Below are 144,179 nucleotides of genomic sequence, written 5' to 3'. Positions count from 1 at the left end.
TCACATTACACTTGAACTTCTGCATGTCAGTACAGTTGGAAAAGCAGAATCCCGGAAGGGAATTCAAAATTCTAGCAGTTTTGGGGAAGAAAGCATTGTAATAGAATGCTTTCTTACACCTAGGGATCTCTACTGTGAAGGGGTGGGATTTAGTTGGTCTACAGTATTTGAACCAGGTCAAATTTTTGGTTCTGTCTTTTCTGATTTAGTTTCAATAGTTTCGTTTAGACAGGCGTTCTCCCAACATGCTGTCTTCTCTCTCGCCGGCGGTTCCTTTTCCTTTCTCTTTTATACCCGTTAAACACACTCCCTCGCTACTTATTAGCATATCTCACACGTAAATTTGCATGACTGTTATACATATAAATACGACCGCGGCATTTTAACTATTTTTTCTTAGAGGAAAAGAAAAACAAGAAACTCGTGCTATTCAGTTAAGTTACGGTTCCCCATATCCCCCGCCTGATCTCATGATCACAAATAGGGCAGGGAGGTAGTATCTGTCTCTGTCTGGTACATCTTCGAAGAGGAATAAAGTGGCCCTGACTTTCATGCTGCGTAGGCTTTCAGTAGACACCACATCAGCTAGGAGGTTGCTAACATCAGACTCATTCTGAAACGGATCTGACTTAAAATAGATTAACCGCTCACTGTTCTCAGAATCACTGTCCTGAGAATCACTTTCGTCACTTGACAAGTGTGTCTGAGTTACTGGTCGAAGGTCTTTAACGTGCCTAGGCACCCCATCAACTCTCACTGACTGCAAGCTGATCACTTCAGTAACCCGACCTGTGTTATATTACCTTGTGCACCTGCCATGTGGATTTTTAACCCAAACGATGTCTCCTTTTTCATACTTCCCTCCAGTCAATTCTGGTACCTTTGATTCGTACGTGGTATATATGTAGCAGGTCACCTGGTGCAATGGAAGATGAAACGTCATCCTTTGAGGTGAGGTTGTGCCAGTAGACCGTCTCCAGTATTGAACAGTTCTTTCTAGCTGCGATGGTCTTTATTGTTCTATGGGTTCGCTCTACAATACCATATTCACTTGGTGAGTATGCACATCGAAATCGCAGATATAGGTCCCAATTTTTTGCAAATGACTGGAACTCCTTACTAGTGAAAGCAGTAGCGCTGTCGGTCAGTATTTCCGTCAGTGGGCCTCGATCAAGGAAAATACTCCCCAACTGTCGGATTACAGTGGTCGTATCTGTACGATGCAGTGGTCGCCAGATTGCAAATCTAGAGGGGCCACAGTCGATAATAGTAAAAGAATTCTCACCATTGTGGTGGGTTACGTCCATTCTCACCATTGTTGTGGGTTACGTGTTCCAGTTGTTCTTTACTGAATTTCTTCTTTTTTCCAGTGCACAGGTGCTGGGTCTATTGATCGATATGTTTCGCATGCGTTCACAACATTTTAGCAATCTCTTTGGACACTTGCGGGTCCACCATCGTGCCAAAATATAGAGTTCGTTTTACTCCTGGATGCCCACTAAGATGATGGATATCAGCCACCTGGTTCCCATCCAGTTGTCTTACTACTGTGCAACTCTCAAGCACCGGCGGTCTTCCTTCCTTGAGTAGATCCATCCGCCTGCGTGGCACTCTGATGAGATTATCTGCGTGATTCTGATAGGATTTCACGAGTTTTATACCGCTAGACAATTCATATTCTTTTGCTAGTGATTTCAAAGTTTCTAACCGTCGCCTGATGAGCATTTCACCAGCTGCTTTCATGTTCACAGGCGCTTTCCCAGTCAAAGTGTCAGAGATCCATCGGTGCATGCACACCAAATCGGAAACTAAGTGTAACACTGTTGCCTTCCACCGACAGGCCAAATTGACTCCTTTAAGTACTGTGTCAAGTTCAGCTTGATTGATGTGTTGAGCGTCGTTATTAGGACGTAGCCAACACGCATCCTGAATGACCGTTCCCTTCGCCTTCAATGCCAGTCTTGTGGCTATGCAACTTGCATCCATCCAAACTGTAACCTCTTTACCGTTCATGCACCAGGCTCCTCCAACCTGATCCGCTTCTCCTACTTTGCTCACAGTTTCTGCTATGTGATAAAGAGAAGCATTTTTGATTCCGTCATCCCAGCCTTTCGATACTGCAGTTGCTAGGCGCTTGGTAAATGCGACTGCCACCCAGAGTCATGTACATACGGGAAAATAACCAACGCGTTTCCCACAAAGAGAAAATACGCGTAGACGGGCCAATTCATCGGGAATTAGATTTCCTCGTTTTCATTGCAGTGTGCCATCTTTCTCCAAGACGTGCAAACCCAAAACTCTGCCTCTGTCTTTCAGTCCCACCAGATCCTTGGAAAACAAGCCATAGTCTAAAAAATGTCGTTGCACGCGTGATGCAGGAACTACAATATCATTAATGAAATATCATCTACATTTTCTTACGTGGCATTTTTCATTGCACGGTCCTGAGATATGATCACGTCTATTACATACTTCATAAAAAGTGGTGCCACATTCAGCCCGAATCCACACCGCGTGAGACAAAAGCGCTGCCCCTCGAAAATAACTGTTTGGTGGAAGGTGATATACAGTATTTAAACCGAGTCAAATTTGTTGTTCTCTCTTTTCTGATTAAGTTTCAATAGTTTCGTTTAGACACGCGTTCTTCCAACACACTTTATTCCCACTCGCCAGTGTTGCCTTTGCCTTCCTCTTTTATACCCGTTCAACAAAATCCTAGCCTCTAATTTGCATATCTCACTCGTAAGTTTGGATGGTCGTCATACATATAAATGCGACGTCGGCATTTTAACTTTTTTCTTAGCGAAAAGAATCCGAACAAAACTCGTGCTATTCAGGTAAGTACGGTTTTCCCCGCAGCTGCTTGTCGGGTTTGTCGGGGTATTCACGTCGAGAGGGTACAAGTGGCTTTAGTTCGTCAGAGCATTCACCATTTACGTCCTTGTAGAACAGGCAGAGGGATGCAACATTTCGCCGATGGGAATGAATTTATCAGGTTGGCGAATCTCTTTTGACGAGTGAGAAGTAGCAGATGCACCAGCCCAAATGTGACAAGAGTGCTCCATACATGAGCGAATGGTGGCCTTATAGAGGTACAGGATACTTTCAAGCGTAAGTAGTTTTCTAGCACGGTAGAGAGAGACCACCTTCTTCGTAGCAGCCTTGGCAATGCTCTCAATGTATCTATTCCAGTTCATGTTCCCTGTAAACGTTAGGCTGAGGAGTTTAAGGTTAGTACTTTCTGGTAATGTGTTCTTTGCCATTGTTATTGGTGGTACTGAAGGTTTCTTGTAATTATTCAAGGAAACAAGCTTAGCATTGAATATGCCCATCAATTTTTGTCCCTATTCCACTACAGATTGGAGGTCATCCTTTAGTGTTTCTGCCATTTCTTTAGATACGTGTTCATTTGTTTTCCTCTCGTGCCTGTTATAGAGAGTGGTATCATCAGCAAATATACCCATCTCAGAGATAATTTCATCAGCGAGGTCATTTATGAATATCTAGAATAATAAAGGGCTGTAGATAGACCCCTAAGGTACTCCCGCATTTATATAATAATGTTTACATATACGACGGTCGAGGTCAACCTGGATTCTTCTCAAACTTAAGAAGGATTTAATTACATTATGTATTCTTCCACGGATACCGTATAATCTTATTTTCCTCAAAAGACCATCGTGCCATACCCTGTTAAAAGCCTTAGATATATCGTGGAATACCGCTCTACCCTCTCCTGGTTTGTCCAGTTAACGGCATATACGTTCAGAGATTACAGTTAGGATATCCGCTGCGGAACGGGCTTGCTTAAATCCATATTGATTGTAAAGTGATTAGTTAAGGACTCAAATATTTTGGCGAAAGGCGGAAGAAGGCTAATGGGACGATAATTAAATGAGTCAGATCTTTCGCCAGAATTCTTGATGACTGGTACCACAGAAGCTGTTTTCCAGCAGTCAGGAAATCAAGATTCGTTAAGGCATTTGTTGTAAAGTTTAGAGAGAACTGGAGATATCTCATCACATCATTTTCTAATAGCACAGTCGAGATTGGATCGGGTCCACATGCTTTTAAGGTGTCTATGATTTTTTATGATACCATGTACCTGAGAAGGGGTGATTTCAAGTAATATAGTGTGGCGTCTGTCCGCAAAGGAAAGTCAGTGAAGGAGTGGTGTGTCGAGCCCAACGTGCAGTTTGAGCCAAACCAACTGGCGAGCAGATTAGCCTTCTCGGATTCCGTGCAAACAACCGTGTGGTCGTTTGATAGTGAGGGAATCGTTGACTCCCCATTAATTTTTACACTGTTGTACATTTTCCAAAAATCACGGGTTCCTTATTTCTGAGCTGTCGCTATTTCACTCTTACAATTACTTCTACCTTCTATACACCTCTGTCTGTTTAAAATAGACCTATGTCGGTTGACTCCGCAGTACACATGCTGCCTTTGAGCAATGCCAGCGGCACAAGTAGATCAAACCATTGGAGAGAGTGGGGCTTGCTATAGACTTTTCTTGTGGGAACATGTGCTTCGATTGCAGTTTTTACCCATTCAGTGGTCTCATTTGCGCACTGTTCAGCTGGAAGAGAAAATATATTTCCCCATAGGGCATCTCTGATGAGATCCCTGATGGTTTCCCAGTTAGCCTTTTTGTAATACCTCGTTGTTTTGAGCAGTGGGTCTTCAGTTTTGGGTCGAGAATAAAGGGTGATTCCTACCATTATCACAACGTGATCAGCATTCCCGAGTGGGCTGTTGGCATTCGTTATATAATCATCGGAAACACTGGTCAGAAATAGATTTAGAAGTGAGGCATGCTGATCTTGCTGGTCTAGGAAACGTGTCGGAAATGGAACCGTCTTTGATAGGGGATAAGATATAGAAAAGCTATTTGTGAGAATCCAAGTCAGTTACTGTGGTGGACATTGAAGTCATCAAATATATGTACTTGTGCGCTAGTATCGTGCTACATATATGCTGTCAGAGACTTTTTTTATTAGAGTGCAGTCCTGGGTTGAGGGGTAGCGGCAGAGAAAGCGTAAGTAGCTAATATTATGTTGCATGTTTATTCTGAAGCATATAAAGCCTGCCCATCTGATACTAGTTTTTTTTCTCTAATCAGGGGGAGTGTTTTACGAATATAGACTCCAATCCAGTGCATATTTCTGAGTCCTTACGGGAGAAAGAGAGATAACCAGGCATGTTAAAATAGTTAGAGTGAATGGAGGGGTTTAGTTTAGTTTCACATAATGCTAAGATATCCGGAGTGTTTACTAGGAGAAATGATTCAACAACAGCTATTCGTAAATGCAAACCTGAAGGGAGGAGGCAATTTGGTTTTCTTTGAGTTTGCTTCTGGTTAAAACGTATGTATATATATATATATATATATATATATATATATATATATATATATATATATATATATATACAGCTGAATGTATGTGTGTGTGTCTGGTCCTGAATAGGCTCCTATATGGTTGACTATTTTAAACAATTGATTACATATAATGATAGAAGATGTATAGAGACACAGGAATTGGTATGTTTGATCTGGCGGAACGGTGGTTCATTAAAATTGTTGGTTCTGCGTTCGCGCCTGGTCCACAAAGTATGGAAAACATTTGAATTAAAAAAAAAAACGTTTACAAGTGTTTTGATATAGATGCACATAAGAATACTTTGATAAGCATGTTTTAACTTAAATAGAAATGGTAGAATAAAATTGCAGGGCCTGCGTTCGCGCCTGGCCTCCATAGAATGGAAATAGACACACACTTTAATAAAGACTTTTCATATCTAACTGCGTAAGTATACTTTGCTAATTATGTTCAGTTTGAAGAAATATGGTATAATAAAATTATGGGGTGTTCGTTCACACCTTACCTCCATAGAATGGAAATATGTCACAAAGTTTAACAAGTTTTTTTTTTTATATATATCCACCGAATATTGTGATAAGTGTTTTAGTGTGAACATGTATGGTATAATAAATTATGGGTTTATCTATTTTATTTTTGCTTTCATCATATTTTGCTTTGGTTTTGATACCCCAAAATTTGAAGCTATCTTCTTACAACCCTTCCTTTTCATAACCTATCATACCTTAATAAATCAGAGTTCATTTTCTGTAGGCTGTTTTTGAACCCAGTCAACGACAGCTACTGTTGCTAGTATATATATATATATATATATATATATATATATATATATATATATATATATATATATACAATAAAAAGTTTGTACTCAGGTCTAGGCAACCTACATCTAAAATTTCAAATGTTTAGATCAGAAAGTGGCGTTGAAGTTTGGTAGAGTTTACAAAACTCAAATCGTTAAACTTTGGCCATTGACAACCAAACTTCTAGCGTAAACTCGATTAAAACATTATCCAAAACTTCAATACCCATTTTGTCAAATCTCGAGTCTGTAGACTAAAATTTGAGACAGTAGTGTGCTAGGGAACTGACCACACACATAGACAATTTTACTTTTATAGATAAAATAGATAAATTCACTATTAATTACAAACCCAAAATTATTTGCTATTGATTTACTATTTTTGTCAACTGCAAAGTTATTTACTATTAATTCAATATTAATGTTAAACGTAAAATTATTTGCTGCTAATTTACTATTGTTCTCAACTCCAAACTTATTTACTAATAATTCACTATTAATATCAAACCTAAAATTATTTGCTATTACTTTACTATTACTCTCAACACCAATCTTTTTTACTACTCGCATTTCTGCCTGGTTTCGCTGGGCCCCTTTGTACTGGTCATAACTTGTCGTATGTTTGAATACCCTTTTAGGTAAAATTTCAAATGTTTAGACCAAAAATTGACTGAGTAATTTGGTAGACACCGCAGAAGTAATTTTTTTTAAATGTAACCTCAAATGTTGACCCCTTAACATGTATTGTTTTGATTTCAAATCAAAATAAAATGTTTGACCCTTGTCCAAGTTACCTACATTTAAATATTGAAGTGTTTATACAAAAAAATCAGCAGAGGAGTTTGGTAGAATCTGCAAAGGTCAACTCTTTTAACTTTGACCTTTTGGCAGAAAATTGCTCACCTAAAAACTTATTCAAAAGGTTGCTGCATGTATGAATACCATTTATGTAAAATGTCAAATGTTTGGACTAAAAATTAACTTAATAGTTTGCTAGGCAAAATCTTTTGAACTTCGATCTCTTGCCAAAAACCCATTAAAAACGTGCCTTATGTCTGAATACACTTTTTGTAAAATTTTAAATGTTTACACCAAAATTGTCTGATTAATTTTGTAGAGACCGCAAAGGTAAACCTTTTAAAAATTTGATCTCAATTTTTACCCCTTAACATTTATTGTTTAGGCTCAAATCAAATTAAAATGTTTGCTCCATATCAAAATAATCTACATCGATAGTTCTAGTGTTCAAACTCAAAAGTGGCAAAGAAGTTTGAAGAATATTTAAAGGAGAAATTATTTGGCTTTGACTCTCTGACAGCCAAATCTTAAGCTTAAAACCGATTAAAAACTTTTCCCATATCTCAATACCTCTTATGCCAAATCTCGAGTCTCTATATCGAAAATTGACAGAATTGTTTAGTAGGGAAATGCACACACACAGAGGCACAAACAGACAATTTCAGTTTTAAAGATATTTAGATAGATAAATGCGTATCTTGTTATGTTTGCGCATCTGAACGTTATCTTTCAGAATATTCTTTTTTACTACCAACTTTAAACAAAAAGAATATTCGGAAATCCAGAAAGTTATATTTTCGGAGTTTCTGTCTTGCCAATACAAGATCAGTCTCAAGTTCTACGTACGAATGATAGTTAGATAATAGTGCCTGACAGTGACTCTTCATTTTAGGTTTGTCAGTCTAAATTATGTCTCAATTTTTGAACAATTTTATTCCCATTGCTAGATGCTGTAACATAACACTAAAGACAATATCAATCAGTATCGTGAGCACATCTATTACTTTTATGGTCATTGGCGGTTACCCGGTGAAGAATATAGGATATAATTATATGGAATGCTGTATTAAAGAGAGTTTAATTAAAAGGCAAGTTTGTTATATAGATCTAGATTCCACTGAGCTATTCAAATATATGCTAATACTCTCAACCTAATAGTTAGTAATAAATTTCTAATATTGAATGTAAGACAGTGACATGAAATTTATATTTATGTGCTACACCCTCTAAGTGATCAATCACCGTCAAAATATTTAAGATTTGGGTTACATTCAAGTATTAAGTAAAATGCACTTATTTTGTTAACACTCAGCATTCTCTGACTCTGCCAGATGTGAACCGGGTAAAAGAAAGACATATAATGCATAAACCAGTGTTATGAGCATAGCAAACAAGCACGCAATACTAATTTCTACTTGTACAGCTGCCATCGCGCAAAGGCAGCATGCTTACCGCAGCTTTAACCGACATAAGTAAAGTTCAAACAGGCAGAACTATATAGAAGCCAGAAGTAATTGTAAGAAAGAAATAACGACAGCTAAGAGAGAAATTAGGGACCCGTGACTTCTGGAAAATTTACACCAGTGTAGTAAATAATGGGCAAATAACAATCCTCCACTATTCAACAATCATAAGGTTGTTTGCTCTGCAACTGAGAATGCTAATATGTTTGCCAGTCGGTTTGCCTCAAACTCCACAGTAGACCCTACCAACCACCTCCTCCCTGACTTTCCTGAGCGGACAGACGCCACACTAGACGATCTGAAAATCACCCCTTCCCAGGTGCATGCTATCATAAGAAATCTTGACACTTCAAAAGTATGTGGACCTGATCTCATCCCGGCTGTGCTATTAAAAAACTTTACAACAAATGCTTTAATGAATCTTGCTTTCCTGCCTGCTGGAAAACTGCTTCTGTAGTGCCAGTTTTCAAGAATTCTGGCGAAAGAACTGACCCAGTAAATTATCGCCCCATTAGCCTCCTATCTCTTTTCGCCAAACTATTTTAGACAATAATTAACCAAGCTCTAGTCCATCACCTTACAGATGTTAAACTTCTCATTGACCAACAATATGGATTTAGACAAGCCCGTTCCACAGCAGACATCCTAACTGTAATCTCTGAACGTATATGCCAGTCACTGGACAAAGCGGGGGACGTTACAGCGGTAGCTTTAGATATATCTAAGGCTTTTGACAGGGTATGGAATGAAGGTATTCTCAGGAAAATAAGATCATATGGTATCACTGGAAGAATACATGACAAAATTAAACCCTTCTTAGATAAGAGAAAAGGCCAAGTTGGCGTGCATCTAAACAATATGATATAAATGCGGGAGTGTCTCAGGGGTCTATCCTGGGACCTCTGTTATTCCTAATATTCATAAATGACCTCCCTGAAAATCTGCCTCTGAGATGGGTATATATTCTGACGACACCACACTCTATAACAGACATGACAGGAAAACAAATGGACACATATCTAAAGAAATGGCAGAAGCACTAGAGGATGACCTCCGATCTGTAATAGAATGGGGACATAAATGGATGGTCACATTCAATGCTGCCAAGACAAAACTCGTTTCCTTCAATAATTACAAGAAACCTTCTCTACCACCAATAGCAATGGCCAATGACTATTTACCTGAAAGTACACCCTTTAAACTCCTCGGCCAAACGCTCTCAAGAAACATGAGTTGGAACAATTACATCGAGAGTATCGCTCGGACCGCTGCGAAGAAGGTAGATTCTCTCTACCGTGCTAGAAAGATACTAACGCCCGAAAATATCCTATACCTCTATAAGGTCACCATTCGCCCATGTATGGAGTATTGTTGTCATATTTGGGATGGCGCATCTGCCACTAGTCTCTCGCTCCTAGACAAGGTTCAAAAAATAGTCGCCAATCTGATAGGTCCTGAACTGTCATCTAAACTTCAGCTCCTGTCCCATCGACGAAATGTTGCATCCCTCTGCCATTTCTACAACGGTAAATGCTCTGACGAACTGTAAGCACTTGTGCCCCCTCAACGTAAATACCCCCGACAAACCCGACAAGCAGCTAAATCCCTCCCCTTCACAGTAGAGATCCCTAGATGTAAGAGAGCCCTCTACTCCAGTAGTTTCTTCCCCAAGACAGCTAAACTTTGGAATTCTCTGCCGGTTCCTTGCTTCCCCAACTGTACTGACATGCAAAAGTTCCAAAGTAAAGTAAACCGACATCTTACTGCCACACTCCCTACACAGTACCCCTGATTCCCATGTCCCTAATAGTAACTCCGTACAACAAAGTAGCAATATGCCTTGTTTAGGGTGAAAATATAATAAACAAAAATTCTTATTATCTCTAGCTCTTACTGTAATATACATTTCAAAACTAGATAGAATGTTGTAAATGGATTTTGGCAATCATAGTTATTCCCCATTATGGGTGCTTGGAGAATCTCCTTTTAATGCATTTAATAAGAATTGTGATAACGTATTCAATATTTATAATTGTACTTGATTCAATAAATTTTTGTTAACTTTAAATTATGAGTAGACTTTTTCCTTCGATCAACAGAATTTAGAACATTTTTGAAATGGTGATTTTTCTGTTGACTATCATATGTTGTTAGTTCTCTGGACTTCTGGGATACTCTCTCGTGTTGGGGCGAGTAATCGGAATCAAGAATCAGAAAAATACGAAAATTTTGGGAATATCGTAATCAGTATTGAAATCGGAAAAACCTGTTCCTATTCGTTTGCATGCCAGGAAATGATTCCTTTGCTATTTTTATTTGAATGTGTTTAAAGAAAAATCGTTCACTGCTGATTGTAAAAATAAAATAATAATGATTTAATGATTTTTTTAACTTTCAGTCAAACTAATATTTATAGCTTATCCCCTACAATTGTATTTTTACGTTTGCGTCAATAGCTGCATATTTAACCTGTGTTTTAACTGTAGTCGGGAATAACTACTTACGCCTGACAGTATCCTATACCTCTATAAGGCAACCATTCGCCCATGTATGGAGTACTGTTGTCGCATCTGGGCTGGTGCATCTGCTTCTTGTCTCTCGCTCCTGGACAGGGTTCAAGAGAGAGTCGCCAATCTGATAGGTCCTGAACTGTCATCTAGGCTTCAGCCTCTGTCCCATCGACGAGATGTTGCATCCCTCTGCCTGTTCTACAAATACTTCAATGGTGAATGCTCTGACGAACTGCAAACACTTGTACCTCCCCGACGTAACTACACCCGTCAAACCCGACAAGCTACTAAGTCTCATCCCTTTACAGTAGAGATCCCTAGGTGCAAGAAAGCCTTTTACTCCAATAGTTTCTTCCCCAGAACTGCGGGTCTTTGGAACTCCCTTCCGGGATTCTGCTTTCCCAACTGCAACGATATGCAGATTCAAGGGTAATGTCAACAAACATCTTTCTACTCATCTCCCTTCATAATGACCCCGATAATTAAGTCCCTGATAGTAGCCCCCTGCTTCAAATTGGCACTGTGCCTTGTTTCGGGTGAAAATTGAATAAAAAAAACAAAAAAAAAACCTGACAACTCTATTGTAAAATATTAAGAGATTTATAAAGAATCCAAATTAGAATCGGTAATTGTATTGGAATCATAAGAATCTTTTAAAACATTCCATCACTAGTATCTTTCATGTCAGGCTGTAATTTCTCCGTTTGAAAAACGTTTAGTTTATTGCTAATTGCCCCAGGCACTCTTACCGAGGATTATAAATGAGGCTTCCCGGTCACTTTGTGCAGCATAGATTGCCTTTCGTCTGTATAGCTTACTCTTATAGCTTATTTTCTGAGTTTTCTGCCATATCTTCCAGTCGTATTAGAAAGATAAATACAAAAATTCCAATTCGTATTCATAATTTTGTTTGATCTCTTTCGACTGGAATGTATATTGAATTTAACGTAAGATCATCCTATGTCGAAAGCAAAATAAATATAAAAGGACATCAACAAAAAGTAGAAACTGAACAAAGAAATGTGGTTATATAAAAGAACAAAAATTGGTGAGTGCAACGATCTGATTAGAAGCGACTATTCGTTTGAAGACTGACGAGATAATGAAGTCGCAGCTGAATAATGGGCTGAAAAGGTCTACAAAAGGGAATAGTTGAAAGAAAAGAGAAAACGATAACAAACGCTTGCGTAAACACCGTTAGTAAAAGACACATCGGCTTTTAAAAGAGTAAAGGAATAACACAACTTTGTAAAAAATAATAAAAGCGGTATAAATACGAGGTGACACAACTCAGTAAAGTCGGGGTTTGCAGGCAAAATTAAAGCAAAATAAACAAACAAGTTCAACGAAGTGAAAAACGGCATAAAATGAAAATATAAATGAGAGTGAAAAATCATGATGTCATATAGTATGAAAATCACAAAGCAATTAAAAAAAAAGAAACGGGAAAAATAAAATATGAATACGTAAATGCGAATAGCAAATGAACACGTTTGTATGCGATTTTTTTTCTTTTCTCGCGAAATACTCAATATAAAAATTATGTCAATAAAAACCATTAATCGCAATAAAAAAGTAAAAAAAATATTTTGTCATGTGTATACTGCCGCATGTTGATCTACCCTTTAATTCTGACACGCGCGGTAATCGCTGTTAAATAATTTACCGTGAGAAATCGAAAAAAAATCTAAATACATGGTAGAATGATGAAAATGTCACCCTAAATTCACTATATCTTATTTTAAAACATTTCTTGAAAAAAAACAATTCAAGTAACTCGATTATGCAGTACGGCTGAAATCTATTCAATGTAGCCCCCTTCACCCTCAATCACCGCCTCGATATGGGTCAGGAACTGGGCGTATGCCTTTTAGAGAAACGCCGACAGGAGCTTAGTAAATACTTGACGGATGGCAGCGATCAAGCTAGCTTTGCTGTTGGGGGAGATCATGTTGGTGATGTTCTCGATCTATTACCAAATGACGAAGTCAAACAGATCCGGGTAAGCAGAGGATGTGGGCCACTAACAGAAGGTTACAAAATCGTAGCACTCCTTCTGAAACCAAGCCTGAGTCTTTTTGGACTTGGGGGCCTCACACAGATCTGCCAGCGGCCACCTGATTGCAATAGGAGATCCCACACTCTTTAGTGTATTCAGGTACACTTTGGTGTTGACTTTTAAGCTCACATCAAAGATGAGAGGTGGCATGATGTTGCGTTCATTTGAAATTATGTCAAAGAACATAATCGTGGGTCGCCCAAGCGTTGAACTGTTCAGATTCATATTTTGAGGGTGCTGGCAATGGTCCTGTTGTCATTACTTGTATCAGTAGATAGCATGAGTTCTACAAGGGCGCATCAGCGATCTCGCTCGTTGAACATTGTGCCACTTTCAGACATAATAGGAGCATTCTATCGCTCTTGGGATTTGTGAACAACTTGCAAACTCGTAGATGATCTGCAACAGAAAAAGGAAAACCGGTTTTCTATCAAACAAAAATAGAATCATGTCGTCTTTTCTAGGGCGAAAATTTTATCAATCCACCCTTTAGAATATTCGTTTAAATCCGATGATACATTTATCTTCTATGAAATCTGATAGTTTCTCATGATCGACTTTAAACTTGAACCGTAACATACATAATATAATTTTTTTACTATAAAACTTAATGTTGATACGCTTAAAAACTATGTTTAACATTATGTACGTCGTAATTTAATTGACATTTCGTTTGGGGGATTTACTCATTTAACTTTCTATCCAAACAGTAATTGATACTCAATATGTTCTAATCGGTAAGTGTTTTCAACACAAACGACATGCTTAACAGAAAAACTATTTGATGAATATTATCAATGCATTGAGCTAACTGTGTATTCCATAACGCCTTAGTTACAATGTTCAATAGATACAACAATGCAGTGTGTGCTAGTGTTTGATTTATATATACACTTACACTGGAACAACTATTTTAGAACAAAAATGTGAATCGTTATTAAGGCAATATTTATAATACGACTCATAGTTGACTGATCCTTTAAACTCATAAAATATGCAATTTGGAATAAGCTTCTCTATCTTAAGAAATTCCAAAATAATTACAAATTCAGGAATCAAAAAGTTAAATGTGATGTAATTTTACATTAACTGTTTTTATAACTTATCGTTACCTTTTGTTCAGTCGTTGAAACGACTGAACAAAAGGTGACGGTAAGTTATAAAACCGGTTGCATGTATGCAATTTGTAACGCATTCTCACTAAGATCAAGTGTTAATATGCTTGACTTGCTTATGACAAATGGTTTACAATTACAATTGATATTTAATTGCAAAAGGATTATAAATGTGAAAAAAAATAGTACAAGTATTTTAGGCAAATTTGATAGAGATAGAACTATACCAATACGGAATTCATGGAAGCACAAAGCAAAATCGAGAAGTTGTTAAACACATCGAGTCATAAATAGATGGAGCATTGTCATTAAATATTTATGTATATTAATGTTGGTATACACTCACAGAGTAATCTATAATGTTAAACAATTTTCCCTAATTTTAAAAACCCGGATAGATATGTAAAAGCTTTCAAACACATAGTTTACAAAGAAAAAGCATATTCATTCCAATGCTAAGATATCGTTGTGTTGCATAGGAGTTATATATTTGTTGTTAGAGTGTTCATATTGTGGAGTCGCCTGTTCTTGTAAGTGAATAAAAATGAGATAGGATAATCCGAGGATTCGAACCTGGGAAGCTAGGTTTGAAATTAAGAATTTCGATCATAAGTTTAAAATGAACAATAATGGCATGCCTCAAGTTGCCTAAAACATGCCCTAAACACGGGCATCGACCACACATTCTTGCTAAGACAAAAATCTCTTACCTCATTTTCAACTTACCTATTTTACAATAATGTTAAACATTTTCTATTGTTCGGATCTAGATGACCTCAATTTAATTTTCATTTCATTTTCATAAGCAGAATTGCATCATGAAATTCCTTTCTAAGCCACTTATCTAAATTATTATAAATAAAAAATATATTATAAAAATATTATAAAACCTGCTGTTAAAAAATAACATGCTTCTTTTAAATATACTTGTTGTACATACACACGCTGTCTCATTAGGTGTTTTACTATATTATTGGAATTAAACAACCGCACAGTGCTCTCGCTTTTTATTGGACGAAGGGAAAGGAACGGAATAAGGAAAAAAGAAATAAGCTCATCACACACACACAATATATATATATATATATATATATATATATATATATATATATATATATATGATTAATGCCAACGCTTTACATTGGTCGACATTAATGTGAGTGTTAATTTTCGAAGTTATAATATTTCTCACTGACATAATTAGAAGTAATTATGAATCTTAAGTCACTCTTTTGTTATTTATTTTTTGTATGCGTCTTAGGAGAAGATTTAAAAAAAAAGTAATACTATAATTCTGTTTTTGCTGAAGGTATTACACCCACTTTCATAAACACAAAACACACCCACCCACACACACACATATATATATATATATATATATATTTTACATAGGCATTACCACTTATAAAGTCCCATAGGCCACTCGAGTATAAGGGTTAAAGAGTGTACAGTAGAAATTGGACAATATAGTAACCGTTAGTAACGGAGATTCGGTAAATTTGTTAACTTATATGGAATAGTTAATGAAAAACTTGTTTACGTTAGACTTGAAGACAACCATATTGTAGTCAGCTGGAGAGCAGAAATATGGAAGACGATTCCATAGGCGTGCAGTTCTAAGAAAGAAGCTTTGCTTATGGAATCTACGTTTAGGTTTAACACAGATAAAGAATAGGGGAAATTAGTGATAGTGTTTTCTGCTAGGATGGAGCTCAGCCGAGCAATTGCCATGAAAATAACGATAAAGCAGAGACAAACTCGCAACACCTCTTCAGTGAGAAAGAGATTGCACGGAAGAGAAAAGGACATCCCCCACAATGCTACGAAGTCTATTTTGAACACTATCAAGGCAAGACAAGTCCATTCTAGCAGGTACTATCCAGATGTGGAAACAGTACTCTATCCTTAGACGTACCTGGCTCGTGTATAGATAGAGAATTGCATCAGCGGTGAGATACCTACTGGGTCGATAAAAACATTTCACCATTTTTCCAGCGGCCTTGGCAACAGATTTAATGCATGTGTTCCATTTAAGATCAGGAGTAAAGGTCAACCAAGAAGCTTGTCAAAACATGAGGCCTCCCAAGGAAGAGAGCCATTCATTTCAATTGAAGGCATATATATATATATATATATATATATATATATATATATATATATATATATATATATATATATGTATATATATTATCTATTAACACTTAACTGCTCAAATATATCTACTCATGCGTATGGCGATTTTTTAGATTTCGTTAACTGACATGTGTATTGATTGCTTCAGCATTTTGTGAAATAAAATGCCAACTGATGAATGGAAATTAAACTTCATCAAGATGTTGGTCAAACTTGCCGACAACCTTCTGTTTTTGGGTTGTTTTTAAAATAGCACGGATATTTAAATTTCGTTCTGTTTTAATAATTTTTTTTTAATCGCGCATGCACCAACAAAATTGAAAATTCATTTTAACATACAAAATGTCCAATTATATAGGTTTTCGGATATGATGACAAGGTAGGGGGTGTTTATATCAAAATCCGTTTTTAACATGAACAGGTTTAGGATGTCTATTCCGAAAGCCGTGGTCAACAATAGGAAGTTTCCGTTCTTCGTTGTCACCACACCTAAAAAACTACAAAAATCGACATTTCGAATGGCAACAGTGAGTTGAATGATAAAAAAATCCCAAACAGATTGTCAAGTTTACTTATTATGTTTAAATTTTAAATTGTTTCATATTTGTTATTAAAACTTTATTTTGTAAAAAAAAACACTCATTTTTTTATATATATAAAATGTATAATTATTAAATTTTAGTCTATCGATTACTTTCGATTGTATTCGCGAATGCGCAATTAAAAAAGACTAAGGCGAAACGAAATTTGAATTTCCCTTCCGTTTTCAAAACATTTTCAAAACTGCCTGAAAACATAGTGCTCTCGACAAGTTTTACGAGTTATTCGTCTTCTTAAGTTTAGTTCATGTTTTCTGTGAATATAATGTAGTTTTAAAAGATTCTGTTTTGACTAAAAATCTCTAAATCTTTTACAATTTCAATTTCCCATAATTACTCTCGCATATTCTCATGCAAAATATGTAAACTATATCACAATTTATTCTTTATGGGCCGCAGTTTCAAAAATAAAACTACAATATTGCTGCTTTCAGTATAGTCAATAGTGTTGTATCTGTTTTTTACCATATGTGTTTTTTAATTGTTGCTATGATATAATAATCATAAGAGATAAATAGGGAAGGGAAAGAAATCAAAACGGAAGGAACGGAAGGAGGTGAAAAGGAAAGGATTGCCAAAGTAAGGATTATTGTGGTTTCGTGAAATGAAAAAAAAAGCTGACATAGTAAATGAGTAAGCAACTCTGACAAAATGTGATGATAATTTAGAATTTTCGCCCTGTTATTAATGGGTATTTCTAATAAAAAAATAGGAGGTGCAGAAGAATACTTAAGTTGTTTCTGAAGAGTAGGTTACAAAAAGTATGAAATTTAGTTGTGTCTGTATTATTAATACTCAACTGGGTTGTGTATGTAGTTAATTAGCCGTAAATATAGAAGGTTTATTTGGATCGGAGATTACATCGAACAAATCGCTGTGTAGATAACACTAATATACGAACAATTGCCTGATTAAGCAATACAATACAAACATTAACATCAAATTTCTAAGATCCAGAAATGTAATTACTTAGAATTGACTTTTGTCTGAACACCACGGTAATTTTAATCAATGCAGATCTTCTGGATGAATAAAAATAAAAATTGCTAGATTTTATAAAAATAAACCAGGTTCTCCAGAACAATATAATACATTTTTAGCTAAATCTAATTACTGAAGAATCGCAAGAAAGTTTGAATAAATAATAGTAATTATAATGAATCTTAGAAACCCCTTATATCGTGATCTCTTTAATAAAAAAAGACAGCACAATATATATATATATATATATATATATATATATATATAGTCATCCACATACAGTACTATTTCGCAGCTCATCAGTGTGGCTAGACAAGCAACTACCCCAAACCAGCATGGAAACCCGATCGGCAAAACGACAATCGGAGATTCTAACCGTTGCGCTATTTTGCTGCTGCTATGCGACCAGAAAATTAACGTTTTAGCATTGCCCAAATACCTAAGCTCAATTTGTTTACACAAAGAGCATCGCTCCAGACGCTAATGGTAATTTGTATATATATATATATATATATATATATATATATATATATATATATATATATACATACGTATACACACACGCACACACACGTATATATATATATATAACAAACTAAAAGTTAAAATAAATATCATCTGGTAAACTTCTTATAAACATTTATAGATTCATTAAAATACAATTAAAATTATAAAAAATGCATTTAATTAGAATATAACAGAAAAGTATCTAAACAATAAAGTTTAAGACCGGGATAGGAGTGCTGTTAGCATTGTTGTAGAGATTAAAGAGCTTGGGACTCAGTCTGCTGGTGTTCAGACAATACGCCGCACACTACAGGAGGACGCCTTTTTTAAGGCAATAAACAAGTAAGCCCGCAAACAGTTTGCTGAAGACATGTCAACAAAGGCCAGCGATTACTTGAGCCATTTTCTTATGGTCTGATGAGACGAAATTTAATTAGTTTGGTTCTGATGGACATAAGCATGTGTGGCTGCGACCAGGTGAGGAGTACAAAGACACGTGGATCATGTCTACAGTAAAGCATGTGGTGGGAATGCCATGGCCTAGGGCTGCATGAGTGCTGCAAGTATTGGAGAGTTACATTTCCTTGAGGCATACATGAACTCACAAGTGAACCTTCAAATACTGCAGCAGAGCATGATCTCTCCCCCCAGAAAATGGGTCGCAGAGCAGGGGTCCAGCATGACAATGACCTAAAACACACAGCCAAGACAATCATTGCTTTACTGAAGAAGCTGAGGATAAAGGTGACGGACTGACCAAGCATGTCTCCAGACTGGAACCCAATAGAACATCTTTGTGGCATACCCAAGCAGAAGTAAATATGCGCAAAGTTTAAAATATCCGTCAGCTCCGCTACGTCGTATTTAACGAGTGGAAGTGCATTCCAGTAGATACCTGTGAAGCTCTGGTAAACTCCAATCCCAGAAGAGTAAAGGCAATTATAGATAATGATCCTGGCCACATAAAATATTGAGAGTTGACATGCTGTATGGTAATATTGACTAATTTTCGTAAGAGGATTACTCACTTTTGTTGCCAGGGATGAAATATTTAATGGCAATATTTTGAGTTATTTGGACGGGAAAATACATTAACTGTGTTATATATACTGGAGACAGACTATTTTTCATTGTGCCAAAAAATCATTTCCTCAGTGTTGTCCAATCAAGAAATATACTTAAATATTTGAAAAAATGTCTGGGGTGTACTCACTGTATATGCATATATATATATATATATATATATATATATATATATATATATATATATATATATATATATATATATACTTCGGAATAGTTTTTTATTTGATAATCAGTGGTTATGTAAACGTGAGATTGTAGGTTTACAAAATATTACTGGCAGCAATATTCTATAAGTTATCCCATCTAAACAAGAATTGCTCGATATGCAAGATAGAGCAAATAAATTAAAATTGTAAATCAATGAATTTCAGAAAACTCTCATTGAAATGAAATGAAGTGGTTGAGTTTCATATCAAAGAATTTTTATTATTCTAAGCAAGACAAAGGAGTCTTTAGAAAATTAATCTCCTTAACCTATAGGGTTTCGATGTCTACCATCTCATCAGAGGAGAGAAAATATTAGCAAATAGTTATAAAGGTATGCACCCTATTTGCTAAAGTCAGTGAGACATGGAAAGTCAAAGTGAAAATAATGCATTTATCAGGAGTCTTTTAGCGTCTTCGTTGACATTTACATATGTGTTATTACTGCAAGGGGATCTCAAAAGTATCACACAATACGTAATTGATTGTGACATTCTCTTGATTTTATCAATACAGGTGTCACTTAATTCACCAGCACGCATATAATCAGGAGTCCTGATAAATGCATTATTTTCACTTTGACTTTCCATGTCTCACTGACTTTAGCAAATAGGGTGCATACCTTTATAACTATTTGCTAATATTTTCTCTCCTCTGATGAGATGGTAGACATCGAAACCCTATAGGTTAAGGAGATTAATTTTCTAAAGCATTCTTTGTCTTGCTTAGAATAATAAAAATTCTTTGATATGAAACTCAACCACTTCATTTCATTTCAATGAGAGTTTTTTGAAATTCATTGATTTACAATTTTAATATATATATATATTTATATATATATAAATATATATATATATATGTGTATATATTTATAAATATATATAAATATATATTTATATATATATATATATGTGTGTGTGTGTGTGTGTGTGTGGGTATACATATATACATACATATGTTTATGGAAAAACATGCTTTTAACATTATATTTCACTCTTTACTTATAAAAATATTTTTTTTATTTATGATGTTCGATGTATACGACATATAGCTGCAGGTTATATACAAACAAATGACAAAGAGTATATATTCGAAATTCCAAGAGGCTGTTCACATTACGTTTTACTTTCCTCACCATGAAAATATTAAATTCTTTACAGCACGTGCTTTGTGGCGAAGACTCTATTATATAATAAGACATCGTTTTTTTTTCATTTAAACACAAAATGTATATCTGGAAATATTTTTCTGGTATTTTATTTTCGTTTTTTCAACTTTTTTCGAGTAAGTTTGGAAAAATGACCAAGCATTGATAGATATTTGCTCGCTTTCATCTATCCATCATGTCAGCTATTATTTTTATAATTCCATCATATACACACATCTATCTATCTATCTATCTATCTATCTATCTATATATCTATCTATCTATCTTTTCCTCTCTTTCTGTCCATCTATCTATCCATCTACATATATATATATACATACATATATCAATGACTTATATGTTATATTTTATGCATACACCTCTGCTTTCAGAAGTTCAATGTTATTGCAGAGTATATAATGAATGAATGAATAAAGGAAAACATCTATATTCAAAATTCATTATGTTGACTATACTACAGGTCAACCCTTATATATAGTTAACACTTACAAAATCTTTTACAATATCTGTTTCGTAGCACAAAATAAATCACGTAATTGTTATATCAACTAATGAATCTATTTTGTCTTTAATTCACCAGAGACAAATAGCAACAGTAACTCCACTAAAAGGAAATACAATCCTTTTGGACATGCTTAAAAATCCGTTGCTATTCAATCTAATGAGTTAAAGGGCAAAATAAATTAATTGATTGATATAATAATTAAGTGATTGATTTTGTACTACGAAACAGGTGCTGTCAAGAATTGAAAGTTTCATGTAATTAAAGGAAATACATTGTAAGATACTCAACATCATGAAATTTGGAATGTAGACTTTTGTAATGCATTATATATATGTATGTGTGTGTCCGTGTGTACGTGTGTCTGTATATATATATATATATATATATATATATATATATATATATATATATATATATATATATATATATATATATAATTACAAACTGCCTATACCGATGGGGAAATATGTAGAACATAATAATAAGAGTGCAACCAGATGGCGAATGAACCTATTTATTTAATATATTGAGAAATCGGTCGAACAAATACCAAATGACATTTGCCAATGTTCATAGCATATTTTTATATCTTTTAGCGTCTTCGTTGACATTTACATATGTGTTATTACTGCAAGGGGATCTCAAAAGTATCACACAATACGTAGTTGATTGTGACATTCTCTTGATTTTATCAATACAGGTGTCACTTAATTCACCAGCACGCATATAATAAAAATCATACCTAATGCTCTTATATAGAACCTTTTCGACTGGCGTTTTCTTCTTCTTGTTGTGAGTTATCGTAGACACTCGCTTATATCATCATAAAATACATAAATTTATTACTCGTCGGTTGGCGATTTCGAGTCTCAGACAAATATTGTAATCTACTATATAATAAAATGATTGCAGAAATTCGTAATTGAACCAAATTATGGTAGGTTTGAAACAACATATATACAGATTAATTATGTCAAATCTATTACCCACCATCATATGTAAATTCCGAACGCCGTTGCATACACATTTATTTGTTATAATAAAATCCCACTTTACTTCCTACGAGCGACAACATCACGACCGCCAAGGCCGGTAGACGAAATAGTCGGTATTTTCCTCTGTAAAATAAAAGTCCTCCCACCGTAATTATTAAAATATTATTACGATTATGCTCTGACATACTTATTAACATAACGAAACACTCATAGACATACAACTAAATTTACACTTCACTATTCGAAAATAATGATTTCTCACCAATATCTTTACGGCTATTTTCATTGTCTGAGACCATAAAATTCTATTATTTCGAAATGCAAACATGCATACAAAAAAACGAACACTGCATATATTCAGCATGGCTCCTCAATCTACACAACGATACTTTTATCATATTACTCCAAATAAAAAAATTATACTACGCTCATATTCATAACGTTACTTAGTTATACTCTCACCATTTACTACACACACAATGTCAGAACGGATTGTTTTAAATCAATTACACTTTCCTATCTCCGGTTCTCCGCATTGTTAGAGACGAATGCTTGCGAATAATTACCATAACATTTTCTTTTAAGTTAAACAAATAAAACTTCGTAAATTTGGCAGAAATATGTTAGCACAGCTTCTTTAGTTTTGGGGTTGTAATTATGGCATTTTGCAATATATATATTCACATTATATACATATTGGTACAATAAAAAGAAGTCGATGCTGCTTTGTATTATGTACGGTTTCAGCGTCCTTAATTAATCCGATGGTAAAATTAACTTATCACTAATTGAACGAATATAAGCTGTTGTCTCCACCTGTGCACTAACGGAAACAACCGAAGCAACGATACTTTCAGTAAATTAAATCACTTACACAAGAAGCGGTTACACATTCTTTTATTTAACAGTAAGTGATATAGTACAGTTCTAAAAAATAATTACGAACCAACAAATTATCCTTCATATGAAAATATTTTAAAAATAAGCTCCGGCAACTAATTTTTTAATTAAACAGTACATGTGTGTACAGTTTTAGCATCCTCGATTATGCGATGAAAAAATGAACTGATATCTAAGTAAACGAATATAAGCTGTTTTCTCCATCTGACTATTAACACCCCCAACCTGACGATACTTTCGATACACGAATACATTTATAGTAAGCCATATGATATTGTTCTAAAAAATAACGAATTAACAATATTTCCTTTTTATGAAAACATTTTCCAAATAAGCCGAGTGAAATTTTCTTTTTACATTGGAGTCACTCCTTGTCAAGGCCCGGAGGTCACTCGAGGATAAGGGTTATTCCTTGTGAAGTAATCAATGGGAAATATTGTAGTAAAATTATAAGTTATACAGAATATAGTTTGGTACCGTTTATAAACATTTGTCGTTTACATTAAACATAAAATTAGCCCCAGCGTTTTACTTTAAATGTTTTCCCTTAATAAAAAATAGAGTTCAATGGATCATCCGAAATGATGAGATGAACATATGAACGAATATCTTAATAAAAGACAGCTGTATGAGCCCATACATCAAAGTGTTACGTAGATTGAATTGGTCAAGCACAAAAACAAACATTTATTTTATTTTGGAGCGTCTTCTAAATACTTACACAATCATATTGTCTTTTTTGGTTTTGTTTTCTTTTGATTTTTCTATTTTCCTTTTTTTATTATTTAATATTATTGTGATGTTTCAGTGTTGGCAGACTAAAAAACCATCTGTTGCCAAGCTACAAAAATAGTGGGCTCCTTCTACCGCTCCAGTAGATCTTACTGCTGATGCAATTCTCTATCTATAAAAAAGTCAAGTACGTCCAAAAATGGAGTACTACTGCAACATCTGGGCAAGAACTGTTAAAAATAGCCCATCCTGCCTTGACAGAGTACAAAAAAAACTTCGTGTATTAGTGGGGGATGTCCTTTTCTCTTCCCTGCACCCTCTCTCCCACAGAAGAGATGTTGCGAGCCTATCTTTGTTTTATCGTTTTTTTTCCATGGCAATGTTCGTCTGAGCTCTAATCTCTGGCCCCTTCTCGCCAATCTTTCACGAAAAACACCCGTCTAGCGAAAACTACTGTCAATAATTTTCCCCACTCGCTATATGTGCCTAAATCAAAACGTAGATTCCATGAACAAAGCTTCTTTCTTAGAACTGCACGCCTGTGTAACTCTGTTCTGTTTTTTTTTTGTTTCTCACCTGACTACAACTTGGATGTTTTCAAGTACAACATAAACAAATTCCTGCTAAACCGCCACCTTAAGTAAGTCACTTTATCAAATCTGTATTACTCACGTTAACGCGATATTATCCAATTGATTACTGTATACGCAATAACCCTTATCCCCGAATGACTTCCGGGCTTGATAAGTGGTGACCTCCATGTAAAATAAAAGAAGCATAACCATGTTATGGATTATATTTTTTAGATTTCTTTATAGGCTTTAATATGACTTGTAAATTTAAAACGTCAACATTTAACAATTTTCATGGCGTGGATGAAATGATTTTCTAACTTGTTCAAATATGCGCGCATTCCTCCGACTCTAAGCCGCCCTCCTCTTCTCCGCTCGGATCTTATAAAACTACAATAAATCTATTGTACAATTTTTATAGATCAATATGTTGTTTAACGAGATCGGTTCCTAGGATAATTAACCATTTAAGTCCGGAATTAAAATTTTCTTACCTCTCACGGTAGGCGACAATTTTGAAGTAGACGAAAATGTCGTTATTCATTATCGTCTGTTCTGACTAATTTTCCAATCATATTATTTCAGGCATTGTCATTTTGACATATTATGTAACCTTTCCTTAATGAATAAATGTCATAATTTTTTTTTTAAATCTTTGTTTTCTTTTTTTTTACCATAATTGCGGAAAACTGAATCTAGAATCTTACTAATTACCGGCTACATAATTGCAGGACCTTATAACGATCTGAACAGTAATAAATTGTCCCTGTCTTCCTGTATTATGAATAACACACATTGCAGTGTCCCCGCTTCTTTTCAGCTGGAGGGAGAATACGAGTAAAATGGAATCCCGTCAACCATACTTACATATCAATGAGAGAAGATCTCCTTCTTCTCTTTACATTTGCTTCAAGTGTGAAACTATTCTTGTGCGTCTCTATCATTTTGTCTATCAGAGTCAACTCAAAATCCAAGCTATCTTCATCATCACCAATTTTTCGTAGAAAAGGAACGCATTGAGTGCTGTCATGTACAGAAACTGTCTGAATTGTTTTGATAGTTCGTTTATTGGCTATTGGATACCTCACCAAGTATGCATCACTGAAATCTACCCCCTCCATTGTTCATTTTAATTAACAAACCACTTTTTGTTTGGTTTTCCTCTCTTGACCTCTTTCACAAGTTGGCCATAATAGAAGGAATAAAGTAAATAGATATTCATTTTTAACCTTCCATTTTAAGACTGTTGTTTTCACCATGTAGCTTGCAGAAATTGCACCTTTCTCCAGTATATTGTCACAAGATCTTTAGGTAATTCCTTCTTGTTGCTAGTGAGGATACAGAAAGTATCAATATGGTTAGCACAGAGCGCATCGTACAAATGTGGGTGACTAAAATGTTAATGTTCACTGTATACCCCTTAGCAAAAAGAGGACGGACTAATATGAGAACTACTTTCGTAACGATAGACTACACCTGAATGTTCTCAGGTCTGTAATCAATGTACCTTTTCGTATAAACAAAGAAATCCCAAATAAATCCAGAAGTAAAATAAATCTCTCCTTTAAGTGGGGATTACTCCAGCTTGACGAAAATCGATTTTAGTGCAGTATTTCATATGGACGTATGGTGTATATATATTGTGTATATTTTGTGTATAGATACTCCATACACATTGTGCGAATGGTTTGCGTTTGCGCATATATACGGGATACAGTTTTAATATTGAAGCATATCCTATGAATTTGGAAGTATATACTTTATTTAAGAAAGTTGCGCTATTTAATTCCAGTAAAATTTCCATTCATTGTCGGTTCTTATGTTTTGGAAATTATTGGAAATTGCTAACCTCAATTTGCTCGTTAGATTACTTACCTTGCATTTAGTAAAACCATTTATTATATATACATTAGCCTCGTGAAACCAATTTCATATCGTGTCAGACAAATAGCAGTAAAAGTAAAAGACGCAACACATCCTTATCATTTTCTCAGATGTGTTTTTAAATGATTTTATTTCTAACGATTTGGTAAATACTTTTATATACAAAATAGAAAATTATTAAAAAAAATATGTACGTCCATGATGAATTCTTATACAGAATAATCACGTTAACCGACCGGTTCTCGCCAGATTTCTGAACTTAAGCGACAATGAGTCTCACACTTACTAACTGAGATTACTTCACGCTGTGTAAAGTTGCAGTGTGGAAGCACATTTGCTGTAAGAAAATTCTCTGCACTATCTAATAAAATATCCTTTGCATATGTTAGGTATAAACTGTGCACCCCCATCTCTATATGAAGCCACGGCAGGCAGGTGATGGATAAAGTGTAGCGTAGAGTAATGGTTTCTTCTGGAATTGGTCCATACTTCTATGTGTTAGGCAAATAATACTGATTGAGGCACAATGACTAAGACTAAACGCTCTTTAAAAACATATGGCCTATAAAATTTAATTGCTGCCTACTATATAGAACATAAAAGGAAATTATGGTGAAACAACTCGGATTAAAAGGGACGATGATAAGCAATGGTCATCGATGTTTGCGAAAACATATCTGATGCATGGAATAGAATACGTGAAGTTTTAACGGGGTTATGAAACTCTGTACTAAAATGTACAAAATAAACGCGAATAAAATTTCATATTTTATAAGTTCGCAGCTTGTATTTTCTCAAATTTATTATTTCGTCGAGCCGGAACCTAGCTGCCTAAGAAGTGTTGCTCGCCACAAGAGATTCATCCCCGAGACTAAGCTAATTGCTAAAATATCTACGAGTCATGATTACATAATCAATACATCCACTAGTAAATTGCAATACTTATGTGTGTTCGTATTATTTTGATTCATCGGACTACTGTTCTAATCTTGAGTTTATTTGTCACAACGTTTCGGTCGATATAACCTCCAACCAAGTGCACGCACCCCCATGAAGTAAATAAAGGGTTCAGCTTGAAATTCCGTCAAAATTCCGAGTTCGACAAAAAAAATTATGAGTTAGACGAGATACACCTGGATATGGTCCGAGGTTACATCGACCGAAACCTCGTGAAAATCACACTCAAGATGAGAACAGTAGTCCGATGAATCCAAATAATACGAATAAGCAATCCTCATCTGAAAATTCAGAAAAGTTATAATTGGGTGTTTCGCTGTATGAAATATGACGCAATAATCAAACACAAATAAGAAATAGTTGGTGTAAAACATATTTCTGAGCAGAGGGAAAAATTTTAATTGCCTTGGACTTTCTATGGATGCATATGTTTGGATTTACGTAAGGATTCAAAATTTTAGTGATAGAATAGAGGATGGAGATTGCTTAATACTGCGCACTCTAATGGGCTGGCGATTTTTTTTAACCTTGTCAAGAATTTAAAACTATTAGTGGATACACCTACCCAAGTCCATGCATATTCAAATGGTGGCTTGGTAAAAGTACAGAATATTCTTATGTGACAGTAACTTCCTAGCATAGTATAGTGATGGCATATTTTTGCAGCAATATTAGAGAAGTTCTCAATATTTTTGTTACAATTAGTGTTTATTATGTATGTTAAGATAAGCGGTGTGAAATAAGAGCTTTCGAAGAGCGCATAATTAGCTATGGCAATCAGTAGTTGGGAAATTATTAACGAAGAGAAGCTTAGTCTGCGCAGCATTAGATGTAACCATCCATTTACGTCCCTATTCCTCTACTGATTGGAGATCTTCCGTTAATATTTCAGGCATTTATTTAGATATGTGTTCATTAGTTATTCATCCGTGTTTTTCTTTTTTGATTTACATTTTACTTTTGCTGATGTTGGAGCATTCTATCCAATGACAAACATTAATCCACTATTTCATTCACAGCAACGAAAGGATTTTTAAGAATGTGGAGAATCTCTTTGAGTGTAATTGTCTATATTTCCTTTGCACTTTTTTTCACCAGGTATATTCGCTAGGTAATTTTTTGAGACCGGTTGCTTCCATAATTTCTGAATTGAGTTTTTATATTAAACACGTAATAAACGAGGGTTGTTACTCTCTTCCATGATGTTTCGTATCACAATAGAAAGCTTTACAGCTACGTTTTCTAAAGGTTTAGCTGCAGAAATGTTATAGTCGTAACGTATTGTGCATCGTTTTTTTTTCTGATAGTTCTTTGTGGTATATGCTCCCAGGAGTTGCTGCTGCAATGCATATTCAGCTTTTTCGTCTTACAGTTCAGATATTTACATATACCATTGTGTCACAACGTATAATAGATGTCTCCCAGCGAATTCTACAACTATGGCTCACTCCCCCTACTCTCTGTTACAGAACCTGCATTATTTCTTGATCACTCATAAAAAATCATCAAACCTTGATCTTGGCCAGCCATTATCATTCACACCTGATCAAAATGAAACGATCCTCTTTTCAGCCAGTCCATAGAAACTTTTTTACTTCTAAATTCATGTGATAGTTTATCAAAATATACTTTGCACTCTGTTCGTGGCCCCATCTTTTCAGTTTTCTGAAATGGCATGTCATCGTGTATTTTTGTCAAATCTCTTAACTATTTCCGTTGCAGATTGTTTTTTTTTCTGTTTCATTTCTGGGAGAGTCTCGTCCAAAATGATTCTCCTTTTAAATAGTATAAACTTGTATTTAAATAATTAAGTTTTGCTGGTAAGTTGGTTATTTCTGTTTTACGGCATATCAACCCCTTTTCAGATTATTTAATGCCGAATCCAGTGATATTGAAGAACAATTTTTTAGTAGAATATATTTATTTTTTCCAAGTCGGTTTCTATTAAACTCATAGCTGGGACCCTACCAGGTACAACCACTCCGGGTCAGAGTGGGCCTGAAAGCAATGGAAATTTAAGGATGGCTTCACATTCCCCAATTCCCGCAAGCTGGGGGTTCACCATCCGATATAGTTTAAGGTCATATCCAGGATCTATTTACGTTTGGTTTGGCTGTTTTGTTTTCCGGCATATTTTCCCTTTTCGGGTTATTTAATGTGGAATCCAGTTATTTTGGAAACAGTTTTTATGCTTCAAGTTCTTTATCTTAAAACAGCTTTTTGTAGAGTTTGGTTTGCTACTTTTGTTTTACGGCATATCAACCCTTTTCGGGTTATCAAATGCCTTTATTTTAAAAATAGTATTCATGTTGCGTTCAGTTATTTTTAGAATGTATTTATTCTTCAAGGTCTTTGTATCTTCAATTGCTTGTGTGAAGTGTTTGGGGTTGGTTGTCTTATAGTGGATTTTATCGTTTTTATTCCCTGCCTAGAGGAAAAACGGTTACAGTATTAATGTTTGGTACGTTTTAAGTTAGAAAACTTGCCAGGAAGAGGAGGAGATCGAAAGAGAAAGGGTAATTGTGAAGAAGAAGAAAAATAGGGAAAAGGTTGGTTGTGTTTCTCTTTTTGGTTTTGCAGAACATAATTAAGTTCATTAATAGGAAGTAGAAAACCAAAAAGAAGCAATTCATATCAGGAAAACCAATATCGTCAAAAAGCCTGATCCGGCACCATTAGTTAAATATTTAGAGAATTACGCTGGAAGCACTTATTTAAACAAATAATAATAAAAAATAAAATCAAATTCTAGACGAAAAATAGAGATAAATAAAAGTTGAACAAGCAATAAACTAGTACATTTAATTTTATTTGCTCAGGTTTTCTATAAACTTTTCTTTTTTCTCTGTTGTTAGTTTGATTTATCTGGAACGCATTTTATTAAATACTTGTAAATAATTTATTTTAAGACATAAACAACGTATAAGAGCGTGGACACGCCAATGCAAATGACAAGCTTCGAATAAAATCATCGTCTATAACATAAATTTCACCTGTCAGTTTAAATATATACAGTATGTATATATGTTTGAGTAAAACCTTCGACAGAATCGAGCGATTTTCACGAGATTCCTACCGTTTTAACGGACGACTAATATCGAAAAATTGGCTATAAAACATTATTTTCTTCACTTTTCTATCTGGAACGTGTCACTTTTTATTTTCATATTTTCAAAACCACCCCCTGTTTTAGATTGACTAACCTTAATTTAAACCTACGCCACTTCCAGTTAGGTTGTGGATACAAAGGCTAAAATTTTGTTTCACGTGTTACATGATAAGGGATGTCCCATTTTCATGTAAGTATAAAAATGGAAAATTTAGTTTAAAATGAAAATGAAATAGCAACAGACGGAATTCGAACCTCGTAATTTAGTTTAGAAATAGATTACGTATGAGAATTTAAAAATGTAAAACAAACATTTGTTTTAGAATATAGATAAAATATTTCAAGGAAAGAATGTGAACAGTCAAGTTTGTTATGAAATTTTAAATTGAAAGAATGCAGCTTATAAGATAATGTTTTTAACATATTGGAAAAATAGGTTACTGAGGATAGGAAAAGTTTTGGACACGTATGTCCAGAACACGTGAAAGAAGGCACATGTTTTAACATGTGTATGACGTCACGGAAAATAGAAAGTTCTAGGAATAGAGAAAAAAAACTTTGGAGTTAGTCAGTCAGTGAAGAAACTGAGAGGGAGTCAGTCGTCTAGGGAGCGAGACGTCACATTGAAACTAAAATGTGAGACTTTGAATTCTTGGTGATGGAAACGGACGGTCGTGACGAAATAAACCATCATGTGTTTTGTAAAGCTCGTCTTGTCTTATGATTCTTACAAAAAGGTAAAGTGAAATTGTATTATATATTTGTGTTATAAAATGTCGTTTCATACACATCACGACTTCTCATATCCACAATGAGAATCTACATCATGTCTACACAATGTCCGAACTGTCTGAACACTATGTCATCACTCAAAGAGCTTCTCCTTCTCTTCCAATCTACACATCTAAGGAAAGAATGAACATCTCTAAGTCTCTTACAACAAACATCTATCTCTCACTGAGTCCTTTCAACATTCCTTTCTCTGTAATAAGACTCTCTCTCAAGACAAACACTCTAAGACTCTAAGATAAGTATCTCTCCCTTTTAATGAAACCCAATATATAACAATAAACGTAACGACTATCCTAAAAATATAGCTAGGAACATGTGCACAAAATAACCGGAAATATAGAAATTCTCTACTTCCTCTAAAAGACATTGCCATATTACCATTCGACCAAGCTAACCGGAACGAGCTAAGTACTAAATTTTACTTTATTTTCTTAAAAAACTCTTCTCAACTCCCAACAAATGTACCATGGTGCCTCATTCTAATTTGTCTATGTTTTAGTTATGTATATTTATTTATGTGTTTATTTTTGTCTCGCAAACTAAGATGAAATTCGTTACTCCCCACTCGAAAGGGGAAAACACTGCGCACCCATGCTATATTCAAGTAAACTAGTGATAAAAAAGTCCTGGCAAAATTCCAGAATATTCCACACACCAGGAATTATTTTCTCCTATATAAGAAGGTAGGATTTTATTTAAGTATTATACTTAATATCTATTACTATAGGCTCGCTTGTATTGAAATGTGGCTTCCCTGCTAGCTATATCAAATCGCTGAACATTGTCTTATTTATATTTGTAACTTAAATCCAGTGACCATAGCTACGTCGCAAGGACTTTTACTGAGCCATTCTAAACTGACTGTATTTTATTATGAATCCCGTCGCACCATACACTAATAGTTTTTCTTTCATTAGGGTACTAACATCTCTGCTGGATTCGTATGTATATACAATATATATATACTTTACCTCCAAAACTGCCTATGCCTTATTTGCATGTTAAATTAAATTTTAAAATATTTTTATTTATTTTTTCTTCTAATTACACTTTACTCGATACTGAAAACTCTAATAATTAATTCTACTGTATTCTGTAAGTGTAACCCTCTCTTGAAAACTAAGAATCTGCCCTACTCCCCAAGCTTCCACTAACACGCATACACTACACACGACTTGGATGGGGGTCCTCAGCTTTCAACCCTTAACCTTCGCATGCTGACCGATTGGAAGTCATGATCACTAAACATCCATTCATTTCTACCCCTAAGGCATGCACTAGTTCTTAACCAGGCAGAATCTAACTACAGTCTGTACTTAGATTTACAGCTATCTATATTTCTTAGCAATATCTGTCTCTTCCTTAGCTTTGCAATGTAAAATACAAAAACTGAACCGATACTCTGCTACGCAAAATACAACGTCCCGATTCATAAAAGAAAGCTGAAGATATCCTCATTAAAAATAGAAAACCTACTTAATACCCATAACCCCCATATATTAGCATCTACTGGAAATCTCCCCATATATCTACTTACTGTATTATACATAATGTAGACGCCATAGCGTACAATTTACTTCCACCTGTACTGTATTGTACTTATCAAAAATGGCGTTACTTGTATCTATTGATTGAATATACATATTTACCGTTCTGTCATCATAAATATCCAGGGATTGTACAATAATTTTTAGTTAATTCGTAATATCAAACCATTCTGTAACACATTATTATTATCCTATTCCTCAGCCTACATAAAAATAAAAGGAAGAACATTTTATTTTATTTTACTTTGATTTTTTTATTAGTTTTATTTTATTTTCTCAATCATAAATTTAAAGGAAAAACATTAAGCCATATTAAGCCTGTTAAGGATTGTTACAATTATTAGCAATGTTCTGTGCCAAAAACGGGGACGCCATACTAGTATTAGACTTCCGTTAATAGAACCGTTGTGTGTTGTGTCATACAGGAATAATTATATTAAATGTGTGCGATGAAAAGATAGGGAACCAGAGACTGTTGGGAAGAACTGCGATTGTGAGCCTTCAGTCTACCTATTTGTAGCTACATGTGAAGAGGTAACCATGCCAGCTGGTCTGATAATAGGGTATCATTTGGATATGTTGTGAACGATTTAGTTTACATTAGTGAAGCTGTTTTAAAAACGGTGTTTAGGAAAGGACGCAAAAAAAACTTCGATTTTTACACAGAGGATATCGGAGGGAAGGTAACGAATATATTAACATTGAACAACTGGAAAGATTTGGGCTGATAGCAAAATCGCCAAATCTCTGGCTTTTGGGATTTCGAAAATTAAGCAAGGTAAGCTACAGATACAACACACTATTACGGTCGAGCATACTTGTCAATAGTTGACTTTCAACATGCAAGACTGGCAATATGGATTGAGTTATATGTTGTTGTTTTTTTTTTACACAGTGGTCACCATTTATCAAGGCCCGGAAGCCACTCAGGGATGAGGTTTATTGACAGTACATTACGTTAATGTGGAGATTTGATGAAGTGTTTACTTAAGGGGGCGATTCATTAGGAACTTGTTAACGTTGGACTTGAACACATCCAAGTTGTAGTCAGGTAAGAAGCAGGAAGACGGGACAGAGTTTCACAGGCGTGCACTTCTAAGAAAGAAGCTTTGTTCTTGGAATCCACGTTTTGATTTAGGCACAGATAAAGAGTGGGGGAAATTTTTCATAGTGGATTCAGCTAGACGGGTGTTTTTCGTGAAATATTTGCGAGGGGGGACCAGAGATTGGAGTTCAGACGAGCACTTGTCATGAAAATAACGATAAAACCAGGATAGGCTCGCAACGTCTCTTCTGTGGGAGAGAGGTTGCAGGGTAGAGAAAAGGGCATCCCCCACTCAGCCACGAAGTCTATTTTGTAGTCTGTCAAGGCAGGATAGGCTGTTTTTAGCAGCTCCTGTCCAGGTATGGCAGCAGTATTCCATCCTTGGACGTACTTGGCTTTTATATAGATAGAGAATTGCATCAGTAGTGAGATATCTTCTGGAGCGGTAAAAGGATCCCACCATCTTTCCAGCGACCTTGGCAACAGACTTGATGTACGTGTTCCATTTCAGATCAGGAGTAAAGGTCAAACACAGAAGCTTGTCAAAACACGGGGAATCTCCCAAACAAGAGCCATCCATTCCAATTGATGCCAGATGGGGATCAGAGCGTTGATGATGTAAGGATAGGAGTTTGGTTTTAGATGCATTAAAGGTAACCAGCCACGTCTTCGCCCACTGAAATCCGAGGAGAGAGAATCAGAGAGAACTTTGTCATTTACAGCCATAGATGTGTTCCCGTAGATGGTCGTGTCATCAGCATAGATGTCAACGAATGATTTAAGTATGTGTTTAGGGAGGTCATTGATGTAGATCAGGAAGAGATTTGGGCCCAGAATTGACCCCTGAGGGACTCCAGCATTAATACTGCAGGTCTCTGAAGCCATACATTTTTACCAATTCCATATGTTACAAATTTGTGAGGCAGAATCCTTATAATAATAGTATTTCTTTGATAAACAGCTGTCGTAGATTACAAACTTTACTGTGAGAGTTTTCTGGTGACGTGATATGCAATGTATTATACAATATATAATAATGAAACTATAAAATATATGCCATTACCCTGCTATCGGTGATGTAATAAGTAACGTCTTCCCGAAAATAAACTAAACTAATCTATCACATATAATAACAATTGTTTTAAATCAATTTTCAACCTAAACAAGGCACAGTGCCATTTTAAAGTAGGGGACTACTATCGGGGACATAAGTTGCGGGACATTATGGAGAGAGATGAGTAGCAAGATATTTATTCACATTGCACTTGAACTTTTGCATGTCAGTACAGTTGGGAAAGCAGAATCCTGGAATGGAGTTCCAAGGACTTGAAGTAAAAAGCTTTCTTACACCCAGAGATCTCTACTGTTTAGTTGCTTGTCGGGTTTGTTGGGGTAGTCAGTTCAAGGAGGTATAACTGTTTGTAGTTCGTCAAAGCATTCACTTTTAAAGTATTTGTAGAACAGGCAGAGGGATGCAACATTTCGTCGATTGGACAAAGGCTGAAGCCTAGATGACAGTTTAGGACCTATCAGGTTGGTGACTCAGCCCAAATGTGAAAACAGTATTACATATATGGGTGACTGGTGGCCTTATAGAGGTACAGGATACATTCAAGCGTAAGTAATTTTCTAGCTCGATAGAGAAAGAACCCACCTTCTTTGCAGCAGCCTTGGCAATGCTCTCAATTATTGACCCCAATTTAATTTTTAGGTTTCCAATTGTAGAATACACATCAAAAGAAAACCGGGAAGTCTATCAGGCGACAAATTGCAAATATTTCAATAATTTTTTTTTTCAAATTATTCATTACATGCACTAAAGAAAAAATAAAGTTTCCTTAAACGTTCTTCATATTGTGTAAGTAGGTAAACTTTAAATGCGATGCTCGTTGTTAGAAATTAAAACACTGTTGAAAACGAAAGAAGGTAAAGTGAACATTTTTTTTTCAATAATATTATTCTTCGTATATGACTATCAAAGTTCCTTTAAATATTTTAATAAGGAATCGTTTAAGGGAGACAATTATACATACAAATCACAACTTAATCCGAGTGTGTTTCATCTGAAAGTGAGCAAATTTTGGGTCGTTCGTTAGAACAATATGTAAATAAAGTGAAATTGTTTTCTGGTATGTATTATGTTTGCTACCAAATAAGGTTTAGCTAGATAATTTTGAAATTTAATAATTATCTTTCTTTAAATATCCAATTCCTAACATTGATAACGAAAATATTGAAATATATCATTTGGGGAAGTTTTCATTTATATTTTCAACATAAACGCTGAGCATTTTAACAAATTTTCAAACATTTTTCATAAAAATTAAATGTCGTGTACGAAATATTGCCAAGCTAATATCAACACGTTTAAGTTTAAATAATTTACATAAATAATGTTTAGAAAAGTTAGTTTTCATTAAAAAAAACCCTTTATTCTAATTTAGAAATTAGTTTTATTTTCAACATCTATATATTAATAGACGAAAGTATAATGTTTAAAATATATTTGCAAATTTGAATTTTCATTATTCCAAATAAAAACTTTAAAAGTGTTTTCCTATAACAATTCTTGTGTATGAGGTCAGTTGAAGATATCAACAGCAGCTCTAGGAATTAGAAAGTGTGCGCGAACTAGTGGTGGAGAAAGAGAAACACACTGGTCACAACACTTAAATAAATACAACGTAGCCGTTATACTCCAAATAAATGAAATAAATAAAACGGGTCGTTATTTTTTCTTCTTAACAAAACTTTTTCTTACCGTTATAATTGTTTCAACACCGTTTAAAAGTCGCTCGCTATCACATACCTCACCCGGCGTAAATTTTTCCTCTCCGACCACACGCCGGTGGCATTGCCTTGGCTCCACATGCCCATTGTGCTTTTTCTCTTTCTCCAGATACACGCTCGCGCACAATTTATAATGTGCTTATGTCTTTTTTCTTACAGCTACTGTTGATATTTTCCACCGCGTTCATACGCGCCGATATAACCTCGGAAATTGTTCAAGAGGGTCGAACTAGGGAATGTTATATCTTACTCAGTATTTGCCCTTGCTTATTATTCGATTTTAGATACGGGGTAGATTTTCCCCTTACATCAGTCATGGGTGAGTATAGTTTAAACTATAATATAGCTGATAGCGTGGATTCAATAAATCCGCAGTAAATTGGCACATATAACTAGTTGCACTTAAAAATGTATCTGTTACTGACTCCATATAGATAACCATAGTAAGAATATTAGGAACCAAGAAACAATTAAGTTTGGACGTGTTTCTCAGCATATATTTTACTCATAAAATATGTACATATATATATATGTGTGTGTGTGTGTGTGTCTGCGTGTGTGTGTTCTGTGTGTGTGTCTGTGTATTTCGTAGAATATGAAAACAATTAATTGTAAGCTATAGATTGACACACATTTTAACGTGGATTTAATTTCGATTTGAGACCATGATTTCCAGATAAAAGTCTTAGTATTCTTACATCAGTGTTTTTCTTTTTTTAATGATGCGTAACGCATATGGTTAATGTCATTTCCTTTCGAGAAATCAAGTGTGTAATAGTCCGCTGTAAACTAATTACATTTAGACATGATCCGTTTGCAATAATCAATAATAATTAATTCACTAAAAGGAAAACAACGCTAAAGCTTGCATGAAAAGTACCCTCCATCAAATTAATTAGATTCAATATTGATGTAATATTTATCGCTAAAGTCACTTTGTTTTGTATCATTGCCAAATTCAAATTAAAACTCGTATTAAAATAGAAGTAATTACATTGAGGCAATCACGCAATTTACGTGAGTATTGTAATAAATTGACAACAATTAAGGCCGAGCACATTCAGTCTGTTTAATTTGATACGGTAATTAGTAATCGGAAATTAATTTGACGTGCTCATCTGAAATGACATGATGTACACAGTACTTCCGGTTAATCTACATTGCTTTCTGAGTTTGGTATTTTTTATGACCAGTAGTCACGTTAAACAAATAAAGACGTGGTTACCCAAGCACATAATTACATTGCAAACAGTTTTTGCTTCAGTGGATAAGCGCATTAGTTTAATAGTAGTCTTGAAAAGACGAGCTGTCCGTTTGACTAGAGTGCAATACGGTTTTATAAGTTGCTTTGATTAAAAGTTCAAAGTTAAATAGACATACACATGGATATGAAACTACTTACCTTTGAACCAAGTTAACACGGAAAATTGGAGTCAAATTATCTTCTTGAAAAAGTATTGATATCCTCTTAAACATGTCTGACTATTTAAACATTTCTTGTGATATCTCATGTAAGCATTTAAACCTACCTAAACCGCTATATATACTTATGTATATATATATATATATATATATATATATATATATATGTGTGTGTGTGTGTGTGTATATGTACATATATATATATATATAATGCAATCATGAAAGGAAGACAAAAATTCATGGGGAGTCAGGAGTTGTCTAATATATATATATATATATATATATATATATATATATATATATATATATATATATATATATATATATATACTAGCTGTACCCTGCCATGCGTTGCTGTGGCTCAAATTGGCACAATGGAAAAAGTTCCATAATGAGAAAAAGCATGTTTCTTATAGGTTTAAATTTCCATTTTGCATGGGTATAGTTTTTGTTGTTCCATTTTCTAAGCTGATATAGAGATTTTCCGGTTTGGTGACTCTTGCATATGTAACATAAATTGTCTATGTGAAAAAACAGTCAGTGTGTAACTGTAAGACCCACAATTGTAAAGATTGTTCCCTGTGCTTTGTTGATGGTTATTGCAAATGACAATAAAATTGGAAAGTGCAATTTGCTAAAGTGTAATGATGTATCCGGTGGAATCATAGGAATGCATGGAATGAAGATATATTCATCTGTGAAAGGTCCTGTTAAGATTGTTGTTTCTATGATATTGTTTGTTATTTTTTTTTACTGCAAGCTATGTGCCATTGCAAAACTTGGATTGGTTTATATTTCACAACATGATAATTAGTACACCAAATTTCAGTTGCAATACATGCGGTGGCATCCCTGGCAAATATAACTGTTGGATAATTAACCACTTTATCTGCTTTCACAACAGTGTCGATGGATTTGTATTTGTATACCTCACTTGGAATTTTACATTGAATATTAGTGTACTGTTCATGGGCATCTTTGTATTAACCTGCAAGAATAGCTCATTCACTCAGTCAAATGGAATTCTTATAATTTGAATATCTTCAAAAAAAACCTTTTAAACTAACTATTCTTTTGATGAAATAAACAGAAATTACAGAAGTTAAAAGTCAAAGAATTTTGCCCTTAACTCTGATCAGCTGGCACTTTTTCCTATCCAATTTCCCACAAGTGATGCAAAAGTTTTTGTGCGGATCGAACAGTCTGCAACTGTACATGCATATTTTGAGTTAAGTTTAATGCCTTCACATGGAACAAAAAATAGAGTATTTGAGGCAAGCATTTATTTCATCTGCTGGTGTTGATTGAAGAATAACAGGTAACATTTGTCTGAAATCTCCTGCAAGCATTATTACTGCATTCCCAAATGGTCTGACATTGCCACGCAAATATTGCAAGGATCGACCAAGAGCCTAAAGTGATTTTTTGCGTACCATTGTGCATTCATCCTAAACAATAAGTTTGCATTTCTGCAATATTTTTCCCCATATTGGATGTTTTTGAGATGTCCAACATGAGATTTTTTAAAAATTGAATGTTTTAAAGTAGAATAAATAATTATTCTTCTTGGCAGCAAGGTTGCAGGTATTCCTCATGCAGCAAGGGCTAAGGATATGTCATTTTGTTACCAAATGACTGCCAAAATCAATCTAATTAGAAAGGTCTTACCAGTTACTTCTGGTGATGTTCAAGGTAGCAGTAATTTCCAAATAACTTCTATTCTCAAAGTCAGTAAATTAGGTGACTAAAATAGGATTTATCCATGTTTTGACAATGTCTTATTCACTGTAATTAATTTAGGAGACTAAAATAGGATGAGGGATAAGAGATGGACGGATAGAGAGGAAGATATATAGATAGAAAAGAGAAAGTGAGAGAAAAATAGAGAAAGAGAAGGAGATAGAGAGATAAAGGGATTGATAGATAAACAGAGAGAGGGGGATGAGAGAGAGGAAAGGAGAAGATAGAGGGAGTTAGAGAGAGAAAGGGGCTCAAAGAGAGATGGAGAGGGTGATATAGAGAGAAAGATAGATTGAGAGAGGGAAAGGGAGAGATGGATAAAGAGAGATATTAAGAGAGGAAGAGAGAGGGGGAGAGAAAAAGAAGGTAAACTACACTTCACAGTTTTTCCTCGTTCAGTAGAGAAGAAATCTTTCGAGATTGAGGCAATTTTAATGTTTTGTTATTATCCAGAGTACCCCTTTTTGGGGGGTCTAGATTTTCCTCGCATTAGAAACCGACCGGGTTATCTGTACTTTCACTTAACAAATTAATAAAAGAAAAACATACTGTAAAATTTGAATTAAACAGGAAAATACTATTTTAAAAAATAGCACGATAACAGAGTGCATAAGTGCCACTTTAGGTACTCCTTGGGCGTTGAGTTCTATGGCGACCAGCATAATTATTTAATGGTCGCTCCCTGAGCCCCCCCCAGTCAAGGCTAATGCATGCACACGTAATATTTTTTTTAATTTACTGACGTTGGCTTAGTAACTAAACGATTTATTGATAATTTCGTAACCCTTAAACGCATGCCGGAAGATTTAAATTGGTTCATTATTGTTGTAATCAAAAAAAAGTTTCATTCAACACAAAACCAAAAACACATTAATGATAAATGATTTATTATTCTATTCATTGAAATTTACTAATTCTTAAATAAAAAAGTAAAAAAAAGTTAATAAAAAAATAGTTGCTTATGTGCGCATAAAAAAACTTTTTTTATTTTTATTTTTTTTTTTTTTAGATTAGGTCCACCTTATAATCACCCCCAACCTCCTCATCTTAAGAACAGCTTCCGGAATAAACACCACTTATTAAGAACGGCTTTCGAGGTTTATGGAAGGGCGATTTTTTAACATGGGGGGTTAGGGTTTTTATAATACGTTGAGACATGTCGTAAAAATGAAATAGTTTAGAAAAAGTTAAAACAAACTTTTATATGTAAACAATGCCGTGAAAAGAAACGAAACAATTAAAACGTAATGTTTCATGAGTCAAAAGCCTTAACAAAAATAAAATGAAAAAATTGGTAAGTACATAAATGAATTTAAATTTTTAAAATATGGGATTTTTTTGTGTATGTGTGTGTGTGTGTGTGTGTGCTAATGCAGAGAGTGATCCGCTCTATTTTTTAAAATCGTTTTCCACGTTTAATTAAAGTTTATGATATGTTTTATTCAATTGTAAGGTTAAAGTACAAAATAGGTACAAAAAACTCTCCCTTCCCCATGTTTAGAATGGCTTTTTAAATAATAACATTATTATTTCAGCACGGATCACTCCCTGCATGAGTAAATTTTTTGGGTTTTTTTTACTTATCGAGTTAACAGAAAATGAAATCTTTCGTCAATTCGTGGCTGTGAAATGAATCGAACCGGAAGTTTTGTTTTATTAACAGAAAAGATTCGCAGTAACGGTTAAAAAAATATATTTTTTTATTTAATATTTTAATTTTAATAATTCGCGAGGTAAATTTATTTTAATAACATAAAAACATACCTCGACTCTAAAGATGGATTGTCTGAAAATTTCAAATAAATTGGTAACGTAGAAATATGGTTTTATTCGTTTAGAACGCACCAACTTTACATTTGGATATATATATATATATATATATATTTGTATATATATATTTGTATATATATATACATTTGTATATATATACATATATACACATGTATATATATATACATATATATATATATATGTTAGATAATAACATGGTTCAAAGATAAATTACTTATTATCGATCGGTCTATCTGTGTATCTATCTATTTACTTATCTAACGAGTGATGTTGTTTAGATAGTTTATATTGAATATCATTTATTAAGTTGAAGATGTTTACATAAATTAGCTAAGTTAAATAAACAAAATGACCTTCAACAGTTCTGTACCTTACAGAGGTGACGCGTTAGAAGACGTGTGCTTATTATAATTACGTAACAAAACTGACAATTCAAATAATATTCCATTTTACAATTGTTTTTTTTAGATCCTCACCTGTAGCTTAGAGAAAGAGAAGGAAGTGCTGTTTTTCATTCTGTTGATTTATAGTAGTAGTATTGTATTGATTAGACCTCTATACCGCCATTTTTTAGCCCGCCTGAGAAATTGTCTTTAGATAGATGAGCTGTCGCATCGCCCCCTTCTAGTCGAGTAACTGAAAAGTGTAGGATCAGGTGGGCTGTGTCCGGGAGGGACTTCCTTGCACTTTGGGCAGATGGAGAAGTCTGTTTGTCTCCCCCTGAATTTGTTTACTGCAGTCATGCAGTGTCTTGCTCTGATCCGGTTTGTGGCTACCCACTGTTTTCTACTATTTATAGCAAAACCTGGAAGGCGAAAAGTTGGGTCTTCAATGATGTTTCCTCCTTTGAGAGTATCGTTTCTCCATTGCTCCTTCCATATCTCAACTGGGTTGAAATTTTTGGTTTTTGAGTTGTAGACGATTTGATTGAGGAGTTTGAGTTTGGTTTAGAAAGTAAACAGACGTGCTTCAAAGTCAAGGGACAGGGCAACAAAGAACACGCAATGTAGACAATCGCGAAAACAGATAAATATCCGATGAGTGCCACCTAGCAAATGTTCAAATTTTTGCCCTTTACAACCCTTTTCTCTACATATCTGAATATCCTCTATACAAATTGTCGAGTCTGTAGATCATAAATTCCTTGATTATAAAGGATGAGAAGTGTCCTCGTACACACATTCTTACTTTTATTTTATAAACAATCTAGCAGACCATTCGACGTTCCCCGGTCGTAAATATGCGGAAATAGTATCGTTTTATTCATACAGTAACTAAAACACATATTTTAGAAACATATATTATTTTATATATAAAAAACCTACTAGGTCTGAGATCGAATCTAAATCCTTAAGAGACTGTGCGAAGTATGATAACTACTTAACAAACTTTGCACGATCTGTAAATAATGTTTTCTAAAACTACGTATTCTTTACATAATGTGAACGATTACCTCATCCAAGCTCGTGAAGCAGTAAGCAAACAGATGAAAATCTGATAGCCTCCACGTACCAATTTTTATTTTAGACCTCTTAGCAACCCATTTTTTACAATAAAAAGAAATTGACGTTTTCCACATGTTAAACACTCTATGTACTATGTTTGCCGGGGTAATTACGTCGATACGTCGAGGGTGTACGAAGAGTCGTACGTCGTCGGAGAATCTATCATAAAAATATTTATAGAAAAGGCAGAGGAATGCAAAATTTCTTCGAGGGAACAGAGGTTGAAAGTTGGATGATATTTCAGGACCTATCAGGTTGGCGAATCCTTTTTTAACCATGGCTATGTGTGAAGGATTAGAAGCAGACAACAATATTCTCATACATTAAGCGATTAGTGGCCTTGTAGATGTAGAGGATACTTTCAGACATTAGTAACTTTCTAGCACGGTAGATAGAACCCAGCTTTCCATTGCTCTCGATGTATCTGTTCTTACTAAAGGTATCTTGAACGTTAGGCCGTTTAGTTTACAAGAAATATTTTTATATCATGTGGATTTGGCTATTGCACTACGTGGTTGAAAAGGTTTCTTATAAGTATTTAGGAACACAAGCTTAGTCTTAGCAACAATGTATGTGAGCATCTATTTTTGTTTCCATTCCATTACAGACTAGAAATCTTTCCTCTATGTTTCCGCAATTGCCTTGGATATATGTTCATTTGTTTTTCCCTCATGTCTGTTATAGTGCGTGGTGCCATCAGCAAATAAACCTATGTCAGGCATTTTATTATCAGGAATAATTATCGGCTCCTGAGGTACACCTGCATTTATATCATATTGTTTAGACCTACGACCACATAAGACAATCTGGGTTTATTGTTCTTATTAAAGAACGCTTTAAGTATGTTACGTATTCTCCCACTAATAGTGTAGGATCTGATTTTTTTGAAAAGACCATCGTGCTAGATCCTGTCAAAAGCCTTAGATATATCTAGGGCTACATCTTCCTCGGCCCTGCCTTATTCAGTGCAAGATATATATGTTCACAGTTAGAATATCTGCAGTGAAACAGGCTTGTCTAAATCCACATTGATGGTTGAATATAAGTTGAGCAATTGTAAGGTAGTTTACTAAAGTTTGATGATTCAATTATTTTATCTAAAAGGAGAAGGATACCAATGAGGCGATAATTTAATGAGTCCGTTTTTTCACCAACATTTTTGTAAACTGGTAACACAGAAGCAGTTTTCCACTGGTCAGGAAAGCATGATTCGTTAAGGCATTTGGCGAAAATTTTGAGAGAACTGGAGCAACCTTAGCGGATCATTGTATTAATAGTACAGACAAGATGAGATCAGGTTCGTATGCTTTTGAGGTGCCTAGGTTGTTATGATATAATGAACTTGAGTAACGATTATTTTCAGATCATCTAGTTTTGTTTCTGTCAGCAAAAGAAAATCAAGGTTGGGTCCAAAGTGGAATTGAAGCAAACTGACTTCAAGCATGTTAGCTTTTCTCGATTGTCGTGTAAACAACATCATGATTGTTAGATAGTGTAGGAAGCGTTGATTGCCATTATTTACTACACTGTTGTAGATTTTCCAGAAATTTTCTGAGCTTTAGTGTAGAACGTTAAATATCTTTTAAAATGATGTTATAAAAAACGAGAAGAAATTGAGTGTTGAAATATTCTTAACAAGACATGCAAATTGCATAAGTCTCTTAATACAATTTTCACTAAATTAATGTTTGCAAAAAACTAAATAAATTTTTAACACACTGAATGTTGTTTCAACGCTCTAAATATTACTTGTAAAAATAAAAGTTTGCAGCAACGAAATAAATAAATGTGAGAACACACTATATAAGTGGTTGAACAATCAAAGTATATGTTTGAGGAAACTCAATGTTTTCAACACACTAAAGTTTGATCACACTAAATATTTTCAACAAACTAAATTTTTTCAACGCACTAAATAAATTTTGTAGCAATAAACCTAATGTATTGCAATAAACTAACTAAATGTTTTAAACCCCTAAATAAATGTAGTAACTAACTAAATGTTGTTGCAATACGCTAAATTTAATTCATTTATTCTGAAACAGGTAGGAATGGCGAGTGCATAAACTATCATATAAAAAATGCAAATCCATTTAAAAAACTAACTAGGAATATATACCAAAATAAATGAAAAAATAGATTAAAAATAGATATTGTATTAATCAAATTTATTATTAAACTTAGACCCTTCTGGATGTTGGGCAAGATATTTAAAATGTAATATGGTTTGCCAATAAAATATTAGCTATAAATCTTAAGTGCCCCTCCATTTCTAACCTATATCCAATGGAAATATATTACCTTCCTCGAATGGAAATATTTTGACAATAAGCCTTTAGAGAATGATTCTAGTGAAGGACCTAAGGATAAAACACTTCCAACAATAAAATAAATAATAATAGTATTAAGGAGGTATCCATTCAACCCGGAACTATACCAAAACACAAAGCCACTGCTAAATTCCATTAAATGATGAAGTATAATATTTATTATATATAGTAAGTAAATAGTACTAAATTTATGTACAGAAAATATTTAAAAATAAATCTCTAAAAAATACAGCATTTAATATAAAATTTTCGAAAAAGTAAGAGTTTATATAAAAATTACACTTTTCCAAAGTATATAAAATCACTATATCATCAAAAAATGATTAAAGTGTACGAATAAAAAATCTCTTTTATTGAATTGCAATAAATATATTGGAATCATCATTAAAGGAGTGTGTTGAAAATATTCTTAACAAACGTTTTTATGCAATTTGCATATTTGACTTTATGCAAATTACCCATTATTACTTGGGGCGAGGTTATGTATATACAAATACTAAAAAAAAGAAAGTTTGACAAGTGGAATTAAAAATAAAATTACTGGATGAACGAGTGGAGCTCAATAAAGAATGTACAACAAAAAACAAGACGTGCTCAACAAGAATTTACTCTCTTCACCCGTTACCTAATTTCTGCAACAAGTGAAAGGTCTCCATAACAACCGTTTTGGAAACTATGTTAGAATTTCGAACTGACATAAGTATTACCATTTTTTGTATTTATCATTATAATTGAATATAATTTGTTTTAGATGCAATAACCCGCGGGGGTTTAATTTCCTACGTCCAAAACAGGAAAGTTGGTATACTACAAAATATTGTACTTTTCAATAAACAATAATAAAATGTGTTAGAAATAACTCCAAAATATTCTATCATATGCATGTTGGTATGTTTCTTCAAAACAATTCACTCTTTGTTAATTATAAAATAATAACTAATATACATGGGGTGAGATTGAAACCAAAGCTTTAAGACTGTGAGTAAAGTAAGAAAGCCATTTTGACGATTTGACAGGATATATTTTTCAAATTTTCAAACCAACTTATTGTTAGCATAATGAATCCGTCATGTTAACTATTTTTGCATGCGCAGTCATGGAACAGTTAGCAAATACAAAATATCTAAAACCCACGGGCCAATTATTCAAAATTGCCTCCTTGCAACCTCTTTCTTTTCTGGACGAAAACCAATTTAAAAGTTTTACACTAAACCAACTTTCAAGCCTGTAAATAAAAAAGACAGTTGAACATATGGATTGAGAAGTGTCCCCACACACGCACATTCTTTTATAAATATATAATGAAATAAGAAAACCGTCCTGCGTTGCCGAGTCAGAAAATATTATATAATATTTTTAATCGTACAGAATATAGAAATGTTCAAGCAAGTATTGTTATTTTTTAACAGTTCACTTTTTGGAAGTAATAAAAATAAACTCCAGCTGGGATCGAAACAAAAGCCTTAAACGAAATAAAAATTTGACCAGCGTAGAACGTGTTGTTTAAAGTACATCTTAACATCAGTGATCTGTAATGTGAACCATTCACAATGTGAGATCGTGAAACAGTTAGCAAACAGATAAAAATTCGATCGCTTCCACATGTTTTTTTTTTTTTAGATTTTCTTTCCTTAGCACGCTTTTTTTCCAGATGACAACGAATTAAAAATGTCGGAATATATAATATACTAAATTTCAATTATGTAAATCAATAATTCGTTGAGTATGTAGGTTGAGAATTGTTTTCATACACATTCTCTTTTTTGTAACCATACTAGCCGACCGCCCAGCGTTGCACAATCGTAAAATACACATAATTTTTTTATTACAAGTAATGCAGAATTCTTATTTACATACAGAAATACCGTATGGGTAAAACGTAACGTTAACTTTCTTAAAAAAAGAAATTAAAAATAACAGAAAAAAATGGCTGCTATTGTTTTCCTTTTTATAAACGATTCTGTTTTTATAAGTAAAAATTACTTAAGCTGAGATCGAAACCAACACCTAAAGCAGTGGATCAAGTACGACCACCATTACACCAGATTCTCATAAAGCTTTAACAGAATTGAAAAGAAATCTCAGAATAAAAATAAGGAAGCTGTCATGTATCACGATTGTACATGCGCAGTAGTGAAACAGTTTTCATCATAATAATTCGCTGACCTCCAACGTACTAAGTGTTGTATTTTGCCACATTTGGCAGCCATTTTTTTCAAATAGAAAACAGATTAATGATTAATTTCAAGTCTGTAGATCAAAATTTCCTTGAGTATATAGGTTGAGAAGTGCCCTCACACACATTATACCTTTTATAGATAGTCAGATTAGAAGATTGCCCGGTATTAAACGTAACGCTATTTTTTTAAACATTAAGTAAAAATACGGAAAACAACTGCGACATATACACGGGAGTAATTTTCTTCTATGTGCGTATGTATGTGCATTGGTGCTACCATGTCTTATGGCATGTATACAACTATGTGTAAGTATTATTACAAACCCTTCCGTATAACTTACTATCCCCCCAGCTCTTAACTCGTTTGCTATTGTTGACATCTTTATTTAAACGCTTCTAAACTTGACATATTTTGTCAGCCCTGAAATGTAATGTAACTATACTGACCTATTACGTATCCCACATGCCTTTCGTATCTTCTCTTTTCCTTGTTTTCTTTTTCTTTTCGTTTTTCTTTCTTTTATCTCCTTTTTTTTTTAGCTGCCACTTACTCTTACTTCTCAAATATTTATAGCCTTCTTCTGTATCTTTTTAAGATTTGGCATAACTTTTCCCACACCGCAATCTATTTTTAAGTCAAAAATGTCACTTGGTATCACCTTTCTCACTCCAAGTAAGCGTTTTAATATTTAATTTTTTTATAAATAAAAAATGCATTTCCCCTTCTTCATAGTAGAACAAGATTATCTGAATAGCACCTGTTAACTTTATTTCTTTCGCCTGATAAAGAACTGTTGTTTTTTTAATAACCCATTTTGCTCCGAAACACTATCATGTTTAGTGTAGCGAGTATATAATACTTGTCTGAATAAATAAAAATAATATATTTGTCTCTTTTTTAATGGGCACTTTTAATCACCTCGTTTTAATCTATCCTGAATACCTTTTACCGGCTATATAATATATAATCAACATACACTACTGTTTTGTTGTATCACAACTCATCAGTGCGGCTAAACAATAACCTTTCCCGTGTTCAGAGTCGGCAGCTCTAACCATCGGACTACAATCACTGCTTGTAAAGATTTCTCCTCGTGAATTTAATATCTAATTCTCATAGTAATCTAATTCTACTTAAACAAAGTAATAATGGGTTTCGCTTAATTGCTGAAATACGCGTTGGGTGCAAATATATTTACAAAGTTGTCAACCTAAAAGGGGGTGATTAATAGACATCCACATACAGTACTGCGTCCTTGTATCACAGCTCATCACTGTGGCTACCAATATATGTATATATATATATATATATATATATATATATATATATATATATATATATAGAGAGAGAGAGAGAGAGAGAGAGAGAGAGAGAGAGAGAATGACCTAGAATTAAACCAGTGGGCAAATACTACCGAAGCAATCACCTGGTTTAAAAATATAGAAAACAAAGATAAATGTACGTTTATACAGTTTGACATTATGGTCTTTTATCGCTCGATATCCGAAGAACTTTTTAACATTGCCCTAGAATTTGACGAGGGATACACTGATATATCCTCGGAAGAAATCAACATCATTAGAAATTTAGAAAATCAGTTCTAATAAATAACAATAACCAATGGATAAAAACTAAAATGAAAAATTCGTTTGATTTGGCGATGGGTGCCAGGGATTCGGCAGAGACATCAGATCTTGTCGGATTATTCATTCTATATACCCTCACAAGCATATTTGATACTAAGGATATCGGCCTATATAGAGATGACGGACCAGCTATAATAAAAACCTCCAACAAAGTCAAGGGAGGAAACTTTAAGAAAATCATACACAAGGAAATGAAAAAATTAGGCCTAAAAGCAGAATATCAGCTAACATAAAAATAACAAACTTCCTGGACGTCATGGTAAATTTAGATAAAAACACATATGAACCATACTTAAAAGATAACGCTACTCCAATATACTTTAACCCTAAGTCCAATCGCCCACCATCAATTATATAACAGATTCCCAACTCGATCGTAAGTAGACTCAGTAATAACTCTAGCGATGAAAATGCATTTAACAGGTCAACCAATATCTACGAAACAGCCCTAAAAATAGTGGATACAAAAATATCGATATCAAATATAAGCAACAAAACACCAATAACTATAATAAAATTAAGAATATAAGAAAAAGAACTATAATTTGGTATGCGGCCCCATACATCAAATGTTATAAACAAAACTTGGCAAGACATTTCTAGATCTTATTGAAAAACACTTTCCCGCAACCAACCCCTTACACAAAATCTTTAATAAAAATACCTTAAAGTTATCCTACAGTTGTTGCGAAAATTTAGAGATGATAATTAATATGAAATACCGAAATAATAGATGAATAGAGAAGGTCGACGTTACTAATTACATTGTTAAACTGCTTTTTGCATGCAATAAATATATCCATTGCAATAAGAAAAATTGAGAGCAATAGTAATCTATTGGCTAAATAGAATCACCTGATATTCTCTTTGTTTTCCGTCATTTATAGACGTGAGAATTCACTAAACCTTGATGATCAAATGAATTAGAATTGTAAGGTCGTATCAGAAATGGCCATTAAAAATAAAGTTATAAGAACTTTATAATTCAACGTACTATCTTTCGAAGCTTATAGCTACATGAAAAATGTAAATCAAACCCTATTTTTTTTTCAATTAAAGAAGCAAAGCCCTAATTTAATACGAATAACATGTTTATATCAAATTATGCAATATTTGTTTTTTTTTAAATCGGTTTTCTTTAAAAAATTTTAAAGAAAATCATCGAAATCTTACTTCGATTATAAAAAAATATATATAAATTACAAAAAAAATCACTGACCTAAAAAAATCCTATTCAATGAGTACTTCAATTCTTCATTGTTAAGAAGTTATCCATATATATATACATATATATATATATATATATATATATATATATATATATATATATATATATTATATTCCATGCCTTGTTTAAATATATACTGTTTTAAGTAAGTATTGAAAAGAATGTGCGATCACATGTGTTTCACAGTTAAAATAAAGAGAATCAAACATATGCTTTTTTCTCGTTGACTCTTCGGTGGCGCCAAGTGTCACAATTAATATCTCTTTCTATTGCGTGCTGTAAACCAAAATTAGTATTTCAACCCGCCGTACCTGAAAACTGGACACATTCACTTAATAGTTTTAGCCGTTTAAAAAGATCCCCACTCTGTCCATTTTTTTATTCTCTTTATGAAATACATGAGTTTTTAAATAATATATCTTTTCTACATAATATACATAATATATATTTAATATCTAAAAAAATAAAACGTGAAATGGAATAGAAAAAAATTGTCGTTAGCATCCGATATTTTTTTACTATGTAAGTATCACATGAGCTTTCAGTTGATTTTTTTTTTAATGAAAACTGATGTGATGCTTACATAGTCAAGTAAATATCGGGTGCTGACGACAATTTTTTTCTATTCCATTCAAGTAATTATTTACTTTTTAATAGACATTTCCAAATGTGGAGGAGTTAATTTAAAAAAAATCGTTTTTCTTAAATATTATATTCGGTTTATTGAAAAGATCATAAAATTTTACATTGACCCTGAAAATAGCGTAAAAATTTAACCAATAGAAATATTTTGATATATTTAAAAAAATTTAAAATGAAAAAAATTAACTCATAAAATTTAAGTGATTTCATTACGTAAAAAAACATGGCTGAATGAACACTGATTTCTTTAAAATAAAAAAAATAATATTTCTATTATTTTTTAAACAGCTTTAATAGTTTATTTTGGAAGTATATTTCATAAAGAAAATAAAAACCCACTTTTAAAATAGAAATTACGAGTTTTTTTTAATATTTTATTCGCGGTTTTGTGTTAGGGTTGTCAAAAATTCCACAATAATTCTGATACACCTACAGCTTAGGTAAAACTCTGACACATATTTTACGAAATTATGTATACATTTTCTCGCCATCTAAGATGCATTATGTTTTAACAGCGCAGTTTTGATATTCATAATACATTCAATGTCTCTATTTATATTTCTAAAAGTAAGAGTTCAATTCGAAAAGTAAACCGTCTTAGTTTTTACTGCTGACGAGCTTTGAATATAAGAGTAATAGCATTAAAATATGCGACTTTTTTGCACCATATTTATTGTTCTGCATAGTCACAATAATTCTCAATTTATTTTGCCACACGAGGGTCGTTATCAAAGTAATAACCTCGAGTTTTAACTCTGAAATTAAGAACTTATTTTTCCACATAGCCACTACGATTTGCAAATAACTTATCACGAATCTCCCCCTCCGGGAAACGCCCATTACAGGTGGTTAATCTTAGTGTATCACATTGTCAATATCTGCAACATTGTGATGACACATTCAATCATCATAGGAAAGCAATTTTCACTCCTCTTCGATCTATTCGATTGAAATATAAAAGTTAAGGCATTACGTTTGTAACGCTTCTCGTACATAAAAACAAAATTATATATATAGAATTTACCTTTTGTTTCATCCTTGGACTTATCATTATAGCATCGGTTAGTTATTAATGTTGTTTATATATATATATATATATATATATATATATATATATATATATTACTGTTTTCAATAAAAATCTCCTAATTTAATTTTACTATACGACAAATTTATCAATATTTTAAAGATAAGTTATTTACACGTGGATTTAAATTTGATTATCGTTACTTTCCGAATCATAACGATAATACTTGTATTAAATATGACATTTGTAAACAAATTAATGTCCTATGTTTAAATTCCCCGTTTTACAAAGTAGTAGAAATACCGGCATCGAAAATAGTATACATTGTATTGGTCTCAAATTTTAGTTTTAATTGTTTTCTCTCACGAACGCAAATTTCCAATTACATTAGTGTAGAACTAGAATCTCTTTCACTCGTTCCACTGCACTAAGTAACCGTCTGTACGGCAAAAAAAAACTACCCACTCTTCCAAGTGATCTCCTTTATATTACATTTACCCACGTGATTCTCGCGAGATCACATGAGACCGTTTCTGTTAAATATTGCAGACGCAATCTTGGTTTTTCTTTTTCTTGTCCAACGCGCATGACAGGCAGATATGGGCGCTTTGCAGTTATGTTCGTTTCTATTTTCCCCACACATCCCCTGATCTCATGATTATACAGATGGCAGAGAGGTGGCGCTCTCTATCGGGAGGTGCTACTTCGAATAGGGACTGTGTAGGCCTCTTGTTCATTTTCACTCTCATCCCAAGTCTGAGGGTCGAAGAACACTGCCTCCCCTGCGGGGCTACTAATATCGGATTCGCTGCTTGATGATGATGAAAGTAATGCTAAACAGAGCATTGGCCTCAGACTCGTTGACCAGTGGTGATTGCACCTGTGTCGCCGGCCTCAGCTCCCTAACATGACGGGGCACACCGTCAACCATGAATGACTGCTGACTCAACACATCGGTCACTATTTCCCGTGTATATCTATCAGTGCACCGATTCCGAGCGGCTTCACCCAGACCAGGATCCCCTAATGCGTACGATTCCTTACCTTCCTCGTTTCCGACTTCTCTGTTGGGGTAGATTGTCTTTTCTCGGGCACGGTATTGGTAAATTGCGTTGGCAGTCGCTGTTCCTGAAGGGACACTATCCTTCCGCGTGATGTTGTACGAATATACGGCTTCTGAGAGGGTACACTGCTTCCTGGCCGCAATTCTTTTTATGCTACGATGGCTCCTGTCAGCAATACCATTACCAGAGGGCACATAAGCACACCGCACTCTCAGCCGCACTCAAAACTCCTTCAGGAACTTCCTGACCTGCCGACTGCAAAACGCTGGGTTATTGTTCCTCAGCACCTCTTCGGGCGCGCCGCTTTCAAGGAACACAGATGACAGCTGGCGAATAATGTAGGTGGAATCCTGGCGCCCAAGTGGTTTCCAGACCGCGAAGCGCGTAAGTCCACAATCGATGGGGGTGAGGAAGTTATTGCCACCGTAATTTCGTTCCCGTTTACGCACCAGTTCTGTCGCACAGGGTCGTCACAAGTCACTCTCGCCACCGTTTCTGTCACCATGCGCAGGAGAAATACGTGCGTGTATGCGATAAGGAAATTATAGTAAGGCATTTGCAATGACACGTTCATAAATCGGTGAGTCTAGATCATGATGTAGGGAAATCTATAACATGGCCAAGAACAATTATTTCCATCATTTACTTGCATGTATAATAAAGATTTGAAAGTACTCCAATATATATTTCAGTCACGATTGAATTGTTATTAGAAACACATTTTACATTTATTTCAAATTAAAACTTTGATGTAAGAAAAGCAGCGTCAATTATATTTTTAAGTGATAGTTATTAACCGAATATCCCTGCTAACTAACTAATTATATGGATCAGAATACATATTATGTCGATGGAAATTATCTAGGTTTTTGTTTTCTAATGAATAGTTTACATAATAACACTGTTTTTATAATTATTTACCTAACGGATGACAAGATTTACATGTGTAATAAGAGCTATGCTTTGTCGACAATAAAATATCTCAGTAAAAACAAATATCCTGCAAATACAAGTGTACTTGAAACGAGCACGGTGTTTTATTGTGGAAAAACTTCTGACCTGAAATGGACCACCTATATCAAATCCATTGCCAAGGTTGATGAGAAAATGGTGGGATCCTTCTACCGCATTAGTATATATCTCACTCCTGAGGTGATACTCTACCTATATAAAAGCCATGTACAGCCAGCGATTGGGCATTGTTGCCACATCTCGGCAGCGCTGCTAGAACCAGCTTACAAAGTTCAAAATAGACTTCGTAGCTTAGTTGGGGATGCCGTTTTCACTTCCCTGCAACCTCTTTCTCAGAGAAGAGAAATTGTGAATCCTGTCTCTGCGTTATTGTTATTTTCACGAGAAATGCTAAGCAAAACTTTAATCTATGCCCCCCCCCCTCGTCAAACTTTAACGAAAAACACTGGTATAGCCGAACCCACTTTCAATAATTTTCCACACTCTTTATTTGTGCCTAAACCGAAATGCAGATTCCATGAATAAAGCTTCTTTCTTAGAACTGCGCGCCTATGAAACTCTCTTCCGATTGCCTGCTTTCCAGCATACTACAATCTGATTGTCTTTAAGTCCAACGCAAACAAGTTCTTGATGAATCGTCCTCTTAAGTAATGGAATTTAAACAATTCCCACTTCTTATATTTACTACGCCATAATCACATTGACTAATCTATGCCCATTAACCCTTATCCTCGAGTGACCTCCAGGCCTTGGTAAGTGGTGATTCGTGTGTAACAAAAGTATAGTGGACTCTTGATTATCTGAAGTTTTTTTTTCATTCTATTTTTAAAATAACAATCTGTATGACAGCAAATTCTTGTTGATGTACGACTAAATCGCTTTAAATATGAAAGAGTATGCGGATTTATTTCTATATTGCGTTTATATATTCTAGTCTCGACATATCAAACCTTAATAACTTCTATGTCGTTTCTTGACGCATTGATTTTCATAGCATTCAATATACACACAAATGTAATATTTTACAAAAAATATATCACCAAAATTATATAACAAGTAATTGATTTTCTTTTTCTTTATATAAAAAAGAAATTCACGAATTTTGATGAAAACCAATAATCACTTCTTGTCTATATATGTTATCTTATTATTACTAAATTTATCTTTTAATTATTTCATTTCAATAATATATTTTTCACATTTATTTCATTTCAATTATTTCTATATCCTTCGATGAAAATAGAGCATGGTAAACAGACCTTAAACCGTACCTGCATATGATGATTTTATCTTATGTTTTCACATTGGCTTCAAAGTATAGCGGACTTCTTTGCAATTGTTATCTTATTTGTTGTCGCTTATTTGTTATTTTCGTGTGTTTCGTTCCATCATTAAAACGACCACCTGGTGTGCTCAATTTCCTAGTATATTTGCACACGTGTTGTTTCGTAAACAAACAAACTATTCTATGCATGTGTAATGTTTTACTATTTTAGTAAGATTTGTAATACCGTGATCGCTTATTTATCTCTCTCATACAAGCATACTTACATCTTTATTCTGTACACATTCCGCCTTAATTTAAACGAGAATTCATTCTTGCGTATCTATATTCATATATCATGCCTATGGATATTATTTGTTTTTAAGACGGCGTTTCCAAGCTTTTCTGAGTTTTTTTTTCCTTATTTCGTACATATGTCTTACCGGAAACCATCACAGAGGAATTATATATATATATATATATATATATATATATATATATATATATATATATATATATATACTAGAGGGAGTTCCCGGCGTTGCCCGGGTGTTTCTAGGTGTGTGTGATCTTAAATCAAAAAGAAACACGGGGGGGGTAAAAAGTTTTGGTAATTAGGTAGAATCGAACCCGAAGCCCTGAGGCGAAGTTGAAAAATAAAATGTGAAAAAAAAAAAAAAAACATGAGACGTTAACCGCTGCGGCAGCAAGAATGAGTTACTTAAAGAAGTTTGAATTTATTTAATAAAGAAGAGAACTGACAGGTGGCCGCATTAAATGACGTCAAGTGGAAGTCGTAGAGTTAACATTTTGTGCGAGCGTTACGACGACGACAACGTAAGCAATAGCTATTCATAAGTTAACATTTTCTGCGGGACAATTTTTAATGAGGTCAACCCGGTTTGTTTGTTTTTACCTAACTTTGGGGAAAACCAATTCCGCCGTTTATTAGGGGAGTGTCTTGTCTAAAAATGAAAGTAACCGTCTTATATGATGACTATAAGCCGATATTAACCAAACGTTACATCCCTTTCTAGAGACCACTGGCGGTTGGTCGGGGATTCGAATACAGTTCCGCTTTTTTTATACTGAAAAATGAAAGCAATATGCGGCGATCCCAAAATGTCTAATAATTAACATTTCAAAGTCGAGCAAATTAAATAGACGGGCGACCCCCGTTGTTAAGTCGGATATATTATGATTTCGACGTGAAATAAAAAGTTTTAAAAATGAGCGACGGCCTCGAGAAACCGGCGAAAAATTCTTTTGCGGACATACACAAAACGCGAACATACATACATACATGTATTTCCGTTTATATATATATATATATATATACATATATATATATATGTGTGTGTGTATATATATATATATATATATATATATATATATATATATCAGAATAGTGTAATGCTATAGATCTACTAGTATGGAGATCCAGTGATCATTGGCCTTACAAAATACTATTGACTGTTATATATTATAAAAACAACCCCAGCTAAATAAAAAATTGCTCAACATACCAGAGAGAGCAAATAAATCACCAAATTAGTAATTTACATATATGCCGTTAAATGGTTAAATTTCAAATCTAGAAATGTTTATTATATGAAAGATAATCAATACGATTCAATAAGTTTACCCCCTTAACCTGTAGGGTTTCGATGTAGACGCATTTTCCCAGAAAAAAAATAAGCAAATGATTATGGTTTATACCTAATTTGCTAACTACAATAAACATGGAAAATTATGTTTTTGTTCAAAATTAAAAGGATATTTAGTTTCGTATCCAAATTGTATAGTACATCCGAAGTGACGGTCTTTGCTAGCAATGAGGTACAGAAATCCAATCCGTATTTTGAATCCTCGACGGCACAAGGTAAGAATCCGAAGTCGGCATTTCTTGGTTTCTTCTTTGTTTAGATAATCTTTTAATTTTTTTTACAGTTGCTATTCCTATATACATAAGTTTTCATGCATAATTTATCGGCCGTTAGTCACTACATACTTCTGTTTCGTTTTTACGCGTTTATAGTTTCTATTAATAAGTTATTACTTGTTAAAAAAGTAGATAATATATTGTTTGTTTGCTAAATTCTTTCAAATGTATTCGTTACCATCAGATGTCGTGCACTTACTTTTTATATCGTCTCTCCTATTTATGTTTCGATACTTGCGTTGTTATATACTTGCGTTTATGTTTCGATACTTGCGTTGTTATATATTTGCGTTGTTATATACTTGGGTGAAAAACTGGTATACGTTGGACTCCAAGTATATATATATATATATATATATATATATATATATATATATATATAGAGAGAGAGAGAGAGAGAGAGAGAGAGATAGATTGATAGATAGATATATAGATAGATAGATAGATAGATAGATAGATAGATAGATAGATAGATAGATATAGATATATACTCATTCAACCACGGCAAAATATATGGTTAAGTAGCAGGTTTAGTTGTTTATTACTGCTTTAAAGCTTCATCGCTCACTAATTTTCGACCAATTTTTTTTTACAATTAATACAGTTTATAGATCACCTTCTCAGCTATATTGTGAAACACATTTTCAATGTTCACACTCGTAAGAAAAAGACGTAAGGAGGTGAGCGACAGTTTTATGGGTGGTTTCCATAGCAATTACATCGCTTAAGCGACAATTGTTGGCACCAATTCACCGAGCTCGGGAAAAATAATAAACAAGTGAAACAGAGAGAGTAAAACAATGAAGTGGAGAAAATAGGGGGGGTTGAAAGCAGATGAACGCCGTACATTGTTATTACATATGTTTATGAGGACTAACAAATAAGACAAATTAGACAAAAACAAGTGAATTTACTGAAGCCTGGAACAATCATGGATTACAATAGAAAAATACGAGCATGAAAAGAAATACAGCTAAGCTTTACCATGAGGAAGTAAAAGACTCGCTGTTAAAACTTGAAAAGACAAGTACAAAATCTTCTAGTAAAGAATATAATAAATTTATAACTTAGAATTTTGCAGCATTAAGAATTTGTTGAATTTGCACTTTTTCATGTTTAAGCTTAATCATAGTGCTTTTCATGCTCGAATGTTTCTGTTGTAATACACACACACACACACACACACACACATATATATATATATATATTGTCATCCCTATACAGTACTGTTCCGTTGTATCACAACTCATCAGTGCGGCATACACCGCTCCCTTACCGTGGCTCGAACCTACAACAGTTGCATTGACTGTCGGCAGCTCTACCCCACTGGACCATGAATTAGTGCTGTAAATATTCCTCCTCGAGTGTTTATTAAATACACGCCCGCCCGGTGCAACAGCGCTCTTACCATCAGCTTGCTTACAAACCAATTAATAGTGAGCATGGCTTAATAGCTTAAATACGCGTCGAGTGAAAATATATTTACAAAGTGATCAGTCCAAAGAATGGGGCTTTATATATATATATATATATATATATATATATATATATATATATATATATATATATATATATATATATCAGATTGGCGACTCTCTTTTGAACCGTGTCTAGGAGCAGATGCACCATCTCAGATATGACAATAATACTCCATATATAGACGAATGGTTGCCTTATAGAGGAATAGGATACTTTCGGCCGTTAATAGCTTTCTAGCACGATAGAGAGCACCGCCTTCTTCGCAGCGGTCCTGGCAGTGTTCTCAATGTAATTGTTCCAACTTATGTTTCCTGTGAACGTTAGGCCGAGGAGTTTAAAATATGTACTTTCAGATTAAGAGTCTTCGGCCATTGCTATTGGTGGTAGAGAAGGTTTCTTGTAATTATTGAAGGAAACAAGTTTAGTCTTGGCAGCATTGAATGTGACCATTCATTTTTGTCCCCATTCCACTACGGGTCGGAGATCATCCTCTACTGGTTCACCCATTTCTTTAGATATGTGTTCATTATTTTTCCTGTCGTGTCTGTTATAGAGCCTGGTGTCCTCAGCATATATACCCATCTCACAGACAACTTTGTCAGGGAGGTCATTTATGAATATTAGGAATAACAACGGTCCAAGAATGGACCCCTGAGGCACTCCCGCATTTATATCATATTGTTTAGATGTACAACCGTCAACGACAACCTGGTTTTTTCTCTTATCTTATAAGGATTTAATTATGGTATGTATTCTTCCAGTGATACCGTATGATTTGATTTTCTTGAGAAGACCCTCATGCCATACCCTATCAAAAGCCTTAGATATATCTAAAGCTACACTCCTACCCTCCCCCGCTTTGTTCAGGGAATGGTATATACGTTCTGAGATTAAAGTTAGGATGTCTGCTGTTGAACGGGCTAGCCTAAATCCATATTGTTGGTCATTCAGCAGTTTAGCATCTGTGACGCTGCAGTTGGTATGGTCATTATCGAACGGATCTAAATGTAGAACATGTGTGTAAAATTTGCACTATGAAAAATGCCACTGAGTTTTCAAAGGTGGAGCTGTGGGCATATACAAGCAACTTAGTACGAGGCAGAAAGTAGAAGTTAAAAAGATTAAGTAGGCCCTTAAAACTGCCAACGCTACCAATGCATTTATATGCCCTGATGAGACGGTGGACGAATATTTTGCTAAACTGCTACGCCTGACCTGATTGGTTTAGGGAAGGTTGTTCGAATGTTGATTAACGGTCACATTTATTTTTGGACAACCGCAACATGTCAAATATATATTACGTGTTTCATCCAGGACGGAAACGATGAGTGCGAAACGATTGTAGACCGGAAAATGAGGTGCCATAACTGAAAACAAAGTCATTGAAGAGTTGTGTTAACTACGTTCAAGTAATGATGCTCAGCGCATCAATCAAGATGAACTCGAATGAATCGATTTGGTTTTTCAGTGGGAAGCTTGTTACATTTGGTCACTGATTCGGCGTGCGTGCACCGATGAATTTTCGACACTTTAATTGAAAAAGCACGTGTGAAACCGATAGCTGCTGGTGTGATGCTCACCAGACGATGATTAGGAAAAGTACAATCGCTGGCGAAAGAATATGGATTGAGCACGTGTAAAAGTCGTGAAGTCCTGTCATAACCACTTAGATAGTCTCACCGCAGTACCTCACAGATGGATCTACTCAAGGAAGGCAAATGAGCGGGTGCTAGAGAGTTGTGCAACAGAAGGACAACTTGATGAGGACCCTGTTGCTAACACCCATTCTCAGAGTGGACATTTAGGTGTGAAACGAACTTTACATTTTACCAGGTCAGTTGACCCGCAAGTTTAAAAAACAAATTGCTTATCTTTTTATGAATTCCTACGAAACCTGTCGACCAATATATCCGGCACCTATTCGCTGGACAAAATAGCGTGAAGAACAATTGGAGCAAATTAGGGACTGATATAACCCATCACAATGTTGAAACATGTATAACTATCATCGGCTGTTACCCCTCTTGATTTGCAATATAGCGGCCATTGCGTTGAACAGATGCGACCCTTGTATTCCGACAGTTGGAGAATATTTTCCATGGGCGAGGTCCGCCCAGGGAAATATTGACCGGCTACGCAAGTGCTATCACCAGTAAAAAGTTTATAGAATTTTCCAAAAATGGGATGTACATCTGCGGTTTCGAATCGAAACGAATTGTAGAACGAACTCATAGAATCGTAAAGACCATTGCAGCTAGAACGAATTGTTCAATATTGAAGGCGGTCTACTGGCACAACTTCACCCAAAGGGAGGACGTTTACCCTTCCACCGCGCCCTCTGACGTGCTACATAGAAATTAACTTCGAATCAAAAGTGTAAAAGTTAACATACTGTTCAAAGCAGAAGTAAATGGAGGAAAGTATATTCGCCAATGCAAAACAAGTGTATTTATGACAGTAACGTAAATGTCTTGCATTCTGATGACGATGTAATCGATTAATGCGATTTTGATATCGCTAAAGTTTTTGAAGGTTTTCTGAAGTGGAAAGTTGTCGAGATGCTTTAAAAATGGTAGTCATTAGTTGTGACGTCTAAAAAAGATGTGTGATGAGGCAGTTTAATAGCCTAATAATTCATACTTCTGCCGGTTTTGTTTAGCAATGTGTAGTCGGGAAATGTCGTAATGGAGAATTGTATTTTTTTCGTTGTTGACTAATGCTGGGTGGTATTGTCAAAGTTTCTGATACATTGCATCCATTGGTTGACAGCATTCCCCACATGTAGTGATTATTTCTGTATTAAAACAAAATGTAATGGATGAGACCGTTTGCAAACAATCAAACAGTCAGCATGACCTTTTGGTGCCACCCCGACTTCAGGAAGTAGTGTGGAGCTTCGTTGGCGTCTAACCACTGAACTGAGCCTCACACCAAGCCACAACTATGTGAGGAAAAGTGTTCTTCTTGTTCCGTAAAAGCGAGAAAACTGATACTTCATAATGGTGTTTCTTTTGGTTGTCGTTAAATGTCGTTTTTCCTGTGATTTTTGTGTCTTTCCCCTCTCAGTTAGTTGTTGAAAATTGTCGTATACGTTACATCTTATACAAAAGAACGTTCTCGTACAGTTGTACATGGATTAACTCCGAGTTAAGCTCTTAACTGATGATTGTCAACATCACATGGACGACCAATACGCTGGTCTTCTTACAGACTCTAGTAGCCGTCACGAAATTTTATAAACCGTGCGTTCAGTAGGAGTTCTGGGAACAAACGCTTCATTGATATCGCCAGCTGTTTCAATAGTTAATAGTCCTAGTATGGATGAAAATAAGAACATATTGCGAATGTTTTATTTTCCCATCTTGTATTCAATGTTCTTAAAAGAGAAATACTTCCTTTTTAATGATTGTTAATTAAACGATAAGATAGTTTGAAGAACAACTTTTAGCATGATGTATGAAGTAAGATGTTATGATGAAAACTTATGTGAGAATACATCGTTTGAAATCATAATTTAAAATTCGGCATGATATATATGTATATATATATATATATATATATAGTAATTTATAAAATATATATGGCGATTAAGCTACACTGAATATTCGGCGTTTCATCCACTATAGGATTCGTCCGGCTTATGCGCGAATTCTGTGGTTGTTTCTCGTTTTTATATATGTTGAGTATTTTAGTTAGCCAATCAGCTTTCTAGTATCCACCGCGCCCTTCCTATCAGCCAATGGGCATGCATTTTATCGAACAAAGGATCTGTTTTAGAACTAGGTTAGTGGTTTAAGGCAGACGATTTTCCTCCTTTTTTATATATAAATATACATATGTGTACACGCATACATGCACACATACATACATATATATATACATATATGTGTGATCGTTTATGCATATTAATGTTTATTTAATTTATTTATTTGTTTGTTTTCTATTATTTTTGTTAGTGTTAACGCTGTTTTCTATCGCTATCCTACAGTAAGTTTTATTTTGTGAACACAGTTGTTTGCTATTTCTCGTCTACAGTTTAATAGATTTTGGGGCTCTTTAAATTACAGGATTGAAAATTTTTCATGGAGGCATAATTTACATGGGTCGTCTAAATGTCTGCACGTGGTAGCTTATCTTATTATTTTCCATTCGCCTACCGGCGAATGCCCACTTTCTTCGAGTTCCCAGTATTTATTCGCTAGTGTTGTTTTTTATACGGTGTTTTTATTTTTGAATGTACTTTTGTGGTCATAGTATCGTGTTTTGAAATCTAAGGAAGTAATGCCTACGTAATATTTCTTGTTATTCGGGTTCTCTTTCGCAAATATTGTTGCTTGATAAACTACGCTTTTTGTTAGACATTTATTTTTAACTGGGCAAGTGTGCGGGATCAACAGTTGCATTTATCTTGTTCGTTATTAGTATTTTTATTTATGGTATGGTTGTTCTTGTCCGGGGTTGGTTTGTTATTATTATTATTATTATTATTATTATTATTATTATTATTATTATTATTATTATTATTGTTGTTATTATTGTTATTATTATTATTATTATTATTATTATTATTATTAATATTTTTATCATTATTATTATTATTATTATTATTATTATTATTTCTGCTAGTGTTGGTTTTATTTTTGTCATGGTGTCTACTTTTTATTGTTTATTTTGTTTTTGTTTACATTGTTTTTATTTACTATTTTGTTAATGTGTGCTTTAATTATCATCTCTAAATTCTCGCAACAACTGTAAGATAACTTTAAGGTATTTCTATTGAATATTTCGTGTAAGGGGTTGGTTGCGGGAAAGTGTTTTTCAGTAAGATCTAGAAATTTCTAGCCAAGTTGAGTTTTTAACATTTGATTGTATGGGGCCGTATACCAGATTATAGTTTTTTTTCTTCTATTTTTAATTTTAATATAGTTATTGGTGTTTTGTTGCTTATATTTGATATCGATATTTTTGTATCCACTATTTTTAGGGCTGTTTTGTAGATATTGGTTGACCTGTTAAATGCATTTTCATCGCTTGAGTTATTACTGAGTCTACTTACGATCGAGTTAGGAATGTGTTTTATAATTGATGGCGGGTGGTAGGATTAAGGGTTTACGTAAATTGGAGTCGCGTTATCTTTTAAGTATGGTTCATATGTGTTTTTATCTAAGTTTAACGTGACGTCCAGGAAGTTTGTTATTTTATGTTAGCTGATACTTCTGCTTTAGGCCTAATTTTTTCATTTCCTTGTGTATGATTTTCTTAAATTTTTCTCCCTTGACTTTGTTGGAGTTTTTTATTATTGCTAAAATCGTCTGCCTTAAACCACTAACCTAGTTCGAAAACAGATTTCGATAAAATGCATGCCCATTGGCTGATAGGAAGGGGCGCGGTTGATAATGGAAAGCTGATTGGCTGACAAAAATTCTCAACATATATAAAAACGAGAAACAACCACAGAATTCGCGCATAAGCCGAACGAATCCTATATCCTATAGTGGATGAAACGCAGAATATTCAGTGTAGATTAATCGCCATATGTATATATATATATATATATATACATATATATATATACATATATATATATATATATATATATATATATATATATATACTAGCTGTACCCTGCCACGCGTTGCTGTGGCTCAAATTGGCACAATGGAAAAAGTTCCAAAAATGAGAAAAAGCATGTTTCTTATAGGTTTAAATTTCCATTTTGCATGGGTACAGTTTTTGCTGTTCCATTTTAGCTGATATAGAGATTTTCCGGTTTGGTGACTCTCGAATATGTAACATAAATTGTCTATGTGAAAAAAACAGTCAGTGTGTAACTGTAAGGCTCACAATTGTAAAGATTGTTCCCTGTGCTTTGTTGATGGTTATTGCAAATGGCAATAAAATTGGAAAGTGCAATTTGCTAAAGTGTAATGATGTATCCGGTGGAATCATAGGAATGCATGGAATGAAGATATATTCATCTGTGAAAGGTCCTGTTAAGATTGTTGTTTCTATGATATTGTTTGTTAATTTTTTTTACTGCAAGCTATGTGCGATTGCAAAGCTTGGATTGGTTTATATTTCACAACATGATAATTAGTACACCAACTTTCAGTAGCAACACATGCGGTGGCATCCCTGGCAAATATAACTGTTGGATAATTAACCACTTTATCTGCTTTCACAACAGTGTCGATGGATTTGTATTTGAATACCTCACTTGGAATTTTACATTGAATAATAGCGTTAAGTTCATGGGCATCTTTGTATTAACCTGCAAGAATAGCTCATTCACTCAGTCAAATGGAATTCTTATAATTTGAATATCTTCAAAAACCTTTTAAACTAACTATTCTTTTGATGAAATAAACAGAAATTACAGAAGTTAAAAGTCAAAGATTTTTTCCCTTAACTCTGATCAGCTGGCACCCAATTTCCCACAAGTGATGCAAAAGTTTTTGTGCTGATCGAACAGTCTGCAACTGTACATGCACATTTTGAGTTAAGTTTAATGTCTTCCCATGGAACAAAAAATAGAGTATTTGAGGCAAGCATTTATTTCATCTGCTGGTGTTGATTGAAGAATAACAGGTAACATTTGTCTGAAATCTCCTGCAAGCATTATTACTGCATTCCCAAATGGTCTGACATTGCCACGCAAATCTTGCAAGGATGGACCAAGAGTCTTAAGTGATTTTTTGCGGTCGCAGGTATTCCTCATGTAGCAAGGGCTAAGGCTATGTCATTTTGTTACCAGATGGCTGCCAAAATCTATTTAATTAGAAAGGTTTTACCAGTTACTTCTGGTGCTGTTCAAGGTAGCAGTAATTTCCAAATAACTTCTATTCTCACAGTCAGTAAATTAGGTGACTAAAATAGGATTTATACATGTTTTGACAATGCCTTATTCACTGTAATTAATTTAGGAGACTGATTAGAGATTGACAGATAGAGAGGAAGATATATAGATAGAAAAGAGACAGTGAGAGGAAAATAGAGAAAGAGAAGGAGATAGAGAGATAAAGGGATTGATAGATAAACAGAGAGGGGAGAGAGTTAGAAACAGAGAGGGATGAGACAGAGGAAAGGAGAGAGATAGAGGGAGTTAGAGAGAGAAAGGGGCTCAAAGAGAGATGGAGAGGGTGATATAGAGAGAAAGATAGATTAAGAGAGGGAAAGGGAGAGATAGATCAAGAGAGATATTAAGAGAGGAAGAGAGAGGGGGGGGAGAAACAGAAGGTGAACTACACTTCACCGTTTTTTCCTCGTTCAGTAGAGAAGAAATCTTTCGAGATTGAGGCAATTTTAATGTTTTGTTATTATCCAGAGTACCCCTTTTTTGGGGGGGGGCTATATTTTCCTCGCATTAGAAACCGACCGGGTTATCTGTACTTTCACTTAACAAATTAATAAAAGAAAAACATACTGTAAAATTTGAATTTAACAGGAAAATACTATTTTAAAAAATAGCACGATAACATAAGTGCATAAGTGCCACTTTATATACTCCTTGGGCGTTGAGTTCTATGGCGACCAGCATAATTATTTAATGGTCGCTCCCTGAGCCCCCCAGTCAAGGCTAATGCGTGCGCACGTAACATTTTTTTTATTTACTGACGTTGGCTTAGTAACTAAACGATTTATGTATAATTTCGTAACCCTTAAACGCATGCCGGAATATTTAAATTGGTTCATTATTGTTGTAATGGAAAAAAAAGTTTCATTCAACACAAAACCAAAAACACATTAATGATACATGATTTATTGTTCTATTCATTGAAATTTACTAATTTTTAAATAAAAAAGTAAAAAAAAAATTTTTAAATATAACTTTTTTTATTTTGTTTTTTTTTAGATTAGGCGCACCTTATAATCACCCCCACCCTCCCGCCAACCTCCTCATCTTAAGAACAGCTTCCGTAATAAACACCACTTTTGGAGGGGGGCTATTTGCCCATTTAACTGATATTTGTTGTCAGCTTACTTACCCGAAAATACTATTTAAAAAAGGGGGGTTATCCTTTACGGAAATGGTCCCGACGTCCGCCTTTTTCTGAGTTCCGGGAGAGGCCGTTTAACCCTAAAATATGCGATATGTCACAGACAGATGCTTTTACAAATATTGTGAAACAAATCACAGAATTTTACAGGGTTAACTAACCACGTGGAACTATTCTAATCATGTGGACTGTTTTTTTTTTGTTTTTAAATTCTAATTATTTGAACTGTTTATTTTGTAAAATTTCAATTATTTGAACTGTTGAATTATCAAAAATTTGAACTCTTTATTTTTTTAAAATTCTAATTATTTGAACTGTTTAAAATAAAAAAAAATAAAAATTCTAATTATTGGAACGGGTTTTTTTCTCCTTAAGTTAACAACTGGGCACTTTATTGAAGTCGATAAAAGTCGTCATTTAAAAAGAAATTTAAAATTAAATGTTTGTAAAAGTGAGAAATTATTAATAAAAGTTTAGTAACATTTTTCGGTGGTAATGCAGAGAGTGATCCGCGCTATTTTTTAAATCGTGTTTTTTTATTCAATTGCAAGGTTAAAGTACAGAATAGGTACAAAACACCCTCCCCTCCCCATGTTAAGAATGGCTTTTTAAATAATAACGTTATTATTTCAGCATGGATCACTCTCTGCATGAGTACCCATTTTTCTTTTAATATTCATAAAAAGTAAAACTTCTTTCAAAATAAATAAATAAATAAATGTTTGTAAATGTGACAAATAATCGTTTAGTTACGGTAACGTCAGTAAATAAAATATGTTACGTGCGGGGCGGGGTGGGAGACTAAGAGAGCGCCTATTATTTTTTTCTACTGGTCGCCATGGAACTCAACGCCCAAGAAGTACCAAAATGTAATTTTTTTTGTCAAATAAATACATTTCAAGCAATTTTTGCAATAAATAATAGATAGCAACTTCGTTAATTTTACGACTCGCCCCAGCATATTATAAACACCCTAACTTCCCCATGTTAAACGGTTTTCGGAATCAACAACCTCCCCATATTAAGAACGGCTTTCGAGGTTTATGGAAGGGCGTTTTTTAACATGGTGTGGGGGTTAGGGTTTTTATAATACGTTGACGCATGTCGTAAAAATGAAATAGTTTAGAAAAAGTTAAAAGAAACTTGTTTATGTAAACACTGCCGTGAAAAGAAACGAAACAATTAAAACGTAATGTTTCATGAGTGAAACGCCTTAACATAAATAAAATTTAAAAAATGGTAAGTACATAAATGAATTTAAATTTGTAAAATATGGGATTTTTTTTTGTGTGTGTGTGTGTGTGTGTGTGCTAATGCAGAGAGTGATCCGCGCTATTTTTTTAAATCGTTTTCCACGTTTAATTAAAGTTTATGATATGTTTTTATTCAATTGTAAGGTTAAAGTACAGAATAGGTACAAAATACCCTCCCTTCCCCATGTTAAGAATGGCTTTTTAAATAATAACATTATTTCAGCACGGATCACTCTCTGCATGAGTAAGTTTTTTTTTTTTTACTTATCGAGTTAACAGAAAATGAAATCTTTCGTCAATTCGTGGCTGTGAAATGAATCGAACCCGAAGTTCAGTTTTACAACAGAACAGATTCGCAGTAACGGTTAAAAAATATATTTATTTTATTTAATATTTTAATAATTTGCGAGGTAAAGTTATTTCAATAACATAAAAACATACCTCGACTCTAAAGATGGGTTGTCTGAAAATTTCAAATAAATTGGTAACGTAGAAATAGGGTTTTATTATTTTAGAACGAACCAACATTTACATTTTTATATATAGATATACATATATATATATATATATATATATATATATATATATATAGATACAATTTTAAAAATAATTATGGAGTAAATACAGGTTAAACATAAAACTGATTTCCAGCTAAGAGGTCACTTGTAAATTATCAATAGATTTAATATAGAAAAAAAAAACGATTATAAATAGTAAAGTGTAACATGACACTATACTTAATGGCTTAGCTAAATACGACAACAGTTTATAATATACCAGGATGTGATTAGTATCCTATTTATCGGAAAGAGAAATTGTTCTTGAATTCCTTGCAGAAAAAGATCTCTTTAATACATCTCAATCCAAATGTTATTATCATGATCATTTCCTGTTTCTTTAGACAACGATTTTCTTCCTTGGACATTGGAAGAATTTTTTTCATATAATATAGAATCACATTTTGTGGTTACTTTATATTACTTTTCGATCAAATGCTTGATCACATTTATATTCTTTTCAATCAATCCAATCTATCGAAGTTAATTACTTTTTTACGAGATGATTAATCAACCTTATTTCGAAGTAGATAACGTGTCAAATTATCTAATCTAATTTATTTGCAGTGCAGTAATTTAAACCTTATGCTAAAATCGTTCATATATTTTTATTCAGCAAATACGACTAGATAAAACTTTCTTTTACGAAATGCAAAAATCTATCTGATATTTTTTGGATTAATCCAGGCAACATATAAGATGTCTAGAAATTTATTTCAGCTCTGCATCTATCGAAATTGTCAAAAAGATGGCGGCTAATAAGATAAGATCGATTATGCGAAACATCAGCGTCTATATGATTTAAATATAGACGGATCAAACACGGAATGCTTATGCAAGGATTTGGAAGTATAATATGTTTATCTGATAATAGTTCAAAGAAAACGCGATATATAGATCGTTTTGTATTGTCCAATAACAAAACGTCTAATCTTTGATTGAGATTGTCGGACTGACTTCCTCATCTTGGTTGTTATTGTCACAACGTTTCGGCCGTTTTGCCCTCCGGCCTTCGTCAGGTGAACGGTTTGTTAGGAGTCTCGAACCCAACCCTTTATTATTATTACGGGGGTACCGTGTTCGGACTCCAGCTAGGCTTTGGGACATAGTTGCTGATTCTCTGTTTTTCAATGTTACTTTTTCACTGCCTTCGTTCAGGATTGAACTCAGCACCTTTGGGTAACTGTAAACTTTGATACAACGTCTAGGACCACTCGGCCATATGTCACTAGGACATGAGGAAGATGAGGAAGTCAGTCCGACAATCTCAATCAATGAAAACAACTCATCTAAAAAATACAGACAATTACGTCTAATCTTGTTCTCTCGTTTCATGATTAAATGCGATGATTATGTTATTTGGGAATGTCGGGAACAAGTCTGGATTTTTGTTAAAAGGAATAAATATCACAATTTCTTTTGCATTCTGTTTTCTTTGCCTTACGTTTTTCTCACCGTTTTCAGTGTTAAATTCACATATCTAAGGAGAAGGCATTTAAGAAAGATACGACCTCATCATAAGACTATGCCACGATTCATCTGTGTGTTGCAATAAAAGATGAAATTTCACTTTAGACATCAGTGTACTCTGCTTTATCGATCACGGTTTTTTTTGGCAGAAAATAAGATGTTTTACCACACATAAATATGCATTTTACTTGCTAGATATGCCTATATAAATTGACGATGTCGGAGCAATATACGTCTAAGTCTTTATATCGGAGATATTTAACGTCGTTTGGTTTATCCTGCTACGTTTTTTATAATATCCTCCCAGGCCGGAATCCTTTAGGTTTAATAGTGTTTTCAATGGTATGCCATGTATCATATCAAGCTATTCGGTACAAAATAGCAGGTTCGATTACCTGTCATGTTTTAATTTAAATCGACTCTTTGTTGATCCACGGTGCTTTTTTATTACAAGGAGTAACTACTTACCAATCCCCAAAAGCTACTTGATAATAAGGTTAGTGAGTGTACTATGGTCACTGGGAAAGCCGTATAATTATCGTTAGTAGTGATAATGTGGTTAATTTTGATTACTTACGGGGAAGTCTCAACACGAACTTGGTTAATTTAAATTTGAAGACGGCCATGTTGTAGTCAGATAGAAACAGTTCCACGGAGCAGAGCTTTACAAACGGGATTGAAAGCTTTGGGTTTAGGTTTATGATATAGATACAGATATAAAGTGTGGAAAATCATTGATAGGGGTTGCAGCTTGATGAGTGCATTGTGTTCAATTTGGGAAATTAAGAAGCACGTGCCATGTGTTACACCAGTAAGTTGCTTGGCTCCGTGTTTAATCATATATACTGTAATCATAAATAAAATGTGTGCTGCATTTAAATATTAAATATCATCTACCATCATAAAGCATGTTTATTTTCAAATATTTAATTACTTAGTTGTATTATTTATTTTTAGAAAATTTTCCAATAATAATAGAAGCATGGTATGATGCTACTATTTAATTTCTGTTTTTGTTTCATGATAATTTGCGAGATTCAAAAAATTTGAAACACAGTTTTACATTATCTAACAAATGGTTACATTTAATTGAATGCAATAACAAATATCTGCTTCATGTAAAACTTTCCATTTCTGAAATTCACATGTTTCCCTTTTAAAAGTATTTTAGTTTAGATTCAGTCAGTAAGCTTTAATTGGGATTTGTATTATTTTTCATGGGATTTACATTATCTTTAAGATGTCTATGGAGGATATTTATTTTAATTGAAAGGGAAACGTGCGACTTACCTAACTAGCACGTGTGCATAATTCAACGAGTCGGTCGTCGAATGAAAAAGAAAAAAATGTCTGTCTTATCTCTTTATATGCTAGCAATATGAACAGGTGGCCAAAAAATTGGTCCAGGGGAGAAAGTAATATTCCCATATTGCGAAAGCGTATTGCTCCTTATTGATTTTTCGAGAAGTATACGAGGCAGCCTTATTCGTTGTTGCGTTGAGTCTGTGTTGGTTTATGTCTACACACACACCTATATATATATATATATACATATATATATATATGTATATATATATATATATATACATATATATATGTTGTATGTTTAGTCAAAAGCACATAAAGGCTTGGTCGTCCATTTCACCCCAAGGAAACAGTTCATGTGTACCTAGCCGACCTACGAAAGTTGTCGGTACCATTTGTTGGGGTCAACGATAAGATATTAAGATTTGCCTTTTTAGTAGATTTACCTGAGGAGGTAAGCAAACTGTTGCGGGCATCGTCACGAATTGATGAATTGACAACAGACGAGTTATTAGCCGGAGATCGAAACATTTGTAAGGAACAGGAGCCAATTGCAGCAGTAACTAGTATTCAACATGCAACAGTTGAACCGCATGGAAGAAATGTAGATTCTCTCTAAGGTAGTAATAAGCGTGTAGGGCCAGTGTGCTATAAATGTGAGGAGGCCAATAATTTTGTTAAGGAGTGCCGGAGTGATAGGAGGTGTGTATATCCACGAGCACAAAGAACAGTACAATGCTATCGCTGCAATAATTATGCGCACATATCTCGCAACTGTTCGGGAAACGACGTTGGGGGCAAGGTACTATCGCCACCCCTGCCCCTTGCCAACCAAGAAACACAGGATTACTGATCATTGGCGTTATAATTGACGATGTGCAGTGTTCAGCACTCATATACACGGGGTGTTCCCGGTCTATAGTTAGTGCACATTACTGTCAGATGTGGCGGGAGCAACCAGTCGGTATTATGACGATCAATGGTTTATGTCGAGTATGTTGTGGTGAGGGGACAGTCACGATGTGTACTAAGAAGGGCGACACAGCCAAAGTTGATGTTCTGGTGGTGCAAAAATATACCCTTGGCTATGACATGTTGATTGGAATTGATGCAATACAAGCACTATGAGGCGTCATAATCACAGCGACTGGAGGTGTAATGCTTGTAGAAGGAAAAGACGTCTGTGCAGCCATGTCTATTGAGGAAAAGGACTTCTGTGCTCAGTTTGACGACTACGAAAAAGCGTGGACTGCAAAGTGGAAATGGACTATGAGCCAGGCACCAGATCGGCAATAGGAGTGTTAAAAAGACGAGTAACTGCAGCAACCAAAGGATGGGACGACATATTGGATGATTATTCTCTCCAGCAAATGATGGCTGACATGTTGTCCAGAGTACATAGAAACGACCCTGCCCAGGGTGAGTGACAAGTATTTGGAAACGAACTGAATGCATGGGTTGACGCAAGTTCACTGGCTACAAGTTGGAACAGTTGGGGGCTGTTGTGGAGATGCCTGCTGGCTTCGTCCGAAAAATGATGCACAACATATAAATTTGGCAGAACTTGATGCCACGTTAAAAGGGCTTAATCTTGCATTGCAATAGCATTCTAAGGTTGTGCATCTCCACACTGACTCGTTGTGTGTTTACCACTAGTTGACCGACACCTTGACTGGAAAGGCTTGAGTTAAGACTAGAGCTGCAAGTGAGATGTTAGTACGAAGGAGACGGGCAATAATAAAGCGTCTCGTTGACGAATACAGCTTGCAGTTTCGTCGGTGCAGAATTTGGCAGATAGCATGACTAGAGTACCAAAGAGGTAGATTGATGTAATGAGGCATGGATCTGATCCTCCACAACAGACATGCGCGGCCATAACAAATCAATTAACACCTGACCAGATCCGTACAATACATCATCAGAGTGGACATCCCGGAATTCGGAGGACAACATATTTTGTCCGAAAAGTGTGTCCTTCAACTACAAGAGCATCAATAGGCATGCATACGCTCGTGTGAAGAGTGTCAGCGAATTGATCCGGCACCATCCCAATGGAAAAAAGGGAAACTTTAGGTGGAGGACAACTGGTGTCGAGTAAGAATGGATGTAACGCATTATGAGGCCAACCACTTATTGACCATGACAGATTGTGGCCCGACACGTTTCACGATATGGCGCCTGTTGACATTACAGGATGCATCTAGCATTATACGACAGTTGAGAGCTGTCTTTTTTGAACGTGGTGCCCCGCTGAAAATTCTGACTGATAACGCCACTACGTTTCGATGTCAAGAATTTCAGAAATTCTCGCAGGAATGGGGGATTAGAATGCGTTACCGATGTGCATATTTTCCAGAAGGTAACGGTATAGCGGACCGGTGTCACCGCACCATTAAAAGAATTGCGGCCAGGACACAGTGTCTATTCCAGAAGCTGTGTACTAGTATAATGTTACACCAAAGGACGATACAACACCAGAAACTGCACCAGCTAATCGGATTTACCGCTATGAACAGCGTATAAAAGGAATTGATGTCACACCATTAGTGGCTAGCGTTGTCAATACACCATATCAAGTGGGAGACCGTGTGTTAGTGTAAAAACCCTCAAATTCTGGGTGCACTGTAAAATTTTGCAGAGAAAAATCGATAAAATCATGTCCTCAGATCATGTTGATTAATGGCATGCCACGTCATGTAAAAGACATCCACCCCGTATTATACCTTTTCTGATTCTGAGGATAATGAGGAAGATCGCATATAGTTCAGGGATGATCCTGATCGCCTACTGCCCCTACAGGTGAGCGTAGAAACACTACCTACAGAACCAGATGAGGGAATGATGGAACATGATGGTGGTAATAGTGATGAGAACGATGGACATGAGGAGGTAATACCACCAGATCCTCATCGAAGTACCCGAGAAAGACGAATACTGCCCACCCGCCGTAATTGTGAACCACCGCCTATAGCACCACGAGAGGGGATGATGGAACATACTGAGGAAGATGGAACTGAGGAAGTGATGCCTCCGATTATTCGAAGGAGTACCCGACAAAGACGGTTACTTGCCCTGATCGTGAAACACCGCATAGGGAACCACGAGAGGGGATAATGGAACAGACTGGTGGCAATAACGGTAGTAATGAGGAAGATGGTAATTGTTGTATATTGGTTCATATTTGAGGAGATGATATATTAAAACGTGTCATGTGTTATTTAGTGGATGTTTTAACAGACAGATAATACACGTATAAATCGTATGTATGTTGTTTAGCCAGGGGACATGATATTGACGTGTAAACCGAGTCATGTTGTATCAGACTTATCACACGGGATATTTTTACAGTTCATATATAAGAAGAATAATATATGCTTCAAAACTTTTCCTTGAAGAGTTTTTTTAACTTCCGGCTGCTCCGTGACGAACCATGAAGCGATCAGCACTAACCAATTGAGACAACTGTTCTTATTTGTGAAACCATTAAAACGACTCTTAATATTTTTATAATATGAATTTATTACAGTTGTTTCAAATGGTTTTCACAGGATCTGCAGTTTCTACATTTTCTATTCTTACAGTCCGCTCCTTGCTGACTGTCCACCCTTGTCTAGACGTCTGTCTGCTCGGGTGGTCAATCCTCAACTCCCTGAATCTCTCCGAAACTGACTACATCACGTGTTCTCCCATGTCACCTAATTACGTGTCCCAGACCAACCTAATGTTTCCATCTAGTTATTTGTTTATCCAAATCCAAAAGAATGTTTACATCTATTTTCTATTTTCACATTCCTTTTGCGATTCACACGTCAATCATCGCTTCCTCAATTTAATTATTTATTCTTCTAATCATAATAACTGATCCAGCGAGCATCCGTGGCTCAAATCAATTAATAAGAATGCAATAATAATAATAATGTTTTGACCATTGCTCCCGCTTGCCACAGTTAACAGATACTATGCTATGATCACAACCTAAAAGGTCATAATATTACACAATGAGGAAGTGCTTCGAAGAAGTACCCGACAAAGACGACTGCCCCTGCCCCCTGCCCTGTGTGTGATTATGATCATGAGATCAGGGAGGAGTGTAGGGAAACGTGCGACTTACCTAACTAGCACGTGTGCATAATTCAACGAGTCGGTCGTCGAATGAAATGAATAAGGAAGAAAGAAAAATGGTTGCCTTATCTCTTTATATGCCTGCAATTTGATCACCTGATATGCAAATGAGATGCTCCTGGTTGGAGACAAACGAGAGTTGATTTATTAGAGGGACGTTCATTTTGAAGTTGGATTTCGAATAAATAAGTTGAATTAGCAGAAGTTCGTTTGGAGTTGAGAGAAGGTGCGTTACATATAGAGAAGTTTGGAAGTTGGAAGTTTGGACAGCAGTGTCAAACTTAACCAGGAAATTAGCGGTGTGACTGGCGGAAGAAATAACACTTAAGTTATTAAAGTATAGTATTTTAGTTTAGATTCGGTCAGTAAGCTTTAATAGGGATTTGTATAATTTTACATGGGATTTATATTATCTTTAAGATGTCTATGGAGGAGATTTATTTTAATTAAAAGGAATAAAATATACCTTTCTTCATTTTTACCATCACATTTTGTTTGTTGATCTTTGTCGCTGTATCCATTTAATGTTTATTAGATACATTTTCTGTGTCGTTTGTTTAAATCTCGTCTCCTGCTTTTTTTTAAATGCTTGCTTTATTAGATGTTTACTGTTATTCTTTAAAAGTTACATGGTATTTTTAACATAAAAAATATTTAGCGAAAGAAACTTGCGCAGAAATGGAACCAAACGTAACTAAACGTTCGCTCAGCTTTGCTAGGAACATGGCGTTATGTACTCGCGTTTAACTGTAATCTCACCCACAACGCTAATCAGCCGATCACTGCGTGGTAAAGGTGTAGACCATCATTGAACATACATGAACAACATAGAAATGCTTTTTTCTTTTAAACGTTTATTTTTAAAAAAAGAAACACACACAAACACGGTTATCTTAATTATTTTATTTAATTTTGGTCAACTAAAAGTATTAATCTTATCTTTTCAATTTTGTTTGACGAAGAAAAATAGTTGAAAATACACAGCTTATTTTTAAATGTTTTCACATAAACAGATCTGTTACAAAAATAAACAGATGTTGTTACAGTAAATTTAAATTGTTTTGTTCGTACTATTTAAAAAAAGGATATGCTAATTCAGTTTCTTGCCATATGATTTTGCACAAGTTCCTTTTTTCTGTAAAATAACCAGATATTGTTACAGTAGGGCACCATTTCTTTTGAGATGATCTCTATTTTTGTTTATTTTTTGTTGATTTTATTATATTAACATGTTTGCCCAGGATTTTCCTTGGGTAGCGTTGTCAGATTGCGATTAAGTTAGTGTACATCCTTGTTATATTTTCATTTAAATTGTTTTTTCTTACTGTTTAAAATATTTTCATTTACATTTTGTTCGTACTATTTAAAAAAAGGATATGCAAATTCAGTTTCTTGACATATGATTTTGCACAAGTTCCTTTTTTCTGTAAAAGAATGTTCTTTCTCTCTTGCTTTAGTAGCTGTGAATTTTGTTCAATAAAGCCTTGGAAAGACGTTGTGTTTTGCGTCTTCATTTACTTATATTACTACAAACGTATCAACATTTTATTGGCCATTTAAGCCGAAACATCCCTTGTAATATACAAGATTGATTCATGTCTATTTCGTATTTATTATTTCGGAGTAAAGTTTCTATCTAGTATTACATATTATGTTATATATATATATATTATTCGTTGTTATTATTATGATTATTCTCTTTGTTGTTATATCGTTCGTTGTTAGGTCTTATTAATAGTGAGTCTTAGAGAGAGTTTTATTAAGAGGGATGTTGTGAGAGATGTTGTTGAGAATTTTATTAGGAGGGATGTTGCGTTCCGTGTTCGTGTTATGAAGTGATCCATATATATTAAAATGCTCATACTTAGAAGTGTAGAAGCTCTTTGAGTGAGGAGTTAGTGTTGAGACAGTCTTAGTGTTCATATTGTGTATGTAAGATGTGTACGTAAAGACATTTTAAACCACATGTTATACAATACATACAATAACAATTTTCACTTTACCTTTTGGTAGAATTACAACACAAAGACGACGTTTATAAAAACACATGGTGGGTTTATTTCTTCTCCCGACCGGTCGTGTTTTTCATCAGTCAAGAATTCAAAGCTTCACATTCTAAGTTTCAAAAGTGACTGTCTTGCTTCTAGACGTTCGAATCCCAACTGCAGACTATCGTCTGTCGTCCTCAAACACCCTCTGACTCCCCTTCAGTTTCTCTAAAGTTTCTAACTATATCGAGAACTTCCAATTTTCCATGACGTCATACGCATGTTAATACATGTGTCTTCTTTCACGTGTTTTGGAAATGCGTGTCCAAAACTTTTTCCTTTGTTTACAAAAGGAATTTTAACCTATATTCCCAGTAACCTATATTTCCAATATATTAAAAACATGTTTATTACATTATCTTGTAGTTACATTCTTTCAATTGAAATTTCATAACAAAATTGACAATGAACATTCTATTCTTAAAACTATTTAATCTCTAAACTTAGCAATGGTTTGTTTTACATTCTATTTGCTAATTCTCTATCGTAATCTATTTCTAAGCCTTAATTACAAGGTTCGAATTTCGTCTATACTATTTCATTTTCATTTTAACTAAATCTCTCTTTTATTATACTTACATGAAAAGGGGACAGCCCGTATCATGTAACAATTATATTGTACCTAATACAGAATTGTGATTTAAAAAGTAAAACACAAGCCCTCGGTACCATCACAGCGAATCAAAACCAAAACGTATAGCATACCAGACTTAGCCGTTACAGTTTGAGATATCGCCAAAATCGATTAGAAAATGATAAAAATGTACTATTATCTATTTCTTATATTCACAACAAACGAAAATGTTACTAGAAAAGGCTATCCCCATTCTTATATAATTAAGAAGAGATACATGATAAGTGAAAATTATATTAGGATAAGGCTAGAATCGAAGCCGGTAGGCAAGTGTTAAATATAATAGATAACGGAATGTGAGAAATTAATTCCATTGTCAATTCTATAAGAAATAGTTAAATATTGTTTATATTGGAAAAAGAGTCGATTGTCAAATCATTTAGAAATCTGGATGTTAAATATGTCAGTTAAATGAATGTACGATGCGAGTTAAAATACATTGTTTACAAATAAATTACAATTAGAATTGAGGATTCTTTGCTTGCCAAAGGTGTGTAGCTGAAAATGCGATATAGTCACGTTTGTAATCACACTTCTGACGTCATAAACAAAGGAGATTCCTCAATGTAGGATTCACGGGTTCAAAGTTAGTCAGTCGAGAGTTGATGAGGATCAGATATTCAGAGCAGATCACACACGGTGATAATCAGTTTGAGAGGAGACCCCCTCTGGCTCGATGGGAGGAAAATAGACACAATGCAAATCAAATGTTGAATTCCTGATATCACCGATCGATCGATTGAAGAATAAAGAAGCCAACTATTTTAACTGTTTTCTCGTGTCGCCATTCTTTACAACAAAACGGTAAATGTGTGTTTTCATCGTTTTGTAAGAACTCTTGCATAACCCTTCCGAGTAATATGTGTCCTCCCACCATCATCATAAGTGAAGAATATAATCTTCCTCTCTATATGTGTATAAGAACTGTTGCATAATATGTCTCAGTCCGATATAAATGTCTCTCTCTCTTTATCATCGTTATTTGTGTACTATGATCACTGTGTTACATGCATTCTTTATACATTAATTATTAATGTGCCCGAAATATGTACCTCTATGTGACAAAAAGAGTGGCAAAAGCCCCTCACATAAAAGTCAAAGAATAAATAATATATATACATTATATACATACTCTGCCACTGGCTACCACCAATAATGTGACTTCTAGTATGTGAGTCTAATCATTATTATCCAATGCTTTTTTCTTATATTTAAAACGAGAGAAAAAAGTACCCCATGAAAATGAACATTTCCCAAATTATACCTACATATTATCTTAACTCAAAAACAAGCGGCGTTTTTATTTTTATATTTTTCTCTCTAAAGTATACATTACTTCTAGCTAGTCTAAGCTTAATACGTTACCCTAAAGGTGTTGCTTCTTAATCAGTTTTTAAACGAGTTAAAATAACAAGACTTTCCAAAAGTTCCATTATAGCATATTTATTATCGGGTGGAGCTGGAATGCTCGAGCATACTAGCTCGAGGAAGATAAATGCAAAAAGTAGCCAGGCCTTAATATGGGAGGGGAGACTATCATCAAGTACTGGGGCAACGGACTTATGCTAAGTAGATATAAATAAGTCCTTTTCACCTTTTTTAATGGATAGTAGATAATGCATGTGGATGTGTTATACGCAGCCCCAGTAACTCTCGCTTCTTCTTTTTTGTCCTTCAGTCCTCATTTCTAATGCGTGATTTTTTCTGACAAAGAATGAAGAAAAAGCTGCTTTCCAGGTCGGTAGTACTTTGTGAAGAGTAGTCTGAGATGTCGGAAAATTTCTATTTCTTTGTACATTCTTGTGGTCATGTCAATAGTAAGGGTGCTGGACGTAAATGTTTCATCTGGGCTGATAGTCAGAAACCCGAACCTTGAAGTAACCACTAAGGAGACTGTACTGTCAGCATGTGCAAAGTACTGGGGATGCGGTATTTCCATTTTGTGAATGGATTCTGGACCATACAGTAGTTTCTAGTAGGGCCTCTCGATGCCATACTAGTGGATAAATGTTACGGCTTTACCTTAAACTGTGCTACAAAATAAAATTCTTGTATTTTTTCTCTATTACTTTTCCATCCCTGTCCTGCTACAGCTAAGTCTATCGACCTGCTCCACAAATCCCAAAACCTCAATATGAACTATCTAAAAAAAAGCACGAATAAACATAGAACTGCATCCTTCAACGTAGACCTCTACCACCAGATCTCCTTCTCCAACACCAGGGGTCTACGTTTCAACCTTCTAGAGGTTGAAACACAATTACAGTAGACGAAACCGGACATATTCTTTCTAAGTGAAACTGGCATAGGGCGAACCGCTTCCCTAGACGAATTCATAATTAAAGGATACTCTAAATTAACATGTAAATCTGACCCCCAAGTAACCATGGGCATGGATTATGTGCCTACATTAAAGAGGGCTCTCGATGTGGTAGGGATATCTCCAGAATAGACCCGAATTTACCTTATATGTGCTTTCGGGTTGCACTAGCTAACGCCACTGCATTTATATTTGCCCTCTATCGCTCCCACTACAGTGGGGTTACTATTTTAAAGAGCATCTCTGAGAAAAGTGATCATATCCTGTCTGCTCATCCTTCGGCTAACATTCACATTTGCGGTGACTTCAATGTCCATAATGTGCAATAGCTGACCCACTCAAAAAAGACCGATGACGAGGGGAGGTTCTGTGATGATTTTGCCACGGCCTATGACCTCACTCAGATTGTTCACGAACCCACACATGTGCCCAATACTACAGGTCAGTATGCACGCATTCTAGACCTTTTCCTCACAACTTCTCCTGAACTATGTTCATGTTCCGTTCAATCTCCTCTGGGATCCTCCGCCCACTCCATTATAGCAGTTAAGATAAAAATGAAATGTAATAAGCCTTCAGACGTACCTATCCACCGTACTGAATATCAATACTCTATGACTGACTGGGATAGCTTCTGTACATTCATATCTGATTTACCTCTGTATTCCATGTTCAAAAGAATGTGTCCTCAATAGTATCAGATCTGACCGAATAGTTAGTTGTATGCATAAACCGATTCATACAATCCACAAAATTCCAACAAAAACCCAACAGCCATCAATGGTTCTCCCCAGAATGTGCTGCTGCCATCGCGCACAGAAATCACCTTTTTCCATAGTTACCAACGTAAGAGATGTACTGAGACTAAATTCGCTTTAAAGACTACCAACAACCACTGTAAAAGATTACTAAAAATGCAAGAGAGCCATATGCTCAGTCCGTTAAATCCGAAGTAGCTGAGCAGCGGCTTGTTTCCCACCAGTTTTGGCGAATATCAAACAGGATCCTGGAGAGAAGCGTGCGTTCTGTCCCAACCATCATCAATGGGCCTTAGGTCATCTCGTCAGTATCAGACAAGGTCAGATTATTTACCAAGAACTTTGGCGCAAATTCTACCCTATGGGAGACAAGCCATAAGATCCCCGTATTTCCTCCTATAACACACAACACGATATGCAACATGCAACTATCTGTGCGTGGGTCGCCAAGCTAATAAAAAAAAATTGCTTCCAGTCAAGCAACTAGCCCTGACGTCATTCCAGTTATAATGCTGAAAAAGATTCAACCACAACTTGCCCCCATACTAACAAAACAGTTTAAACGTTGCCTTAAAGAGAAGTGCTTCCAAACACCAATGAAAACCTCATCAGTATGCCCTGTATTTAAGAAATCAGGTGAAAAGTCATCTCCCTCTAAGAAGAGACCAATAAGTCTCCTGTGAGTCATGAGTAAGTCGTTGGAATATATATAAAATAAAGAAGTAGTAAACCACCTCAGCAGAAACACCCTTCTTACTGGCATGCAATATGGTTTCCGCTCCACAAGATCTACTGCAGATGTGCTAACAGTTATACTCAGAGGATTAGTGAATCTCTTGACAACGGCTTCCTTTCCAGGTCAATTGCTCTATATTTAAGGCCATCGATAAGGTATGGCATAAAGGTCTACTTCACAAGTTTTTACACTACGGTATCACTGGAAATGTTTTCTCAATTATTAAATCATTTCTCTCTAATAGGCTCATAAGGGTAGTGGTTGATGGGCAGAAATAAGAAACCCACAGTATTAATGCTGAAGTCCATTGGAGGTCCATCTTGGGCCCAACTCTATTCCTGATCTACATCAATGATCTCCCAAAAACACACAATTAAATCATTCGTTGACATCTATGCTGATGACACGACCATCTATGGCAACACATAAAAGGCCGTAAATGACAAAGTTCTCTCTGATTCTCTCTCCTCTTATATAGAGCGCGTGGTACAGTGGGAGGAAAGGTGGCTAGTTACTTTTAATGCATCTTAAACCAAGCTCCCATCCTATACACGCTCTGATCCCCATCTGGCATTAATTGAAATCAATGGCTCTCGTCTTGCAGAGGCTCCATGTTTTGACAATCTTCTGGGTTTGACCTTTATCCCTGATCTGAAATGAAACACGTACATCAGGTATGTTGCCAAGGACGTTGGGGAAATTGTGGGATCCTTCTACCGCTCAAGAAGATATCTCACTACTGATGCAATTCTCTATCTGTATAAAAGCCAAGTACGTCCAAGAATGGAATACTGCTGCCACATTCTGGTATGAGCTGCTAAAAACAGCCTATACTGCCTTGACAAAGTACAAAATAGACTTCGTATCTTAGTGGGGGATGACATTTTCTCTTTCCTGCAGCCTCTCTTCCACAGAAGAGACGCTGCGGGCCTGTCTTTGTTTTATCGTTATTTCCATGGCAAGTGCTCGTCTGAACTCCAATCTTCGCCCCCCCCCTCGCCAATCTTTCACGAGAAACACCATCTGGCTGAAACTACTGTCGATAATTTTCCCTACTCTTCATCTGCGCCTTAATCCAAACGTAGATTCGATGGACAGAGCTTCTTTCTCGGAAGTGCACGAGTGTGGAGCTCTCTTCCTTTTGCCTGCTTCCCACCTGATTACAACATGGATATCTTCAAGTCCAACATAAACAAATTCCTGACAAATCGCCCTCTTAATAAGACACTGTATAAATCTCCAATACTAATGATTACTACAATTCTATCTCATTGATTACTGTACACGAAATAACCCTTATCCCTGAGTTGCCTCCGGGCTTTGATAAGTGGTGACCTCCATGTAAAAAAAAAAATGCCGAAACAATTTTTTCCGGGGAGCTGGAAAATGGCAAGCGCCGCCATAACAAGCCTAGGAATTTGTTTAGGGACTCTAAAAAATAATTTGAAAGTCTTACAAATCGACATCGACATGAGAAGACCTTACTCTGCAAAGTGGTGAAAGCTTGTACGTGAAAATTGTGATGCCCTTACGAAAGGAAAGCAGACCCATAGCAATCTGAAGGGAGAGCTACGAAAAGGTGTAATTGATGGTTTTAACAGAGATGGAAATGTGGCACTTGTGAACGAGAGCCTTTGGCAACGTCAACCACGTTAAGTCGCAGAAAACTCCTGTTCAGATAAACTTTGCGCCTATTAGTCCGAACCAAACGAAGTTTGCTATTCTACTGCTGATTTGGGAACACATGTGATTGTTCATATGAATACACCTCAACCTCCAGAGGAAGTCAGCTCAATTTGTATGTCACATCGGCTTCAAGATGTGCAAATCTGCGACGGTAGTGCAGAGTCATCTAATATGGCATGGACAACGAGATTGGGAGTACTGAATGCGATGGCGATCACTTGGAAAGATGCAGCAATCATAATATATGTACGTATATTTTTTATAAAGTTTATCCTGAGACGCAGTGTTGTTTTAGATCTGGAAGAGGAACCATAGACATGATCAACTGTTTACGCCAAGTTGCAGAGAAGGCACGTGAGAAACATCAGGACCTGTTTGTCGTTTTTATCGACCCAACCAAGGCGTTTGACTCTGTCAACAGAGTCGCACTTTCGAAAGTTTTGAATAAATTTGGAATTCCTGAAAAAATGTTAAATGTAATAATATAGTTTCACTAGGATATGGAGGCACGTGTAAGAGCAGACGGAAAGTTCTCTGAGTCATTCAAGGTAAAAACCGGTACGAAACAGGGTTGTGTTATGGCACCTGTGCTCTTTGCCATCTTCTTTTCAATAATGCTCCAGCATGCTTTTAAAGATTACACACAAGGTGTCCATTTTGAGTTTAGAACTACCGGAGGTCTTTTTAATCATAAAAAAATTAAAGTTAAAACATTAACAAGAAGCAAAATAGTTCTTAATTTCCTTTTTGCAGAAGATGCTGCACTCGTGACCACTTCATTTGAAGAAGCACAAGAGTTAGTTGACAAGTTTTCCAATGCCGCAAACGCATTTGGTTTGACGATTAGTATTAAAAAGACAGAAGTTATCTATCAACCAAAGCCCATCCTGTTGCAGCAAGATGGTGTCAATATTCCGAGACAGGAATATGTGGAATCGCCTCAGAAAGTCTTGAATAGACAGCCTCAAAAGTATGTTAAATCCTTTGCATATCTTTGAAGTAAGGTGAATTCGTCAGCATCACTTGATGATGATTGAGCAGAATTTCAAAGGCGACTGATACATTCGGCAAACTGCGGTCAAGAGTATGGAATGAAGAGGTCTGACTCTAAAGACCAAAATCTCAGTTTATCGTGCAGTGGTTGTGTTGATACTCCTGTATGGATCGGAAGCCTGGACCCCATATTGTAGGCAGATTGCGCAACTGGATACATTCCATAAGCGCGGCCTTCGTAGTATATGTGGATTAACATGGAAAGACAAGAGCCCTAACTCGGGATTGTTTGCTAGGTGCGACATGTTAAGTATTGAGGCCTTCCTGATGAAGTCTCAGTTCGGTGGGCTCGTCATCTTGTTCGCATGGATGAAAACCGTTTTCTTAAGCAACTAGCATACAGTCAACTGAAAGAGGGTAATCGAAATGTGGGTCGTCCATTTCTGAGGTACAGGGATAAACTGAAATCCAATTTTAAGCACGCAGGCCTGAACCCAAAAACCTTTGAAGAAGATGCTGCGGATAGAAAATTGTGGAGGGAAAATGTTTTGCGGGCATTAACACATACATTGACACACGGCTATCTAATCAAAGAAATCTTCGTAGAGCAACAGTAGGAACAGTGCCTTCCCAGCCTGTGTCCTGTCAATCGTGCGGCTTGGTTTGTGGGAGCAGAGCTGGCCTCGTGTCACACATGCGGCACAAGCATTGAAGGCAGAGTGAAACAGAGCGAATTTTTGGCTCTCATGCGTCGAACACGACGGGAGAGTCCATTATATATATATATATATATATACATATATATATATATATATGTATGTACGTATACATATATGTATGTATATATGTACTTATATGTATGTATAATTATATATGCATATATATTAGGCTAGGTCAGTTTTAGTACTAGGACTATGTCCATGCAGAGAAAGTTGTCAAATAATATTGAGAATAGCCACGCAAAATATTTTTCCCAAAACTCTTTCGGTTTTTGAGCAAATGAATTTAAAGATTGAAACCGATCAATATTCTTTCTCTATGTCGCCAGCTGCCCGTGTCAAATGAAAGAATAAGCATCCCATATTAATGCCTGTTTTGAAAAGAAAAAATGAAGATAGTATAAGCAATATTTGTCTCTTTTATGTCTTTTGTCAGAAAACTAAATGAGAGTCAATAAAAAAAAAATGCTGAAATAATATTTCATTAAAAAAAAACAAAAAAACAATAATCCCGGGCTTCATAGTAACCGCGTAATTTTTCCTTGTATTACGTAATCAGTTTCATTTTCATGTTAACTCAGTGACTCTCGTGTGTTTAATGTGTTAATCGGCTTAATCCAAATATAAAAATATTATGTTTTGCATTTTATGTCGTAGCAAAGTTTAATTATTAAGAAAACAAATTAAATTTTAATTATTTTTGCTATTTAATAATTCTTTATTTGAAACAAAAACATTTTTCTTCGGAAGGCTATTTCTCCGGGAATTATTTGACTTGTGTTTCTACACGACATACTGATTCTATAAAAATTGCGGGCCCACTTTGTTGTATTTAATGGAGAGAGTGGGCCAGCAAAAGTGAGAGGTCCTGGTAAATGCGGTTATCTTCCCAGGAAATGTTGAGCAGGCCGTATTCAAGCCACTTTTCTAAGACCTTCCTCCATTTAGATGTGGGTCCTTCGGTTCCTGTCCCCCTGGTAGAACAGAAAAGTTGTGGTTCCAGTCCCAAATTCTCAGCGATCATTTTGCCAGGGCAGCATAACGTGTAGCGCACGAGCTAAAGGCTTCCAACCCGAACCTGCTCCGGTCAGTCCTTTCACGTCGCTGCAGGTCTTAGATGTAGGTGATGAAGAAGATACATTGTAATGGGGTGTACAAGCGCCTGTCCATTATCCTGACCGCCACCAGAGTGTACCAGTGTCACGGATAAGAGCCCTTAGCCTTTGGCTCTTGGCCGCAAAGCAGCAGGATTTCAGTTAATTTCTTGGGCGCTGACCGCTCACCCATAGACAAAACCCCATTAGCGAAATAGTTTTTTTATTACGGGATGATAGAGATTGGCAACGCATACCTCATAGGGGGTAAGTATGTATTTTACTTTGCCAAAGGATGTCCTGCAGGCAAGAGGAGGGAATCAAGATACATTGCTTCTTCTGTGGATGAAATAATTTTCACGTCGCTATTAATAAATAAAAACAAAAGATTACCCAACAGAAACGATAATTGTAAAGGATAGACCTTGGACGCAATCTTCAGGTAAAAATTTCATATATGGAAAACCGTTTTAATGGCGCAGGGTCTCTAGTATTTATGTAATACTTATGTTGAACACGTAAATAAATAATCAAATGGACAAAACCCATTCATGTCTGATAGGTGCAATGGCCAGACCTCAACGCGATCTACTGTATAAAAGTTCATAAACGAAAACCGTTTTAAGAACGCTAGGTCTCTTTGGTGTTGATGCTGATGGTGATGATGGGATCAAAATTAAATTAAAACATAAATAAAAACAATAGATATCTAACAAAAACGATACGTGTAATGGACAGTTTTACCTGATGTTCATGACGATGATGATGATAAACTCATAAATAAATTAAAACATACATAAAAAACAATACAGAATAAGATCAAGGTCTGTCCATTACACGTATCGTTTCTGTCGGGTGTGTGTTGACTATATTTATGCATTAATTTTTTATGTGTTAATCATCATAATCTTTAACAACATAAAAGGGACCTGGACTCCTTAAAGCAGTTTTCATATATACACTTTTAACAGAAGATTGTCTTTCTATTACACGTGTCATATTTATTGACAGGTTTTGTTTTTATTTATGTATTATGTATTTATCATCACCATCGTCATAAAAATCAAAGAGGCCTGGCGCATTTAAAACGGTTTTCCTATTTGAACTATTTAACAGAAGATCGTGGCCGAGGTCTTTCCATGACACGTATAGTTTCTTTTGGACATGTATTCTAAGGCCGATATAAGTGCGAAAACATAATAAAATCAGCGTGTGGATCGTATAATGGACAAAGTAAACAGACAAAGACATGTGTGCAAAAATTATTGAAAACACATATACTATAGTAATTGTCTGTATTTTTTTAGATGAGGTGTTTTCATTGATTGAGATTGTCGGACTGACTTCCTCATCTTGGTTGTTATCGTCACAACGTTTCGGCCGTTTTGCCCTCCGGCCTTCACCAGGTGTTTTGTATCGAACTGGAGAACCGTTTGTTAGGAGTATCGAACCCAACCCTTTATTATTATTACGGGGGTACCGTGTTCGGACTCCAGCTAATACTTTTTTACTACCTTCGTTCAGGATTGAATTCAGCACCTTTGGGTGACTGTAAACTTTGAGCGAAGCCCCGCATGGAGGAGAACATGACGAAAAACTGCATATACTCCATCCTATGCAGTTGCAGAAAGGTTTACACGGGTGAAACATGTCGCCCCCTTAAAGTAAGGGTGGAAGAACACCGAAAAGCGGTAACTAAAGGGGAGGCGGAAAAATCGGGTATAGCCAACCATGTCTGGATGGAGAGGGGGGACCATCGCCCCCTATGGGATGAAGTAAAATTAATAAACAGAGAGACCCACTGGAAAGTGAGAAAACTTAAAGAAACATCTCACATGCTCCGACATAACAACCTACTGAGCAAACCAAGCATAGAGCTGAATGCAATTTGGACACCTCTGATAGAGAGAGAAAACCTTGAATAACAACATAGGTTTAACATTAACAAAAACAACTAAGAATTGTCCTGGTGACATATGGCCGAGTGGTCCTAGACGGTGTATCAAAGTTTACAGTTACCCAAAGGTGCTGAGTTCAATCCTGAACGAAGGCAGTAAAAAGTAACATTCAAAACAGAGAATCAGCAACTATGTCCCAGAGCCTAGCTGGAGTCCGAACACGGTACCCACGTAATAATAATAAAGGGTTTGGTTCGAGACTCCTAACAAACGGTGCCCCAGTTCGATACAAAACACCTGATGAAGGCCGGAGGGCAAAACGGCCGAAACGTTGTGATGATAACAACCAAGATGCGGAAGTCAGTCCGACAATCTCAATCACACATACTATACTTTTAAATAATGGGACAGTGTTTGCCATTTTTCATATACCTCACAGGACTCGAGTTTTAAACTTTTTCCCACAGATTCAATATATACTTACGCTTTGTTTATTTGATAGACATATGGAATTTTACAACGTCCAAGTGAATCGGAAACAATGACTTGTAATTGTCCATAATTTCTGTCAATCATAACGTGTCTTCCGTTATTACTGTCTGACCTAATGAATGGAACGTTAATGAAACATTGAGGCATTTGCAACAAAAATACCATTTATTACATAGCATTTACATATCACTTTTATATAGTAATTTTTACTCAGTTCACTATATAAATTATAGTTTTATGAAGGTTTTATCATAGACTACGCGATTTATAAAAGTGGGTTACTTTATTTTTTACGACAGAAATCTATATTCTTAAGTATCAGACTAAGATAAATATATGCGCATTGTATCAATCTAAGTGTAATATTTGCAGCAAACTTTTAAATTTGTTTATATTTTTAAAAGGAAAAAGTCAGCAAATGATACATTAGTTGTTACGATTTATTATTCTAGAACCTTTGATATCATAGAGAAAAGGTACTTGTTTCAAACAAAATACCGCAAATAAGACAAGCTTATTGTTTCTAAAATAGCAATAATTAAGGTGAAATGTGAACTTAAAGATACGGATGTTTTAGTTTAGCATATTAATAGTTGTAATATAATCAACACACTTTCATATTAACAAAACTATTGTTTTAGAGTCAATGGGGAATTTCTGTCAGTTTTTAAGTTTTTAAATGCAAGGTCATTGTTGAGATGACTTGTTCCGTGTTTCTTTAGGTTTAGTTTTGTTTAATTCTAGGAGGTCTATTCTTCGGGGCTTTAATTTTAACCATTTTTAGTGCTAATAATTTTAAACCACCCTACCGCAGAATGCGGACGGTGCTGTCAATGGTATTTTAGAAGCAAAGCGTTCTATTGTGATATATAGATGCGGTATATAGACAAGTGCGTCTTGTATGTATGTTTGCTCGTGTCTATTTAGTGCGTTATAAACATGCTGTATAAATTATTGTAAATGCATTTGTTGTGTACCTGTGTGTGTATATATATATATATATATATATATATATATATATATATATATATATATATATAAAGTGTATATCTAAATAACGTGTTATTTTCACACTCTTTGAAGCGGGTGTATAAAAGTATACAATTACTCAGTTCACTAATGAGGCAACAAATTTAAAAAAAGGTCCTTTAGCAACGAGACTAATAATAAGTATACATCTCTGCTTGCCACTCTAGACACAGTAGACATACCTTTGTAAACTAGCACTTACGTGTTATCTGTGTCGTTACACATTGAGCCTCTAAATCGGACGTACACTCGCACTCGACATTCTTTTAAATTGCAAATGAAGGCCAATATTTGTGGTTCCTTACTTACTTACTTGTACTTGAAACGACATTCACCCTGGAGGAGTTGAGTCGGGTTCATGAAGATGCACATCTCGTACCGCTGCGGCCCAAGCCCGGCGATCGGAGGCAAGATCCCAAGTGAGCAATAGCCAGTCACGTCTCCAACGAGACAGGCCATAGATGAGCGGGCCCGAAATAAGCTCAGCGTCGGCTTTGATAGTCCCGAGCCACGTTCTTAGCTGGCCACCGACACGTTTTTTCCAGCCGGGTAGAGGACGTGGGGAGATAGCCTCGTGGATAAAGACCCCCGCATCACAGCGAGAGGCATGGCCGAACCATCGAAGGCGTCGGGCCCGCAGTAGGTCAGTAATTGCCAGGAGATTGCAGTGACGCCGGACTTCTTTGTTGGCGACGAAATCCAAGGGACGGACATGGAGAATGCGGCGGAGATTGTAGTGGTCGAAACACTACACTACATTGTTTTTTAAAGACTTTTTTTAATACGCCTATTGTAAAGTGTTGGTTTCAACCATACAAGACCCATAATTGCATACGCTTTATCACCCTGGACCTAGCCAATTCGATATTTTCATTTCATATTCAAGTTCTTAGGAAATTGGTAATTTAAAAATTCATTCATTTTCCATTTGCAAAATAAAAGGATTTCAACGTGTTTTGAAATATTTAAAGGCAGCATTTTCTTACGTTGAACGGAATCAACTCAGTAAACTGTTTAAATATCAAGAATGTATGTTTTACTGTAGTATTTTCAAAAAACTTACTGAGTGCGTGTTAAAGTGTTTTAGTTTGGTTATGAAAGAATACCGTTGTACATGGTAAAATACTTTACAAATTATTGCAAGACCAAATCAGTTTGACTAATTATTATGTATACTTGTAATTTTTCCAAACTGAAACGGAGTATCTTTTTTTTTTATTTTAGCGATGCAGTCAATGTATTGCTTCTTGCCAAATGTTATACCGTTAATTGTTTTCCTAGCTATATTTGTACACATTGTTATACTGTTAATTATGTTCCAATGTATATTTATATATATTTTTCGTGTGACTTTTTCCGTTTTCGCAGAAGTTTTTTTTCTTGATCTGTTACACAAAGCCTCGATGGTCTCATTGTATCCTATCAGTAATAACAACTATTCCTGATCGTTTTTATAGATCTTTTATATTTTTTTATTAAAACTCTTTAAACATCTTTTACTAAATTAGTTATAATAACGTTGTTTCTGATCCTATGGCTTATGTGTCTCATGTTACCTTTTACCTATTTATTTGATAGGGTTATTTAAGAAAAACTAATTATTGTGTCTTAATTGCTCAGTCACTTTTGACGGGATGATCTGAGATAATTGCGTTGACACATGACCCAATCATGCAGAGACATTATGCGTGTCCCAACTTACTCGGATATCAATATATTTCATCACAGTTACGGAACTTATTCGTGTCAAGATTCAGTTTGGCTTGTTCTATTAAGTCTCAGTATGAAGTATTCAATTCAAGCACCGTATATTCACTTACTACTCTCTAATTTCTGATATCCTGTAAATTTTGCATTCTTTAACCGACTAATCCAAAGTCAACTAACTTCTGATTGCTAGTTTACCTTCGATATATGGGAAATTTTATTCGAAGTACGAATTCTACCAGAATGTCTCTAGAAAAATATCGTCGTTATTTACAGTCGTCATCAATATACCCGAGAATTGCGAGCACCCAAATGTTCAGTAGGCTAAATTGTTCTACCATAAGGACAATGCAACATGCCGTGCTTTATAATCATAAAGTGTTTCAATCGCAAATACTATTTTTCAAGTCAAGTGTGGTCCATAAAAGCCATGCAGTCTTGCTTGATATTTATTTTAAAATTAAAACTAATTACAATTTTAATATTTCAGGGTTACATATTAATCTGAATCCAAGAAGTAAAATACCAACAAACCAAAAAAAAACAAGAACAGTAAAACCTCGCTGAAATAAAACAAAGTTAAATAATAGTCGCTCAACACAGACCGGGTTATAAATGAGCGGGGCTCTTTCTATTTAAGTTTCTTATTAAAAAATAAAAAAAACATAAAAAAATTATATGCCTCCTTATGTGATATTCATTTCTTACAATGGATATTATAAGCTACCCATGAGTTTAGAACTTAATAAGTTACTCTTTATAGAAAAATAAATCAGATCCTTTGTTTATATTGTTAGTGCTGACGTTTAATTTTTATTTACTTACATAAATACTTATATTTACTTTTTCACATACTATAATTGTTAAAACATATATTTTAGTGTTGCAAAAACTCCAGCCAATTTTCTTAGATTTTCAATCTTTAAAGCTACAACGGAAGATACGACTTTGACATTTTAACAAGTCAAAATGATGTATGTTAAATTCCATTATACAATGTCACAAGCTGTTTGCTACGACAAAAAGTGTATTAAATAATATCCTTATTCATAATACATAACTGACATAAGATTAATGCAATCGTCTTAATCACTAAAGCATAAACCTTCAAATACGGCTCCCACAATACAAAGCAATATGACTTATATAGGCGAAAAATTCGAAAGTGAGTAGACAAAAGGCAAAAAGTGAATAATAAATCACCGGTTGGTGCAAGTGTATTTTTTCAAGTTATTCGTTATTGCCCGTGTTTATATTTATGCATGTCTTTTGCGATTGCATTTTCCGTGGTAACGTTTATTTTAGTTTTTTCTTGATTTTTACTACCCTGCGACCAAAAACAAAAACAAAAAATTATATATATACATATAATAATTTTTTTTTAATTGTAGATTTCATACATTTCTAGATTTTTAATACATTTATTTATTACAATTGTTCATTTTTCACCGACGTCTTTTTCTGTTCCACAATAAATCATGTTAACTTCTTTTTTCTTGTCCACGACCGTTAATGCATTTTAGTTATATATATATATATCTATATATATCTATATATATATATATATATATATATATATATATATATATATATATACATATATATATATTTAGTTCACATAATTTAACATTATTAACACGAATCCATTATCACACACACACACACACACACATTTGTGTTCATTTCTTTTTCTCGGGGTCTCTCTCAATGTATGTTTTTCTTTAATTTCAAATAACATGGGTTGTATTTTCACTTAATTTTAAAAATTGACATTGATGCAGCCGACATCCGATAGACTATGCTTGCTTCTGCTCAAGTTACTTTATTTTTAACTTTACATTCTAATTATTTTTTGGAATGAGAAGCAGCTCTATCTTTTCCTAAGACGTCAGTTGCTTGAACCATGGAGATAAGGGATCTTTTATTTTTCATTTTATTGAATAGGACGGTGTTCACAGTTTACTTAATTTACCTAAATATAGAGTATTTTCTAACCCATCCTAATCAATTCCCTCTCTCCCGTTCTCCCTCCCCGCTACCAAACCTCGTACTAACTCTATTTACGAGAGGTTGGTCCCTATTTCTACTCTCGTGCACTGCATACGACGTATACGGACAGCTGATTTCGTCTATATGTGTTTCATGTCCCGCCGTCATGCTCCGTGTCACGATTTTTCGTTCCATCAACGGTAGGTCAGATTTCTCATCCGCTCGCTACCGTTGATGACGACTCTTCTACATTGCATAATCAGCTTCGTCTGTAGCTGATTCGCTGTCTGAATCACTAGATTCCTTTGGAACAGACAATTCAGATAATGCAGCTTCTCCTAACGGCCTCTCTGTAGTGGGCATCTCCCACTCTTCGATAGACGCTGCCCTGAGATGTTCTGCATACGCCTCTGTTACAGAGCTCGTTTATTGATCCTTAATTCTATATGAAACCGGGCCAGTCTTTTCTATCACTACATTGTACGGTTTTCACCGTACATCAAGTTTTCCTCGCTTTTGGTGGTTTTTATAATACACCAAACACCAACCTTAAATTCGACGGCTCTTGTTTTCTTCTTAGTTCTATCTATCATTTTTTCTAGAATTCCTTACATTACTCCTTACTAAAGTGAAGGTTCGATGCATTTCCTGTAGAGCGATTTCATGATTTTCATCTCCATAGTATACTCTACGGGGTCTTAGAATATTGTCCAACGGCAGAACAACATCTCTACTGTAGAGTAAATAATTGGGTTAACATTTCGTCGTTTCGCTTACATGGAACCTGACAGCCGCTAACATCTGATTCATGTATATATCCCACGACTGTTCATTGCCCCCTATTTTCTTCGCTAGGACGTCATGCGTCGTTCTATGGAATCTTTCAACTTTGCCGTTACTCTGGGGTTGATATAACGATGTGATCACATAATGCACGTTGAAATCCTCGAATGCCTTTTTCATTATTTTGTTTGTGTTCTAAGGCCCATTATCCGTTATAAGCTACAGTGGTGCCCGAATCTGTGAAAAATCTCGCCAAACTACAGATGCACCACTGTTTCTGCCTTCTTATTCGGAACCGCAAAAGCCTCTAGCCAATCACTGTACATATCTATAATAGTCACTATGTATTGGTTGCCTGATAGACTTTTTGGATAAGTCCCCGAAACATCTAACGCTAGTTTAGCAAAAGGAAAAGGAGGCAAATTGCTCGCCTGCATTTTAGGTTGCTGTTTCCTCCAATTTCTGGTTTGGCACGGAATACATTTACCTATGTACTCGTTTACCTGTTTAAATAAACCAGGCCAGAAATATTTTTGCTTAATAGCATGAAACTTTTTTTTCCACGCCCATGTGACCATTATCATCGTGATATTTAACTAACCCCCTTTCTCTTAGATACGACGGAATATATAACCGCGACAAGTAATATACTATATCGCCCATTATTATGTACTTTCCTCGTTACATCTTGGACGCTTTACCGTTTTTTATTCGTATAATTAAATCTACAATCTCCCTATCTACTTCCTGTTCCTAACATCTGCTATCGATGAGTCTTCAGCATCCTTATGTAATTCTTACTGTCTATTTCTACAGGGGGATCATAATTATCTTGGCTCGAATCCACAGCACGTGACAAAAGATCCGCCCAGACGTTGTCTTTCCCCTTATGGTACCGTATGGTGGAATTATAGCCAGCCATACTTAAATCCCACATCTGTATATTCCTATTTTATATTGGCGAGTTCAGTAAATAATCCAATGGTCTATGGTCTGTATAGATGATGAACGTTGAACTATGCAAATAGTGATTTAATTTATTCAGAGCATAGTGTATTGCATATGCCTCTTTTTCTATCGTTGACCATCTGGTTTGAATATTACTCAACTTGTGGGATAGAAAGTAAATAGTTGTTTCTACCTCTTTACCTTACATTGGATAATAGACCATTTGTGACAGACATGCCCCAATCGAATGATCAGAGGCATCTGTATACAGTCGGTAGTCATTATCCGGATTGGGTAAGCCAGTGTTACCATATCTGTAAGCTTCGTTGTTAGGCTATCAAAGACAGACTGACATGCATCGCCCCAATAGAATCGTGCATGCTTCCTCGTTAATCGGATTAACGGCTTGGCCATATCGGAAAATGCTTTTATATATCGCCGATAGTACTATGTCCTGCCAAAGGAAGCTCTTACTTGTTTTACAGTGGTTGGAGTCGAAATCATTTTTATAGACTTGACTTAATCCACGCCTGGCTGTATACCCCTCTCACTAACTTTGAACCCCAGATACTGCATTTCTTTATTTAAAAAAATCACACTTTGTTGCTTTTAACCTAAGATTGTGATTGCGCAAACTACCTAAGACCTTATCTATGTGTTTTATATGGTATTCCTTTGTATTGGAGAATATTAAAATGTCATCCGAATACGGTACAGCGAATTCTTCCTGTCTTTGTAATACTACGGACATCAATTCCTGGAAGCCCCCGAGGGCGTTCGAAAGTCTGAACGGCATGATATGAAAATGGAACAACCCCGGTTGTTTCCTTATCGTTCTCATTCAATTTAACCTACCAGTACTCTTAATTCAAATCTAACTTTGAGAAGTATTTTGCCGACCCAAGCGAGGCTAAAATATCATCAATAACTGGTAACGCTCGGGCATACTTCTCTGTTATTTTATTTAATGCTGTTAAATCGACACAGAACCGTTTTGGTCCGTCTTTCTTCTCTACTAAAACTATTGGAAAACTCCATGGGCTGTTTGATCTTTCGATTACTCCAGCCTGCACCATTTGCCCTATTGAAAACTCTACTTCTTTTCTTTGCTTAAGCGGTGGCCGGTACGGGCATTTCCGTATGGCCTCACGAGTTCCAGTATCAATACGCATTTCTACCGTATCGGTACTGCCCAAGTTCTTATCTCCGGTTACAAAAAAGTCCTTATTTCGCTTTACAACTTTATTGATCTCTAACTTGAATTCTTCGGGCACTGTTATCCCTTTCAAGTTTTCTTTAGAGATCTTACCACTATGTTTCCTTGGCATGGTAATCTCCATTATTTTACAAGCCGAGCTACACCTAGCTATTTTACAACCTCTTCTTAAGGTAACCGTTTGATTGGTGTTGTTCATTATTAAAAGCGGAAAACTTTTGGATCCTTTAATTTTTACTACGGTATTTGCTACTGAAATACCACTAAGATCACTAAGAAATCCACTATCTATTTGCTCTACCTCATACCCTAGCCCTTGACCGTTTTTAATACGCGCACGGGCTGTGCACGTATGCAAGTGCTGAGGTTTTAATGTTATTTTCCCCAGTCTTACTATAGCTGAGATATGAGCATCTTCTTTTAACGCTATATATTCATTTCCTATTTTTATCGCCCCTAAGTCAAAGTACATCTTCACCCCATTTTTCCTAAGCCAATCCTGGCCTAGTATTATATTTCTATTGAGATTTTTCGCCACAACGAAATCATGGTGGATGAATTGATTTCCTATCCTTATCCTTAATCGGGCGATGCGATACCACAATTAATGGGGACCAACTAGCTGTTCCTTAAATTAATTGATCTACTATGTAGCTCATGTCTCTGTAGAAGTGTTTTAAAAACGCAACGCTACTTTTTATGACAGAAACCTCTGTGCCTGTATCTACTAAAGCCCTGAGTCTATTTCTATCTATTCTAATAGAAACATAATTTGCAGCGCCCATGTTACCGATTACATGCGTCGGTATGTCTTCGTTCCGTCCGTTTAGGCGTTGTACGAACGGTGCGCCTCCGTTTCCCTTCGTGCAGTGTCTGCAATCTCTCCATATGCGGCCCACCTTACCACAATTGAAACACCTTATACCCGGTCTAGTTTCTTACTTTTCTCTACTCTTATATACAGACCCCCTATTCTCTAATCTTTTCCACCTATCTTGTTTTATGAATTTTGGTGGACCTACGGCTTCGGCTCTAACCTGTCGTCTTGCATGACAAACCTCCATGGGTTCATCAGCGTATTCACGGTTTGCGTTGAGCCGATTTTTCCATATTATTTCTGCTAAGGCTTTCTCATAAGCTGCATGGAAATCCGTAGGGTCACCCCTCATTACAACCATTTTCCCATCCTTATCTCTGAGACCCTCTATAAAAAATCCTAGAACTTGTTTTTTTACTAATTCATTACCTGCATCTATCGAACTATATGATCCTTCTGCTAGTCTCACTATTCTCTGCATATAATCTTGGATAGTTTCTTTTCTACCCTGTCTTATATTAGCTAATTCTATTAGGTTCTTGTTGGGATTTGCGACTATCCCATAATAATCTGCTAAGCCCCTTTTCAATTCTAGCCAAGTTAACCCTTCATCATTTTCCATTAATCCGTTAATGAAGAGTCCAACCGGGTCCATATTAGCCAGTAGTGCTGACTGGCATTTTTCTTCGTCCCCAGCACCGACTATTATAAAATATTTTTCTATCTCTTGCAACCGAACCCTATATCCAACGTCTCTTCTATTTGCTAAAGTTCTTATATTCTTTCGAAGGGATTCACCTCGTAAAGTTTTTGAGATGGCCACCACCGCGTTCCTAAGCTCCATGGTTAAGCCCTGCAGAAAATTTGAAAAGATTTGCTGTTCCATATTTTTTTAACTTAACTAAAACAACAAACAAAAACAACGTCAGATGAGAAAAAAAAGTACAATTTAAAAGACAAAAAAAAAAATTATGTTTGATTAATTTTGTCAAACAGTCACGAATTTCTTTCTTTACTTTTCCTTTCTCTTTGCCGAAAGCTTGGCGTGTTTTTTTTTTTGTTTTTTAATGTATCTACGTATATATAAAACCTTAGAGGAGAAACAAGCGAAGAAAGAATCGGTTCGACTTACCTAGTTTGTCTTTTGTTTCTGTTTTTCTCCCCCCCTTTTTAAATTTGATTTTGGGAGTTTTTTTCAATAATCTATCCGTGGTAATAAGTTTTTTTTTTCAAAAGGACCTTTTTTCGTTGTGTTTTCGTGGTATTGTTCGTGTTTGTTGTTTCTCATTTTTTTAAAGGACCCTCTTTTCGTTGTGTCTATATATATATATATATATATATATATATATATATATATATATATATATATATATATATATATATTTTCTAACCACCAGGTTCGATATTTTTCACACTCTTGTATGAGTGATGTGGTTCACTGGTACCAAATTGTATATACGTTATATACTGGGTGGTATGAAGATGAGGTATATTCTGTATTTGTAGTTGTTGTTCGTCTCAGGAAGAGTCTTAATGTTTTATCTAGAGACATGGTACATTCTAGTACATGACAACACCTGTAATTCAACTATAAGACACTTTTGAATATCTTGATAGATAGACTGAGAGATACTGCGTTTGACATTTACGCTGACAGTTATACATATGTTGTTCTAAATCGTCTAGATTGAAATGACCGCTGTTCATTTATCAATGAATAACGAGACACTTTGTTATAAACAAACTTGGTTTATTTAACAAAAAATACATATATACTAGACCTCTTCAAAACTGACCTTTTTCTTCAAACATATGGAAACTGATATTATTCCCATTCTCCAAGGTCTAAATTTGCTAAATATACCAGTTATTGCGATCTTGGACCTTGGCTATGCCTGCCTCAAGAGCCATGTAATTTTATTGTTGACGTTTTTCAAAAACGCAGCAAAATTTGGGATATTATGTCCTTATTTTCATTGTAGCTTTCCAGAGGTTTAGGCTATAGCATTGAAAGTGGTACCAAATGAAAGCTAATAAAATTTCCTTGCATATGGTAGTAAGTACAATAAAACACATGAACATTTGTGTGAATTTTAACTAATTTCAATGCACAAACAGCTGGGACACTACAAAAAATCAGTTTGGTAGTATGATAGCACTGCACTGGCACATATATTGCATAAGAAACTGTCAGATAGGATGTTACTAATACATGTATTATCACTTGTTCAATGTGGCTTTTTTGAAATTGTCAAATTTTGTCCTGTGGTACTCCACAACTTGTAGTAAGCAGCTTCTTTGCTCTTGATCACTTGTGATCTGAGTTGCAAAGTCACTCATTAGTTTCACACCTCTCTCAGCCACATCATTGGTCACTTTCACTGACCTCACAAACTTCTGTACATTCCTGTATCTGTCATTGTCTTTCCAGGTGTCAGCAGGAGTAGTGAGCGAGTCACATTTCACTCGAAGAGCATCAAACAGAAAGTGTGACTCTGGCCCTACCAGGTCTGTGAGAACTGTAGCTGCATTGATGACAGGAACACTGGCTTGCCTTTCTTGTAACCCTCAGGTTTCTCTGTTTCTGACAGCTTGACTGCGAGCTTCTCTTTTGCAGACTTGGTCATGCTGGTATGTGAACTGAACAAGGTGAATGGCACTAGTTCCTGGATCAGATACCAGCGGTGGTTGTTTATTTTCTTGAGAACAGAGGTTGCCAGTTCATAGTCATACTGCTTGTATTGCAGCATGTTCTTCATAAGCTGGAGGTCATTAATAGGTGCATCACCTGCAGATGTGGTGGTCACCCAGTGGCTGCTGTACAATAAGGCCAGGAACTTGTTCATCCTCTCCAGCTTGAAGATAGTGTCCGTGTTGTATTTTAGTCCCTTGGAAAACATGAGCATCTTCATACAGTAAATGTTCCTGGCCATCCAGCGGGCTTGGTGAATGGCACCTGGCTTGGCCCAGTGGATACCTCGAGGAGGTTCCTCACCAAGCAGGATCAGGCACAGCTCTGCCACCTCTCTGTAATCTGCCCTCGGACTTGCTTCCTCAAGGAAATTGCTTAAGACTGCAATTGTGCTTGTCTTCTTCTGTTTCAAGTCTTGTTCAACTAGGCCCAGAACTCTTGGGCAGTTCTTAACAAACTTGTCCCACTTCTCTTTCACATTGCTGAACATTGGTTCGTCAAGACTCTTGACCTTGCTGAACACAGCCTCCCATACACTTTCAATTATTACCTCTGATATGTGATGGCGACAAGCGAAGTAGAATACCTTTTTGCCTAGTTTTTCTTCAATAAGCTTCGCTGCACCCTTGTTGATGCCACTGTTGCTTGCCGTGGTATCAAATACAAGTCCTACAATGTTGTCTGTGAGACCCCATGCATCTATCAGTTCCAATGTAGCATTACACTCTTGGATTCCTGTGGAACTTTCTATGAAGGGCACACCAAGCAACTTCCATTCTTCATACTGTGGAGTACCAGAGACGCGCACTGCAAAACTTTCCACTGGGTATCTTTCACCAAGAACATCCCGTAGAAGTTTTCCATCCCAGTATAGTGTGCAGTAATCTGGCGGACTTTCCTTGAAGTTATTCATGTAACTGTGGAACAAGTTATGACGAGTGTTTATCCTATTTCGTCTTGTAGTAGAGGCTGATATAACAAAGTCATCAAGATCTGCGCATCCTGCCGTCAACACTGCAGACACCATGGCTGTAGTCTGGTTGTCAGAGAGTGACAGTCGATCTGCAGTGCTACAAATCTCTTCACTGGTCATAACTGAGTGTGGAAAGTCTAAGGTTATCGTACTTGGTTTTGATGAATAGCTTGGTGTTGTCTCAGTGAATTCTAAACCCTCACTAGTACCAGAGCCTTGACTGTTCTCTGGGTCTTCATCACTTGAAATTTTCCCAACTTCTGCTGCTGTAGCAGTCACTGATGATAACATTCTCTCTTCTCTTTCTTCTCGGAAGCTTTTCTCTCTATACTTCTTCTCAAACACCTTATCATGACCTGACATGTGCGCCAGGCGAGTGGTCTGTTGGTCCATGTAGAAATTGACGTCCTCTTCCTTGGTCTCCTTTGTGAGCAGCCTGTTGCTTCTTATCTCCTCCACAACATCCTTAGTTCCAATATCAAATAACTTGTCTAAGTCGTTCAGAAAGTTAGCTCGTTTCTCTTCCTCTGGTTCGTTATTTCTTCCCTTGTTTTTAACAATTTTCCTGTACTTTTACTGGAGGATCATGAAACGGTTGACTGCATTAGGTCTAGTTAGTGTTTTAATCCTTGCCATATTCCAGAATGGCAAAATCACATCCACTGTATCATGGGCTAAAGACCTATTGTCACTGTTGGGATTATCATTCCTCAAATGCAGGAAACACTGGAACACCTGGGGACTAGTAGGAAGTTGCCAAATGAGATACACATCACTGAATGACCTTGTGGCAGGAGTCGCCACCTTTCTTCTCTTTTCAGTTGGTTCATCCCGTTCACTTGTATCGCTGACCACTTTCCCACAACATAGTTGTCTTCCAAATGCCATGTTGTCAGCAGTTCACAAATCTTAACAAATAAGCTTTAACTTACAATCTGAAATGAAGAGATAAAACATACTTAGTGATAATAAATTATATACATGCATTAAAAGTAACATTTTTAAGATAAAGTTATGTATTATATGATGGCATCCTTTCCGAGCATAAAAATATATATGTTTGTGCAATAAAATTAATTAAAATTAACACAGATGTTCATGTATTTACTACCATATGCAAGAAAATTTTATTAGCTTTCATTTGGTACGACTTTCAATGCTATAGCCTCAACCTCTGGAAAGCTACAATGAAAATAAGGACATAATATCCCATATTTTGCAGCGTTTTTTGAAAAACGTCAACAATAAAATTACATGGCCAAGGTCACAATAACTGGTATATTTAGCTAATTTAGACCTTGGAGAATGGGAATAATATCAGTTTCCATATGTTTGAAGAAAAAGGTCGATTTTGAAGAGGTCTAATATATACACAATACGGCGGTGGATGTGGTAGATGTGGTGGTAGGAGAGGTGTAGGTTGCAAACGTGACAGCCAGTTCCTCGTCGTCTGTCTCTCGTTCCCGTCTCCGCGCCTCTCTGCCTTGTTTACAATCTCACTTTTATGGACTTTAGACCTGGTAACCCATAAACAAATTGAAGTCATTGACCCATATTTTGACCAACTCGGCGTTTGATTTTGGTCTTACCTGCGACCGAATTACGTCATCTCAAGGTTATCCGATTCCCGGTTTCATTTTTGTCTGCCAGAATTTAAATTCATTCAAATCTTGCTCCACAATACGGCTTGATCCATAAAACGACTTTCGTCATAGGACCAGGTCATCCAATTACCGGGTTCCATTTTTGTTAGCCCGGATTTTGAGTTCATTCGCACTTTGCCTCTCTATAACACTCGACAACATCTCATTTGCGACTGCAAACGCTTTTTATCGTTTTAAAAATAAAATATAGGTAGGTAAGTTTTTGTTGCGGCATTCCGGTTAGCGGCGGTCGGTCACAAATGCGTATGGAACAAGTGTGAAATCGAAATTACTGATCTGTAGAGATCGTGCCCTATATTTCGTAGAGGCCCTTACGTTGAATGTGGAAGGTAGCTTCTTCTTGAGATCGGCATTTTGCGTGTTCTAAAAACGATCACCAATAAAAGCCAAATTTATCAAGTGCTATTAAAGAAGGGACTTCAAAAGGAAAAAAAGTTAGAGTACCATATTTAGATACATTGAATACTTATTTACAGAGAAGTAACAGAATGTGTTTGTGTACAAGCATGTGTGTATTTGAACAAGCATGCATGAAGTAACATTTTCGTGGCGCGTATTGTCTATGGTGCCTACGTATGTCTGGTGTCCGTATGTGATCGCAAGAGGTCATTAAAGTATGCATTGAATGTTCCTTGTGTATGTGAGAGTTCATTGGGGTTAACATGTTCATTCTTCCTTACCCTTATAAGGAAAGCGCCCTGTTAAGGCCGGTGTATTGTCGTGCTGTCAAATTTGATTCGAATGGATTAGATAGAAATAGAGAACAGAGGTTGAGAAAAGAAAGTAAAACAGGAAGTAGAAGGTCACTTTTCGGCCAAATTGGAATTCATGAAAAGGACAGATAACCGGTGCATAATTGAGATGCATTGTGTGCGTGTGTGCGACTAATGTAATTGTGTATCAGTTCGAAAAACATCTGCCCATAAATGAATTTATTCGTAGTTCTTTCAACACAAATCTTTTCAGAATTTATCCAAAGAATCTTCACACATGCATATGCTTTTTTAAAAGCTCTCTGTCGCTGCCACCATACCTGTGTCAGCCAACGATTGTCGCTCCCGACTTTCACACATCCATTTTGTCCGGTTTTATATTTTGCTTTTCCTTTTGCCACGTTGTGTAATTTATCACTTTTTCTAGTGACTCAAGTTCATCTGCATACGTTCTTCAACATCTGGTGCTCCTACTATATTTCTAGCCAGCTGTCTTTTGACTGTTGTTGACATTTTCACACGCACCCATACACACTCTCCTACTTTTTCATGTATACTTCTATTCTCGGCGGTTGTCTTTGTCGGAAGTACTGTAATTGGAGATATTTAATCTAAAAATAACTTATAATAATTAGTTATATTTTTCTGGGGTGTCGCTGGAACACTTCCATCAAATTCACTGTACGTTCTCTAACGGATTTTCTAGACAATCTGACTAACTGAGTACGAGTGCATCCGCCCAAAATTATAGAATAATCTCTTGTTTATTTTATTAATTCCAATCTTCTGTAAAGAATATTCCTTAATTAATTATTATTATAATATTTACAAGAGTTTAAATTATTGGAAACTATTTCACTGTAAATCGTTTAAGTATGTATTTCGCTTTGATAACATTTTTTTCTGTTATTAAAACATTTATTATTCAACACTTCCAACCAGTATCTTCCAGGAGCCAGTAACATAACCACTGCACTAATCATATTTTTCTACGTTTAGACCTTTTGCCAGATCATTATGACGTGGGTTGATTAATATTAACGATACACTTAAACTTAGCCACGCGTACATGTTATGATTTCAGAAAATCTCATGATACTCATAACAATTTTCTGTTCTTAGCCATACGTTATATTGTTTTTAATACAAATAATTTTTCATGTACACCTTATCAGTTTTCGCGGTTCATTTAACATGATTACAATTTTAGAATATAAATTAGTTTTATTCCTGATAATCCCACGCTTAATTCCATCTTAATAAGCTGATATGGACATTCTGAAAATGTAATATTTCCCAAATCTGCTGCATGATCTAATCAATTTACACGACACTAATTCGGTCAGGATACAAGGTCCACACAAAACCACAAATGAAATAGTAGTAATGGATTGTTGAATTATCTCTATTATTTTTTTATAAAATGAGGAATTAACCCTTAGTCTTATAAATCTCGAAATGGTTGATGCAGAACGATTAGTCATGTTTATAATATTATTATATATTATTATAGAATATACAATAAAGTGCATACATGCATTGTTTTCTGTCCGAAAGGCACAAACTTCGTTAAAACAATTGACACAAATCGCATCCATTTTAATTAATAGATAACGCGATGCGTTTGTTATGTAATTTAGAATGGGTAACTTCGAAAATAAACCAACTTGTGTCTAGTTTTATCAATATAACTAATTTTATGTTCTTCTAGCAAATGAAGACACGTCTTTTCATAGAATCGTTTTGTTTGCAAATTGTGTATCTTAATGTTAAAGTCGTATCAGCGTTTGGCTTTCTAAGAGCTACTAATTTATTATGTGATATTCTTATACAACGCCTCATAGATTATACACTAAAAATATAGAAGAGAATATTCACGCAGATGACAATTTTATATACTCTTTTGATAATAATGCATATTGTTCAAAATAGAACTTAAAAGCTGATTATGAGATTATCTGAAGTCATCATTCCAAGAGAAAACTTTCTTAGAAACGCCGAAAAGAAAATAAATATTACCCGATGCAAAGCAGGAAACATATTTTTAGAGATATCAGTTGTTTTTTTGTCAATATTTTGTCATCAAACAAATTTAATAAGAAAAGTTAAATACATGTGTTTTTCCGGTTTCCGTCCTTAAACTTGAAATATTTGAATTTCTCTACTTCGCACACAGTATTTTATATTTTATCGTTTTTTACTGCAATAATATATTTAATGCCTTTAAATTCATTCGGAAATAATCATTGCATTATTACAGTATTGTTATAATCAATTACAGTTTGATGTAAATACTTGCATTGGCTATTTTTCAAATACGCTTAAACATGACTAGATGACAATCTTATACACTTAATCATATTTTAATTCATGTAGATTTCGTATGAATTATTATAGAAGCTAACCTCTATTGACTATTATATATTTCTAGGCATAATTTTCTTCGTGGATTATTTGCTAAAAACATTAAAAATTAAATAATAATGATAATGTCGTTTACCAAATTTCGTTTGAGTTTATTTCTAATAGGAGGTCAGTGGATATTTCTGTTTGACGATGAACGCTCTAAAAAAGTTACTTTCGATTTCTGCAACGTTTTTAAATATGCAAACAAAGAAATATGTATTTAATTGTACCTGTTTTTAACAGTAAATTGAATTTATTAATAAAAAAAGTTAAAATTAATTAAATTAAAAAGTAACAGTGAGGTCAACTCAGATTTGACTAGGGCTCATTCGATCTGTAGTTGAATGCTTTACCATGTAGATATATATCCAGGTATAATGTATTTTTTAAGAAGAAACAATTTGATGCGATGTTATTATCTCCCGTTGCAGATGTATCTTAAAATATTCCCTTGTAAAAATTATTTTTCATCTATTAAAAGAGAAACGCTATTTTAAGATCAAATTGTTTCGATGTTTCATACTTATCGGATGACTTACTTTGAAAAACATATCTAGGAGCACTGCAAGATATAAAAATTTACATTTGTGTGAAATTTGCAAAAGACGGGCTCAGCCCTTTCGGAACTTATCAGGAAGTACCTCACACTTACGCAAACAAACTTACGCTTATATAATAGTTGATGCTAAAATTCATACAGGTTTCGTTTTTTATTATTTTAAATCCATTTTACGACTGATTACTATGGGTGATTTTTTCACTAAAGACGATGAATTTGGTGTCAGTATGCAATCTTCAGCAACTCCTTAGTTCTGTGGCACTATATGCATATCTACAATCCTGTAGACGTCCGGCACATGCCTCTGCGGATGGTAAACTTGCTCGTAGGTCAAAGACGCCTTCTCTAGTGAAAGGATAGCTCTGCTTTAGTGTGTGCGTTTCAAAACCATAGTGCCATACATATCAATTTTTTGGTGGATTTTTCGGGTGCCTTTCCTTCATATTTGCACGAAAGTTGGTTTTGTTTAAATTCTCTGGTCCCTAGAAAACATATATTTCGTCATTTGTTACAGTCCCCTGCTTCACCCTCCCAAAAGCTCAGAGTTTAGTTTATCCTTGTAACAAAGCAGGGCAAGGCGACAAGAATTTGTCTGTTGCCCTTAAAATGTTGCTTAGAAATTCTTGAGTCATCCATTTTCAAAAGATTTGTATCCTTACAAAAAAATATTCAATACAAGTGATTCCACATTTCTACAGTAAGTCAATATTTGGAACACGATCCTGCCACCCAAAATTGCAAATAGAACGAGGATATCTCATATAGAAGGAATCAAGCTTATTTATCTGCTTGCAGTACACGGTCTCCGTTTCGATACATCACTTTCTTAGAACTGCACGCCTGTGGAACTCTATTCCGTCTGCCTGCTTCCCTCCGGACTACAACTTGGATGTCTTCAAGTCCAATGTTAACAAATTCCTAATGAACCGCCCCCTTAATAAAACACTTCATCAAATCTCCACACTAACGTAATGTACTTGCAATAACCATTATCCCTGAGTGGCTTCCGGGCCTTGATAAGTGGTGATCACTGTGTAAAAAAAAACAAAAGAAAAACACAGAAGAGTATGGCAGAACAACAAAATTGGAGACTGTAAACTTCACTTTCAGAGAAACATCCTGGCGGTTCCAAACTGTGTCGCAACCTACCAAATGCCTCACTAGCTTTATTAATTCTACCTTGGATGTGTTATTGTTTTAAATTTAGCATCAATCTTTGTACTTCGGCTTGTGTCGGTTGTAAAATCTTCTTACAAATGATAATTTGATTTACACTGATTCGATAGTAATTATTAAAACTCCATTTTAATCTTATATTGTACCCAATGTATAATACTCATTTCAAAAGTTAAAACAATATTCGACTTCTATGCCATCAGCTATCTCTACAGCAGTATTCATTACCATATGAACCTCGTTCATGCTCATATAAAAACGTAACAAATAACATAGTAAAAGGAATAAATGTATTTTTGTGTGAAAGTACATAATATACTTACGTTTCATTTTATTTAAATTATGACCACTTAGTAACTATTTTTACCGACTGAAAATTAAATCGAACTTGTTTCAAATATCCGAACATACTATATATCAACTATCTATGTCTGCAGACCAGAAATTGATAGAACAGTTTTGTAGAGACTGTTCCACCTACAAACAACCGACCAGACAGACATGCTCACATGTATACTTACAGAAAAAAGTTTCATGGTAAAGAACGTATGATCTCTGAAATACCACTAAAGCAAATTCATTTAACAATTACAGGAAATTACTTGACTTACGTGAAAACTAATTTTGAACGGAATGACAAAAATATTTTAATCGATTTTTATTTTGTGACATATTTTATATTTTCATATAATTTAATAGGTTAAAACTTTTCAAGGCTTAGATATTGTATTAGAATATGCACTGCTATACGTATGCTTCCATGGCTATAGGCATCCTTCCTCTTATTGAAATACTTTATAGTATCAGATGTATTTAATTTTTTTAAAATTATAATTTGTATAAAAGTATGTACATCTTAATATATTCACTAAATCTAGATAGCTACTAAGTCTGAGAACTTGTAAATTTAGATAAGAGGAATCAGTCAAAGAAGTCGGTCAGTTCTCGACAAAGTGAAGCTGTTGGCATCAGTAACACAGACGTGGGAACTCCTTTCAAATGATAAATCTGACTTGTTTATTTTAAAATAATTTTAATAGTGCCTCATTTGGAGCTTCATACTGTAAAACATGTTATATTATAGCCAAATCTACAGAACATTAATTTAAAATGACCAAGAAATAATTACCCTATCCATAATCATTCAAATGAAAATTTGTAATGGTGGTAAAAAAAAAATCAGTTTACATGTTGTTCTGTAAATGCTGTGATCTAAAATACGTGGTGAAAACAGTGCTGCTCATAAATGTACGTATTCATTCACATAGATTTGTACTAATGCTGTATCTATGTTGTTAAACATTTTAATGAAATCCATTACAAATCGTACTTTTCTACACTAATCATTGAAACATTAAAAAATAAATTTGTATAATAGTATTAACGTTGTCGATAATGATATACATCATATAAAATGATAAATAAAGTACGAGTAATCTGCCTACACAATTTTAATACAAACATTTTAAAAAATTCAAGAGGATTTCAAAAACAAAAGATGATTGTATCTAGCTTTGCTTCGATACCATGTTGTGACATAATCAACTTGATTTTCTCCTCATTGGGGAGGTTGACACTTACCTGTGACTTTAGAAATACCGGGCAAATATGCTAAAATTGTTAAATTAATCCCGGGCGATATCAAAAAGCCTTGAATTGAACTATATAGATATTTTTCTTCTTTATTGTTTAAAAATCCGAGATATATTTGTTATTTGAAAAACAAGCCACAGGAAATGTTAGAATAATAGCGTTGACATTGTTTGGTTCCAGGGAGGGACATTCTGAATGATCGAGATGATCTCTAAGGTCATGGGAGTAGATATGAATTTTAGTCCTAAATTACAAAACTGGTGATATGGCTGAGCTGCACACCCGCAATCCGCATTTGCCCCACCCCCCAGATGCGTTTCCTAATTTGATTGGCTTAGGGGAATTTTCACCCGACCACACACCTCATTATGAGGCCAATGCCGCTCGAAAATTAGTCAGATTCCCGATTGGCGCAAAATCTCGAGATAATAACAATCGCTCCCTGAAGACGTGACCACCCGCTCTCCATTTCGCCTGAATGCCATCTACGAAGAAGAAAGACTTGAAACTTAAAAAAAAAATGTGTTAAGAACGTGAAGTGTACATATGTGTAAAAAGGCTGTAATTTTTTTGAAATTATTTTTTTCGTAGAATAGACCCCAGTCTTCTGTTTTCCTTCTTGCAAACACAGCTTCCGTTGTTCGCTTACAGACGAAGTCTACACCGAGGCGTTCGGAATATCAATGTGACGGCCTATCCAAGAACCATACATCACGGGCCGAAGTTTCCCGAGGAGAATCAAAGGTCCTTGCATGACCTCACCGGAGGGGATGTTACAATGTTAAGGTTTAGGAATATGTGAATAGAAAAAGAAACATATAATTTGTTATTTTATGCGAGGATTTATTTTACAAAACTAAACATATAATAATTGCGAAAATTTGCGAGTTTTCTATTACAATTGAAACATTTTAATCAACGAAAAAGAAGGTCTTGAGGGAAATAGATTACAACTATTGTTATAACCAGCTTTGGTGCATATGACAAACGTATATGTTGTGAATATAAGTCACTTGTTGAAAGTATACAAACCAAATTTGAAATATCTTCGTAATCTTGTCTTAAAATAATAGATATGATAATATAAATCTAACTAAAACATGCAATATCCCAATAATCATTCGCTCATGATCAAACGAGGAAAATATAAGAAAACAAACTGGATACATATAAACGAAGGTAACCCATACGAAAAGACATTTCAACTACAAAAAACGTTAAGGAAATGATTATAATCTTATAAATATTCAACAGTATAAACGTAACTCCTTTCTATTATGTAAATTAAGATAGAAAATTTAGTACAGATAATGTAAGATAATAAGTAATCTTATAAAAAGCTCCTTAGTCAAACAATAAATACTCTAAATTATTAAAGTACACCAAATGTTTTAAGGAAGTAAATAACTCTCAGGGTAATTTTATTATATCATAGACTATTACACTCTACATTTGGCCCATGGAAATATAATATAGTTAAATGCATAGATAAAAGAAGATGAATGTTTAGAAAAAGAAACCATTATAAAAAAACTAATCCTCCAATTAGAAATTCATAAACATTTACGAAAGGTCAAATACCTCAAAATAAGTCTGTAATTGCTCCCATCGCTTGTGCAGTGAACTGCTTTATTTGTATGCAAAATATATTATATAAAAATGCTTATTGTCAGAAGTAGGAATAATACATAATGTTAAGGATACCTACACATAAAGTAATAATGCATTGTTCCTACTACAAGCATTATTTGTGAAAAGTTAAGACTAAAATTCGAATTAAAATAACCAAAATGCTTCCACGTATATATAGGATATTAAAAATGAACAACCGTTCAGTTGATGAAAATAACCGAGAATCTGTCTTAATGCATTTTAATTAAAATACCCCTCATCTTGAATGAAGAACTCGAGGGGATAAACTTTTTCTTCCACGATTTCATTTAAGATTATCTAATGCAATGAATATTTAGATTATGAGAAAGTGATATTCGAATTATTGGTTGATTGCTTTCAGTTTATAAAGATAATCCAGTTTATTTTCAGATCTGCTCGTCACCTGCGAGTGTCTACATATGCTGATTAATGTTTCAGTAAAGGAAGAGCTTAACTCCGACGACTGACAATAGACGGGTAACGTGGTAGGCATCCTACTTCAAAGACAGGGTAGTGTGCGCGATTTGTGCCTTAAACATTAAAACGGTAACTCCGGGGACCAGTGCGTGTCTGGTTATGTTTTGAAAGCGTCACTTACTCGACAAAGTAAAAGCGTAGCCGCTGAAACATTGGGTTAGCATCTTGTGCCTAGGACAGAAATACTCACCCGGCCTGGTTAAACATATTAGTACTGTGGCACAAGATTCTGCGACGCCTCAAATATGGTTACACTAACTGGTCTTTTAAACCCAGTATCTCACATTACGAAAAAAGTGATAAAAACAGGACAAGTGAAAAAGGTCCAAATTCCGCAAAAAGACAGAAAATGCTGAAAAATAAAAAAAAATGAGCAAAGATAAGACTGATTAATCAAATACATCTCTCTACTCTAAGTTCATAAAGTTGCAAGACGGTGGTGCAGCAATTGCAGAAGAGAAGCATTGGACTACAGATAAATTAATCGTCTGTTAACAAACGGGTATACCTCTACCATTTTATTTTATTTTTTTATTATATATTCAATCATTTCTTCGTTTGCAGATTTTTAAAGTAAATATTAATCAGAAGTGATTTTCCAGGGCATTTATCGTCAAGCCCAATATCAGCTGACGTAGTATTGTAAACAACCACAGATGGAATTTGATGAACGACATTATCATTATTTGTTTATTTTTATTTTTTTTTTTGCAAATTAGTCGACCATGCAAATTTGTTATCGTAATATATAATATTCACTAGAGGATTGATTCTATAATAATTCAAATGCAATCAATGTGTATGAATTAAAATATCATGTTAAAGCGTGTTGTACGACCGGGCAAAATATATATATATATATATATATATATATATATATATATATATATATCTCGTGGAAATGGTAATTAATAAAAACTGAAGAAAGTTCTCAATACCGTTGTAGAGCAGATATGCGTTTTATTTTTTATTGCCGTATCTTTCTGTTAAGTTACATTATTATTTCAGCTACTTGCCCGGTTTTTCTGGCCGTCTGTAGAATCCTCAGACTTTTACAGAAATGTAAATGTCTGAAGATGCTACAGACGGCCAAAAAACGGCCAAGTAGCTGAAACAATAATGTAACTTAACAGAAAGATACGGTAATAAAAAATAAAACGTATATATATATATAATATATATAATATATATATATATAATATATATATATATTATATATATATAAATTATAGATATAATATATATATATATAATATATATATATAATATATATATATATATATATACTATATATATATAATATATATATATATAAATTATAGATATAATATATATATATATATATATATATATATATATATATATATATATATATATATATGTATGTATGTATTAGTGTTGTGATAGTTATTCGGAATCAGAAATTGGAAAAATCAGAGAACTATTTGGTTTTGGGTTATCAGAAAATTTATCGATGTCATTCCGATTTTTGTAACAGAGAGAAAAGTGGAAAAGGAATTAACTTACAGATAGAACAATATATGTGAAAATCTAATTTGATTATGCAGTAGGTTCAAATCGTTTCATTGAAAACCACATTGGCTCTGTTTTCATTTTGTTAGATATTTCAGGCATTTACACAACGTTAACGTATATTTAAATAATAGTTTTTTTTATTCAATTTTCCACCCAAACAAGGCACAGTGCCACTTTGAAGCAGGGGCTTCTATCAGGGACTTAATTAGCGGGGTCATTATGAAGGGATATGAGTAGAAAGATGATTGTTAACATTACACTTGAACTTTGCATATCTGTGCAGTTGGGAAAGCAGAATCCAGGAAAGGAGTTCCAAAGACCCGCAGTTCTGGGGAAGAAACTATTGGAGTAAAATGCTTTCTTGCACCTAGGGATCTCTACTGTAAACGGATGAGACTTAGTAGCTTGTCGGGTTTGTTCGGGGGTAGTTACGTCGGGGAGGTACAAGTGTATCTAATGTATGGAGTGCAGCGACTACACGTCACTACCAGTCTGGTATTGTATTTTCTTTTTCACTGGTAGTGACGTGTAGTCGCTGCACTCCATACATTAGATTGATCAAAGTAAAAGTAATAGTGCCATTACTAGAAACCATACATTAGGTATAAATATAATATTCTCAGATCTATAAATAGAAATGACGCAATAGTCACAGATGTTGACCTACTTAATACTATATAAACACATACAGCAGGAAGACAACGCAGTATGCCTCCCCCGCGAAAGCGAAAGCGGACGAAACTAGAATTTACTGTACCGGGATACGACTTCCTCGGACCAGGCACCGACACCAAAAAGTTCAAGTTCACCCCAAGAAACAAGCTAGACCTAGCGGCAAAAGAACACGACATAGCATACGGGGACCCCAGCAAAAGTACAGAGGAAGCGGATGAAGAATTCATCAAAAACACCGAGGGTACAGGAATCATCGGAGGTATCGCTAGGACCGCTATTAAGGCAAAACACGCACTTGGATTGGACAGTTATTTCAGAGGTGATCCCTCCGTGGCTACTGCTGATAGCACTGACAATATACCTGGGACGCAAATGGACGAAGGTGCTGCTGAAGCGTCGACGGAATCAGGAGCGAACGGATGGGAAGAGCATTCACCATTAAAGTATTTGTAGATTATGCTGATTTATTCAGAGGACATGAAAACTTTATTTAAGTACTAGACTTAATATAATCAACCATCGAAAGGCAAATTGTTTTTTTTATAGGAAAAAATAAAAAAAAATACATAAAATAACGTTTTTAAGATATGAGTTGTTCACTGCCATTTCCTTTCCGGACACCTGTTCCGAACCTATGCTCTTGATCCATCATTTCATCAAAATACCAAGATGAGGGGGCTCATATGTCTTACACAACACTTTATTAGTCTGTACAATTGTCTGTAAACTGATATCATCAAAAATTAGATTAGCTGTTTTAAATTTACTCTCTTGACAAAATTGCCAACCGAAATACACACGGATTTTCTTTTACGATAGGGGATAGAACTGAAGCATTATATGTACAATACGTGCGTTCTAAACTAAACCACCTTTGCTACCTATATATATAATCGCCTATACTGAATCCTCATCAGCTCACAACTTTCTGTATTCTAATACTCTTAATTTCCCAAATCTTATATCACCAAGACATCCTTCTGAATAGATACAATAATTCTCCTGAGCAGTTCAACATCCAGTGATCATATATCTAATCCTCATGAAATTCCTTATATCACTTGGAATATTACCTTAAATTTTCATTCTATCCCTAAGCTAAGTAGAACACGTCATAATACTCTATTCAACTACTTTTAAAATTAGATAAACCCAGTTATAATATTAGAAATGCTTCGTCCCTGACCTCGACTACGAACTTGTACAATAAACCATGAAACTATGGTACCTATAATTCCTCTCAAAACTGCAAAATACCGCTGCTTGTATACTAAGTACATCCTATAGATACTTTACCTCCAAGATCACTGCCTTGTCTGTTTTGCATGACAAAACGTTTTCTTTTTACTTAAATTCTCTTTCTCCTGATCACTAACAAATCAAACTGCTCTATTTCCCAAGTTTCCACTAAAGCTAATCCGTTTCACGTAACTTAGAGGGGTCCTTGCTCTCCGCTCTTGACCCTAACAGACTCGTAAATCGATACCCATTAACACATAAGGATTTCCTAGGCATGTCCCTGATTATAACACCTAACCCATAACTAAGCTCTTAGTAAATACTTACTAGCCATAGTCCTATACATATACTTAAAGTAATCTATAATGAACAGCAACGGTTAATATCTCTTTGTTAAGGGATAGTATTGCAATAATTATTACACAAACTAAACCGGTACTCATTGAAATACAAACTTCCGGATATTAAGAGAACGGCGAAGTCATCCTCCTTCGTTGAAGTCTGAAGGCAACTTACTCAAATTGTCTAAAATTCCATGCATTCGTATACAATACTACTTATCCATCCATCTATATTTAACTATACTTACAGAATATGCAATAACCTATACCTATCAAGTATAACTGTACTACGTATCAAATGTTCTCTTGTATCTATACTGAGCATATATCTTATCTTTCAGCCATACTAAATAGTGCAAACGATAAGTCGCAGCATAGGACCAGATTAATTAAAACTACGGTTGAACAGATAATCTGTTAAGCTGAAATACAGTGTTATAGAAAAAGAGAGAATAGGAGAATTATATGTGGCTAATCATGTTACTAATCAGTTTCCGTTTCTCTTTGGTCTCTTTATAACCTATAAAGTGAAATTGGTTAGATCGATGTGCTAGAAAATATGTGTGGTTGTGAGACGTATTACTGGAAACATTTGTCGATGCCTGTGACACAGAGGGGGCAGATCGCTTAAGTCCTACATAATTGGACTTTTTAAATAATATTTTATGGTACAGGCAAGACAGAAAATGTTGATGTTGAATAGCATAAGTTAAATGAATGATTATGCCGAATATTGTGTTCGTTGATTGTGACATGACCGTCCTAGGGAGGGGTGGTCTCCCAAATGAAGTGGCGAAAACTTAAAATTCACTAGAGAAAACTGGAAGACGTGATTCCTCTTTTAATATTGGTATAGCTGGGCGACAGAAAAAAATCCTGCGTAGAAGAAAGAATAAAATAATATATGGCTTTGTTTAATCCATCAACAACAATATCATTTTAAGAGTTGAGCGAAAATATATTCGGTGAGCTGGTGTAAATAAATGATGATTCATGTTTCGGACAATGAATGTTTGCAACTCGAGAACCGTTCACCTTGAACCGGTGTCAAAAATGTGACCCCAGAGGAATGAGAAACCGTTCGCAAAACTTGCAAGTGCAACAGTGTGGGAATCCCCACTTTTCTGAGGAGACGAATCGGAACATGCCGCAAGTTAATACTGTCGTGGTTGATTGGTTAAAGGGACTAATCCTGCTTCACCCAACCCCGGCATATATAACCCAGTGCAGAGCCAGGGAACGGCAGATGAGATGAGACGGAAGGGTTTTTTCTGGGACTTGAGATTTATTGAGCTTGAAACAGCTTCCCCTCTTCACGACGCCTCTTTTCATTGACGCCGCACTGCTACAAGAGAACGAACAATAGAAAGAGAGAGGGAGAGAGAGGGAGAGACAGAAAGAATAAAGATTAATTGTCGACTTAGAGAAGTCGTGATTTGTATAGACGCTTTACTATTGTTCTGTAAAAGACAACTCTACATATAAACGTATATCATTTTGAAATTTTATTAGGAGAATAGAAAGAAACGGAGTTAGTTTCCTTGTGCATTGAATGGTCGTAATTGTATCCAAGAACATTCACCAGTATAACCAGAAATATTAAACCAGAATATTTTTGCATGCTAACTAATATATATATATATATATATATATATATATATATATATATACATATATATATATATATATACATATATATATATATATATATATATATATATATATATATATATTATCAAATTCTATTTATCTGTTAACTTTTCTGATTTAGGATACCTAGTTGTCATTTGCAAGATAATTAAACAAGGCATTGCATATATAATACGATTTTCATGCACTGGTTTGATGTAGTATACATTGCGTACACGCTAATGGTTAAATATGGTTGGGGCGTTGAGATTTGGCAGAAAATGGACACATAATAGATTTTGTTAAGAAATCAAAAGAGAAAATCAGTTTCTCAACTAAGTAAAATAGACATTGGACGACACATGGACGAGCTTGACACACGGAAATATCGGTGGTAACATATCTGTCAACACATCTGTAAAGCGAGCTGTCATCTACACGTTATGACTAAATTAACTTGAATGACAAAGAGGAGAGAAAAATGTGTTCAGCAATGAAGGAAAGAATAAAGTAGAAAAGAGATTTAGAAGAAAGAAGACAGAAAGAAAAAAGAAAATAGAATCTAGTTTTTTACCTCATATAAATTTGGCTTGCTTATTCATTCTAGCCAGAAAAATGTCGTTTTTTCATATAACAACTATTCTGCTCTCTTAATTCGATATATATATATATATATATATATATATATATATATATATATATATATATTCTTAATCTGCCAGTCAGTTGTATTTGTACAATTTGGAATTAGTCTATCAAACTATTTATCACTAATGTCATGAGATCACAATTAATACCTACGCCAGGAATAGATGAATTTGTCTTTAAATGTATCATTTCGGCAAATGTATGCCATAAGTAGCTGTGTAACTAACCGCTTTTAAATAAGTTTGTATATAAAAATGAATACTTTTTATATCGAGGATGTAGAGTGATTGTGTCATTAGTGATATTTTTATCATTATTGAACCTTCTCTCTAAAGTTACTATGAGATATATGCATCATCTCAAATTGAAACATACGATATAATGTCACGATATCTCTACCTGTACAACATACGAGTAGTACGGATAGTTAGTCATTAGAACCTTCTATAATGTCTCATAATAATTGTTCTTGAAGTCATATTGTCGTATATTTTCTATATATATATATATATGAGTAAGAATCTGTGAAAATACCAGTAAGTTTAAGCATATATTTGATTCTAGATAAGTGTTTGTCCAGTTGTTCAAAAGATTTATGGAGACATTCACGCATTATTTGTATAATGCATCAAATATGAATATTTATGACCATCTAAGCAGAAATCTAAAGATTTGGCTAAAAAATTAGCATGAGTGACTAGATATGCTGAATTGAGAGCACCTTATTATACGTCTTTTAAAATAACGATATGAGATTTAATAATACTTTCAGGCGTAAGTAAAATTCAAGCACGGTATAGAGAGTCAACCCTCCTCGCTGCAACTGCGGCAATGCACTTAATGTATCTGGTCCAACTTACGTTTCCTGCAAACTTTAAGCCGAGAAGGTTTAACAAAGTACTTACTGGTAATTTATCATTAGCCATAGCTATTGGTGGTAGAGAATGTTTTTTGTAATTACTAAAGAAAAAAAAACCTTTGTCTTGGCCGCATTGAATGTTACCCTCATATTTGTCTACCTTCCCATGCTTTTTCCAGTGCATGATATATACCTTCAGAGATTACACTAAGGGTATCATCAGTAAGACGGGCAGGCCTAAATCCATATTGTTAGATTTGTTTAGCATCTGCAAAATAGGTGACTAAGACTCGATTTATTATGGAATGAAATATTTTGGAGAAAAGGGGGGGAGGCTAATAGGGTCTAATCTAATGGGCGAGTTCCTTCGCCAGAATTCTTGTAAACTGGTGCCACATGAGCAGTTTTTCACAGGCAAAAAAGCAAGATTCGTGAAGGCATTTGTTCAAGAGCTTGTAGATAATTAGAGCAACCCCAGCGGAGTGTTTTCGTAAGAATACGGCCGGGATGCGATCAGATTCACATGATTTGGAGGTGTCTAGTTTTTTATGATATCATGCATTGAAAAGGTATGATTTTAGTTTCTATCCACAAAGGAAAATGATGGGAGGGAGTTGTTATCTGGGTCTAATGTAGAGAGGCAAACCGATTGTCTAGCATCTTACACTTGTCAATTGATGTGCAAGCGAGCTCATGATTGTTTGATAGTGAAAGAATTATTGATTGCTCATTACTTACTACACTGTTGTAGATTTTCCAGAAATCTCGATAACCTAATTTTTGTGCTTCAATGCGTTTTCTGATAGTTTCGGTATATTCTCTTTTAGCTGTCTCTAATCATTTCTTGCAATTACTTCTAGCTTTTATAAACTGTCTGTTTGTACTGGATTATTGTCTCATAAACCTGCAATATGCATGCTGCTTTGGAGCAATGGAAGCTGCGCGCGTAGAAGAAAACAATTGGGGGGAGTAGAGTTTATGACAGAACTTATGTGAGCATATAGTGTTTTTCGATTTGAATGCAAACCATATTATATGTGCGTAATTCAGAGAGTTTTCACATGTTTTAACCTCTGACTGTTATATTAGAGGGGGGTGAGAGACGCGACAGGAAACAGAAAGAAACATAGCATTAAGATCCTCGTGAAAACCTATGCTGGGTTGATCCTCATTTACTCCCGAGCAACATCGGTTCTCTCTTTTTGGTGAAATTTAAATTAGTTTTAAAAGTAAATTAAAACACAGTAGAATTAATGGTTGTTATACACACATACAGTTGCAAAGGACAGCAAGCGGACACTGGACTCTAACAAGGTTTGTGTGTGCTTGTTACTGCGATAGAAAGATTGCTGATAAAGAAATGAAACGCTAGTGATTTACGTGAGTGGCAAGAACCCTAATAGATTATACCTTTTTGTTTAATGATCACGAGAACTGATGTTGAAATTCGCTGAATGCTCGCCAGCGTGTATGTTTTGTAAAGTTTGGAGAGAGCTGGAGCAATCTCAGCGTGGCATTTTTTAAAATAGTATAGCCGGCATGAGATCAGGTACACATGCTTTTGAGGTGTTTACTTTTTTTTATATCATGCCCTTAAGTAGGGGTAATTTTCAAATCATCTAATGTGGTTTTTGCCCGCAAAGGAACATCAGTAAGGGAGCGGATTGCTGGGTCCAGTGTAGAGTTTGAGACAAGCTGACTGGCATGCATGTAAGTCTTCTCAATTTCTCCTGCAAGAGAATACATTGTTAGATATTGGGGAGCGATTGTTGATTGCTCATTATATAATTTGATTACAGTAGATCTTGCAGAAATCACGATTTCTACGCTTCAATGCGTTTTCTGGTTGTTTCGGTGTCTTCTCTGTTGTTATTTAGTTCTTGCAATTACTCCTATCTTCTATAAAATATTACCTGTTTGTACTAAACCATGCGTATCGCTTTATTGCAGGTAAATATTTTTTTTTAATTTGGAATTGCTATAAAACTTAGGGGAAAACTCATTAGTGCACTGTAAGAGCATAACAAGGTGCTCTATTTCCTGGATGTTTGTGGAATTTTAAATATTTTTGAAAGTTTTGCTAATTTGTCTATTTTCAGGTAATTGTAAATATGTATCACATTATTAATTGTCTATAGTTCTGGGATGAGGCGATTGTTAAAAAAGATACATAAAAGTAAGCTGATTAGAATTGTTATTAACTGTGTTGATGTAACGGAAATAAAAATATTGGGCAATATATGTCGATATTTCTATAGTAATTTTAAGCTATGGCGATGGGTTTTGTACAGTGCGGGGTGGTTTAGGACAGACTTTTTGCGTGGCAAATTATGACAGGGATTGAATACAGAGAAATGCGAATTGTAGATACGATTAGATGTAAAAATGTATTAATCAATAAACTGACAAACTCAGCATCGAAAGAAAAACTAAGAAATGAACGTAAGTGGTTAAAAATGTTATCACCGGTATAGTGTCACATTCGCATTATTATCCAAACCAAAATGCAGAGAATATGTATTTTAATTTGGTATAATTAGTCCAACCTGCCAACCCATTGACAGCAAAAATGCGTTACGTACTGGTTATCTTTTAGAAGGGATGACGTACGTATTTAATTGTTGTTGTTCAGGTTTGTAGTAAAAGTTCATATTGTAATATTCTTATTGTAGAGATAAGTATATTGTAGAGAGAGAGGTACATATAATACAGAGACTGGAGCATTTTAATAGAGACACGTAACACACTTGAATGAGAGGTGATTTGATATATAGATAGACCGAGCGTTTGACATTTATACTTTTGACAGTTCTTTTTTTTTACACAATGATCACCACTTATCAAGGCCCGGAAGCCACTCAGGGATAAGGGTTATTGCAAGTACATTACGTTAGTGAGGAGATTTGATGCAGTGTTTACTTAAGGGGGCAGTTCATTAGGAATTTGTTAACGTTGGTCTTGAAGACATCCAAGTTGAAGTCCGGTGGGAAGCAGGCAAACGGAACAGAGTTCCACAGGCGTGCAGTTCTAAGAAAGAAACCTTGTTCATGGAATCCGCGTTTTGATTTAGGCACAGATATAGAGTGGGGGAAATTTTTCACGGTGGATTCAGCCAGACGGGTGTTTTTCGTGAAAGATTGGCGAGGGGGGATCAGAGATTGGAGCTCAGACGAGCACCTGCCATGGAAATAGCGATAAAACAAGGATAGGCTCGCAACGTCTCTTCTGTGGGAGAGAGGTTGCAGGGTAGAGAAAAGGGGCATCTCCCACTCAGCCACGAAGTCTATTTTGTACTCTGTCAAGGCAGGATAGGCTATTTTAGCAGCTCCTGTCCAGATATGGCAACAGTATTCCATCCTTGGACGTACTTGGCTTTTATATAGATAGAGAAGTGCATCAGCAGTGAGATATCTTCTGGAGCGGTAGAAGGATCCCACAATCTTTCCAGCGACCTTGGCAACAGATTTGATGTACGTGTTCCATTTCAGATCAGGAGTAAAGGTCAAACCCAGAAGCTTGTCAAAACACGGGACCTCTCCCAGACGAGAGCCATCCATCACAATTGATGCCAGATGGGGATCAGAGCGTTGATGATGTAAGGATAGGAGTTTGGTTTTGGATGCATTAAAGGTAACCAGCCCATCTTCCCCCACTGAACCACGCGCTCGAGATCAGAAGAGAGAGAATCAGAGAGAACTTTGTCATTTACAGCCTTTGATGTGTTGCCGTAGATGGTCGTTTACACAGCATAGATGTCAACGAATGATTTGAGTATGTGTTTAGGGAGGTCATTGATGTAGATCAGGAAGAGAGTTGGGCCCAGGATTGACCCCTGAGGGACTCCAGCATTTATATTGCAGGCCTCCGATTTTTGTCCATCTACCACTACTCTTATGAGCCTATCGGAGAGAAATGATTTAACATTTCCAGTTATACCGTAGCTGGGAATCTTGTGAAGTAGACCCTTATGTCATACCTTGTCGAAGGCCTTTAATATGTCAAGAGCAACTGCCCTAGAAAGGAAGCCTTTGTCAAGAGATTCACTAATCCTGTGGGATATAACCGTCATAACATCTGCGGTAGATCTTGCGGAAAGCATATTGTGTGTCACTAAGAAGGTTTATTCCTTCGGAGGTTGTTGACTATTAATCTATTTAATATAGATTCCAGCAACTTACTCATAACACACAGTTCTGTATGAACGTGAGTGTTTCTATAAATATTGATACATATATTTCTTACCTAATTTTGAGATGATGATTTGCACAAAGTTCTTAAAATATAAATGGACAATACATTTTCTGTTGAATAACAACATGACGACACAGATACACAAAGATGATGACGTCCTTTATTTCATGACCGGCCCATGATTTCGCTAGAGGAATTCAAAGTTTCTTTACATAGACTTTTCTTCTCCAAACTTTCGCTTCCAAGGTTTAACGTCAGCAGCCATCTCTGACCTCTCTCTCTCTCTCTCTCTCTCTCTCTCGGCTCTTTCTCCCCGACTCTTCTCCTTTTCTCCCAGACTGGATCTAAAACTCTACCTATATTGAGAACTCATCACGTCATCGCATGATTAAACATATGCTCATAAACACGTTGGAGTACATGCGTCATGTTGCCAAACTTGCCATGACCCCGAGTTCAATGACCTATTTTTCAATTAACCTCTTTACAAAATATCTTAACAATTTCAATTGACGATTAAATTCCTTATTTTAATTTTCACAGAAACAAATGTCATTATTACATTCCTTTTCCAATAAACAGATATCTAACTATTTTGTGTGAGCTAAACAATTGCGATTCCACATTCCTTATTTCAATAACATTCTGTATTTATTTTACCTTATGATTGGAATTTTTAATTCCAAATGTAGCTTAGCAAGTTCGAATCCTTGACTATCCTATTTCATACTTACATTTAACTAATTCCCTATTTTGACTTATATGAAACGGGACAGCACTTTATTATGTAACAAATGTAAATGTTACGTAAATGTCATCTAAAGACGTCATATATATATATATATATATATATATATATATATATATATATATATATATATATATATATATATATATATGGGAAACGTGTCGGAAATATAACCAACTGAGATAGGGAATGGGAAATGGAGAAGCTATGTGTTGCGCTACCAGCTACGTCTGTATGATTAGAGAATCCTAGCCAGTTACTGTGGTGGGCATTGAAGTCACCAAATACATGTATTTGTGCGCTAGTATCGAGGGAGAGTGCTATACCTATGCTGTCTGAGACTGTTTATTAGGGTACAGTCTTGGTTTGAGGGAGAGCGGTAGAGAAAATACAAGTAGCTAATATTGTGTTGCATATTTAGTCTGAAGCACATAAAGGCCTGGTCCTCTGATTCTAGTTTTATTTCTCTAGTCAGGGGGAGGGTGTTTCGAATATAGACTCCAAGTCCATGCATATGTCTGTTCGAGTCCTTACGGTAGAGTGGGAGATAACCAGGCATGTTAAAGTGGTTAGAGGGAATCGAGGACCGAAGGTTAGTTTCACTTAATGCTAAGTTATCCGGGTGTTTACAAGCAGAAATGACTCAACATCATCTAAGTTAGTTCTAAGTAAATTAGTAAATGCAAGCCTCAAGGGAGGAGGCAGGTTGGTGTTCTTGGAGTTTCGTCCTGGTTTAAACGTAACTTTTGCTTGTGCTATCATTTCATTTTATTTTATTTAAAAGTTTCAGTTAGGGTGATTGAGTGAGGGGGTACCGGACAAGTAGTTGTGCAGAATACCAGACATGCAATACAAGTAGACCATCAGCTGCCCTCACCCACAGGATTGTGGCCTCAGGAAAGCCCACCGGAGATGAGTGCAGAGTTCCTTTCCATGCGCGACATGGCACTACAAACATCCCGATATTTTACAACTGTTGATGGAGCAGCCGCTCTAAGCGCTACGGAAGAGTTAGGGGTCCTGTACTATCAGTCGGAACAGCAGCCAGGAACTGTCAATCCGGTACCCTCAATCCAGTAGGCAAAGCCAGCCCAGTCCAACTGCACCGATATATATGGCACGTAAGCACCCCACTGTGTCCAGTTTAGGGGGATGGGATGTGGCGGGAGTGGGGAAAAGCGGCGTTCATTGCCCTTGTCAGGAAACAAGGTCAACCACTGGGTGATTCAGACGAGTCCCTGTGATAGTACCTCTACGCCTGGCCAATAGGCAAAGAAGAAGTATGAAAGCCGGGCGAAAGACAGAGTCTATCTCCTCCTTAAGCAGTTTAGGTTTGCCAGCCGGAGATTTGTTTGAGTCACCAGCTCTAGGAAGGTTGTCGTCCAGGACTGAAGAGGCCTCCCTCACCTAGGTTTAGTTTCAGAGTTTTCCTTCTCCTAGACGGATGACCTGGGAAGACCTACGGGTCCATCAGCTCCGAGGGGGTTCGCCCCGCGCCTGGGTCCTAATCCAGGTATTTCTGCGACCCCGCATGGGTAAAACCCCAGAGTTATCCAGATGAGTCACTACAGTAATATGTTCTTTTGTTGGCACAAGCCAGCTTTTTCTCACTCTTGTGAGAGCATCCGCTTTGTTCTTCTCAGAGGCAAGCATGATTACTCACAGCTTCAAATAAAACTCCTGCGTCAGCTCAACCAGCAAACCGATCCTGCTCTTCATTAGTATCTCTGTATCCCTTTCCTTCTTATTCTTTTTTCATGTGAAATCATAGATTTCAGTCAAGCAAACGGAGTGGTAGAGTCTGTTTTCACACAGATGTTGCGCAGTCCCCATGTATAGGCGAGAATTACTATTACATTGATGTGGCTAGCATAATCCTTCTTCTCTAGCCAGGCCGCATCCTCCGCAACTACTAGAGCTACTTCCAAGACACCCCCTGTTGCAATACTTCTTGCATCACACCACACGATTCCATCCAGTATCTGCAGCACGTCCCCGCTTCCCCGAACTGGATCTTCCTTTTCCACTTCTTTCAGGACCTCTTCTATCAAGTCGGTCGTTCTTCCTTCCATTCTATCATCCCATCCTCTACCTTCGGCATGCCTCTTGATGTAGCTGCATGCTGGTCTAAGCCAGTCGGCAATGGGATAATGCCTGATCAGTCTGCCGCATATGTCGTCGATATATGAGCTCACAGCGCCATCTCCCTTCACAATTTTTCTAGAACCTTCCTTGAAATAGTTGCATGATCTTGGGTGCCGAGTTCAGCCCGAATCCCACCCTCGTAAGGCAGTAAGTTCTGCCTTTATATCTGACCAACTGGTACTTCCAGAAATTCTTGATAACGCAGAGTTTCAAATAGGCAGATATTATATCGACCAACTTAGATGCACCGTTCATTTGCCTCCATTCTCTGATGGTCTCACTGCATATATCTATAGCGTCACCCCTTTGTGTTTTATTTTAGTTTAGTCGAAGTTCTCATTAATCAAGGGGCTCACAACCTGGGTCTAACACTGTAACTTTATATGAGATACATAGATATTTGAATGTTCTGTTAAACTTTTTTATCTCTCAAATACTGAGTTAGTAAATAAATTGAGACCATAGTTTTCCTCTCCCCAATTACTGGATTCCACGACAAGAGTTTATCATGTATGGTGGAGTATCAAGTTTCGTGCTATTACTTGAGGTAACATCACTTGGAGAAGTTGCGCCATTCCTTGTAAAAGCTAATGTGAGTAAGCCATAGTGAGGAGATCTTATTTGGGCTGTGAATACAAAATGTGATTTTGAATATTTGGTCAGGGTTTACTTTTAGAGAAAAGTATCCTCCTGCCAGGTTGTTCTGGTAAACCCCTTTACAGAGAGACCTTAGGCACTCAAGGACAGTATGGCACTCGACATGTCGGTTCAAGTCTCGGAAATCTAGTACTGGTCGGACCTTTCCTTTTGTTGGTTGCAGAAAGGCCATTAATGGCAAGATGCCCGATTCGACGTCATTTGTCCACGGTAATATGACATGACCGTCGTGAGGAGCAATACGGCGCTCTATTGGGGAGATTAAAATCCCCTAAACCCCTGAAAAACGCCGGGTAAATATGCTGAGATTTCCCCTTAAACATTAATTGAATCTTGGACAGCGGCAGATGACCTTAAAAAGGGAAAGTTTATTGTGCTTTGTAAAAAAAAAGGCAGATATTTTTTATTGTTTAAAACAATGACAGGAAATGTTAGAATAATGTAGAAACGAGATCATGTACTTGTTGGCCTTGGAGACACCTGCTCAGACGTAATAAGCGGTCACCTTTCAGGGGGTGTAAGGGAGATTATATTTTTGTCTCATATTCATAAACTACGTACGACCAATGAGGTGCACACGCATAAAATGGATATATAGATACCCCAAAAAGTGTGTCGGACCCGGATTGATTTAGTGAATCGTCCGACCCACCTCGTTACCTTAATATAAGAGCGAATACTCGGGCCGAATTGAGCAGGTAAATCCAGACCTCTGTGAGATAAGAACTAATCAAGAGATGCCACTCCTACCGCGGCGGTCGCTACCACCGCAGTTGAATAAAAGAATAAGATTTTGAGAGAATCCTGATGTTTCTGGTGTAATCGAACTGAACGATGTATATATGTAAAAAAACTGTAATTTTTATGAAATTAACTTTTTCGTAGTTAGAAATCCAGAGTCCGTCTTTCTATTGCTGGCGTGCATGCGAAGCTATTTGCTTTCAGCAGAATCAACACGGATTTGATACGTGAATATGTGGAGACAGACGATCACGACCAACAGTTTCGATGAGGTCAGACACAACAGTATTCCCTCCTCGATCCATCTGTCCACTTCTCGTTCGAAGTCCTTTCTTGCTCTTCATTTGAGTTATTGTAACATGCCACCCTGTTTGTTAACATCAGTAGTTCATTCCTCCATTTCCAATCCACTGTCCACGGATTCTCATCGAATTCCGCTCTAAAATCCGGATCACTGATTGATATTCATTTCTCTTCTTCAACCTGTTTGATTCTTTCGTAAATTTGCTCTGTTACTGCGCATCCAGCTGGTCCGAACATCACGCCATTGCTGCGGACTTTGAAGCCTCCAAGTCAGCATATTACGTTTATTCCGACAATCGCCTGAACGCTAGGCTCCAAGTGATCAGTGAAAACCGCATGGGCTCTCATCTGGTGATCTTCGATTACAATTTTGACAGTCCTCCTCCCTCGACATTTACTCGTGACCCATCGAATGCCACTACTCAGCAATTCCCTTTCCATCTTCTGACAAGGCTAGTGTGCACGATGGTAGTGGTACAACAAGTGTCGATCAGAGCCACAGCTTCTTGTCCTTCCGCCATAATTACACGCCTGGGTTTCTGGTTTAGGACATCAAAAATAAGAAATAAAAAAGAAAAAATAATTCGTCTTTGGAAGCCAACAGCCGCTGCTTCGAGATCACCACTGCCACCAACCTTCGTCTGTCTGCCTCTCCTCGACCTAACCTGTCAACTCCTTTATACATGTCTTCCGCGTGATTTCGTATGATTTCCCGTGACTTCCACTAGCGCACACGTTTTAAAACTATGGGCAGCATCTGGATTTCTCTCTTTCTTTCGCTCAACCTCGCCCAACACACATGCGGTAAGACTTTTCTTCGTTTGACCTGTTTTTCCCTTTCGTTTTGGCCTTTCTTTCTGCTAAATTTAAACATGGTTTTAAAACTTTTGCATCTTTATGCAAGGAAAGGGCATCTGCAATTAACTTCGCACTTTTTATTCCAACTCATCCCTGTGAATTGGATTTGGTGCATGAGAGTTAAGCTTGTTACGCTAAAGATTCGCATATTATGCCGGCTGATAAGACGCAAGTCTTCCCGCATCTTCGTAGTGTGCAACATAATTATACATTAGAAAGATATTGTTACTAGGTTGTGAGCGTTCAGAAGACGGGGTATATGTTGCCTTCTATGAATTGTACCAGAGCAGGAGCGCGCCCAATTTCCCGGCATTATATCTCAGTATTAATTCTACGTTACGCTTTTAAACACATCAGAGTATTTTTATTTTCTCTACTCATCTACATATGTATTAGTGTTTTCATTCAGTACTTGTATCTAGATAGATAATTTAAAACTTAATGGAAGATCTACAACAAAATCGTCTTAGATATATTATCAGATTTCTCTAAAGCTTTCGCAGATAGTAAACTAATAAAAACTTACATCGTGTTATTTAAACTGTAAAGAGAATAAAAATATATTGTGATAGAAATCAATCTTGCAAACGACGCTTAACTTTTAAAATGACAGCATGAAATGGAGGAAAGAAAAGATAAGTATTACCTTGTCGGTCGCTCATTGGTAAACGTATGACATTAATTGTCATATGTACACAATTCATAACTGGTAAATGGGATGAATTCTAAAGCAAGTAGTTGAGTGAAGTGTTTTGTTGGGCAGCTTATAACGAGAGCGAACGTTGGAAGATTATATCGGATAATGAGGATTTGTAGAGAGCTGAGAGAAGAAAGGAAAAGGGCTTTCGTGCGTTATATCGACAAGAGGACGGTTTGAAACTGCCAGTTTTTCTCAATTTTCCATTTTATAAGCTATCTCGGCGTTTTTATTTTATTTTATTTTATTTTCAAGTAACTTTGAACGTGACTTAAAAATGGAAAGATTCGACATTCGTTTAATACCGGAATTTATTTGATCTACTGCTGGCCGTCTGTTGTCGAATGGGTTGAGAAGGATGAGAGTACTTGCAAATTCTGCAAGATAAAGGAGCCAGCGACAGTCATTCCGCTGAGGTTAACCAGAGGGGTCTATAAAGTGTATCAGCAACTCGGGGATGAACCTGACTGGGAAGAAATTAAGAAGAGCTTATATACAGCAATATGGGACGGGTCCTTTTGTTGCATGAAAACATTCGACTACATCCCAAATGAAATAGTGGACGTTTACTTAGCTGATTTTCGGAAGTCATCAGCACATTAGGTGGTGTCAACCACAAAATGTTAACTGTGTTTTTTGGTGGACTTACTTGAGGATGCCAGTAGACGTTTGCGAGCGTCGTCAACAGATTAACTACGAGTTATTGACCCGGACGCGAAACATCCTCAAGGAACCAGAACCTATTACAGCAACAGCCAGAACAACATCTGAACCCTATTGAGACAATGTGAATTCTCTCCCAGTTAACGCTAAGGGTCAGAGCTCTGTCTACTATAAATGTGGAAATCCTTACAATTTTTCTAAGGATTGTCGGAGTCGAAGTGGTATGAGGAATGTTTACCCACGAGCACACAGAATACTGCGATGTTATCGCTGCAATAAGTTAGGTTACATATTTAAAAAAAAAAATTACATTTTCACGCCAAACAAGGCACATTGCCACTTTGGTGTAGGGGGCTACTATCAGGGGCAGCAACTACTGGGGCACTATGTAGGGATTTGGACAGCAAGATGTCGATTCACGTTGCACTTGAACTTCTGCATGTCAATACAGTTAGGGAAGCAGGAACCTGGAATGGAATTCCAGAGTCTAGCGGTTCTGGGGAAGAAACTACTGGAGAAGAAAGATCTTTTACATCTAGGGATCTCTACTGTGTAGGGGTGGGATTTAGCTGCTTATCGGGTTTGTCGAAGGTGTCTACGTCGTGGGGGCACAAGTGTCTGCAGTTCGTCAGAGAATTCTCCATTAAAATACTTGTAGAACAAGCAGAGGGATGCAACGTTTCGTCGATGGGACAGAGGCTGAAGCTTAGATGCCAGTTCAGGGCCTATCAGATTGGCGACTCTTTTTTTTTAACCTTGTCTAGGAGCGAGAGACTAGTAGCAGATACACCAGCCCAAATGTGACAACAATACTCCATACATGGGAGAATGGTGGCCTTATAGAGGTACAGGATACTTTCAGGTGTCAGTAGTTTTCTAACACGGTAGAGAGAGCCCAGCTTTCTTACAGCGGCCCTGGCAATGTTTTCAATAGTCTTTTTCCAGCTCATGTTTCCTGTGAACGGTAGGCAAAACAGTTTGAAAGATGTACTCTCAGACAGGGAGTCACTGGCCAGAGAAGGTTTCTTTTAATTCTTGAAGGAAACCAGTTTATTCTTGGCAGCATTGAATGTGACCATCCATTTATATTCCCATTCCACTACAGATTGGAGGTCATCCGCTAGTGTTTTTGCCATTTCTTTAGATATGTGTTCATTTGTTTTCCTGTCATGCCTGTTATAGAGTGTAGTGCCATCAGCATATATACCCATCTCAGAGGCAGTTTTGTCGGGGAGGTCATTAATAAATATCAGGAACAATAGAGGTCCAAGAATAGACCCCTGAGGCACTCCCGCATTTATATCACACTGCTGGAAACGAAGTCTGGGGGCAAAGTACGGTCGCTATCCTTACGCCTTTACAACCAACGAACACAGCATTGCCTGTTATCGGCATCATATTAATTGAGTGGAATGTTCAGCACTTGTAGACAGGGAATGTTTCCGGTCTATAGTTAGCGCAAACCGCTGTCGGACGTGGTGAAAGCAACGAGCTATGCCCATTAATTGCTTATCCCAAGCATAATGTGGTATAGGGGCTGTCACAATCTGCACTGAGAAAGGTGATACAGCTGAAGTTGACGTTCTGGTGATGCAGGAACATCCCCTTGGATATGACTTTGTAATTGGAATTGGCGCAATAAGATCTCTAGGGGGCGTCATGATTACAGCAGCCGGAGGTATAACGCTGGGTAAGGGGAAAGAAGTATGTGCAGCTCTGCTATGTTTGAGGACAAAGAAGGGCATGGACATCGAGATGGAAATGAGCCATGATCAAATTACTAGATCGATTATGTAATACCATTCTAAAGAATGTAATTTCTACCAGGAATCGGGCTGTATATGAAGAACTTCATCTATGGATTGATAACGGTTAATTAATACCATGCGCACAAGAACGCCTAGGAACACGCTAAGGCTTAATTCAAGTCATGGCTGTTGGACAACAGACGAAAAACAATATCCGACGCTTAAGTGATTATCGAGTATTTAATCAGCATGCTGATGCGTTTACCGGGAACGCAGATGTGTGCGCTTTTAAACTACTAGAGTAGGGTCTAAAAGGGAGTAATGTAGCACTGCTAGATTTGAAGAGAGCCTATCAACAGATAGGGTTTCATGAGTCACTTTCGCGATTTCAGACAGTGATAATCAAGGATAAACGATACTTTTTGACACCCTTAGATGTTGGCCTAACGTAGCACCCTTAATAATGAGAGCTGTTATTAAAACTGTTTTGATACAAGATGAGATCATAGTGAAAGATACTTCAGCTTACACTGATGACATCTATGTAAATGAAGACAATGTCTGCAGATGCGGTTCAAATGAAACTGGGATCTTTCGTTGTAATAAACAAGGATCCTTAGCGCTTAAAGGATGGGGTGCTCGTGTTTCGTCTCAAGGTCCGGGGGGGAATGTAATAATTTACGATGGAAGCAAAGGAGCTAGAATCCAGATGTATCTAGTGTGTTAACACGGTGCATAAAGTTTTCTATTCAGGTCCTCCCCTGTTTTGCTCCCTCTACTTCGGAGGACGATAAGGAAGAAAACCTCCAATTCGAGGATGATCCTGACCTTCTACTGCCTCTTCGGATGATCTCAGAAATGCTGTCTACGGAACCAGACGAGGAAATTGTGAAACGTGCCGGTGGGGATAACAGTAGTGATAAAGAAGATAGGAAGGAGGGAGTGATATCTCCAATTCTCCGTGAAAGTGCACGTCGAAGGCGATCACCATCTCCTTGGTTTTTATGTGATAGTGATATCAGGAACGTGTGCAATAGAAATCAATTTCGCAAACGACCTAGTGTTTGGTTAGCTTGTAAAATCCCAGAAGAAAAGAAAAGGCAAGGATAATTTTGTAGGCCACTCATTGGTGAACGTAATCCATTTATTTGCATATATATATATATATATATATATATATATATATATATATATATATATATATATATATATATATAAATTAATACGGTACCTCAGGTTACATAAATCTGTCACCTGTACTCATCGGAGTAAGTTAGAATAATAATTTCCCTAAAAAATATCGTTTTAGTTAACACTAGACGTTAGTTGATATTACAATGCAAACACAAAGCCAAATACAAATATAATTCCTTTGAAATCACCTAACTTCCATGGTACCCTTTCCATTGCTTAATAACTAACCCTGCTTATCCCCACTTCTTTTTGACTTAAACAAGCAGGACTACTGGGCATTGATTGGGGCGTGTAAAACAATGGGAAAAATTTACTTTTGAACATACCTTTTATCCTTATGATAGAAGAATTTTTGATATGTATTTATCATTTCCTATCTCGAGCAAAATAATAGTTTTACCTTCTCTGGGACGGGTATTACACATGTATGAAATAATTGTACCTTGTCTAGGTCAGGTAATTTTCAGCATGTATATTAAAGAATGTTACCTTGGCTAGAATGGGTAATGAACAGCACATATTTAAGGTATTCTAGAATATGTATAAAATAATTTCTCTTCCTGTCAAAGAAGAAAAATTAAATCATGTTTAGATGATTGATTAATAGGATTTCTAAACACATTGTCTTGATTAATTATTAGGGGACCGTTGCTTCACCATGAATTTCAATATTACTGGGTTGGAAGATGTCTTCGCAAGATTTTCAAGTAAAACATCATTTTCGGAAGATTATTCAGCAGGTTTTATAAATAAATTCACAAATATATTGAAATGCTTAGTTATTAGGCGACCCTTGCTGCACTATAAAATTCGTCATTATTCGTTTTTAGTGAAATGATATAATTTCTTGAACATAACTTAGCATGTTATTCCGAACAATTACGTAAATACATTGACAAAGATGATGATTAGGAAAGTTTTACTTTACCGTGAATTTCAATATTAACTTAGTTCCTCCCTTCTCACCACCGATTATATAATAGTAAGAGAAACGATGTCATTTCCGGAATATGATTCCATAGGTATTACATATTTTGGAAATAAGGCATTGGAAGAGATTGCTTTGTGATCCAAAAACAGATATTACTCCCTCCAGTCCACCCCAAAAGTGAAGGTTTGGTAATTCCTATAGAACTCCAAAGCACGGTTAAAGGCCATATAATCATGCTCATTCTACCAAACCACTACAACCGTGATGTCATTCCCCGAAGGATACATTGAAAATTCTGACATGTATGAATCACCTCTTACCGAAACTGGCCTACTACACATTCACATAAGACAAACAATATATAAAATTAAAGAGATTTGAGATCATAAACTGTTTCTGCCATTACCAGGACTGTGTTAATATTCCACTCCCACAGATAAAAATTTACATAAAGGAAGTAATTTAAGATCATAAACTGTTTCAGTCATTTCCTGGACTGAGTAAATACCCCCCCCACAAAAAACCTGTTAAATATAGACATAAAATAAAGTAATTTTGACATCAAAAACAGTTTCATCCATTTATAAGACTGGTTTTATATTCCACAACCTTCATTTATTCCCAGGAAACCTCAGGTCTTCTGCTCATATATGATTCATAACGAAAACACCGGACGACGCCTGGCCATCTGCTTGTACATATTTACACATATATCATTAAACCCCAGGTGACGCCAGGTCTTCTGCTAGTATATATTTCCACACATCTCATTCAGTCCTGTGCCTCGGCGGGTCTTCTGCTAGCATATATGTCTATACATCTTCAACCACGAGTCATCTGCTAGTTTTCCAACATCTCATTCAATCCCAGACGACGCCTGGTCTCCAATTAGTATATAATACAACACTTATCATTTAATCCCTGTCAACTTCGGGTCTTCCACTAGTAGTATATATTACCAAATATCTGATTCAATCCTAAGCGACACCAGCTCTTCTGCTATTATATATTTCCTCACTTTTCATTCAATCGCGATCGACGCCAAACTTCTGCTAATATATATTTCCACACATCTCATTCAATCACGGGCAACGCTGGAGTTTCCGCTAGTATAGACTACCACATATCTCATTCAATTCCTGGCGATCCTTGGTCTTCCGTTAATATGTATTTCTACTCATCTAATTCAATCACGAGCGACGCCGGCAATCTGTTAATATATATTTCCACACATCTCATTCAAACCTAGTCTTCTTCTATTATACAGGGTGTTCATAAAGTCCGTGCGCAATTTTAAAATGAATTGTTCCAAAATTAAATCCTTTTTACATGTTATTTCTATTGTAATCGCAAATAAAATTATAAATATTTTAAGGCGCATACGGACATTCTGCTAGCATATATTTCCACAGACGGCATTCAATTCCTGGCGACGTCTGGTTTTCTGCTAGTATATATTTAAACAGATCTGATTTAATCCTGAGCAACACCAGTCCTCCTGCTAGTATATATTCCGATATGTCTGATTATACCTCAGGAGATACCGAGCCTTCTGCTAGTATATATTTCCACCAACCCTATTTAATCCCTGGCGATGCTGGGGATTCTACTACTATATATTTCCATACATCTCATTCATTACTGGCGACACCGTGTCTTCTGCTATTTCCACACATGCCATTCAATCTCGGGTTGTTACATGAAAGGGATGGCCCCATCTTATTTAAGTAAGAAGATATTCTAGATAAGTGAAAATGATATTAGGATAAGGCTAGACTCGAACCCTGTAGGTAAGTGTTAAAGATAATGGAAAATAGAATGTTAGAAATTAAATCCATTGTCTATTAGAAAGAGTTAAATATTGTTTACGAGGTTCGCAATGAGTGATGCCCCTGACCTACTTCCCATAGTAGTAGAGCAACGAAACTTGGCACAATTATTAGTCTTTCTCTACATAGGAACCACCCAGTTATGCATTTTCCCATCGTTTGATGCAGCTCTGGAGACCATTTTTGTAGAACACCCCAGGTTGGTCCTCCAACCACGACGTGACCTCAGAAATCAAGGCTGCATCATCTGGGAAACGTTTTCATTTAAAAATCAACTTCATGGCTGGGAAGAAGTTAAAGTCAGAGGGTGTAAGGTCAGGAGAGAAGGGAGAGTTGGGTGTTATATAGTTATTATTATTAGACGAATTTACCACTTGTGCGTATGTTACGTGAGTTCTTATTAGAGTGTTTGTCTTGAGAGAGATTTTTGTTGTATAAGAGACTTAGATAGATATTGTTCATGTTATGAGAGATTATTATATATTAAAGTTCATTCCTTAGATCTTGTTGATGGAAGAAGGAGAAATCTCTTAGAGTGAAGGGATATAGGGTTCAGACAGTTCGGACATTGTGTAGACATGATGATGTTGAGACGTGTATGTAAAGACATATATTAACACAAATACATAATACAATTGGACTTTACCTTTCTGTAGGAATCATAAGACACAAGACGAGCTTTACAAAAAACATTATGGTTTATGCTTCACACGGCCGTGATTCCATCATCAAGAATTCAAAGTCTCACATTTTTTCTAGAAGTGACGTCTTGCTTCTAGACGTCTGAATCTCTCTGAGTTTTCTCACTGACGTTCTTCTAACTCTAAAGTTTTTCTCTATCCCTCGAACTTTCTATTTTTCGTGACGGCATACACATGTTAAAACATGTGCATTCTTTCATGTGTCCTGGACATACGTGTCCAAAACTTTTCCTATTTCTACAAAAGGAATTTTAACTTATATTCAATGTTAAAAACATTATCTTATAAGCTGCATTCTTTCAATTTAAAATTTCATAATAAACTTGACAGCTCACATTCTTTTATTGAATATTTTATCTATATTCTAAACAAATGTTTGTTTTACTTTTTTTTTTAAATTCTCACACATAATCTATTTCTAAACTAGATTACGAGGTTCGAATTTCGCCTATGCCATTTCATTTCTATTTTAAACTAAATTCTCCATTTTTATACTTACATGAAAAGGGGACAGCCCTTATCATGTAACATTGGGGAGGATTTCATAACCACACGCCCATGCTTCTGATCTGGCGACATGCGAGTTGTGGACCGGAGCGTTATCCTGAAGGAGGATGGTACCTTTGCTGATCTTACCCCGCCTCTTGATTTTGATAGATTCCCTTAATTTCCTGAAAAGTTAAGCATAATAGGCTCCTGTAATTGTGGTAATCTTTGCCAAGAAATCTGTCAACACTACTCCTTCCTGCTCTCAGCAGACTGTGAGCATGAGCTTGCCAGCGGAGGGCTGCACCCTTGCCTCTTTGGAGGTGGTGAGTTCAAGTGATTCCACTGTATTGACTGGGCTTTGGTCTCTGTATCATAGTGATGGATCCAGGTTTCATTCTGTGTAATCAGTCTCTTGAAATACTTTGACTCATCTTCTTGGCATATCTCCAAATCCATTCTCGAGCACTCGACGCGTTCTCGCTTCTGGAATGAGGTGAGCAACCTGGGAATCGATCTGACAGACACCTTATGCATATGCAAATGGTCATGAATGATAGTTTCCACAGGCCCTGTACTAATCTTAACATTTTGCACTATTTGGCGAATAGTAATGCGCCGATCTTCCAAAATGGCAGCCTCAACTTGACGGACGGATGCGTCATCAATAGCAGAAGGGGGGCGACCAGGTCTGGGAGCTGTTTCCGCAAACTTCCAGCCATGTTTGAATTCACGATGCCAGCATTTTACAAGTTCATATGATGGAGCATTATCATCATAAGTTTCTTTCATTTCATCAAAAGACTCGTGTGGTGTGCTTCCTTCCAAATACAAAAACCGGATCACTGCTCGACGTTCAAAATGCTCCCTTTCATACCTGACTCAGTTCACACACCTGTAAAATAGAAATCACAATGAATTCAGAGCTGTAAAGTATGTAGGACGGACATGTGTAGAAAACGTGATATAGTCACGTTTGAAAACACATTTCTGACGTCATAAACAAATGAGATGTCTTAATATAGGAATCTGAGATTTCGAAGAGAGAGTCAGTCAAAGGTTAATGAGGTTCAGATCAGATTCGGTTATAGTTAGTTGGAGAGGAGAACCCTTTAGACGCCAAGGGAGGAAAATAGAGCATGTAAATCAAAGTTTGAATTCCTGACATCACCGATGGAAATAATAAAGAAAGCAACTATGCGTTGTCTCGTGGCGTCATTCCTTACAACAGAAAAAGTAAATGCGTTGATCATTATCTTTTAAGGACTCTTGTATAACCTTTCCAAATATTAGGTGTCCACATCGTCCATCATAAGTGAAGTACCTCTCGTCTATATGAGTTAACAAGAATCATCTCAGTCTGATATACATGCCTCCCTCATTATCATCGTAATCTGTTCTCAGTCCCCGTTAATGTGTCCCCAATATGTACCCCTATGCAACAGGGTGATGCCAGGCCTTCAATAGTATACACTTCCACATATCTCCCTGCGTCTTCTGCTAGTATATATTTCCACATAACTCATTTAATCCAAGGCAAGGGGAGGTCTTCCGCTAGTATACATTTCCATATATCTTATTCAATTCCTGCTTGTATATATTTCCACACATCTTTCTCAATGCCACGCAAAGTGAGTCTTTTTTAGTATATATTTCCACACATCTTATTCAATCCTGGTGACGCCGGGTCTTCTGCTAGTATATATTTCTACACATCTTATTCAATCCCAGATGATAATTTTTACATATGTTGCTAATTTGGGCATTCAGTTTTCATAATTATGACTCATTATTGCTTCCGCCCAATCGAATAAAAAGGTTTAGATAATGTCTGGGATGATTATCTCGAACTGTCACCAATCAGTTAACTCACATATAATCAGTTTTCATAATTTTTGGATATGTTACTAATTTGGATATTCATATTTTTATAATTTTACCTACATTACCCCCTCCTTCTTACTCGAATAAAAAGGTTAAAATAATGTCTAGGAGAAGTATCTCCTTAAACACTTACCAATCCGTTAGCTCACATTTAATTATGTTTCGTAATTTTTGGATATGTTATTTATGTCAACAATAAGTTTTCATTATTTTAACCCACATTATCGCTAACTCTTTACTCAAATAAATAGGTGGAAATAATGTCTAGGATGATTATTTCATTAAACACCAACCAATCTATTAACTAACATAAAATCATTTTTCATAAGTTTTGGATATGTTACTAATTTCGAAATTCACGTTTCATAATTTTAACCCACATTATCACTCCCACTTACTCGAATAAAATGTGTGAGATGATGTCTGGGAGGATTATCTCCTTAAACACTCACCAATCCATTAACTCGCATAATAATCATTTTTCATAATTTTTTTATTATTTTACTAATGTCGACAATCGTTTTCATAACTTTTACCCACATTATTGCAACCCCTTTCTGAAATGAAAGCGCTGAGACAATGTCTTAGAGGATTATCTGTTTACACACACACGCACCAATTCTTTAACTCACATTTATTCCTTTTTCTGAAATTTTGGATACACTATTTATTTCAACAATAATTTTTACTATATTATAGCCTCATTATATCAACGCCATTCACTCAAATGAAAAGGTGGAGATAATATCTGAGAATAATGCTCATTTAAATACTCGCAATCGATGAGATAATAATATGAAGTTGCCCTCAACTTAGCACCATAATTTTAAGAAGAATGACTATAACCCCAACCTAGTCGAAAACGAGGAGGTGATAACACGCACCAATCGATTAATTTAGTATAATATTAAATTTTATATGTAAAAGCTTTAAAGAGACAAACGTTAAATTACCTCATATCATCCCCTTTCGCGGTACTCAAATAAGGAAGAGCATATAATGTTTTGGATAATTACTCTGCAGTTAAGAGTTCTATATTGTTATGTATGTTTTTTTTTTCATTTTAAAAGATAGCAATTGGCATTTCATTCCTCGTATCATTAAATATTTTCAATCGTAATTTTATTTCTTCCTAATCGATTTTGGTTTTACTTTGATATGTTATTATTTTAAACCAAATAATAACGTTGGTACCACTTTATAACTTGAAAATGAGTATTTTATTCTGTGATAGACTGTCCACTTTCCCTCGGCTAGTCTTTTAATTAAAGTATAAAACCCGCAATTAAAGAGAGCCGACGTCATTTCCGGCAGTATTAGTCAACATTTTTTTCAAATGTACATAATTACATTATTAATATTTAAGATTACAGAGATAACGTGTGAATTTTGTGAAATTTTTTGCTACCACTTGCAGAAAACCGGTCAGCTCCCTTCTTAGAATTACTCGTTTTGGCCACTTTTTCGATATATTTTTTCCGGGAGTTGCATTTTTCCACAATACTAAGTTTGTCATTGTTCGTCGCGTCTGTTTTAAGTTTTAGCAGGCACAGAAACACACATACGCAAACACACACATTGTTACCTTTTATATAATAGATAATATACTGGCAGTTTAATTAGCTTTACTGTCGTCATTGAATATATCTGCACAACATTGTCTAGAGTTTCACTAGATACCACTGAGATTATATACAAGTAAAAACCCGGTACCCTCTACAATATACATTGAAATGAATACATATATTACTATATCACAGCCATCTAGTCACGCCCTCTCAAAACATTCTAATTATTCAATGTGCAACCCTAATATACTCAAACTGCATAAATTTTTCAAATCCATCTCTAGATTTTGACTTCGGCCACATTGCAGCTTATCGTAATTAGCGTATATGATGTTTTATTGTAAATACTACTGTTATTACCATCAGGTTAGAGTAACTAAATTTGACTAGTTTGATGGAACCTGTAGAAACACTACCACAAAGACTACCCCCATTTATCTCGCGTCCATTATTATCAATGTATATTAAGTTTAGTGTAATTGATATCTAGTTTAACGTTTAATAATCTCCAAATCTTTGAAATTGCCTAATTTTATAAATCTATATCCTGGCTAGTCATAATAAAGAGAACGACATGCTCTGAAATATAATCCTTACTATTGCATTTTTGCTCTAAAAAATGCACTTTTTAATGCCAACCTGTGTTTAATTAAATTAACACCATCTTTTAGATTTTATCCGACTAAGTTAGTTTTATAAACATGGCATTTTAATTTCCGTATATCCATACATTTTAGGCCTAATTGTTTGTCTCTATATTCGTTGCTTCACCATATACGAAACATTCATCACCTCCGCACACAAAAAAAGTTAAAATCCCTCTCTTTCTCTTTTCTTTCCATTCATTCTCTTCCCCTTTTACCCAATCCGTCATCTGTAGCTATACCCCCCCCCACAAAACTTGACCGCTGTCAGCAACCTACTTACTTAAAGGGGACCCTCTTCTGACCAATGTCAGCTCTGTCTCCCGTCTGTCCAACTCTCTCTATCTGTTTGTCTAACTCTGTCTAATCTACTTAAACTAGCAAACTATACTGAGAATACATTTTCTGCTATGACATCATGCGCATGTCCAAGAACGTGCTCGACCCACGTGGCCTGAACTCACGTGGCTTAAACATGGATGATTAGCACATGTGAAGAATGACACTCAATTTTAACTATTGAAAGTGGGATATATAGCGTTTAAAAGACTTTCGTGTCTATTTCTGTTTACTTTCAATAATTTTTGGTTTGAAAAATACCGATCAATAAGGATTAATTCTGTTTCAAATTTTCACGGCCATCTTTTTTCAACTGTTTTAAAACTCAGAAGACATATACATATTTCGATTCATATTTACAAAGTGCATTATTACATCTTTGATTCAACAAATCCGGTTTTGAATTTTTTCTTTCTTTTCTGACTTTTTCTTGTTCTTCATATCTTTCATTTTTGTATATACCTCTTGACAAATTTTATATGATTATTTCTAGAACAAATGTTACACACACATTACATGAAAACATTATTATACAAACATTATATATGAAAACATTATTTTACAAGCATAATTATACATTTTATGACCACCATCATAAAATGCAGTTTCAGAAAGCGCTAAAACAAACACATTCTAGCTCGGCGCAATATATACAATTGTTACAAAAATTTCTCCATTTTCTTGTAAGTAAGAAAAACATTAAATAAGTGAAAATGCGATTAGATATACTGAGATTCGAACCTGGTAAGCAAAGTTCGGAAATAGATTCAAGAAGGAAGTTGCATTGTTCAAATTAATATAAAATAGTAGATATGTTGAGTAAAAGGACATTTGATTGTTCAATTTGTTTCTATGAAAACTGAATTCAAATAAAGTCAGTCGGAAGAACGGACAATAGCAAATGTAAATATGTTGAAAAATGCGTCAGGTCGAAAAATAGGTTAGAAGAATTCTTTATTTGCAGAAATGGTGCGGGCATGTGCTAATCATCCATGTTTAAGCCACGTGAGTTCAGGCAACGTGGGTCGAGCACGTTCTTGGACATGCGCATGATGTCATAGCAGAAAATGTATTCTCAGTATAGTTTGCTAGTTTTAGGAGATTAGACAGAGTTAGACAAACAGATAGAGAGAGTTGGACAGACGGGAGACAAAGCTGACATTGGTCAGAAGAGGGTCCCCTTTTGAAGCGAAGGGTTAATAAGTTTTAATCATGTAGTGAACTTTTGAATTCCTGGATGTTATCATAATTGCAATCGGCCGAATGTAATAATAGAACACATAATATGTTTTAACTGCGTTCGTGTTGTGTCAGTCTTACACAATTAAAGGTAAAATAAAACGCCCTTTATATAAACAGTGTGCCCACTAATCGTTATAAATAACTTTGTGTGTAATGACTGTCCCCCTCTCCTCTGTGTTTTAAGAACTGATCACCACTTCTCTCCTCTCTACAATATATGTAATAAGTCCACAGACATTAAAAAGTATAAATGTCTCTCTCACTTCTCTCTCTTCTCCCCCTCTCCTGTCTCTAATATGACCCCGTCGATGCAACACAAACTGTTAACCAGTTTCTATACACTGGCGAGAAGAAAACTACATTCTTTGAAACTTCACGAAATAAGGATATCCATTTCTATCCAGAGATAATCTGTAACAAACTACATTTTTACATGTACATTTCTGATTTACTGTTGTTATTAACGGTAAATATATATATATATATATATATATATATATATATATATATATATTGTGTGCATGTGTCATATTTACCGTAGAATGCTAATCTCAAAGCACGCTGCCCATATATAAGTACACAGTTACATTAGTAGTTCGATTTATCTTTACAAGTCTTCCTTGTATAAACAGCAACACGCATCTTCATTTCTTTATGCCCGTAGGATTTTGTTTTAGATATCTCTGAATGGACACAGCCACGTAATGCACGCGTGTCTCAATCGCCTTCTAACTAAGCTTTAATGCACAAGTTTCACATATTTCGTATTTTAGATAGATCATATAATTGTTTCGCATACGGCATAATGACACACCGCTTCCCGCTGGATCACCGAAGTTAAGAAACGTTGAACCTGGTCAGTACTAAATGGGTTAAGCTTCTGGCCTTTCAGGTACTGTATGTGCTACCCGCTTATCTCGACATTGTTTCCAGTCGTTCTGGTCTTCTCCTTGCCACTGGACTCAAACTGTGCCGATTCAGGAGAGGGGTGGTATAAGATTGCGCAAGCCTTGCCGCACAATTACACGCGCTACTGCCCCTAGGGGGTATCCGTTTTATTTCAAGACTAAACGGAAGCATGGGGATATAACTGTTTATCTCTCATGTTTTTTTTCTCTTTATGTTTCTGAATTTGTCAAATATTCTATTAACCAAACTGTCTTGTAACATGTAAAACGAAAAGAAAAAAAAACAGTCACTCATGAAAACGAGAACCCTCGAAATTAAAACCTTAATCTATTATCTAAACTCAAATGTAAATTACCAAAAATTAAGCCGACCTCACAAACTGATAAAATTTCATTATTGGATTTTAATTATAAGGTGAAGCTCGAATAACTCAAACTCGAGATAGATAACGCCAAAACACCCATATGAATATGGGAGGGGAGATTATCTTCAAACAGGGTTCTGAATTGATAATTGGGCACCGGACTTAAATCTAAGTAGATATTAATAAGTCCCTCGTACTTATTTCTTTTTTTTTAATGGAAAGTAGATAATGCAGTGCATGTGCTATCAGCAAATCCGGTTAATCTCGCTTCTCCTTTTTTGTCCCTCAGTCCTCATTACAATGAGTGATTTTTCTGACAAAAGGTGAAGAAAAAGCTGCTTCCCAGGTCGGTAGTACTTCGTGAACAGTACTCTGAGATGTCGAAATTTTTTCTGTCTCTATATCTATCCTTGTGACCATGTCACTAGTAAGGGGTCTGGAGGTAAACATTTCGTCTGGGCTGACGTTATCCGTCTGATAGTAAGAGACCCGAACCACTAAGGAGGCTGTCCTAGTAGCAGGTGCAAATTACTGGGGCTGCTGCATTGCCATTTGGTGAATGGATTCTGGACCTGCAGCAGTCTCTGGTGGGGCCTCTCGATGCCATACTAGTGGGTAATTGTTACGGCTTTACCTTAACATGTGCTACAATACAAATAAAATAAAATGCAAAAAAAAATTCGTGTCCTTTTCTCTCTTATTTTCCATCTCTATCCTAAACTTGAATACACCTAGAACTCCATCTTCCAACGTAGACCCTTACTACCATGTCTTCTTCTCCAATATTAGGGGTCTACGTTCCAACATTCCAGAGGTTGAAACCCAATTACAGGAGACGAAACCGGGCATTTTTTTTCTAAGCGAAACTGGAATAGGGCCGACCACTTCCTTAGATGAGTTCATAATTAACGGATACTCTAACTTAAAATCTGACCCCCAAGACCTACTTCCATGGGAATGGAATATGTGACTCCATCAAAGATAGCTTCCCATGTCGCAAGGATATATTTAGAGAAGATCCTAATTTATCTTATATGTGCTTCCGGGTTGCACTTGCTTACACCACT

This window comes from Euprymna scolopes, chromosome 5 (assembly GCF_053919585.1).
Source record: "Euprymna scolopes isolate OS-2025 chromosome 5, ASM5391958v1, whole genome shotgun sequence".
Classification (NCBI taxonomy): Eukaryota; Metazoa; Mollusca; class Cephalopoda; order Sepiida; family Sepiolidae; genus Euprymna; species Euprymna scolopes.
The sequence above is the reverse complement of the archived record's forward strand: the minus strand, read 5'-3'. Positions refer to the sequence as shown.